A 144,179-nucleotide genomic window follows, 5' to 3' on the forward strand; every position below is an offset into this window, starting at 1 on the left:
TTCCAGGCCCCTGGGCCAGTTCTAGCATCCCAGGAGACTGGCCTTGGGAAGGGGAGCCCCTAAGATCCTGGGGGACCTCTGTCCACGCCCTCCCATTGGGGGCCCTTTCCTTTGGGCATCTGCACCTGGGCGCACACTCACTCTCACACTCACACACACTCTGCCTGCCCAGGGTGGGGGTCAGGAGGGGAGTGCACACTGGGGAGGTGACAGCCGCAAAGAAGAGAGAGGTTGAGGTGGCTCTGCCTCGGCCCAGGGGTTTCCAGTCCCCTAGGAACATGCCCAGGTCTGCAGCATGAGGAGGAGAGATGCCTGACAATGTCTGGGGTCCTGTGTCCACCACTCTGGGCACCTGGATGGAGGATGTGACACCCCCCTGTCCCCGCCCCCAGTGTGGAAGGGGCTAGTGGATAGAAGGCCTGAGGTTACTCCTCCATCAATTGAGGAACCTAGAGGAGTGACTCCAAGGACCCCACAAGCTTGTAGAAGAGTCTATCGATCTCAGTTGTCCATCCATGACCCACTGTGCTCTGAGGCCTTGGACAGGGCCTTCTAGTCCCTCGAGGCCTTTCTGGGCAGAGGGCAGCCTGAGCTGTAGGTGGGCTGGGCACCTGGCTACTGCAGAACGTGGCAGAGCACGGGACCCCTCCTCTGGAGAGCAGGACCGAGGCCATCCTTGTTGGAGCCTCGGGGTCCTCATTTGGACGTGGAGTGGAGTCAGTGCCATGCCTGCGGTGAGGAGGCCTCGTGGGGAAAGTGCACATGCCACGGCCAGTGCAGGGAGAGAGGGAGCAAGAGAGGCTTCGCAGGTCCCTCACATCACCCCCGGAGCCTGCACGGCCTTCTCATTTGCGCCCTGGGCCCTGGTGGAACCGCTGCCTCCAGGCCCCGAACAAAGGTGTGTCTTTTCTCTCCCACTGTCCTGCTTGTTGCTGCAATGCTGGGCCTGACCACCAGGGGTTTGGTGGCCACTCGTGCTCAGAGGAGTAACTGGAAGAGGGAAGGCACACTCAGCGGTCATTCTGGGCATTCCCCCAGCCAAAGCAACAGGTACCTTTCGTGATTGGCATTCATGGCCACGATGGGAGCTGCTCAGAGGTGGAAGGTCCTCTGAGATCGTCCCCTTCTTTCAGCTGCTGTGGGCCCTGCACTCACTCTGTGAAGGCACGCTGTGAGCCTGGGGGTGGTTCTGAAAGCCCTCATGCGGCCCGTGGCCTCCAGGAGCTCACCGACTGTGAGGGGAAGGGACCAAGTGAGGAAAGCAAATCCATGTGGAAAAGACACGCAGGTGCTAGAGGGCAATGAAGCAGGGTGCTGGAGGGAGGGCCTGCAGCCCTGAGTGCCGGACGCAGTCCTGCAACTGCTGTAGCCCAGTGACAATGTCGGGTCACAGGAACCATGGGAGTTTGCAAAGCAACCCCGGCAGGAACGGCCAAGGGCCCTCCTTGCTCAATCTGATGTTACTAGTTGCTGTATTGGCTCTCTTCATGACGCTTGTGTCTACCCAGGGGAATCTGCCAGGAAAGGTGAATCTCACTGTAATAGACAAGAAAGACCCTCTTCTGACTAACACTCCTTCAATATCCCCGGGGCCCTGCCAAGAATAGAGGATGGAAAGGTCAGATGTCTCAGTGTGGGAGTTATAGAAGAGGACGAAAAGGTCAGACGTCTCAGTGTGGGAGTTATAGAAGAGGACGAAAAGGTCAGACGTCTCAGTGTGGGAGTTATAGAAGAGGACGAAAAGGTCAGACGTCTCAGTGTGGGAGTTATAGAAGAGGACGAAAAGGTCAGACGTCTCAGTGTGGGAGTTATAGAAGAGGACGAAAAGGTCAGACGTCTTAGTGTGGGAGTTATAGAAGAGGACGTGGGGACCTGTATGTGCCTGTTCCAGACGTACCTTGGCTCACCTGTGCCCCAAGGCTGGCTCTGTCCAGCACAACCTGAGTCTCGCCCCCTGCAAAGAATACTGTAGAGGTCTATAAATATTAACTGCACTTACCCAGAAAATGAGAAGAACAACTCTTTACCAAAACTGAATAAGGGAAGTAACCTTTAGAAATTGCTCGTGACTCAAATAGATTAAGGAAGTAAAATGATATCATGGGGAAAAACCCAGCTATTTCAGGGCAGAAAATAGATGTACCCCAGACGCTTATGTAATCCTTAAAATGTATATAAACGCACGCTTGACAATAAAGACTTCAGACGTGCTTTCACCAACTTGGTGTGCAGTCTCATTCCCTTCCCCTCCCTTTGCCGTCGTGGTTCCTCCCTCAGGAACCTGGACTCAGCTGGAGCTGGACTCCGGCACCTGAGGTGGGTCTAAAGGCCTCTGAGTGGACATTTGTGCCATGAGTAGAAGGACAAGAGGAGCCAGCCCTGCACACATCTGGGAGCAGTGTGCCAAGGGAAGCTCCGAGGGCCAGATACTCGAAGGCACAAGGGAATCTGGCTGAGAGGAGGTGAGAAAGGAGCTAGAGTGGCTGGAGAGAGCTGGGGAGGAGAGGAGGCTGGAGGAGAGGAGGGCAGGGCCAGACTCAGGCCTGGAAGGAGCTCCCAGCTGTCTATGCTGGGTGTGAGCATGACCCTAACTTAGCACTCAGAAGAACAAACAGGTTTCTCTCCCAGGATCCAGGCTCAGCTCAGCTAGGAACCTCTGCCTCCAGGTCTCCCGGGAGGCTGAGGCTGCAGGCTCAACGGAGGCTAGAGGGGCGGGGGCTGTCTGGGACACCACTGTCCGCCTATTGGCAGGATGCCATTTGGATGGATTTGGGAGTCTTTTCCATCTGGGAGCCGGGACCCTCTACTAGCTCTTTGCACGCAGGCCACCAAGCGCAGCTCAGAATATCTCGTCTTGCTTCTGCTGAACAACGGATCAGAGAGACAGAGAGAAAGACTGAGAGAGACACAGACATAAAGCCAGAGAGGAGAGACAGAGAGACAAACAAGAAGAGATGGAAATGGAGAGAGAAAGAGACAGAGAAACAGAGACCGGGAGAGACTAAGAGAGACAGAAAATGACACAGCCCCACAGAGAGAGACAGAGGCCCAGAGAGATGCAGAGAGAGACAGAGAGAGGGAGATGGAGAGAGAATGAACACAGGGAGAGAGGGCAGCAGGCAGAAGTCACAGACTTGTCTTAAGAGGAGAACAGGTCTTCTCTTTGAGGCTCCTAAAATGTCTCCTCCTCTGTCACTCCATTTCTATTAGACTTCCTAAAGCCCTACTAGTTTTTATGCTCCCCGGAAGTATCCCTCCGACCGGTCAAAGCCTAGATTTTGCCTCTTGCCCACGCCTAGAGTCAGCAACTGACCCCAGAGAAAAGCAGAGCAGATTTTCAGCTCACTTCTCCGCAGTTCTCTCTTTTCTTGAATCTTAGTCCCTTTAGTCCTCATTGCTTCAGCAGCTCTCGCATACATTTAAGAGAGGCTTTTTTGCATTTCATGTAGCTTTCGAGGTAACATCGATCTTCTCAAAAGCACTATTCTACTCAGAACCAGAAGATTCCAAATTAGATGATATTATTTTCTTCTTACTGTTTACATTTTTATGATATATTAGATATATAAGACATTAAAACAGTGCAGGATCCAAAGAATGAGTCTATGAAGGTGGACATTTTTAGATGTGTTTGAGAAAGGGAAGGGAAACATAAGTAACTAAAATAGTTGCAACAAAACCTAAACTATCCTCAGGGACGAAACTCCTTAAAGGAGTTACAATTCAGGAAACTCCAGAAGACAAGGCATAACTCCCAAATATTTTGAATCTATGATGCCATTGATTGTAAGATGCAACATTATTTTATGTACCAATAGGAAGGAAAAAGCACTGCCAATTATAATTATAAAATGTTTTGATTCTAAGATACATCTTATTTTCAGCTGTGTTAAAATTTGAAAAGTAAGGCTCTTAAAATCAATAAATATAGTATAAAAGGAGATAAAGATCATAATATAACACTGAAATGGGAGTATTTAGAGAAAAACCACATCCAACACAATAAACACAGCGATATTTGAAAAGGGATAGATCAGAGCATGCTATGGGAGATATAGAAAGGGAATCTGACTTAGTAGCATGAAGGGATGTTTTTCCCAGATCTATTCTAGTTCCTTCTACAACTTTTAAAATGCTTTGAGTTGATAATCTCCTTGGATCTTTGCATCTCAAAAATTCTGTGTTACAGACATTATGCATGAAAAGAGACACTATGATTTGTCGGGGGCTTAAAGAGAGGTCTCATTGGAGGGAAGGGGAAGAATGGTAAATATTTCTCTGATTCTTCTTTCTCCCCTGGTATCCTCCAATATCAACATCACTGGTTCCCTCTTTTCTCTGATCACCTTTCTAATGTGGGTCTACCTCCCTCTAGGATGTTAGTATTTCTCTGTTCATGATGGTTGGGAGTCTGGGTAGCATGTGGACATAGGGAGTGGGTGGGGTGGAACGGCTTACTAATGTCCAAAGCTGTTCACTAAGAATCCAAATCACAGCCCCTTTCTTCCTCATTCTGAAATTCTGTTTCCGTGTAGAGCAGACTCCCTGCCAACGCTCTCATCTTCTGCCCTGCTGGACTAGGTAGCTCCTTGCTCCTTTCCAGTTGTAGTGACGGAAGCCTTTCCTCAGAGTTCTCCTATAATAAAATACGATTGAACTTGGCTGACAACCCTCATTTGTTATTCTTCATCTAGTCAAATCCCAATTATCTATTGTCTACCTATTTCAGAAGCAGTTTATGATAAGTGGTTTCGACTATAAACCACAAAGACCGCCTGGGTTTTAATCCTAGCTCTATCACTTACTAGCTATGTGATTTTTGGTAAATTATTTTATTTATTTTGACTTTTGGTAAATTATTTCATTTATTTTTGCATTCGTTTGTCCCATGTAAAACGAAGATAATGATCATAGAGTTATGAGGATTAAATGAGTTAATATATGTAATGCCACATAAGCTTTGTAATAAATAAAATAATAAAATAGTAATAATAATTGTATTACATCAATTCCTGCATTCTTGGAAAAATCCTCAATTTCATTCAGTGCTTTCTATTATAGGCACCCACTTGCTTTAGAGGGTTTCCTTCAGGAGTCACGTTCTAGGCATTACATACTTATGAATGAGATACAAGATCATATCTGTGAAAACATACGAAAAATATAGATTGGTGACAACTGAGCATTTTACTGGATGCCACAGTCAGAACTTTTATACATTTTTCTAGGAACTTTTTATTTATTTATTTAAAGATTGGCACCTGGGCTAACAACTGTTGCCAATCTTCCTTTTTTTTTCCTGCTTTTATCTCCCCAAAGTCCCCCTGTGCATAGCTGTACATCTTAGTTGCAGGTCCTTCTAGTTGTGGGACGTGGGATGCTGCCTCAATGTGGCCTGACAAGCGGTGCCATGTCCGCACCCAGGATCTGAACCCTGGGCCACCGCGGCAGAGCATGTGAACTTAACCACTCGGCCACGGAGCCGGCCCCTCTAGGAACCTTTTAATCAGCTTCTTCTATTCGGCAACTCAGATAAACTCCTATGTCACACACACTCCTTTTGGGAATTTCCCTGGTAATTTTAGTTGGAGTTAGTCTTCCATTCTCAACAAGTAATTCCTGGAAAGTGAACAACTTGAGAATGGTTCCCGTGCTGAGAGCTAACAAAACACACATCCTTAGAAAACTAGGCTATTTATTATTGTTTTGTATATCGTGTGGGATATGCAAGCTTGGAATGAGAGGACGGAAACATGAAGGTTCTGTATCCACCAAATCTTACATTAAATCACCTTTGAACTGAACCAGACCACCAAAAATTCTGAACTCATGGTGCCATGGGTTGAAGAGTGTTCCTCAAAGCATGGCTCTTGAAACAACCACCTCAAGTGGCACATGCAGTATAAAAGGGCTATTTCCTGTATTCTTCTTCATATCTCCCGAGAGAAAGCCTCCGGGGGTGAGCCTAAGGGATCTAAAATTTTAACAAGCATTTCAGTTGATTTTTATATACACAACAAAATTCAAGAACCACTAGAATAGAGTTTGACCTGCAACCATCTGTTGCAGTCCAGAGGCCAGCTGAGGAAATTATTTGAGAGCAGCATTTGTGGGCATGCATGGACTGATGGTCACTGACTGTCTCATACACTACACGGAGAACCATTACTTTGTAGATTTGTGGAAAGTAATCTGCAATTTTTATTAATACAAAAAAATTCATGTTAAAAAAATACATGTTCATATTGGCCCATCAATCCCACTTTCCAAATCTTTTCTGTAAAATGAAAAGCTAATGTTAAAAGAGAAAAGCGGGGCCGGCTCCGTGGCCGAGTGGTTAAGTTCGCATGCTCCACTGCTGCGGCCCGGGGTTCGGACCCTGGGCGCAGACATGGCACCGCTCGTCAGGCCACTTTGAGGCGGCGTCCCACATCCCACAACTAGAAGGACCTGCAACTAAGATATACAACTGTGTACAGGGGGGCTTTGGGGAGATAAAGCAGGAAAAAAAAAGGAAGATTGGCAACAGTTGTTAGCCCAGGTGCCAATCTTTAAAAAAAAAAAGTGAAAAGCAAGTTACATTGTAATTCATATAGCACAATTTCACTTTTTATAGACAATAAACAGTAAAGTGAATTTTTTAAAAACCTATTCATTTATACATATTTGAATAGAAGATAATTGAAGAAATGTATAGAATGATATATACTGTGCTCTCAAGGATGTGAGTGAGGAAATGGAAAGTAGGAGCTAAACACTACGGCTTTTTAATATATATTTCTATATTGTTTCACAGGTTGTGGTAAACATGTATTTCTGTTGTAATTTTTGAAGAAAACTCAATAAAAATCATTGCTAAAAATCCACCTATATAGAAAATCACGCATATAAAAGTTTTGTTAAAAACATAATCAAGAATATACTGGACAGCATTTTAACGACATTTTAAAAAAAGAGTGACATTGAACACAATAGAGCAGAACAAGCTGGCCTTCACTCAAAGACAGGCCAAGATGTTGTTAACATTGATAGTATCTAAAATAAAAGTAGTTACAAGTTACTGAGTGCCCCCTATGCACCAGGATATTTGAGGATATCGTTAGAAAATGCACCTCACCTTCTCTGTCCAAGTGCTAGACCAGTGGTCATAACCAACTAAGTTACTCACTTTAATGGGTCCAGAGGTGAAATTCAATGGCGATGAAGGCTCTGTCATGTAAATCGGAAAGATGCCTCCAATGATTACGTCCCCTGGTTGCTCCAACCTTGGGGTTCCCATCTTTTTGTTTGGATTCTCTAACTCCGTGGTGTTGGTGATGGGCAGGGCACTCAGGAATAAGGCAAGCAGAGAGCAGGGAAACATTCTGGGATGCAGGTCACCTTCACATTGAGGGGTGAGAGGTGCAGAGGATCAAGAAAGAAGAGTCAGTGGTGCCTCTGACGGAGCCTGTGGTAATGACCCTGTAGGAGGCTGTTGGGCACCTGCTGACCATTAATCTACATATTCAGGACCCTCCTAGCCTATTGATCTCTCTCAGGATCTTTCGGGATCAAATAGTATTTGTCTGAGAAGAGAAATTAAAATTTCACACTCTCTGGTTCCTCAGACTTAAAAGAAATCTCGATGGGTCTTGGGAAAGGAAATGAGACCTGTTTGAAAACAACTCAGGACTGCAGTGTTTAGAGCCCTGAGACTCAGTAACATGAAATTTGTTTTGCTCTTGGCTTTCTCTCTAGGGTATCATTTATCCTCACTCATTAAATGAGTCCATATAAGTGAGTTCATATAAGTGAGTCCACGTAAGTGGACTTAGAAATGCTTCCCCCATTCCCCAAACATTCCCTCCCAACTCCGATGCAACTCCTCAAGTAACCTCAGAAGGACTCACTTCTCAAGAGCCTTTCCGGGCCTAGGAAAGGACTCAGACCCCACTGCAATTGGTCTTGACCTCAAGGCCATGGGGACAAAGGTTTTGCTTCAGAGCTGCTAGTGTGCTAATTGGAATCAATTCAGCTAATTCTGGTAATTACAGGCTTCTGTACTTACTCCCCCTTGGTTTTAGACCATGAGGAGCAGCTGGATGAAACTGCTTGGAAATAAAGTGAGAAATGTCTCGCAGCAACATCAGGGTTATAGTAACAGATGGAGGCCCACGGAGGCTCCCAGGAACTCTTCAGTAACTCACTGAATTCGTTGATGTCTCATAGAATATCATCTAGAGGGTTAAGAACTGGGGTGGAAAAGTAGAGAAGTTGTGTTTAAAACAATAATCTATCCTTCCCCTCTTTGAAAGGGAAGGAATTTTGCTCTGTGGGACCAAGTGGGCAAGTTATGGGATCCTAGTGACTCCAGACACAGAGAACACCGAGCACTGGAGATTTAGAAGACATTTAATTGTATAACTCATAATTTTCACCATCCAAAATAGGATACCATGCCTTCCTAATTTAAGAGACTTGCCCCCAATCATGGAGTGAGTTAGTGGCAAATTAAGGACTACTCCTTGGTCCAAATCCAAGGTTCTTTTCATGTTGATTCTAATTCCAAAGCAAATATACCATTCTGAGTAACTGTCAAGTTAGGCATGGTTCGTCCACACTATCATTTCACCATGATTTATTAAATATATAATACATGGCATGCAATGAAAATAAAGCAGTAAACAAGAGAGACTATTTCTTTGCCCTTACAGAACTAATAATATCATTGGAATGATGCTCAACAAGTAATTATAGTAAAGTATCTGCTTATCATATCATGGGAAAGACATTGAACAAGAAATGATAAGAAAATGTGATGATGTCAGGAGAACTAAAGGTGGTTGGAAGAACATGATATTAGAGGTAAGTCAGGGATAACTTGAATTAATACTGGAAGGATGAAGAGGAGTAAACCAGATGAAGGGAGGTCACAAGAATGTTCCAGGCAGAAGCTACTGTATATGCAAAGGCCCCCAATCAAGAGAGGGGGTGATGCTTGAGAAACTGAATGATCATAAATGCTGGTGCATAATGTGTAAGCAGGGATGGTAGAAACAGACGAGACTGGAGAAGAAATTGGGACTACAGAAATGCCACAATCATTCATGAAATGTTTTTACTTAATCTGGAGGGCAATGATGTGTCTTATTTACTGTGTATTCTTAGAGTGGAGATATAAAAGTGAGACTTGGCCTTCCAGGTGAGATGGCAGATAACAAACACAATTCCCCTTTCAGTCTCAAGCACATAAAATAGTAGATAAAATATTTTAAAAATCTATCACTGAGCTAAAAATCATGGAAGTCTGTAAGGCTAGACACAAAGAGAGAAGAGGGAAATTATGATGGTGAAGAAGAACTGAAGGAGCAAAGCCCAAATCAACACTGAACATACATTGCAGGAGAGCACAGCTACATTATTGCAAGGCTTTAAGCTTAGCAAGAACAAATTACAAAATGTGTGACTGAGAAATATGCAATCTGCTGATTCTCATAAATTACTGTGTTAGATTGTTTGTGCTTTGGAATCAAAGGCCAGAAGGTAGTATCTTAACAAACATGAAGGCAAGGGGCTTAAGGACGCTGGGCCCTTGCAGGAATGGAACACTATCTGCATAACTTGCCAGATTGTTTGTTCCCAGGATACTCCCTCAGAGAATGGCCTTGCGTAACGCCAGGGTACATTGAAGGGGGGGAGATTAGAACTGCTGAGCTTTGACTTGCATATCCCTGCTGGCAAGAGTTCCTGCTATGCTTGTACTTCTTGGCCTGCAAATAAATACATGGCGATCAGAGGGATGTCACCTCTGTCCTAGAGACTGATGGTTGGTCCCCTGTCCTGTTAAAAAATGTAGAGTGTGTTGTGTCTATTAGATAGACTGTGTTCTGTCTATTAATTCCATCCACCCCTTCAGCTGGCTGCCTAGCTGGTCTTGGGAACACAAGTGGTCAAGTTCACGCACTCTACTTCAGTGGCCCAGGGTTTCGCCAGTTCGAATCCTGGGCGCAGACTTGGCACTGCTCATCAGGCCATGTTGAGGTGGCACCCCACATGCCACAACTAGGAGGACCCACAACCAAAATACACAACTATGTGCTGGGGGGTTTGGGGAGAAAAAAAGGAGGGAAAAAAAAAGAAGATTGGCAACAGTTGTTAGCTCAGGTGCCAAGCTTTAGGGAAAAAAAGAAAATGAAGAATAAAAATCACATGATCATCCTGATAGACACGGAGAAAGCATTTGACAAGATCCAACATACCTTTATGATAAAAACTCTCAACAAAACGGGTACAGAATGAAAGTATCTCAACATGATAAAGGCCATTTATTACAAACCCACAGCAAAAATCCATGTTCATCTTTTGAACTTTCAACCTGTAAGCCCTTCTGTATTTAAAGTGTGCCTCTTTCAGATACAGTTGAGTTAAGCTTCTTTATTCAGTCTGACAATCTTTGAATTTTATCTGGGGTGTTTCTTTTTCATTTAATGTAATTACTGACAGGGTTAAATTTAGGTCTACCATTTTGCTCTCTGCTATTTGTCTCAGCTGCTTGTTTCTCTCTTCCTCCTTTTCTGACTTCTTTTGGGTTAAAGATTTTTTTAATATGTAAATTCCTCTACTTGCTGTATCTTTTAATGGATGTTCTATAGAGATGACATCATCTGTAATAATCTCCTTAGAGTTATTACTGGGCTTCATGTTAGATATAGGAACATTCTCGATTTACCCTCCCTCTCACCTATACCCCTTAAAGTTGAGTATTAATTCATGCACACAACTAAATTTTACTATAATTTCTGGAAATTCTAAGATACATACTATCCAGTTGGAGTCAAAATTTTAACTCTTCGAAAGTCCCTTCCCATCACTCTGTCTTCAATCCTGATTTCTGATCTTCAGGCCCTCCTCTAAGCTTGTTTCTTACAGTTAATTTTTGCTATGACTGAGCCACAGGTAGCAGGCACAATTTATGACTCTAATAGGTAGAAATGGTTGAGAAAGCAATAACCAGGCTTCAAGGGGCACATTTAGCAAGATTCACGGTCAAAGCAGAAGTTAGTGTCAGGCAGGTTGGCTCGCACAAAGTCAGAGAAAACAAAAAAGGCCCAAGGAAAGGGATCCAAAATCAGGTCAAAAAGATGATGTTATACAATTAGCAAGAGAAAGGAAAAGCAGCAGCAAGGACACAAGGAGCTCTTATCCTTTTGGTTGCCTGTAATCCTCTTATCGTATTGAGTTGATCCTTGTGCAGAATCTGAATCAATGGTTCTTAATCTGGGCTGCATGTTGGAATTACCTGAGAAGTTCTAAAAATTCCTGATGCCCAGGCTACACCCCAATCCAATTTAATCAGAATCGCTGGGGCTGGGACCCAGGTATTTTTTCAAAGCTTCTCAGATGATTTCAATGTGCATCCAGGGTCAATAACCACCGGTTTAAATGTTTGCAAATGTGTGAGTGAACAATTGGAGGGCAGGGAGAGAGAAAGGAGGCTCTTCTGGGCTCAGACTTTTTTCTCTTTTTAATTCCCTAGTGAAACTTCCTGGAAATTTTCCTCTTTGGGGTCCTGATCCTCCCCACTTTGGTTTCAGGTTGAAACTACTATCTAGAGAGTCACCAGCCTCAAGTAACATTCACTCTGCTCCCCTGATTGGTTTTCTACTGATACAAATGCCTAGCTCTTTACTCTGTTCTCTGACTAGACTTTCTCCTTCTGTGCTTCCCTGGAAATTCTCCTCTCCACTGCTTCAGGTATTCTGGTTTCGTAACCAAGACACCCACATGTACCTCTCGTCCTCTTCCATACCTAATAGCATTTCAAGAAAGAGGGCTATTTTCTGTGTGACACAGCATCACAAGTTTTTGAAATATACCCTGTCATAGTTAGAACAGGTCTATCCAATCAGGAGAAAATACATAATTATTTCATGAATCTACTGCATTCAGTTCATCATGAATTTCTTTATGTTGATGAAAGGCTGAATGCACACTGAAGGTTTTCTCAATTTTCTTACATTTGTAGGGTTTTTCTCCTGTATGAGTTTTCTGATGTTGAATAAGAGATGAACTCTGGCTGAAGGCTTTGTCACAATCATTGCATTTATACGGTTTCTCTCCAGTATGAGTTCTCAGATGCTTTGTAAGGGATGAGCTCTGACTGAAGGCCTTCTCACATTCTTTACATTTGTAAGGTTTCTCTCCAGTATGAATTCTCTGATGTCTTACAAGAGCTGAGCGGTCACTGAAGGCATTCCCACATTCGTTACATTTGTAAGGTTTCTCCCCATTATGGGTGCCTTGATGTTGAATAAGGGCTGAACAGTAACTGAAAGCTTTCCCACATTCACTACATTCATATGGCTTTTCCCCGTATGAGTTCTCTGATGTTGAGCAAGCCCTGACCTGTCACTAAAGGCTCTCCCACACTCTTTACATCCATAGGGTTTCTCTCCAGTATGAACCCTTTGATGTTTAAGAAGGGATGAGGTGTCATTGAAAGCTTTCCCACATTCTTTGCATTTATAGGGTTTCTCTCCAGTGTGTATTCTGTGGTGTTGAATAAGGTAAGTGCTTTGGTTGAAGGCCTTCCCACATTCATTGCATTCATAGGGTTTTTCTCCAGTATGAATAATATGATGCTGAATAAGGGCTGAGCGATGACTGAAAGCTTTCCCACATTTGTTACACCCATAAGGTTTCTCTCCAGTGTGAATTCTCTGATGCTGAGTAAGTGATAAGCTCCGACTGAAGGCCTTCCCACATTCATTACATACATAGGGCTTCTCTCCAGTATGAATTCTCTGATGTAGGATAAAGGCTGAGTAGTAACCGAAGGACTTCTCACACTCATTGCACTTCCAAGGCTTTTTTACCGAGTAAACCTTCTGATGTTTAATTGGGCTTGACTTTTCCCCCATATCACTACAATCTTCCATAGGGGATTCTTGTGTTTAATTATGACTTGCCTTAAATCTTTCTTCTGATTTCTTTTCTGCCTTTCCAATGTGCCTTCACATTCCCAGGCTTCTATCAATCTGGGATCCCAGGAATCATCCTTTTTAAGTCTTTCTATTACCAGCTCCCTTTCAGATGATACTTCATAAACTTCCTGCTTTGAAAGGGACACTTTAGTTTCAGGTATAGATTCAGAATCTGAAATAAATAAAAAGGACAAATGTTTGTGCTCTCTGTGCCAAGAGAAGGAAAACTGCTGAGGTGGCACGAGAATACAGAAAATAAAAGTGATGTCTATTAAAAATGCTTATTTGAACGTTTTCAGAAAGAGCCTTGTGGCAATGGCAGATGAATAAGTCTCAGGGAATAACAGAGATGGGAGAATCACTAAGATAAGGCACAGCAAAAGGTCAGACAATGAAGATGCTCTACCTAAGAGAATGGAAAACTGAACAGACTAACCAGGGACGAGGATAACCAGAAGGGAGGAGAATAAATGTTAACATAAAATGAGGAAGGAGGGGAAAGATGAAAACATAGGTTGAGATTGGGCAGTTTTGAAAAAGTATTAGAAAAAAATCACTTATAATAATACCAGCTGGAGACAACCAGTTTTGACTTTTTAAATCATTCCCCTTAACCCTTTTTTAAAGGCACAGATTTTTAAAATATGTTTAGCATATGCTTTAAATATGATTTTGTGTATCCACTAACCACGGCCACCTTTCTTCCTTCTTTCCTTCCTCCCTCTCTCCTTGCCTTCCTTCTCTCTCCTTCCTTTCTTCCTTCCTTTTTTGTTATAGCAAAATTTCTCAAACAGGTTTTGTATATCTGCTCATCACCTACTTGCTCCTGAAGCCACTGCAGCCTGGCTTCTCTCCCCACCACTTGATTGAAACTGCTCTCACTGACATCACTAGCCATTTGTATGTCACCTAAATCCAGCAGATCTTTTTCATTTCTTGCTTAGCTTGGCCTCTCAACAGCACTTGACAGTCTCGACCATGCCTTCCTCCTAACAACATTCTCCCTTTTGTTCCCCAACTTTATTCAGATATATTTGACATATATTCTCCCCCTCAACTCTGCGATTCTAAGCTCTCCATGTTTTTCTCCTGATCTCTATCTCTTTGGAACTTTTTCTGTTTCTTCTTCTTAAATGTTGATGGTTCTCAGTGTTCAGTCTTAGGCTCCTCTCTTTTGCCCCCACTCTACCCTACCCACATTATCTCCTTGAAAGACATCCAGTCCATGGCCTTAAGTGCCTTTTTTATTGAAACATATTTGACATATGACACTGTGTAAATTTAGGGTCTGCAACACGTTGATTTGATACATTTATATATTATAATATGATTGCCATTGTAGCAATAGTTGGCACCTCTATCATGTCACATAATTATCACTTTTTTATGATGCAATAACTAAGACCCAGTCTCTTAGCAAGTTTGATTATGATAGACTATTCTTGTCTATATTCACTACACTGTGCATTAGATCTCCAGGACTTATTTGTCTACTAGTTACAACTGCTTTCTATATATCGATGACCTTAAATCAATATCTCCAGCTTAGTTCTCTCTCCCCCAGACCCATATATTCAACTATCTACTTCACGTATTCACTTGGAAATCTCGAATTCATTATATCCATACCTAACTCATCTTCTTCCTCAAGATGTACATTCCCCAGGTTTTGCCACCTAAGAAAATATCGCCATTATCATTCATGTTAATAAAAAGACATTAATATAAGAATATAAACTCTACCATCAAAAGGTAAGTTTTCTGAGGGTAGGAATCACACCTCTTTTGTTCACTGATATTTCTCAGGGCCCATCATAGCACTGGTGAAGAGCAAGCACATGTTAAATCTATATTGTATGAACTGAGTTGAACACAAATAATACAAGCAGTGAGGCAACCTTGGATGATGATAAACCTTTCTTAAGATCCTTTCATCCCATTATAGAAACATAACCCATGTTTGAGTAAAACGTATTTTTTTTAAAAGATTTTATTTTTTTCCTTTTTCTCCCCAAAGCCCCCCCGGTACATAGTTGTATATTCTTAGTTGTGGGTCCTAGTTGTGGCATGTGGGACGCCACCTCAGCACGTGGTTTGATGAGCAGTGCCATGTCCGTGCCCAGGATTCGAACTGATTAAACACTGGGCTGCCTGCAGCAGAGCGCACGAACTTAACCAGCCCAGAGCAAAGCATATTTTTAATGTTGTCATGATTTTCAGAAGTTGAGAATATCATTGTACATAAAATTTAATCTATGCTGTGAACTATAATATTAGACAAACACTTATATAGTGTTTATTATGTGTAAGCTACTATTCTGAAAGGTTAAATACATGTACATATCTAATCCTCACAAAAGCCTAAACACGTTTTCCAGCCGAAAGTCAGAAACTTGAGAATCACATTGAATTCTACCTTACCAATGACAGCAAATAAACCAAGATCTAGGGATTATACCTCCCAAATCTCTCTCAAATCCATTCTGTACTTTCCCTCCCCAATATTACCACCCCGGTTCAGCCACCATCATCTCTCATCTAAACTAATGCAGCAGCCTCACAATGGGTCTGCTTGCATCCTCTCTCCATGCACCCCTTCCCAGCCCCATCCAAATTTGATTGTATAAAACCATAGAGTAACAGAACCAGATTCAATGATTACCCAGAAATTAGAACTATAAGGGAATTGAAAATAACTATGAATAATATGTAAAAGGCTCCAGTGGAAATGGTGGACAATGTGCATTAACAGTTGGGGAATTTCAGCAGATAGATGGAAACTATAAGAGGAAGTCAAATGGAAATGCTAGAAATGAGAAAATATGATCAGAGAGAAGAAGAGTGTCTTCAGTGGGTGCATCAGGAGAGTCAACATAGCTAAGAAAAGAATGAGTAAACTCACAAATAAGTCAACAGAAATTACCCAAACTAAAACACAATGAGGAAAAAAGAGTGAAAAATAAACAAACAAGCCAGAAGAGAGCATCTAAGAGCTGTGGGGCAATTTAAAATGCTTAAACATACATGTAATTGGAATCCTGGAAGGAGAAAAGACAAAGAGAATGGACAGAGACAATATTTGATGAGTTAATAGCTGATAATTTTCCAAAACTAATGAAAGACATTAAACTGAAGACCCAGGAAAGCTCAGATAACCCCAAGTAGGATGAAATACACAGACACACACATCCCTAGATAAATCATATTCAAACTATTAAAAAACAAAGATAAAGGGAAAATCTTAAAGGCAGCCATAGAAAAAAGACACATTACATACAGAAAACAAAGATAAAAATTACAGAAACCTTTGGTCACAAACTATTATAAACATGAAGACAATAAAGTGACACATTTAAGGTGCTGAAAGAAAAAAAAACTGTCACCATATTCCACATTCAGTGAAAACATCTTTCAAAAATGAAGGTGAAATACAGACTTTTTCAGACAAATAAAAGCTGAGAGAATTCAATACCAGTAGACCTGAACTATAAGAAATGTTAAAGAAAGTTCTTCAGGCAGAAGTACCTGATACTAGTGAGAAACTTAGATCTACATCAGGGTTCAGCAAATTATGGCCCACAGGCCAAATCTGCCCACTCCCTTTGTTTACTACTGTTTACGGCTGCCTCCATGCCACAATGGCAGAGTTAAGCAGTTGCAACAGAGAGTGTATGGCCCACAAAACAGAAAATATTCACTATCTGGTCCTTTATAGAGAAAGTTTGCCCATGCCTGCTCTATATAAAAAAAATGAAGAGTGTTAGAAATGGAATATAAAATTCATTTTTTCTTATTTTAAAATGCTCCAAGAGATAATTGACTGTTAATCAAAAATAGTAGCATATATTGTAGATTTATAGCATATATAAAGGCAAAATGCATGACAACAATCATACAAAAGATGGGACGGAAGAACTAGAATCTTATAGAAGTAAGGTTCCTATACTATATATGAAGTGTTATAACATTCTCTAAAGGGATACTATGATTAATGAAAGAAGCATATTGGGAACTCTAGGACGACCCTTAAAGAAAATCTTTAAAAATAAGGTGTAATCACGTGGATAAAGAGAACAGATTAGTGGTTACCAGAGGGGAAGGGGGTGGGCATAAGGGGTGAAGGGGCACATATATATGGTGACTGACAAATAGTAACGTACCCCTGAAATCTCACAATGTTATAAACTATTATGACATCAATAAAATAAAAAAGTTTTAATGATAAGCTAATAGTGCAGATAAAACACAATAATAAGAAATAATCAAAAAAACAGGCAGAAAAAGAAAAAAATGAACACTAAAAAGAACAAATAGAAAACAACTACAGGGCTGGCTCCGTGGCCGAGTGGTTAAGTTTGCGCGCTCCGCTGCGGCAGCCCAGGGTTTGGATTCTGGGCGCGGACATGGCACCGCTCGTCAGGCCACGTTGAGGCGGCGTCCCACATCCCACAACTAGAAGGACCTGCAACCAAGATATACAACTATGTACCAGGGGGGTTTGGGAAGATAAAGCAGGGAAAAAAAAAAACAGAAGATTGGCAACAGTTGTTAGCCCAGGTGCCAATCTTTAAAAAAAAAAAGAAAAAAAACAATTACGTGTATGAAAGACTTAAATCCAAACATACCAATAATTACTTTGAATGTAAATGGTCTAAACACACCAACTGAAAATCACAGATTGTCAGAATGGATTTAACAACCAGACCCAATTACATGCTGTCCACGAGAAACTCACTTAAGTTAAGCAAAAAGAATGGGAAAATATACTATGCAAACACTAATGAGAAGGAGGCTAGAGTGGCTATATTAATATCAGACAAAATTAACTTCCAAACAAGGAATATTACCAAGGTTACAGAAGGACATTATATGAAAAAGAGGTCAATTCACCAAGAAGACATAACAATTCTTAATGTGTATGCACCTAACAAAAGTGTTTCTGTATACATTAAGCAAAAACTAACAGAACTAAAAGGAGAAATAGACGAATCCACAATTATAATTGGAGAATTCAACACTCCTCTGTCAGTAATCAATAGAAGCCAATGGGCAGGAAATCAGTAAGGACAGAGAAGACCTGAACAACACTGTCAATCAACCTGACAATAATTGACATTGATTTTCAAGTGCATGTGGAACAATTATCAAGATTAGATTATAGATAATACAACAAACTTCAAAAACTTTTAAGAACTGAAATCATACAAAGTATCTCTGACCACAGCAGAATCAAACTATAAAATCAAAACTAGAAATTTATTGAAAATCACCTAAAATTTGGAGACTTGTAAATAACCCATGGGTCAAAGAGGAAATCACAAGTGAAAACAGAAATTATTTTGAACTGAATGGAAATGAAAATACCACAAATCAAAATTGTGGAACATGGGGCCAGCCTGGTGGTGTGGCGGCTAAGTTCGTGAGCTCCACTTTAGTGGCCCAGGGTTTACAGGTTCGAATCCCAGGTGTGGACCAAGGCACCACTTATCAAGCCACGCTGTGACAGCATCCCACATACAAAATAGAGGAAGATGGGCACATATGTTAGCTCAGAGCCAGTCTTCCTCAGCAAAAGAGGAAGATTGGCAACAGATGCTAGCTCAGGGCCAATCTTCCTCACAAAAAAATTAAAAAATAAAAAAAAATTGTGGAACATAGCTAAAGCAGTTAGAAGGAAATTTATAGCATTAAATGTTCCTATTAGAAGAGAATAAAGATGTTATATGAAGATCTTATATTAATGATCAAGATAGAATAAGAAACATACTACATTAGACAGTCATGTGTCACTTAATGATGGATCATTCTGAGAAATGCATCGTTAGGCAATCTCATCATTGTTCAAACATCACAGGGTATACTTACACAAACCTAGATGGTATAGACTACTACACACCCAGTTTATATGGTACTAATCTTATGGGACCACCATCATGTTTGTGGTCTGTCATTGACCGAAACGTCATTACGCAGCGTGTGACTGTATTACATTATATTAAGATCTTATACAATGATCAAGCTTCCACCTTAAAAAACTAATAAAAGAGAGCAAATTAAACACAAAATTAGCAAAGGGGAGAAAATAATAGATAAGAGTAGCAATGAATAAAATTGGAAACAGACAATAGAGAAAATCGATGAAACCAAAAGCTGGTTCTCTGAAAAGATCAATAATATTGTTAAACCTCTAGGAAGACCAACAAAGGAAAAAAAAGAGAGAAGATACAAATTACCAATATCAGGAATGAAAGATGAGAAACCATTCCCAGAGCTCACTCAAAAAGAAATAGATAATCTGAACAGTCCTGTATCTAGCAAAGGACTTAGATTCAAGGTTAAAAACCTTCCAAGAAAGCAAACTTGAGATCCAGATGGCTTTACTGGATCGAGCTTTTGGTGTCATATATAATAAAATTTTGCCTTACAAAAGGTTACAAAGACTGTCCGTAATGTTATCTTCTAGAAGTTGTATAGTTTTAGATTTTATACTTAGGTCTGTGGCCCACTTTGAGTTACTTCCTATATATGGTGGGAGGTATAGATTGAGATTCTATTTTTTTTTTAATACAGGTGTCCACCTGTTCCAGCACCATTAGTTGAAAAGATTCTCTTTTTAACACTGAATTGCTTTTGCACCTTTGTCAGAAATTAATTGACCATATAAGTCTGGGTCTACTTCTGGACTATCTGATCTGTTCCATTGGTTTACACCTATCTTTTCACCCATACCACACTGTTTGAATTATTGTAGCTTCTAAGTCTTAAAAGCAATATAACGAAGCTGTCCTTTTTCAGTTCCACATATGGTGAACTTTTGCTTGCCAAAAGAGAAAAGAAGCCCAATTCTGAGCTCCAAGTTATCAGGGGCTCTCCAGACCCTAAGCAAAACTATGGCATTTTAGATGCCATTAGTTGTTAAGGAAGCTGACGTCTCAGTAAGCACTCTGCATGACAAAATGACTTCCTTACCCCAAAATACCAGGCTTCCACAACTCTCCACCTTCAGATCCAGGCCCATGTTCCTCTGGGCAGAATTCAGCTGGTCCACCTCCACATGGGCAAAATCCATTTCCTCATCCTTCACTGTCACCAGTTCCTGGAAGTACAAGCACATTCTTCGTAATCCTTGAGGGAAGAGAACAATCTAGAAGAGGAAGTGTCTTTTAATCTGAAGGTTAAATCTTTATTTTACCCATTTTAATGGAATATTCTAAAATTTCCAAGTATTAATCTGTGTTAGGGAAAATAATAATAATAGCTAACATTTATAATTTATTTTCTATGTGCTAAGTCCTTTGAATGAACTATCTCTTGTAATAATAACTATATGAGGTAAGTACTATTATTAACATTATTTACAGCCGTAAGGATCAGATCTGAGATTTGGACCCAGGCAGTCTCACTCGAAAGCTATACTTTTAACTATATTCTTCTATATTATATAGAAGATATATATATATATATATATATTCTTTTATATTATATAACTATATTCTTCTGCCTCTTACATATTTTGTTAAATAAATGTAATATAACCACTGAATGATAACCAAACGTTAATTACTGATTATATTGTAGATGGGATAAGGCTCAGATAAGTAATTTATACTGATTCCTGGGCTAGTCCAAGATTTTACAGAAATTCAGCTTGATATCCTGAACGTTTGTAGACATTCATGCTGTTCTCATGCTCTTCTAATAGAGGCGCCTTCTTTCTCTGTACTTAGGGCCATGACTTTTACATTTATTTAGTTATCCTTTAGCAATTAAAGTTGTTCTGAATGAGTGAATTTACTGATTTTACATTGAAAAGGATCAAATGTTTTAAGATAAGATTCATACTTTATGTTATATTGACAGTCACATGAGCGTCCTTTGTTGACCGTAATTAATTGGAGAATACTTTGTGGGAAAGGATGTCTGTAAAAGAATAGAGTCATTAGAGGCATAGGATTTAGCATCAGACATACCTGGGTTCTGATCAGGGCTCAACCATTTATGATTCTGAGCATGTTACTGTAGCCTCAGTTTCTTCATCTGTGAAACAGGTTATAAATAATCACAGGATTAATTTAAAATAAAGCAATGTTTGAAAAGTGGCTCTAAACGCTGGAGTTCTCCAGAGTTCAGTCCTTAGACATCTTCTTGTCTCCATCCATCTTACACACCTATGAACAATCTCTTATTTCTCCTGTCTTTAGGGGAAAAAAAAAACCTCTTTGGTCTTACTACTCCTTCCAGCTATCACCCTACTTCTCTCCTTTCCCGGAGAATAAAACTCTCCAAAATAGTTATCTGTAGTCCCCGGCTCCAATTTCTCTCCTCTTACTTTTTTCTGAACCCATTCCAACAAGGCTTCACTCCTACCGCTCCATGGAATGGCCCTTGGCGGTCACCAATGATCTTCCTATTTTAAAATCCAATGGCCAATTCTCAGGCCCCATCTTACTTGACTTAGCAGGAGCATTTAACCCAGGCGATCACTCCCCTCTCCTTGAAACACTTTCTTCAATTGGTTACCAGGATGCCACACTTTTGGCTTCCTCCTACCTCACTGGCCACCTCATCTCAGTCTCCTTTGCTGGTTTCTCTTCATCTCCCTGAACTCTAAGTGTTGGAGAGCTATAGGACTCAGTAATAAGATCTCATCTCTTTTCTAGCTACACTTATTCCCTTACTGATCACAGTTTCATGGTTTAAAATACCATCCACACAGATTATTCCCAAATTTAAAGCTCTGGCCTGAGCTGTTCCCAGAGCTTCAAGTCTTCAAGGAAAAATTACTTTGGCTCAGTTCTCTAGAGGGGATTTCCATGGACCTCAGAAGCAAGATGAAGAAAGAAATGAGGACACACTGTGAACAACAAGCTAAGATTTCAGAGGAGGGAAATTAAACCCAAACTCGCCTGGAACTCCACAGGAAGGAGCTCAACAGTAGATTCCATTTCTTCTGTGCTCTGCTTTTGGGGCAGAGAAGCATCAGCAGGAGTCATGGCTGGAAGGAGCAGGAAAAAAGCCATGAAGGAGGTAAACTCTATCTTCTCACTCCCAAATTCACTAGGACGAAAGTTATCGCAAGCCAGCTGAATTATATATATATAAGGCCTACTCTACTTAACTCAAAAAGTTCAGATGAAGCTAGGGTAAGACAATTAAGTGAAAGTGCTTTCACCAAAAAGTTAAACCCACAGAGCCAGAAATACATCAACCTTTTGGAACACTCCAATGGGGGTGGAAGAGTGTGACCTGCCCTTTATCACAAAAGCAAGCACTATGGAACATTCTCCCTTCCACAGCTTCAGAGGGAATGTGGATGAGCACAGAAGTGCTGAAAGAGGAAGATGGGGCCGGAGAATGTGCCACAAGGAGACCACTTAGTGATTTTCAAACACGGTAGTTTTGAACTTTTGAAGTTTTGAAGTGAGAACTTCTCTACTTCAGGGCTTTCTCCTGACATGTGTCTGTTCCCTGTTCATTCCCATCAAGGGTATTTCCTCCACTTTCAACTCCATGCGTATTTCTGTAATTCCTACCTTCTTCCTCAACTTCAATGGTCAGATAATCCATGATCAGCTTCTCTTCTTTGTCCTGTTATTGCTATGACTCCCTCCTTACTCACTGTTTCAAATGAGAGAAACACGGACTTTTCAGCAATACATAATCTGCTTCTTCGTGTAAATCATTCAACTCTACTCTGAAGCTCTGGGAGGAGATTTTGAGGTTAGGCTTCCCCTCCTCTGGAACTGATTCCTGCTCCTTGAGGCATCATCCTCTCTCTCTATTCCTAGGAGGCTTATTCCTATGTGCTAGGGCCTCAGAAGTAATCCTAATTTACTTGGAATCTTTATTATTTAGGCTAAATTAATCTCCACAGCTGGAAGACCATCCTCTGGATCACCAAGATCAGTCACTACATGCCACACCAGGGCAAAAGGAGGAAAGAATCAGGGCAGTGAAGTATGAGCCTCAGGCACACACCCGGTTCCAGACAGTGCAGAAACTCCCATGAGAAACACCCTAAACACACAAGCGGCCATAGGCGGCCTGTGATCATGGTGGCAGTAACTAGAAGCGGGGGTCCCTCACTTGGTTCATCCCTGCTGTTCATAAACACAAGGCAGTTGATAGACGGGGCTCTCAGACAGCCGATTCCTCACTCGCTCTTTAAGACTGAGAATATACAGGCCAGGATTCCCTTGCACGTTCGAAGTCGAACCCCTTGAACAGGCCCCCAAGCACAGGCAGGCTAAAAACTCTGTTAGGGCAAAGCACAGAAGGGGAATGAGTAAGACACGGACTCCGTTTTTTCCTTTCTACCCCGAAAGTTCAACACCTTAACGCTCTCGGTGGAGTGACAAGACGTACGGCCAAAACCAGGGGGAGGGGCCCAAGCTCTCCGCACGTGGGACCTTAAGCCCTCAGCCCCCGGACTCCCACTCCCAGAATCCCCCGCTGCGCCACGCCCCCTTCACGCTGCCGGACTCCACTTCCCAGAGGGCTTAGCGGCAACCCCGCTTCCGGGACGCCGTCCGCTCAGAAAGCCTCAAAGCTGGCTGGAGACCCCGCCGGGGTAGCGCGCGCAGAGCCCGGGGGTGGGGCCGGGGCTTAGGCAGGGCCCAGCCCGTCCTCCGCCGAGGCCAGAAGCTGAGGGCCCGGCCCGGGCTGCGGCGCGAGGCGTTAGAGCCGTGCAGGGACGGGCGGGTCGCGGAGACCCGCGCTCAGGCCCGCTTTCTCTTACCCGCGACGCGCTGCGGACCTGGCTCCGGCCACAGGGCTGGATCCCGCCGGGCTGCGCTCTGGGACGGGCGGGAGGGACAGAGCCGCCTCGCGGACCCACGAAGCCGCTGGGAGACAAAAGGCTCAGGCTCCGTCTGGAGTCGCATCTGCGCACTTGGAGGCGACCGCCCCCGGTCGGGGGTCCCGCTCGAAGGACTGCAGTTCCCAGAGGGCTCGGGGACTCGGTGCCTGTCCTCGGGGGCAGAACGGCGGGTCTCTCCTGTCAGCCTTAAAATGGAGATAATTCCCCACCTGATTGATAGGGCTCCAAAAGCTGCAAATGATTTTAGTGTCTGATGATTATTTGCGGGTGGGGGGATGAGGACCTGATACACAAAGTCTTTTCCCTGGTATCTCTCATTCTTTCTTAGAATAAAGCCCCAAATCTGTAAACTGAGTTGCTACTGCTGATTTTGTTGAAAGCATTCTGGCTGATAAATAAAGAGCACGGGCAGGGCTGATTGAAGAGACGTAGAAGAAACATGATTAAGAATGAGTTCACGAGGAAGAGTAAGATGTGAAAAAGAAGTAGGGAGGTTGGCTCTGAAGTGGAGAATTGTGCGGACCTGGAGTTTAGGTCCAGGAAGGGCCCCTCGCCCTGAGCCAAACATAAACCAAGCCAAAAGAGGCTTTTTTACTCAGTGTCAGAGACTCTGGGCTGTAGCTCCAGTTCTTCATGGAAATCAGGGAAAGACCAATTGTATCACAAGTGTCATTCTAGTCCAAATTACCATAGTCGCCTGAATCGTGTCTCGACATCTAATCTTGCCTTTCCTCGAGCCTTGCTGTTCAAGGCAGCCAGGATGGACATTTAAAGATTCATCTGTTTATGTCACTCTTCTCAGAACCCTTCAGTGGCTGCCCTCTGCCCTGGAGTAAGGCGTAAACCCCTTAACACAGTTTATAAAACCCTGCAATCTGGCTCTGCCAGTCCTGAATTACCTGCTGCTATCTTCCTGTTGTTCTCTGTCCTCGGGTCACGTGGGTTTTTAGTATCTCCCACATCCCAAATTCTTTGCTGTCCCTTAATCTACACATTTCCTCTGTTTAGAACATCTCCCTCTAGTCATCCTTCAGCTTTCAATTCAAATGTCTCTTCTTCAGTGAAGCCTTCCCTGACCTCCTTCCCCTTAATTCAAATTAATTCTCTCACAGAACCCTTTTGTTTCTGTATGTTAGCACCTACAAACGTAGGTTCTTTACCTGCCACACAAGAGGGGCCAAATACAAACTGGGACTCCAGGCTTATGGCAGGGAGAGGGTTTTTATTTCAGATGACATCAGCCAGGAGACAAGAGTGAGCCCTCATATTTGTCTCGTTTCCTCTCTCCTCCCCAAAAGAGGGGAGGTGAGGGGTTTTAAAGGTTTGTGAGGAATGTGACTGCTTGTAGAGAGTGGGGGGAGTCAGTGGCCTGGCTGGTCGGAGCTTTCCCACCTGCCTGTGTTCCACCTTGGGATGCTGCTTGCAGGAAGAAGGAGGAGATGATAAGGAACCCAGGTGGGCGACCTTGGCTGTTTGTCTTCACAGCGGATAGGGAATTCTGGGAGCCAGGGAGAAAGCAGGGAAAGAGAGATTTGGTTTTAACCCCATGCATGCTGGGTTTAATGTAGGGGAACTGATATCAGGGCTGGCATCACATAGACTTGCCACAATTTGTAACTATACATTAATTTGTGCTGCTATTTAATGGACATCTTCCCCACTTGACTGTAAGTTCCATGAGATCAAAGACCATGCATGTTTTGTGCAGCACTGTGCCAAGTGCTAAGCAAAGAGCCCGACAAAGTTGAGTGTCGGGAAGCTACCATTCCACACTTACTATTCTCAACCTCAGCTAGGTCCTAGCATCATTTAGCAGTCCTTTATTTGTCTATGGTTATCTCATTTTCTCTGTGGTTGTCCTTTTTTCTGACTCCAGAGCCTTTCCAGATACTGCTCTCCTCAGCTCTCTACCTCATCACCAAACCCCTCTTTCTTAGTCAATGAATTCACCACCATCTATTTCACAGAAAAATGAGAGATTTTCAGATGGGAATATATCCAACTTCTGTGAAGGTTAATTTTATGTGTTTACTTGACTGGGCTAAGGGATGTCCAGATAGTTGGTAAAACATTTCTGGGTGTGTCCGTGACAGTGTTTCTGGAAGACATTAGCATTTGAATCGGTAGAGTGGTAAAGATTGCCCTCGCCAATGCTGGTGGGCATCATCCAATCCATTGAGGGCCTGAATAGACTAAAAGGGTGGAGGAAGGGTATATTTACTCTTTCTGCTTGAGCTAAGACATCTGTCTTCTGCCCACAGACATTGGCACTCTTATCTCGGGGCGTCTGACTTGGACCAGGACTCACACCATTGACTCCCCTTGTTCTCATGCCTTCAGGCTTGGACTAGAACTATGCCACTGGCTTCCCTGGGCCTCCAGCTTGGAGGTGGCAGGTCATGGGACTTCTCAGCTCCACAATTGCATGAGCCAATCCCTCATAGTAAATCTGTTTTTATCTATCTATGAATATCCTATTGGTTCTATTTCTCTGGAGAATCCTGACTAATAAAACTTCCCTGTACTCAATTCTGAAGGCATAGTATGGAAGGAAGCACAGATTACTTCAAGGTTGTCCCTCCATAGGTATATGTTAACTATGCACCCATGGTAGTTACATTATTGTTCAAAATCTTTGCTGCCCCTACTTGCAGGAGGATCATACTTGCCTGCCCAGTAGAACTCAGGTTTGGACCTGTGACTTGCAATAATCTCCTCTTTGAGAAAGATGTGCATTTTTGTCCTGTTTAAGAGTCAGCTTCTCATCTACCATTTCCTTTCCCTCTGCCGTGAGACTTAGAATATCTCATATAAGACTATTCCATCAGCCTGCATTCTGGAGTGAAGATATGGATATGTAGAATGAGTGAGAAAGACACCTTGGTTGTTATCTCTGAGATTTTACAGGTTGTTCAATTCTATAGCATAACTTAGCCCATCCTGATGGAGTCAGCATCAAGATGCTTTCGGAGCACTTATAGGGTAATAATTTTCTTTTTCTTTTTTTTAAATTTTATTTATTTATTTATTTATTTTTGAGGAAGATTAGCCCCAAGCTAACATCTGCCACTAATCCTCCTCTTTTTTGCTAAGGAAGACTGGCCCTGAGTTAACATCCGTGCCCATCTTCCTCTATTTTATATGTGGTACACCCACCACAGCGTGGCTTGCCAAGCAGTGCCATGTCCACACCCGGGACCCAAAGTGGCGAACACTGGGCCACCGAAGAGAGTAATACTTTTCAAATGCATGTATGTTTATTTTATTTTGTTTTGTTTTAAATAATTCATTTTTCCCAACAACAGCATCAACATCTTCCCCAACAAAAACACAGCAGCCAACTTTAGGTCCTATAAGTTAAAGTTAAAACTGTAAAATATAAATACCAGCTGAAGTGCAAAATTCTAACAAGTATGATTAAATTAACAAGACATCTTTCTGTTGTGTGCTGTGCAGATACCCACAATACTACTACTGTCCATACAAGACTCACAAAGCTAGTCAAGAGACTACGATTATGGCACTTCTCAGCTTGAATCTAAACACCACAGGCAAGGAACACACAATTTACCAGCTACTCAGAAATGATTCAGGAGTGATTGTATTATTGTGAAAAGAAGACTATACTGTGAATCCTTCTGTTTTCACTGATTTTAATAGGTGCAATATTTTTATATTTTCGTATCTGAAATCCAGAAGTACCTTATAATTGCTGTTGAACAGGTGCTAGTGGTGAGTAGTCATGCTCATGCCAATACACAGGCACATAGGATAGGTTTCAACAGCTTGGAAGAAAATCCTGGAACCATCGTAAACCAGTTTGTACTGGCCCTATTGTATCAATAACGAAATGTCAAGGTCATCTTGCAGGGGCAATGACCAAGAACTGCAAAACATGCAGCTGGAATGTGCTCAGAAGATGGAAACCTTGCCCTCAGATGACCTCAAGCCACAGGGAACCAAAAGTTCCCTGACTATGGAACTCAGTGTGAGAAGAAAGTGGTGAGGGGAACCTAATAAGAAGCGAAGGGCCCCTTGATTTGTAGCACACTGGACTTATAAGAGTGTTACACTCCCACACTCCAATCAGATTCCAACAAGCTAGTGTTATGCATAATTACTCCTATTCCCAACTCCTTAAAAGTCTGTCCCAGCTTCAGCTCAGGGAGACAGATTTGAGCCTTGCCTCCTATCTCCTTGCTGGTTGACGTTGCAATAAAGCTCTTTCTTCTCTCAAAAGCCAGTGCCATTGTATTGGCTTCTATGCACATCAGGCAACAAGCTCTTGCTCAGTAACAATCTCAGACACAATAGTGGAGCATACTTAAGAGTTGCTGTGGTACTAATACTCTTGGCGGCAAGGAAAACAATACTGGGTGGAAAAACATAGGCACAGACCATACTGAATGGAAAAATGATTCAGAAGAATAGGATTCTGGGGGCTGGCCTGGTGGTTAAGTTCACACACTCTTCTTCAGCTGCCCAGGGTTCACGGGTTCAGATCCTGGGCGTAGACCTACACACCACTCATCAAGCCATGCTGTGGCAGCATCCCATACACAAAATGGAAGAAGATTGGCACAGATATCAGCTCAGGGGCAATCTTCCTCAAGCAAAAGCAGGAAGATTGACAGCAGATGTTAGCTCAGGGTCAATCTTCCTCACCACAAAAAGAATAGGATTCTGAACACGAAAAGTTTAGCAATGCCTTAACCATTTTATTTTCCTTTTTACATGAGTACGAGAGTCATATCTCATTTTAAAATGTATGATTAAAAGTAGGTCTAAATAAGTCTAAAAGGGATCTATTAATAATGTGAAATAAAAGGTCAAAACAATAAGAAAGTATTATGTCATAATTCAGTTGGCAGTGTTTTTTCTTTATTGGTGACACAGAAAACAATGGTGCATCTTGTCACTCCGCAGTGCCTTAGAATCTACAGAATGCTTCATGTTGTTTATACTTATTTGGGGAACTGTAAAATGAAAAATTCTAAAATAAATCCTCTCTAATACCTCTTCTTTTTCTGTAGTTCTGTGCTTTTCTGTGTTGAAGCCTGGATCTCAGAGCTGATGAAGGACAGTATCCAGCGACTCAGGTCCACGTTTTAAGGGCCATGATTCCACTTTGCTGCCCAAGGTAAGGAAATAATTTTGAACCTTCAGATCCAAGCTGACTAAACTAAGACCATACTATGCATACAGAATAAATAAGGTAAGTACCTGAAAAACAGACTTAGAGGCAACAAGAGCCTAGAGCACAGGAAAGAATGTTCTGGAGCATCTTAGTGATTCTCTCATTTTCCTCTCCAGCTAGGGTTATGGGACTACGTTTTTCTCTCTTTCCCCAGGAGTTTCATTCATAGGGCAAACACCATGCTGCTCTGGGAAGGAGTTTGTTTGCCTCAATCCTTGAAATGTCCAGAATTCGTTCCAATTAACCCAGTGAGGGGTCTTAAGGGATCCTGAAGTCCTAGCCAGGGAACCTGATAAAATTACAGGAGTGCGAGTGGGAACTCTCCTGAGCTCAGATTGCTCCAGGTATAGAGCTCCTTTAAGATTTCCAGAGGAACCAGCAAGTAAGCAGGACTATTTTCAAAGCTATTTATATAGATAATCAGAAAGCATAAAGTAGGTATCTTAGGGGAAGACCAGGTGAATTGGATCTTTTAATGTTTCAGGAACAGATGGGCCCTATGACTTCTAGCCCCAAACCATTTCCAATTCAGTCCCACTGTCTGGACTCCCAAGACCTTTCTATGCCTCCTATTGTGACCAGAAACCAGGCAAGGAAAGGGTTACTGAGAATTTGATCCATAATTAACATGGTCTGTCAAATGTTTTCCAGACAAGGAGAAAAATAAATGAGCAGTTTTTCAGAGGTTGATGTCCCCCTTTTTGCAGACATTGCCATCCTACAATGAAACTTACACAATTGCTGCAAGACTCCTACAAATTACTCCAGCTCTAAGTGACCAAAAGTTACCATGGACCCATTATGTAATGACATGTTCCTTGAATTCAGTACGTAATGGCATGTTCCATTGAACTTGCTATGTCATGGTACCCTGACTTTGTTATGTAAATGGTGCCTTGAACTCATTATGTAATCATCTGTACTTGTGCCCTGATTGAGCCCAGTTGTTACACAGTTGTAACATATCTTGTGCACTCTGATGTACAAAGTCTCCACCAGCACTAAGCTCGGAGAGACACTGTTTGGAGAGCTATCCCCAGTGTTCCCCATTGCTTGAGCAAGCAATAAACCTTTTTCTCTACCCACTTCATCCTTGGTAGTGTTTTTAGCTCCACACTCGCCAAGAGGTGAGCCCAGTGAGTTTGGTTACACTATGAGCTGCAGAGGATCCATCAATGTAAAAGCGATGCCTTCAGATGTGTTCCCCTATTCTCCAAGGAGCTCATCCAGGAGGATACACGCTATGTAAGGATGTAAGGGGCAGAGTACACTTCAATGATAACCTCCCCCTCATCTCCACAAAGAGGTTCTGTAAAAATCATTAGCAGTTCTGCCCTATCTGATTCTCTGCATCAGCTTCTCTCCAAATGGAAAAGTGACCCTGTGCTCTTTTATTTCCTCTCCCTGAATGTTTTGCATCTATTAAACCAAAGCAAGGAAGCACAAACTCAAAGATGGAAGGTCCAAAGTCGGAAAGGGCAGGTGAGCTGATCAATGGGAGCGTCTTCACATCCAGCACAGAAATTCTTCTTTCCTAACAAATTCCACTGTTCAACTTGTTTCAAACTCCAGAATGAGTAACTGCATACGTTAAAAAGTGCATTTATATCCAGAGGGGAGTGTTTGTATATATGTTTTAGTTAATAAATAAAAAAGTATCCTGACCTCTGAGAGTCACTCAATAAATCACGTCTATTATTTACATTTATCATCATTATCCTTAACTTTTCCACATATCCTTTATTAGGGAACAGTTTGTTCTGCTACACTATTGCTGCTATGAGTCTTTCTTTCACGACAAAACAGACTCCTGAGTCTTTTTTATTCATAATTTCTCAATTACTATTAAAAAGTTAATTTTAAATTTCTCAGTATTTGAGGTTTCATTTTTTGTGTATATAAGTTGACTCAGTATTAATTATAAATTTTATTGCCTTATAATCACAAAATTGACCTATAAAATTTCCTTCTTTCCATTTATTTGCATTTTTATCAGGCCAAGTAAATTATAATTTTAAAATAAGTTTTCAAGGTAAACTTGACTGTTAATATTTAAGGTGTAGCATCACTTATGTTTTTAAAATAAGTTTTAGTGTTCACATATTCTAGATTCATACTTATTTTTGGTCATTTTGCTCATAAAAATGAATAAAATCTTATTATATTTCTATTGAATCATTTTAAAATATGAGTCTACCATGTCGAGACTCATGAAAGAAAGCCAAACAAATATTCAGGGGAAAAATAATATCATTTAAATATTTTCATTATTAGAAAAGAAAGTGAAAAGATAAACTGTTTGAATATTTCAGATTTCAGGAAAACAAAACAAAAATGTTAAAGAATCTAGGAGAAAGAAAACAATGCAAATATAATCAATTCAAAAGTAAACTTAAGAGCAAATAAAAATATTCAAAATAAATTAGATAAATTTTGGAAACTTTTAAAAAGCAAATAGTAAGTGAAAGTATATATGAGAAATCATGAAATATGTGGAAAAATTAGAATATCACTGACAACACCAAATTCAGTGATAATCAATAAATTAGAAGTTAAAAATGAAATGGTAAAAATGACGTAATGAGAAATAGACAATCAAGGTTTGAGCTGGACTTCCGTCCTGGAGAGGTCTGGTCTATGTCTTGTTCACCCTGTTTACGCTCCAGCCCCTCAGTGGTCCGAGTGAAAAGCCTGCACTGTTCACCAGGTCTCATCCTCCACGGTGAGCCCTGGACTCTGATTTTTGCCCCTCCAGCCCTGAGACGTTGCTGAAAGCTCTTTTCAGTGTCTCAGCCTCTTAGCTACCACTTTAGGTTTTGTAATTAGCAATCCTCTTAAAGAGAAATGTGGCCCCAAATGTTGAGCTCAACCTCCTTTGTCTCCTCTAGATCTTGTCTCTGCAAATTTTCATTGCCTGGGTAGCTCTCTGATGGCTTCAACCATCTGTTTTATTTTATTTAGCTTGTACTCCATGGGAGGGTTGGTCCAAACCTCTGGTCAACCATAAATAGAACTCAATTTAATCATCTTTGAAGATAAACAGATCTTTCAGGGCCCACTCTTTATATAAAATGCTTGCTTTGGTGCGTTCTCTTTGACTCATCTTGTTTATCTAAGCACTATTTATATAGTGAGGGAATTCTTCTCTTAAAGTGAGTGGAGGTCATGGTATTTGTTTGCATTCACTGTAGAGTCTTTTAGCTTCCCGAGCAGGTTAGGAATGATGCATGGCCTTGAGTAGTTGTAGGTGAAGGATTCTTTCTCCCCTGCCTGTCAACCTCTAATTTTGTTGAAGCTCCAAACCCATGCATCAGCTTCGCTGAGTGAAGGACATATACTGTGCTCTGAAGGCTGAGTTTGAGCCTGTGCTGCTTCTCCTCAGTGAGGTGATTTTTGTCAGCAGCTCCCCCATTCACTCTTTTTGTTTAGTGTGTTCAAACTTTCTTCCAGTTGATTGTTTCTTTCCTCCAGCTGGGTCCCAACCAAGGCAAGGATTTCTGTGACATTATTTACCACACCTCTTCTGCCTTCTTAGCGAAGTGCTAGTAATCTTTCAGAGATAATGGTTAAGTGCTTTGTTGCTAAGCCAGATTCCAGGATTCAAATCCCAATTCCAAAGCCCACTGGCATGTGCCATTGAAAGAGTGATTTAACCTGAGTTACAGTTTTGTTATGTGCAAAATAGGCATAATAATTGTACCTACCTCATGGGTTATTGTGAAGACTAAATGAGAGAAGAAGAACTCAATAAATATTGGCTATTAGTAGTTGTTACTATCTTGAGGGAGTAAGTGCTTCCCTTTTTTCCTCCAGGTGTACAAACCCCTTAACGTCTTTTTCAGCATATTGGGGAATGTCAGCCACTGCTTTAGAATTTCCTCCTGAGAAGGATACATTATCCTGTGCATTTTCGCTAGCAAAAAAAATCCTGTGTAACCTAAATCTTATCGTGAAGAAACAATCAGATAAACCCCAATTGAGGATCATTCTAAAAAACAGTGAGCCTATATTCTTCAAAAACATCAATGTAGTAAAAAACATGGGCAGGCTGAAAATATACCAGGTTAAAGGAAACTAAAGAGACATGAAAACTAAATGCAATGCATAATCCTGGATTGGATGCTGAATTAGGGAAAAAATCTGTATAAGACATTATTCGGCCAATTTTTAAAATCTAAGTATGTTGTATATATTAGATATTGTTGTTGTATTAATGTTACATTTCCAAGATTTGATCATTGTGCTGTGATTATATAAGAGAATGCCTCTGTTCTTTAGCATAATACATGCTAAAATTTATCATGATACATGCTAAAACGTCTAGGGCTTAAGTGTCATGAGGTCTGCAACTTACTCTCAAATGATTCACAACAATGACAATAATACAAATAATATGTATATATGTTTGCATATAAATATATGTATATGTGTGTATATGTGTATGAATTTATATACCTACAAAGCAAATACAACAAAATGTTAAAAACTAGTAAGTCTAGATGGGGAGAATATGGGAATTCATTTACTATTACAATTTTTCTCTAGGCTTGAATTACAGCTTTATTTTATTTATTTTTTTGGTGAGGAAGATTGGCCCAGAGCTAACATCTGTTGCCAATCTTCCTTTTTTTGCTTGAGGAAGAGTGTCCCTGAGCTAACATCTGTGCCAATCTTCCTCTATTTTGTATATGGGACATTGCCACAGTATGACCTGATGGGCGATGCCAATGTCTGCGCCCGGGATCCGAACCAGCAAACCCCAGGCCGCTGAAGCAAAGCAATGTGAACTTAATCGCTAAGCCACCAGGCCATCCCCTGAATTACAATTTTAAAAATTAAACAGTTAGAAATTCTGGCTCCAGTATATCCCTATAATTATAGAGTAAAATAAAGCTTCTACACTCAGGCTCATCAAGAATTTCTGTTGATTTATATGAATGGATCATCTTTCTTATTTCTTTGCATGCTTCACAGCATTTTGCTGAAAATGAATTTTTTTAATAGTAGAATGTGGTAACCCTGAAAATCTGATTCATCCCCCATTCAGGGTTTTTCTCTTGCTTGCTGTAGGCTGCAGCTGATTGTTTAGTGTCTTTTCTAAACTATTTTTGTGAAGTCTGTATTCTTTGTCCTGGGTGGTCTCTGAAGTCTCTGTTCCTTTAGCTTGCATTCAGCTAGTGTTTTGACAGAGATTTCTTGAACGTCAGGAGGCAAAAAGAGAGAGAGAGAAACTCTCATTCTTTGCAGGTTAGCTCTATGCCTGGGTCTTCATTCAATACTCCGTTCATTTATAATTCTGCCTCCACTTCCTTCACTTCGCTTCACTTGCACTGAGCCTGGAGATCAGCCAAAGACGAAATTCTAGGGCCTTCTCAGGACATTTGTGAGCATGTATCTAAAGTAGCACCTAGAGCAGCCAAACAGAGACAGAAAGTAGAAGCGTGGTTGCCAGGGGCTAGGGCAGAGGGGAATGGGGAGTTCGTTTCAGTTTTGCAAAATGCAAAGAGTTGTGTGGATAGGTGGTAGTGGTGGTTGCATGACAGTATGAATGTACTTAATGCCACTGAACCGTACACCTAAAAATGGTCCCAGTGGAAAATTTTATGTTGCGTGTATTTCATCACAACTAAAATATTATTGATGTTGATTACTGAGGTTTTAGACACCCCCTTAAATTTTGCTCCCAAGGCTCATCCTAGTGGGTTGGCATGCTCACTCAGTCCCATCTCAAGTGGAAGAACAGGAGACTCTGGGCCAGAACCCTGAATCCCACCCCTAGTTTCATTTCTTGTCCGTCAGTTGCTGGACAGTTCCAGAGGATCCAGGAGCCCCTTACGTAGCTAAAGAGGATCAAGGACCCGTGTCTCAGTCCCAGAAACCAAAGATTTCTGCATCTCGGTTCTGCAGAGGCAAGAACTGAGGATCAGGTGGCCCGTGGCCCTGATGTAGGAAGCAGCAGTGTGTCCCAAATTGTGCCCCACTGGGTTGGAGAAAATGCTGCAGACGCTCCACCTTTGCAGAGCTGAAACTAGCAGAGCCTAAAGGACACCTTGGAACCTGCTCTCAGCCTGACGATTCCGAGGCTAGTGGGTAACCAAGGGCCCAGGAAACCAGTTGGTCGCTCCTAGAAGCCCTTGCAGCCATGGGCAATTTCACATTCTTCTTGGCTAGAGTTGAGTTGCTTTCCTTCCTCTCTAAGTAGCTTCAATGTCTTCTCAGTCCCTACAATGTGCAGGGCTTTTGGCTCGAAGCAGAAGAGGAAGAAGAACTGGATTTCACTAGGGGGAGGAGCCACAACCAGCACAGCTTATGGACTCCCCGATAAGTCCCAGCCGCCTCTTTCCAGGGGTTTTAATGAGAGAAGCTTCTACATGCTTCACACCAGAAATCTCTTTTCTTGGGGGTAAAAAAAAAAAAGTTGTGTGACTTAATTGTTTTGGAAATTTCCATTTTTCAAATGATCTAATACCCGAATGACTAATGAGGAATCTTTCAGATTTTCTGGAAAAGAAACCAATTCAATGTCCTGCACCCAGAAATGTGGAATGAATGGACCATATTCAATGTAAGCCAAGAACCCTGGGAAGGCAACACGGGTTGCGGTTCCTGGCTATCCGGCTGTACAGGATTTTGCGATGGGAAGTGTACTGGGCTCTCCACTGGGGTAGCCAGTTGGCAACCTTTTTCTTTCTCTCTTGAGTTTCTTTCCTCCCTCCTTGCCTCCCTCCCTCCTTCCTTTCATAAAGCTGTTTTGAAAATACACATTAAATGTATAGGTAATACCTGTCAGTATAGTACTACTGGGGAAATTGTTGTACAAAAAAATTTTTTATAAGAAAGCAATGTTTCAGGATATACAGATATAGAAAAATACGAGGGAAGCTGCACATCACCACAACAGCCTTGATTTCTCTGAGATGTTTGATTATGGGTAATTTTAACTTTCTCCTCCAAATTTCCTGTATTTAAAAAAATCATATTTTACTCTTTAAGAGGAAAAGAAAGTAGCAATCATCCTCTTTTTAAAATAGAGAGAGGGGCCGGCCAGTGACATAGTGGTTAAGTTCGAGCACTCTGCTTCGGTGGCCTGGGCTTCGCCTGTTCAGATCCTGGGCGTGGACCTGCCCACCACCTGTCAAGCCATGCTGTGGCAGCGTCCTACGTAGAAAAACTAGACTAACTTACAAGTAGGATATACAACTATGTACTGGGGCTTTGGGGAGAAAAAAAAAAAGAGGAAGATTGGCAACAGATCTTAGCTCAGGGCCAATCTTCCTCACTCACACACATGCTAAAATAAAATAAAATAGAGAAAAACCAAAGTCATCTTCATAGGTGCGACTCTAGTACACTCTTGTATGAAGGGCTAGAAGGAAGAGAAGCCCTATCCAGACATCATCGTCTCCTCAGCCTTCCCTATGTGTTGTGCCTGTCAGGTGTCAAATATCTTCAGGTACATTCTGAGACTGATGCCTCCCTGAAAGCTGGATCTCGTTTGTTCTCTGACCTGTCGCCAGCAACTAAAACAGTGCTTGGACATCCTAGAACATGGTGTGTGTGTGTGTGTGTGTGTCTGTGTATGTGTATGTGAGACTTATTAGGATTATGGAAATGTTTGGGAAACAAATTAGGAAAACTGTTCTTAAGGTCACTCTAAAGAGAAGAAAACCTTCAGAAGCGAAGCCACCACACAGAGAGCCCATTCCCACAGCAGCGCCCACGTTTCTCTTTACAGAAGACCCGGGACACTCAGAGCTCCAGCTAAATTCCAGGCATCTGAACGTAGGGATGGGAGGGAGGGAGGGAGGGTCAAGCATGACCGTCCCTGGGCAGATGACATGGGGAGTCAGTCCTGCAGGCCATTCTCAGGAACGTGAAGGTAGGAAGGGAGGGAGTGGACAGGTTGGGTCCCCAGGCCACTTTGTGTCCCCCAAATAGGACAGGGCTCCAGCTGAGAACCCAGGCTGCTCCCAAACACCCGCTCCCGGGAAGACAAATGACTCCAAGCGTTTGCTTCCATTGGCTCCTCTCCCATTTCCCCCGTGGGTAGAAATTCCCCCAGGCGCCTGCTGGTCCTTAGGACGCTCCCTTGCCAAAGGGAACTCTCCCCATCCCACCTCACATTCCTTCTGAGTATAGCTCAATGGCAGCTGGAACCAGAAGTCCTGGAAAAAGGGCGGGACCAGCTCAGAGCGTAGCCAGAGCCTCAAAAGCCCCAGGGAGAGCTGGTTGTTTGCGGTTGCTAAAGGCAAGTATTCCCTGAGCCCCCATCCACAAGTCTGCTCTAAGTTTTTCTCTACTTTTCCCACCTTTTCATCTTGCTTTTTTACATCCTCCTGATGAAAGGACAAGGAGCCTAGAAGGAATCCCAAACTGTCTGGACACATAGATAGTAAATACCGAACTTTGCAACTGAGAAATTAGCATACGTTAAATATATGAAAAGGGTTGGTGTCTGTGACTTCCTGGCACAGTGTTAGCACATCTGACTTTGGACCCGAAGGTTGGGTGTTCAAATCACTTGGACCTCAAAGCAAGTGCTATGCTGTCAATTTGAAGATTTCATCAATTGTGCCTTTTAAAAACCGTACCTAGAAGAGCCTTTATATTATTTCTCTAAGCTCAGCAAAGGACAGGTTTTAAACTGAATGGGGAGTGAGGCTGACGCAGTGAAAGCTTAATCCTGACAAAGCCACAAAGATCTCCATTTCTGCAAACTTGGGTTTTTCCTCGTTCTCAGGTTACGACAACTGGTTTGTATCTGGAACTTGATTGTTTCATAGTCCTATTGGAGAGACGCAATTAGATGAATCCTAAGTAAAAAGGAGGTAAATGTCAGGATAATTTTCCACTCTCAGAGAGTTCAAGGACCGCACCCTCAACATAAATTGTTCATCAGCTTCACGGTATTTTCCCTTTAACCACAGTGTTCAGCGGCTTTTGACAAAGGAAACTCAAAGTATGAAAAATGTGTGTGTGTGTATTTGTGTGTGTGTGAGGGGTGGGAGGAGGAGAAGAGAATTGGGAAACTAACTTCTTCATCAAGGTGACACAAATATCCACTCAGGGAAACCATGCCATATCCATTTGGGGACCCAATAAAACCACTTTCACACCAGGGTAAATTCATTAACAAAGTCTCCTCATGCCCTGTTTTAATGTCATATCTGAAGAACAGCACAGATAAGGAAATAAATATAACAACCTAAATTTCAGCTCATGTGGGTTTTTCTTCCCTTCTAGGTCATCCTTACCGTCCAGCTTAGGTGACTGTCCATCGCTGAGTTGTTCACAAGAACTCCCTTGGGAGTAAAGAAAAGGTAAGAGAGAGTCCGACGTTGGGAGGTGCCAGACAAAATTTACATCGGTTGCTAAAGAAAAGTCACAACCTTGACCCCGACGTGATTTGAACACGCAACCTTCTGACTACCCGAAAACTAATTATACTCCGTCACCTCACATGTGAGCCTCATCGCCCCTTTTGCTCTCTGCCCTCCCCCCTTCCCCTCTGGTAACCACCAATCCAATCTCCATTGCTCTGTGTGTGTTTGTCATTGTTTTTAACTTCTACTTATGAGTGAGATCACACGGTGTTTGACTTTCTCCCTCTGATTTATTTCACTTCACGTAATACCCTCAAGGTCCATCCACGTTGTCACAAATGGCCGGATCTCATCATTTCTTAGGGCTGAGTAGTATTTCATTGTGTATACATACCACATCTTCTTTATCCATTCTTCCCTTGATGGGCACCTAGGTTGCTTCCAAGTTTTGGCTGTTGTGAATAATGCTGCAGTGAACCTAGGGGTGCATGTGTCTTTCTGCATTGGTGTTTTCAAGTTCTTTGGATGAATAGCCAGCAGTGGGCTAGCTGGATCATATATATGGTAGATGTATTCGTAGTTTTCTGAGGCTACTCCATACTGCTTTCCATAGTGGCTGCACCAGTCTGCCCTCCCATCAGCAGTGCAGGAGAGTTCCCTTCTCTCCACATCTTCTCCAACACTTGTCTCTTGCCTTGCTAATTAGAGCCATTCTGACCAGAGGAAGGTGACATCTCCTTGTAGGTTTGATTTGCATTTCTCTGATCGCTAATGATGTTGAGCACCTTTCCATATGCCTGTTGGCCATCCGTATACCTTCTCTGGAGAAATCACTGCTCAGATCTTTTGCCCGTCTTTTTAATTGGGTTGTCGATTTTTTGTTGTTGTTGAGATGTATGAGTTCTTTCTGTATTTTGGATATTAACCCCTTATCCGATATATGGTTTGCAAGTATCTTCTCCCAGTTGTTAGGTTGTGTTTTGGTCTTGTGGATGGTTTCCTTTGCCGGGCAGATTTTTTTTTACTTTGAGGTACTCCCATTTGTTCATTTTGTATTTTGTTTCCATTGCCCAGTCAGACGTGGTACTTGAAAATAGGCTGTGAAGACTGATGTCAAAGAGGATACTGCCTATGTTTTCTTCTAGACGTTGCATGGTTTCGGGTCTAACATTCAAGTAAAACCCGAGGGAGGAGGCTGCAGTTCCCCGAGAGCGAGCATAGCAGGGACCCTGCGTCCCTGTCAGCGCACCTTGCCGCTCCGCGAAGGTCCAAAGCAGGGTGTGGGCGAGGCCCCAGGAGTTCTCCCAGGAGGGTGTCCCTGTCCCTGTCCCTGTCCGCAGTCCACTGCCCGAGGTGGGGGGAGGGGGGGGCGGGGCAGCGGCCGGGGAGCGTGGGGGCGGCGGCGCGCGCGGGGAGCGCGCGGCTGCTGGGCCGCCGTCGTCCGGGGAGGTGTCGGCGAGCCGCGGCTGCCTGCCCAGAGCCGAGCCCGGCGGAGTCCGGCCGCGCTCTGCTGCTCTCTCCCGGGCCGGGCTCGTCCGTTCCCCCGGCGTCCGTGGACGCCGCTCCGTGTCCCCGCTGGGCACAGCAGCCCGGGCCTTCCACAGCCACGGCCGCTAGCCTGAGGAGGCCCTCCTTCAGCTCCCGCTCTCCCTGCTCGCCGGACACGGACGACCAGGGCGCCTGCGAAGATGATTCCATCTGGGAGAGGTAGCTGGGTGCGTGTGCTTAGGGGCTTATAGGAGGCGATTGTGTGGAATGAGGAAAGTCACTGAATAGGGACAGGTAAAAGTGCCCTGCCAGCAGTGAGGATCCAGCTGCAGTTGAATACTGTGAATGTGTACTTTTATCAGTGTGCCTGGTTGTGTTAATTCTCCACCAGTACAGAGCAACCTAGATGAAGGAGGAAAGAAGAAACATCGTTGGAAAGAGTCAAACATAAAATTTTTAGGATGACTATGTAGAAGGACCTAAGTACAAAGACTTTGAGGGCCTGGTGAGAGTACTTAAAGGGATTTACCATGAAAGTTTGGCAGAAAAGGATGCAAAGCCATGAAAGATCAGGAAGAAAGAAGTGTGGAAGGTTAAGGTAGAAGAGCAGTTATCCTTTTCAGGAGTAAGGAACTGAGGGATCTTGAAGGAAAGGAGTGAAGAATCTGCATATGGGATCTGTGTATGTGTTCTAGATCGGGTATCAGCAAAATCCCTGTAAATGGCCAGGTTGTAAATATCTGTGGCTTTGCAGGCCTTGTGGATTCTGTTAGTACTTCTCATCTCTGCCCTTGAAACTTGAAGGCAGTCATAGACAATAGGTAAACAAATGGGCCTGGCTGTGCTCCAGTAAAACTTTATTTTCAAAAACAGGTGGTAGTCTGGATTTGTCTCAAGGGCTATAGTTTGCTGACCCCTGTTCTAGATGATAACAATTTCCAGGATGTGGACATAGTTAAGTGGAAGTGAAGACTGTTAGAAACCAAGGGGTCAAGATTCTTTAAGGTTAGTGTATTGACTATAAACTGTGTATATCTAACATACCTAGAGGACACTCCACCACCAACAGAATATACATTCTTCTTAAGTGCTCAAGGAATATTCTCCAGGAAAGATCATATGCCAGGCCATAAAATGAGCCTCAGTAAATTTAAGAAGGGCTGAAATCATACAAAGTATGTTCTCTGATCACAATGAAGTGAAAATAGAAATCACTAACAGAAAGAAATTTGAGAAATTCACAAATATGTGAAAATTAAGTAACACTTCTCAATCCAATGATCGAAGAAGAAATCACAAGGGAAATTAGAAAGTAGTTTGAGATGAATGAAAATGAAAACACACCGTACCAAATATGGGATGCAACTAAAGCAGTGGTAAGAGGGAAATTTATAGCTATAAATGCCTACATTAAAAAAGAAGAAAGTTTAAAAAAAGAAGAAAGATATCAAATCAAAAACCTAAACATCTACCTTAAGACAGTGGACGTGTAAGAGAAAGAAGTGGCAGTAATCACAAGGGTCTGAAATGGTCTAAGGAGATGGAATGGAATGAAAGCCCAGATAGAAAAGTTGGAAAAAATTTGGAAAAGTTAGGTAAGAAGAACAGTTTGTCTTTGTAACTGGACCATAGGAAAGTAGGATGGTTTATATGTTTTTGCTATAGTATTATTAAGTTCCCATCTGTACAACTTTCATCTATTTTCTCTGTCAAGCTGGAGTCAACATCATTTGCAGAGCTTAAAGAGAAATGCAGCATTGGAGATTTGAAGAATAGTCCTTGTGTAGGGTGGCTGAAATAGTCCTTGTATGGAGTTGACTAGAGAAAACCATTAACAATTTCAGGCTGTTGAGGATCCTTTTGAGGCTGGTAGTAGTGTATTACAGGGGACTACTGATCTGCTCTGTTGTGTGATTCCTTCAGCTGCATTTGTGTATGTGGGTGAAGGCACAGGAAAGGCAAATGTTTGCATAAATATATGGCTAGGATTTTTGCTAGATGGGTGAGATGGAAAGATAAATGGGCAGGGAAATTTAGGATGTTGAAATGATGGGCCATGGTCAATAAGCTAGATAAGGATGGAAGTAAAGAAAGGAAAAGCTACTGAATGGGGAGCAAATAGAGGGATCAACTAACCGGAGGTCACCAGGAGGTGTAATATACAAATCAGCTCCACAAGGGCAGGGAATCTGTTTTGTTCACTAATGTGTCCCAGCCCCTGGAATAGTGCCTGGCACACAGTAAGTGTGAAATATTTGTATTTGTTGAATGAATGATCATGGCAGAGTAGGGGTCATCTAATATGAAGCTGGGAGAATGGGGAGCTGTAGTCAGAGTTGCATGTTTGCATGAGTGATGGCGGAGGCGAAGCGTTATAGATCACACCTCGTGTGTCTGACACGCACATATAGCATGTTCTCAGTACCTTTTAGCTTTTGTCATTATGTTTTTTGGCCTTTTATAGGAATTACTTATTTTTAAAGAAATAAAGTAGAGTCATATCTCTGCAAATGGGTGAGTTGACCTTTCCAAAATAAGTATCATTTAAAGCCATTGGAGCATTCAAGGTTGATAGATTCCACCTTGTACCAGCAGACTAAACAAACAAAATACTACTAGGAATTATCTTCCTTTCCAAATTAGCCTCATCTACTTCTCAAAGCCAGAAGCTCAGAGTACTTCTAGCACTTTCTATTGTTTTGTTTATTTTGCTTATCACAGTGCGTGTGGTCAGCTTTATATTTACGGTGCTGTATCACCTCTCTTAAGTACGTTGACCTTTCACTAGGCTTTGAAAGGCCTCTTTTTTGCTTTTAGTGTAGGGCTGAAGTCTCCTTTAAAAATAGGGATGGCTGTTTGCAAAAGAAAAGTTTACAGAAGAAGGCTGAAATGATAATAGTCTAATTTTTAAACAATGCCAGTGTTTTTCCATTTAGCTAAAGGAATCAGAGAAGTATGTTGATTTTGAGGAATCATGTCTTTTTTGGGTAACTTTCAGTGGTTCTTACCCTGTTTCTCCATAGTATAGTTACTTGTACACAGTGGATATTTAAGAAGTCTGTACTGACTGATCCTTAATTGTAAAATAAGCAGTTCTCTGAAATGCCCTTGCCTCTGCCTCTTTGCCTGGTGAATTTCTTTCATGATCCAGTTCAAATATCACCACTGAAATTACCCCCACTCTTACAGGAAATGAACAGGCCTCTGTCCCTAGAGTAGTTGGTAAGTATTTTCTAGTGCGCTGACATCGTTTCCTTGTGTCTCTCTTTCTCATCCTCGCCTTTTCTCTACCAAGGAGCAGGGACTTTGGTTTATTCATCTTAGTGTCTCCAGTGCCTTGCATGTGCCTGCCATGTATGTGCAGTGCTCCAGAATTGTCTAGCAAATGAGGTGGCAGCAAGAAAACTCATTCTACAAGCATGCTGTAGGCTTAGATGGGAAAACTCTGCCGTCTAAAGGATTTTGCCTCTTTAGAATTTTTCTGCAGTCAAGATACTGCTGCTAGGTGAATGATTCATCTATTAATCAATGATTAATTGATTATGGCCCCATGATCTAACCTGTAGATGTAATTAACTTAGAGAAAAGTTAGCCTTTTTTCCTACACCAGCTTCTTTTAAATTAAGCATAACACATAGGTGATACTCAATAGATATTTGTTAAGGTACAGATGTCCACCAAGATGTTAACCATGACCATTATTTGGGGGGTGGTATTTTTGTTTTCTAACTTTTTTCTTTAGATAGAATTTTTTCATTATTTGAATTTTCCAGTTCAGGATACATATATATTACTAACAAAATATTGTCCATTTTTAAAAGATATGGTACATGACAGAGACAATTAAGAGAAATAAATGCTTTTGTATAATTTGGAACCAGTCAGCTGGGCATGGTGGGCCAGTCCATTCTTTGGTAACAAATCTCAGTGGCATAGGAAAGCAAGTATTTATTTGCTACAGGTGGATGGGGGTTCTTCTGCATCCAGTGTCTCAGATCCAAGCCTTTTCCATCTCAAAGTGGCTTCTGAAGTTACTGCAGCCAGAGGAGGGAGAGACGGAAGAGACCTGCCAGCTCTCACCTGCCTTGGCACATGTCACTTTGCCATCGCCAAAACTAGTCCCGTGCGTGGCCTCAAGCTGACTGCAAAGTAGAATGGAAAATGCAGAGGAGCAACAATAGTCTCTGCTAACATGACTGTGACTCTTTCATTTTCCAGTTACTGTGATGAATGTATGTTGGATCCAGACTGCGGTTTCTGCTACAAAATGAACAAATCAACCGTCATTGACTCTTCATGTGTTCCAGTTAATAAGGCATCTACAAATGCGGCATCCTGGGGCAGGTATGTCACTCATTACACACCATAAGAATATACAATCAAATTTCAGCATGACACAATTTTAAACTTACAGAGTGACTGCACTTGAAGTCCATGACTACACTTCTTTTAAGCTGGTCTTCAGAACGACATTATTTTGCAGCATGTACTGATGAAAGTAGGTACAAAACATTGCAGCTGTATGTTTCATAAACTAAGAGTAGAAAGCACTCAAGCCTAGACTTCAGGAAATCCAGATTCCAGACCCACCTCTGCCCTAAGCTATAGTAATTTGGATCTTCAGGCTGGTGTTCCTAAATATTGCCAAGGCAATTTCTCCTGCTGTGTATTGTTTAACTATACCAGTAATTTCCAAAGTCCCAAACTTAAGTGAAAGACAGAAAATTGTCAAGTCAGAATTAATTAATCTCATTTTAAATTCTTTGATGGAACTATTGTTTTGTTAAAATACTTTCCTGGAGCTTAATGAAATTAAGCAAAATAAGGATAAAAGTTGGTAATCACTGGCATGTCATTAATCTGGGAAACTGTAAACCTTTCTCTTTTTGAGAGAACACTTTGGTTAGTAGTAGGCTCATAAATGAAATATTTGTATAGAACAAATAATTCCCCACATTTATGAACTAATATTCGTATCCATGGACATAGAAAACATGCAAATATTATTTGACATGACTTAAACCTCTTTTGTGTTTTAAATTCCCATAAAAGGAATAATGTGCTCTCATCCTGTCTGCCTCATAGTACTGATGAAGGCAATGAAATCTGTAATAAAGCACTTGTATCTCCTAGGAGCTATAAGGATAATATATCATCATTAATCATTATGCTGTTGTCATTAATTATTTTATTAGAGAATTACTCCAAAGAAGGAGAATAAATCATATGGTAGTTGAGTGAAAACCCAGACCACATTTTAAATACACAAATTACAAACAAATATGTAAAAGAAATGCAATTATTACTTAAAATGAAAAGTTGAAAGAGCTTCTTCTAAAAACACCCAGTGTGTAATTTTCATCAGTCAAGCTTCAAGAGGGAGTAATTGATTAAATATTTCTGGATGTAATAGTTTACAGTTTTAACCCTTATGATTCTTTTTTCAATAGAAAAAACTGAAAGTTACTAGTCTAGAATCATGAATATGTTATGAAATCTGTGTATGTAGTTTCCTTTATTTCACAGAATGACCTTATAAACTTATTAAAAATATCTACTAATGGTAAGGGGACACTAAAATTGGACATTTCTCTCACCCTCAGTAGGACGTCTAGAGGTCAGAGGCCTCAAAATAGGAGTTTTGTTCTTTTTGAAAATAACAAATTATACAACTTTTTAATACAAATGTATATTACTTCTTTTATTTCAACTTAAATTGTATATTTTATGTATATTTTTATACCATTATTCCTTGACTGCACACACTGCTACAGAAAAGTGAGGCACAGATAATACCTAAGTAGAAAAAATACAAAGAACTAAACAAAATAGACAAAGAACTTTTATATTTGTAGAATATCCTTAGATAATCTCAAACTCTTTACCCCAAAAAAACAGGCTTCCTCACTCTTCTCTGTGCAGAGCAGCAGCCCTCACCCCAGCTTGGCCACTGCAGTTGGGTGCCTCAATCTGTGATAGAAAGAAAGCAAAAAAGACAGGATATGTTCACCATGAAAAAGTCCTACAACAGATTTTCCATTTGTAGGGAAAATAGCATTCACTGTATTTTTGTTTGTTGGTTGATTGATAGGTTTTATACGATTACCTGGAATGGAATTCTCAGGGCAAAATCTACCATTACTTGGATTCACATCTGAGATATACTATTTATAGATATTTCAGGGGCCAGTACTGAGGCAGTTCATAGCCATATATCCTGATCTCTAACTGTAGCTATTTCCCGAAGGGACACGGGGTGGAATGGTAATACCATTCATGATGGACATCATATGATGATTTTGATGAACTCTGAATTGTCTCAACTAAGGAAAACCGTTTGTATAATCAACCATAATTTACTGGAAACAAAACTTTGAGTCAATCAGCATGCTTTTCTATATGTTGGTAAATTTCAATAAAAAATATTTTTAAAAAATCATTTAGTTCTCCAAAGAAGATCTATCTACAAATGGCCAGTAAGCACATGAAAAACTGCTCTATGTCACTAATCACTAGGGAAATGCAAATCAAAACTACAATGAGATACCACTTCATACCCATTAGGATGGCTACTATCAAAAAAACAATTGTTGTGGAGGATGTGGAGAAACTGGAAACAATGTGCACTGTTGATAGGAATGTAAAGTGATGCAGCCACTATGGAAAACAGTACAGTGGTTTCACAGAATTTTAAAAAAGAATACATATCATCTAAAAATTACATTTTTGGTATATCCAGAAGAATTGAAAACAACATCTTGAAGAGGCATTTGAAACCCATGTTCGTAGCAACATTATTCACAATAGCCAAAAGATGGAAGAGAGCCAAGTATCAATTGACAAATGGGTGGATAAACAAAATATGGTATATACATACAATGATGGATTATTCAGACTTAAAGGAAAGAAATTCTGGCACATACTACAGCATGGATAAACCTTGAAGACGTAATGTTAAGTGAAATGAGCCAGTCACAAAAAGACAAATGTCGTATGACTCCACTAATATGAGATACCTAGAGCAGTCATATTATAGAGACAGAAAGAAGAGTGTTGGTTGCCACGGGTCTGGGGAAAGGGGGAAAAGGGAGTTGTTTAACGGATATGGAGTTTCAGTTTTGCAAAATGAAACTAATTTTGAAGATTGTTTGCACAACAGTGTGAATATATTTAACACTGCTGAACTGTACAATTAAAAATGGTTAACATTTAAAGTGGTTAAGATGGTAAATTTTATGTTATGTGTATTTTACCACAATTAAAAATAAAAAAGGAAAGCCCATTTGAAAATCATTTAGCATACTTCTAGAAAATACAGTGCACCGAGCTGAGGGAAAACCTTCTCCTCCTGCCCATCACCCCCTGCCCCTCCCACACGCATCCCACACACGTGCGAACACTGGTTTAATGCACAGCTGAACTGGAGAGAAATCCCCAGCTGCCACAAATGAGAGGGAGAGCAGCAAGCCCATATGCAGACCCAACAGCCCATGGGAATATCAGAAGCGAAGCAGGGCTTCAGGGTGAGAGGTTAGTGTTTTAGTTGCTGAGAGAGATAAAGCTCCCAGCCTTGCCTCTAGAACTGTGAAATGCTATTTAGGCTCTGAAATAGGGACAAGAAAAACTGGGCTGGGCTGGGCAAGCTGCTAAGTTCTGCTGCCCACTTGGGGCCCTGAATAGAAGCAGTGTCACACGTGAGAAAGCAGAACCAGGAGCCTTCACTATGGGGAAGCACGGGTTCTAATTTCACACTGCCTTTGTGAAGCGTGAACGTGTTGAAAAACATGAACACTGAAAAAAAGTGGGTCCCAAACTGGAGATATCCACAGAGCCACTTCAAACATAAACATGCCGTTGTCAGAACCCAGGACACATGAGACTTGCTTGGAAAGCAACTCAGTAAATATGAGATGACAGTCAAAAATTACAGACTACATCAATTAATGAAGGAAAGAAAGTCACCAAGTGTGACAAATGGAAAAATGAATACCTAAAGAACCTTGTATTACAAATAAAATTTTGAAAGAGATTTTTAAATAATATGTGTAAAAGAAATGAAGAAGGTAGTATAATTGTTTCAATTATACTGAAAGCTGTAGACTTCTGAGTTGTGCATTGCATGTGTACATGTGTGAGTATCTGTCCAGGTACATACCTGAGTATAGACGTAAGAAAATTAAAAAACCTTGGAAAACTAAAATAACATACAATAAAAGATAAATAACATAGAAGGTGCTATGGGAACTTCTAGAAAAAACCCTCTATATTCCTTTGTTTTTTTTTCCAGAAACAAATGGAGACTATAATTAGTTTTGAAACTTGCTAAATATACATGTTAAAAATATGAGTGTCATTTCTTAAAAATATGTACTAATAGAGGGGGAAAAAACCAAGAGAATCAATCAAACGAATAAAACAGGAAAAGAGGGAATTTACAGGGGAAAAAAAAACATGGCTAGGAGGAATCACCAAAAAACCCAGCAAAATTAAGTATAAATATACGCTTGTTATTATAGTAAAGATAAACCAATTAAACATACCTATTAAAGACAAAGATCTTCAAACTGGATTTTTTTTAATGCAGTTGTATGCTATTTACGAGAGACAATCATAGAAAGGTTGGAAATAAAGGAGTGAAAAAAATTAGATAAGTGCTAAATCAAGAAGACAAAAAAAATAACAGATTAGAGAATTGGGAAAACTTAATAACAAGCTTGATGTAAGAGTTAAATAATCAACCTAACACATAGAGAATTTCATTCCTTTCAGGCAACCATAGAGCACTTATGACAATTTACCATATTCAAGAACAATAAATTCAAGAAATTTTTTTTTAAGATTTTACTTTTTTCCTTTTTTCTCCCCAAAGCCCCCTGGTACATAGTTGTATATTCTTTGTTGTGGGTCCTTCTAGTTGTGGCATGTGGGACGCTGCCTCAGCGTGGTTTGATGAGCAGTGCCATGTCCGCGCCCAGGATTCGAACCAACGAAACACTGGGCTGCCTGCAGCGGAGCGCGCGAACTTAACCACTCAGCCACGGGGCCAGCCCCAAATTCAATGAATTTTTATAAATGTATATATATTTCAGTAAATTTTAAGTAAATCTAGATAACCAATATTACGCAAAACATATTTTCTAACCAAAATGCAATAACACTGCAAACAATAGAAAGATATTTATCACCACTTCTACTTTAGTTTGGGAGGTTAAAAAAATACTTCAAATTAATTAAAGGGGGAAGAAGAAATCTTAATGGAAAATAGGACATTAAAATTAACAACTGAAAAGATCCACAGGAAGTTAGAACTAGAACACAGAGTTAGCCTGTAGAGTGAGCAGACGATGGAAATTAAAAGATAAGAGAAAAAAAAATAAGGCAAAGCAAAGAAATACTAAAGGATCAAAAAACAAAAGTAAGTTGTTTCTTAGAGATCAATGTAATGAAGAAACCTCTGGTAATACTGGTTAAGAAGAGAAAGAAGGCACAGATAAACAGTATTTAGAATGACAAAAGGGCACATAACAGATAGTAAAGATTTTAAACCTCATAAGAGAACACTACGAATAAAATTGTCCAATGCATTTGAAAACAGGTAAAACAGACAGTTTTCTAGAAAAAATATAATTTTCCAAAACCAATTGGACACCTCTGTGAAGTGAGATTTTTATTCCCATTAGACAGAAGAACAGTGATGCTTAGAGGGTCTGAATGACTTTCTCGAAGTTAAAAAGCCAGTAAGTCCACCATTTTTAGGGGAACAACATTTGGGTAGTGGAAAGATGCACATTTTAGAGTCAGACAGTTTCAAATTTGAGCTTTTATCATTTACCTCATAAGTGGCCCTTGGACAGGCTGGGGCTCTCTGAGTAAAATGGGAGTCATATAATTGCTGTTTAACAGTCTGGTTTTTATGAAGATTAAATAAGGGTCTATCTGAAGACACTTGTAAAAATAGAATGCCCTGTGCAAATGTAAGTAGTAATATCGTTTACTAATTTTTATTTTTTTCTTAGATTTGTCAGTAACACATTTTCTAGATTAGAATAAGCACTTCCTAACAGATAAGTGCATTAGGATACTTTCTATTTATTTATCTGTGTCTGTGCATCCACCTCCATGTCTCCTGGCTCTCTCTACATACAAAACCATGAATACTCTATTCTGGAACTTTAAACACCCTGACTCTTGAAAAGTATTGCTAATGAGGGATACTTTCTTAATGTGCTGATTCAGTATTTGTTTCCTATAATACATCATTTTCGCCCTGTAATTATACACACTAAAATAGCTAGATAAATTCGCTATTTGGCAATTCATTGTTCTAACTCACACTGAATGCCTGGTTTATTGTGTTCATTCAGCAGAGAAGTTTTTCTGAAAGCTGCACTCTGATACAACAACCAGCCTTTTTTCCCCGCATCCCACCCCTCTCCTACACGGAATTCTAGTCAATCTAAACCCCTTGAGAAATATCCCGTATCCATTATGGTTTCCTGCCTGGATGCCTCTCCACAGGCTGTCCTTTCTGCCTGGAATCTACCCTCCTTCTCCCCTTTTTGATCTCTGCCTGACTTTTAACCATTATTTTTTGCCCAGATCAGGTGTCACTTTTTCCTTACAGTCTCTGGTTGGCCCCAGAACACAATGCTGATTATATCCCCTACTGTCCTCTAGCACTTCCTTATATAATTTATATGATAATTATACTGTCTTACATGATAGTAATTTGGGTTTGGATGTATCTTCTCTTCTGGATTATAGATACCAGTGTCTGTATCCTGCACTATTTTTAATCCCTTGATGCCTTGTACATATCAAGCATTCAATCAATAATTGTTTAATGAGAAATGGAAAAGGCTGCCATCAGTGGAAAATTTATATATAAGAGTTTGAAAGTACCACAGTTCCAAATGAGAGGATGTGGTGTTCCTATCATTTCATTTTAGTTTTATCTCCTGCATTCATACTTATTTCCAGGAAAGGAAACCTCTAAAAGAAAAATGAGAGTGATAACGATTTTAATTAACAATGTTAAATGTTTACTTGGTACTGATTAAAACACTGAAAAAGTTTAAAGAATAAAACTTAACCATGTACTTTAAGAATGCATACAACATATTGCTTGTAGTCATACTACATGACAAATACTTTTTAAAAATTATTGAAAGGAATATTCAGCACATTTCCTCAAAACATTCACTGGGATATCAGGGAAGCAATATATCTGTAGTGACAGTGTGAGGTGTATTATGAAATTAGGCCAAATAGCAAAAACAGGAATTTTCCTTCATCACCTCTCTTTTTTTAATTTAATTTTTATAAAGATATGCATCAGTTGGCGTTTAGAAAAAGAAATTTATCATTAACAAACTATATCAGTGTCTTAATGTATTCATATACAGGATTGCTGTTGTTATCAGTTATTTATATTGGGGATTTAAAATAAAGTATAGTTTAAAATTAATTTTGCCAGCATACATTTTATAGAGAGAGAGAAGTAGAGAGAGAATCTAATATAAAATATTTTAATCCATTTTGCTTTTTGAACTAAACTTTCCTTTGTGTTTTTGCCGGAATAGAAGTCAATACGCTAGATATTTATGAATAATTTATCTGCCTCCTCCATGTTCATTGTCCAGTTTCTTAGCTGACATTTAATTATAATAATAAACACATTTTAACAGTTTTATCCAAGTAGTAACACTCATAATATATTTGACTACCCTTCATTTTAGGCCAAAACCTTACATTTTTAGTTAGTCCCTTTTACATTTTTTAAACTATTCTTCAGTTCATACTTCATCTGAAAAGTAGTCTGTGAGTTATTTCTCACTAAAGAACACTGTAAGACTTTTAGTATAATGATAAAGGCTGAGACTAGAATTGCATGTGTTTGATGAATATCAAATAACAATGGCGAGTCTTGGTTCATCAAATATTGCTGCAAATTAGCAACGAGGATCTGGTACTGCAGAGCTGAAGTCTGGGGAGCTTGGGATTTGTCAAAGAGGGGACATAGGGAGCAATAGGAACAAGAGGAAGGAAAATGCAAGACTGGAGTTGATCCTGGAAATGTGAGTTTGGATCAGTGTCAGAGAGCCTTATTCAGGAATTTAATTTGATTTTTTTTTTAAGATTTTATTTCTTTCCTTTTTCTCCCCAAAGCCCCCCAGTACATAGTTGTATATTCTTCGTTGTGGGTCCTTCTAGTTGTGGCATGTGGGACGCTGCCTCAGCGTGGTTTGATGAGCAGTGCCATGTCCGCGCCCAGGATTCGAACCAACGAAACACTGGGCCGCCTGCAGCAGAGCGCGCGAACTTAACCACTCAGCCACGGGGCCAGCCCCCGAATTTAATTTGATTTTTATAGGTACATTTTCATAGGTGTGGAAATCATACTGGCAAAGATTTTAGGTGAATGACTTTATCTGATACCTAGATGTGGATATGACATAGTGAGATATAGTTCTCTTCCAGATATACTAAATATATTAAGAAGAAAATTGGTTGGCACTATCAGGATTTTAACACTTGGCAGGAAACATTATCTAACTAGAAATTGATAATGTGTTTTCATTCCATTTTTATTATAACTATCTTCTCTTCTTGGCAACTGTGGTTGGTTGTATTATTGTTCAAATTATCTGCTGCACTCGCTGGGGAAAGATTAGATTTCCCTCGCCCATTCAGTCCTATTCACAGGACTTGCTCTGGCCAAGGAAATGAGTGTGGAACCAAGCTGTGTCACTTCCGAGCTGAAACTTTAAGAGCAAGGATTTGCCGTGTCCTCTTTTCCCTTTGGAGTAAAGTTGGCAATGTCCCAGAATACATGTTCCTTTAGCTATGGTCACAGAGTACAGAAATGTGGAGCAGACCCACCAGTGACCTCAGATGGACCTGTAATGTGAGCAAGAAACTAACTCAGTTTGTGGACTGGGATTTGGGGCTCTGTTGTTACCTCTGCATAACCTATTCTCTTCTGACTGGTAAAGCAAGATGAACTGTATTCCACTGTGGAAATGGAAGAAAATTTTTTAATTTAAGTTATAAAAGGAAGCTCATTTTTTCAAACTATTAAACAAATAATAGTACAAGGAGAAGAAAAATATGGTAAATAATCACAAAAGGAGTTACCGAGTGCCTTAAGTTTGGGGAACACTGCTCTAGGTGGTAGGGGGCTGTTAAGGCTTTTAAGTTGGGACTAACGTGAATGGCTTTGGGTTTAGAAGTTAAAATTCTGATAGGAAAAGGAAGAATTTTTAACAGAACAGGTAGATGGTAAGGCAGGGCATTTGAAATTTATTAATATAAGGGATGTGGAGGGATACCATCTGCATTTTAAAATATATTTGTATGTATTTAAATTTATATTTAAAAATTAATATTTTAAAAATGATAAACTATTATGTTATATAAATACATTATTATATTATAATTAAAATTATAAAATATATATTTTTTAATACAGACACATAAAAGGAAGATTATCATGTTGCTGTGATACAGAAGGAAGAACAGCATTGGAAATCCAAATACTCTCAGAAAGTTTCTTGCTGGGGGCCAGCCCGGTGGCACAGGGGCTAAGTTTGCACGTGCCGCTTCTGCTGCCCGGGGTTCGCCGGTTTGGATCCCGGGTGCGGACATGGCACCGCTTGGCAAAAGCCATGCTGTGGCATGCGTCCCACGTAGAAAGTAGAGGAAGATGGGCATGGATGTTAGCTCAGGGCTAGTCTTCCTAAGCAAAAAGAGGAGGATTGGCAGCAGATTTTAGCTCAGGGCTAATCTTCCTCCAAAAAAAAAAAAGTTTCTTGCTAGACTGCATGTGTGAACTAAACCCAGATTTTCAGATTAAAGAGCTGCTGCCTCAATACACATCATTTAGTATTCAAGTCCTTCCTACTCTCATGGTTTCAGTGCCAGCTTTAAAAAAATAAAATAGTTTTTCCATTATGTATGATCTTGGTTTACAGGTTCTTACTGTTTGTACAACAATAACTGCGTGTTTTATCACTTGGAATTTGCATAGACATTCATGAACTGGTATCAGTCAGAACCCCTATGGCTTCAAAATGATGCCAGAATGGCAAGTGGAAACTATCAGAACACATTACTTTGTCCCCATGATTTCTAGGAAGAGCTCATTATAACGCCCTTCACTGTATCATGACTGGTCTTTTATTGTGACAAGTGCTGTTTTTTCCGTCTAAGAATTTTATTTTTAAAATAAATATTTCCAAGTATTTGCCAACTTCATTTTCATTCCAGAGACACATGTGCCCTGGAACCCTCTAAAAAATAAAATAGATAAAAATTTATTTTTCCTTATTGTTGTTGTTTATTTGATATATGAGTTACAGGGAAAAGATTGGATATAGACCTATTCTGTATGGACAAACCCATAAATGTTAATATTCTTATGTTTAATTATTGATAGGTTGGATTTTATAACAGAATTTAAATCTTATTCACATTGGTAAGGTATTTGTAGCTGGAAGTATGAAGAGTTTTTTCTAAAGTCATTTTGTAACATTGAAATTTGATATTGCGCTACATGCTATTAAAAATGTATTAAAAAGACACAGACATTACCTCAAGATTGATAATCTAGGACAGATAGATAGCAACCTTTATACAAGCCTACTTAAAAATTATTGTAAAGAAATGAATGTTCCTTTTACAAATACATAAAGAAAGAAAAGTATTTACCATGTACACTGCTTAGGGTCAAGGACATTGCGAGAGAACGTGTGAAAATATGTCGTAGAATGTGCAAATATGGAATGAGTTTTATAAGTCAACCCTGGCTTTTAGGAATTTCAAATAATGGAAGGCTTGAGGAATAAAAGTTTATGGCAAACTATGGGACAGAGTATTTCAGATACAAAACATGGATTGTAAATATTTACAAAATTGGGTGTTCCAACCCTAAAAAATATTTTTAAATAATGGGAATTCCCCCATCACAATGCCTTACGTGAACTTTTTATGACATAACTGAGGGAAAAAATTTCCAAACTATAAAACCATTTATAAATCATTAATTTCTTCTCAGCTTTTAAGGTTCATGAAAATATATCGTATATTATTCTTTATTCTCTTTTCCAGCTTCATTGAGGTATGATTGACAAAAATTGTATATATTTAGGTTGTACCACATGATTTTTTAAGGTGTACAACATGGTAATTTAGTACACTGTGTATACATTGTGAAATGCTCACACAATCAAGTTAACACGTCCAGCACCTCACACAGTTACCTTTTGTGTGTATGTTTGTGTTGAGAGCTTTTAAGATGTACTCTCGGCAAATTTCAAGTACATAATACAATCCTATTAACTATACTCACCATGCTGTACATTAAGTCCCTAGATCTTATCCATCTTCTAAGTGAAAGTCTGTCCCTTTGACCAATATTGCCACTGGCAACTGCCGTCCCACTTTCTCATTCTGTGAGCTTGCCTTTTTTAGGTTCCACATATAAGTGAGATCATACAGCATTTGTGTTTCTGCATCTGACTTATTTCACTTAGCATTATGCTCTCCTGGTTCATCCATGTCCTCCCGAATGGGAAGATTTCCTTTTTATGGTTGAATAATATTCCATTGCATATGTATACCACGTTTTCTTTATCTATTCGTCTGTGGATGGGCACAGGTTGTTTCCATATCTTGGCTCTTGTGAATAATGCTGCAGTAACGTTTTTTATTCTTAATGAAAATTTCATTGAAAGCTTAAAAATGAGATTGATGTGTAATACGTGGAAACGCATTTATTAAGGCATTCGAGCCATCAAACTTCTGAAGCTTCGGGGATGGGAAACTATTGTTCATATAACTATACTGTTTTTTTTTCTGTGAGTGCAGGCTAGTTGACTGAAAACCGATTGACAATGGGAAATCATCTCATTTGTTTTAACATTGAGCTTTTAGGAAGTACTTGATTGTACAGACCTATTGTTACTTTTTAATTATTTGGCTTAGGAAACAGGCATTCAGAATTCTGCTCGGGAGAATCAAGGGACGAAGGAAAGGGGCAGAGCAGTGTTGAGTCAACGTTTTCTATTTCAGTAATGTCTGAAACTTTTCTACATCTGTGCATTCAAACTCTAGTTTTCATCTGGAGGAAAGTGTGTATGAAACGTCTTATCTGCATTTATTATGCCTATTTAGTTATTCAACAAACTGTGACTAATAACTTTGCTTATAACCCAAAATAGAATTGCAGAGCTTGGTATTGGTAAAAATTTGGGGGAGATCAACTAGGACAGTGAGACACACTTGAAAAAGAATTTCCAAGGTATCATAAAGCGGAGAAATGTCCTTGCCCTGGGCGCTGCCACAGAAGCTACTTTTAGGAACATCAGAGTTCAACAAATGATGTTTGGCCAGAACATCCTCTTCCCTGTTAATGGAGCTATCATTGTAAGTTCTTCATGGATTCATAAGATACCTGATGTCTTGGGAGCAGTGAACATTTTAGCAAATAATTTTTGATCTATTATAACAACTTTGCTCCTTTAAATAGAAATTAAGAAGGTACACAGAAATATTTCATGTCTTTTACAATTAAACCAGGAAACGTGTTTAGTACTGCTGCCCAGTTAAGTCTGAGGATTTTTATGGCATTATTTCTGTCTGCCCTAAGCCAGGAGGGAGGCGAGTTCTGGGAAAGCACGTTAGTGTAGGGGAGGAAATTTTTCCCCTACCCATCTTAGGTTCTGGACTGTGCTCTGTAACAAAAGAAAAATTAACAAGAAAAAACAAACAAGTTTATTAGCATGTATATCTCATATATACGGGAGAGAAACTCAGAGAGGAGTAACCCAAAGAGGTGGCCTAGAATTCAGGCTTATATAGCATCTTAAACAAAGAACAATACATTTTTAGAGAAATGACAAGACAAAGGAAAAGGACCTTGAGTCTCTAGAGGTGGCATATTGTAGGAAGGCAAATATATGGGAAAGGAGTGGGAGATAAAGGCTGTTTAGTAAAGTTCGTTATGTAGAGTCCTCTGTGCCATCTACAGGCTGGTAGGGTCTAAAGTTGCTCTGTGATTAACTTTTGTCCTTCCTGTTAGAGAGGGAAGAAGGGACACCATTGTAAATTTATATCCTGCTTTTAGGCAAATAGGGAGAGGGCAGAGAGCTTTTCCTGCATTTGCTACTGCTTAATTGCCTTCAGCTCAAAATGTCAAAAAGGCTTATTTTGGCATAATGTCTTCTGGTTCCCTTCATTTGGCATAACTAGGAAGGGGGATCACACGCCTAGGGACGTCACTTGGGTCAGAGGAGTGACCCAAGGAAGCTCAAAAGAGGAATTCGGTGTAGGAATGCACAAAATAGATTAGGAAGCATGGGTAGAGGACAAAGAGCTGGAAAATGCTATCATAAAGCTATCCAAATTGGAAGGACAAGGAAGAGAAGAAACTGGAGAAACAGAATGAAGATAAAGCAAGGGAAGCCTATACAAGTTCAAGGAATGTATCTCTTGGAGCTGGCTCGGGAAGCACTCTGAGAACATAGTCAGCCTTGTCTGGAGGAGCTTTCTCATTTGTAGATCTTTCTTGGCTGGGCAAGGAGCTGCCTTTGAAGTAAGCAGAACTCCCCCAGATATATTATTGACGGAGTGCTGAGAAGACTCACTGCTTTGAGTTTTTCTTAGAGATTTAGTATTGAAATACAGTGGATATATTTTTAAATATCTGTATACAGTGGATTTTGATATTTTTAGAACATGTATTTCAAATATATTAAATGATGAGGACAGAATAGTATGTGTAGCCTTAAATTTTATGATCTACTGTGTACAAATAACTATTTTATGAATGCGGATGAAGGGCACTCTATCTTTGTTTCATTAAACCCCTCAGCAGCCATCAGTTGCTTTTCTCGATTGGCTTCTATAAATGTTTCATGTCCTGTAGTGCAACAGTTTCATTTCAGACAAGGCACTGTTTTCTGAATTATGTGAGTGGCTGAGAGAATATAAATTATCTGAAGCCTAAATCTGTGGCAGATCATCCACAAGTAGAAGCTGACAGAGCCTATCCTAAATTGACACGGGAGTGGAGTTGATCATCCTGTGGATTTACCTGTGACTTGTAGCAGCAGTGTAACTTTGACTGGTGACCTCCTGCACCCCACCCCAGCACACATATCCACCACCCCCAAAATGAGCAACACACAACCGTCTGGTTGTGATTTAGTCTGATTCTTTAAAAAGAGACTTTGTAGCCCTTGTGAGTTTGTGCTGAGCACTCCTTAGTGAGATGTTCAGAGAACTTAATGTTCTCCCAATACCCTTCATTCCTCTTTCATCTTCCAGGTCAAAGATGGAATGAGATGTTTCTGTGTGTGCTGCCGTTTTCAGAAGAGAAGGATAAAGTCACTCACTACCTACATTTGTGGCTCAAGGCATTCTGAAATTGGAAATGGGCCAAACCACAATGGAATAATAATATACTAGCCCAAGATAAAATAAACAATCAAGCATGCCTAGTGTATTAGATATAAAACAAATTTAAAGCATCTGATCCTCTAAGCATTTTTTATTAAACTCTTTCAAACTCTTAAAAATAATAATGTTCAGAATTCTTGTGAATTCAGTAGAGCATTACTTTTCACCAACTTCTCTAAGTAAAATAAAGGCAAATGGATAGAGATTCTGGCAGCAGAGCCCAAAGAGACCCATGAAAGGGCAGGTTTATTTGTCTTTTAATCTAGTATTTTATTTTTTTAATGCATATGAATTTTCTTTTATATTCTAAAATATAGCCATATTCAGTTTAAGATTACAATTTTTATTACTTATCCATCGATTTTTCTTCAGTGAGAAAAGGAAAACTTTTATTCCTAGAAAATGTGCTATTTTATCCTGTGGCACATCAGAACATATGTAATTTGAGAAGCATGACAATAAAGCATGGACCCAACCAAGAAACAAACCCATAGTTCACACAAATTAAAAAGAACTAGGCAAATTCTTGTGAAACTGTTTCACACCAGTTCAGTATCAGTCTAAGACACATTGTAGGCCTCATGTTACAGTTAGGATTTTTCGAACACTGTAGAGTCTACAGTATAGATAATTAAATAAGACTTGAATATCTAATTGAATTTCTGGAATTAAAAAAATGCTCAGAACAGAAGGGAAAGTATTTCAGAAATCTATGGCTCCATAATATCACTAATGGACTCTGAAACATGAACATTAACAGGTTATTCTACTTCTGCAGCTTTTTTGGCTATATTTATTTGACATTTGGCTCTCTTTTATAGAATGGTGGACGTGATATAATTTAACTAAAATAACAGTTAACTATTTTTCCCAGACTGGAAATGTAAGAAGTGACTTTCATTGTGGCTAGCATATACTGAGATACTTTTCAAAGCTAATAATCCTCATGCACTTAAGTACAAATGCATTCATTCTTAAATTTGTAAAAATGTTCATCAACTCATTTTCATTAAATCTTATACAATTATGACAATGCTTAGTATTATCAGAATCTTAATTAAATTTCTTTAGAGAGTCAGTATGTTATTTGACATAATAAAATCAGCTCTCAAGCCCTCTTGTGTTTTTCCTAAAGTAATAGAGTTTTCCAGTTTACCTTTGATTTGTAAAAAGTTTAGGCTAATAAAAAAAAGGTCCAATGAGGAAATTATGAATAATTTATTAAATGTCTTTGATTAGCTTAGTCCTCATAACCTATCAATTGCTGTCTCTACATCTCTAGCTCATTTCCTTGGGAGGTAAAGCAATGTCATTAAAACTCCAGAAATAGAATCTACATCAGAATGGTTGATTAAATTTTTGAAGTCCCTAGTCTTCACATTTTTAAGTCACTTTAACTCTTAATTGTCATAAATAAAACAGTGCAGGCAAAATTTAAGAGAGTATTCCTGATCAGTTTTCCTCCTCTTGGAAGATGTTATTATGGCCTTACAGAATTTGGCAATATAATATTGATGAAGTAATAGGAAATCACTCATATTGGAAATGGTCCAAAATTGAAGCTTTCAAAAGATGGAGTGTTACCTAAGATGTGGCATTGTAGGCTTCAGAGAATTCCCAAGAATGATATTCTTCAATGTAAAATGGAAACTCCAATTTAAAATGTGTGTAGTATAGGAGCTCTGTTTAATTAATATTGCAAATTAAATCTTTTTAATTATTATTTAAAATTTTAACTCAAACAGCAGGCCTACTTGGATTCAGGGATGGTAGTGGCAGCAGCAGTGTTTTTAAATCTTACTGAATCTTTTTCACCCCCCCCAGTTAAAAAAAAAATTTGCAAGGAATGACCTTATTTAAATCTTGATTCAAACAAATTGTGAAAAAAATCTTTTTAAAAGACAATCAGGGAAATCTGAACAGTGACAGGCTCCTTAATGCTATCAAGAAATTATTGTTAATTTTTTCAATGGAAAAATTATATTGTTTTCATATTTTTAAAAAGTCCTTGCAGAGATACATACAGAAGTAGTTACAGATGAAATAATATGTTATCTGTCATTTGCCTCAGAATAATCTAGAAGAGGTGAGAGTTAGTGCGGGTTTAGATGAAAAGAACTGGCAATGTATTTATAGTCGTTGAAAGTTCATTATGGATATATCAGTATAAAATGTGTATATGAATTATACTGGTAGTCTTTTGAATATATTTGAATGTATAATAAAGGAACAGGTTATATCAAAATAAATGCTGGCCTAGATCAATGACTAAAAATTAAAACAAAAAATGGTAGTTAAGAAGCAAACAGGAGAAATAACATAAAATGGATTGTGAAAATATATGCAATTAAGGCAACAGAAATCTTAAAGAAGAGAAAGAGTAACAAAGGACAGATGGGATAAATATAAAAGAAACAGATAGTAGATTTAAACCAACTATATTGATAAATTACGTTAAATGTAAATGGTCTAGAAACTCCAAATAAAAAGCAGAAATTGCCCAAGTGGATTAAAAAAAGCAAGACTTAACTATTTGCTGTCTGGGGGAGGGGACAGTAATTTAAATATAAAGACATATATGGGTTAGAAGTAAAGGGATAGAAACAGACATACCATGCAAACACTACTCATATGAAAACTGGAGTGGTTTTGTTAATATTAGACAAAGAAGGCTGCAAAGAGGCCAGTTCATCAAGAAGACACAAGAATCTTAAATGTATATTTCTGTAATAGTAGGGCTTCAAAAAATGCATAAAGCAAAAACTGAATCCACAATTAATTGGAGAGTTTTTCACTACTCTCTCTCAGTAATTGATAGAACAAATAGATAAAAATAGTAAAGACACAGAAGACTTGAACAATACTGTCAACCAACTGGACATTTACAGGACATTCCACCCAACAACAGCAGAATCCATAGCTTTTTCAAATGAATATGGAACATTACTAAGATCTACAGTATTCTGGGCTATAAGACAAGTCTGAAAAATATCGTGTAATTGAATTCATGCAAAGTACATTCTCTGACCACAATAAAATTAACTTAGAAATCAGTAAAAAAAAAAAAAAAAGGCTTTTGCAAAAATTCCCAAATATTTGGAAATTAAACAAGCACACTTCCAAGTAATCCATGGTATAAAGAAGAAATCAAAAGATAAATTAGGAAATATTTTGAACCCAGTGAAAATATATAAAAAATGTTGTGTTGCAGCATAAAGCAATGCTCAGGACAAATGTATAGTTTAAAATAATTATATTAGAAAATAAGAAAAGTCTAAAATCATCAATGATCTAAACTTCCAATTATGAAGCTAGAAAATGAATAACTAATAAAACCCAAAGTAGAAGAAAAGAAATAATACAGAGAAGAAATCAATAAAATAGAAAATGGGAACTCAGTAAATAAAGTAAGTGAAATCGAAAGCTATTTTTTAAGAGGTCAGTAAAGTTGACTAAGTTATGCCTAGACTCATCAAGGGGGAAAAAAGAGAGAGAAGACGTCATAACTCACCACTATTAGAGTTAAGAGAGAGGACTTAGATGAAATGAACAAAATTTTTTTTTTGAGGAAGATTAGCCCTGAGCTAACATCTGCTGCCAATCCTGTTTTTGCTGAGGAAGACTAACCCTGAGCTAACATCCGGGCCCATCTTCCTCTACTTTATATGTGGGGACGCCTGCCACAGCATGGCCTGACAAGCAGTGTATAGGTCCACACCTGGGATCCAAACCAGAGAACCCTGGGCCACTGAAGCAGACGTTTGAACCTAATGACTGCGCCACCAGGCTAGCCCCCAGCAAAATTTTTGAAGACACAAATTTCCAAAACTGACACATAAAAAATAGAAAACCTAAGTCTTCTTATATCTATTTTTAAAATCAAGTTTATAATTAATAACCTCCCCAAAAAGAGAACCCCAGACCCAGATGGCTTTATTGGTGAATAACAGATATTTAAGGAAGAAATAATACTAATCCTACATAAACTCTTTTAGAAAATAGCTGGGGGAGGTGGGAGGAACAACTTCCCAACTCATAAGGCTGATATCATCTTGCTACCAAAACCCTACAAAAACTACAAGAAGGGAAAAATTACAGACCAACATCCCAATATTCCTTATATGTATAAACATAGAAATTCTCAAATTGAATCTAGCAATATAAAGGAATGCAAGGGTGATTTAACATTTGAAACCAATTGATATAATTCATCATATGTAAAGAATAAAGGATACCATCTCAATAAATGCAGAAAAAAGAATTTGACGAAGTTCGACATCCATTTATGATAAAAACTCTCAGAAGGCTAGGATTGGAGGGAAATGTCCTCAACCTTTTAAAGGACATTTGTGAAAAACCTACTACCAGCTTCATACTTAATGGTGAAAAACTGAATATTTCCCTCTAAGATTAGTAACAATGTAAACATGTCCAGTTTACCACTTCTGTGCAACATTTTACTGGAGGTCCTAGCCAGTGTAATAAGGCGAGACAAGGCATACAGGTTGGAAAGGAAGATGTACTCTATTTTCAGTTGACGTTATTTTTACATAAAAGCTACCAGAACAGGGGCCAGCCCCAGGGCCTAGTGGTTAAGTTTGGCACACCCTGCTTCAGTGGCCCAGGTCCAGTTCCTGGGTGCAGACCTACACTGCTCATTGGCAGCCATGCTGTGGCAGTGACCCACACACAGAATAGAGGAAGATTGGCATGGATGTTAGCTCAGGGCAAATCTTCCTGAAGCAAAAAGAGGAAGATTGGCAACAAATGTTAGCTCATGGGGAATCCTCCTCAGCAAAAAAAAAAAAAAAAAAAGAAAAAAACTACTAGAACAAATAAGTGAAGTTATCAAGATCTCAGAAAAATGTCAATGTACAAAAATAGATTTTATTTATTAACAACTGGCAAATGAAATGGTTTTAAAGCAAGGCTAATTATACTAGCATCAAAACATATAAATTCTTAAAGATAAATTTAACAAGAAATATCAAGATCACTACACTGAACATTACAAAATATTGCTGAATGAAATTGAAGAAGAACTAACTAGAGAAATATACCAGGCTCTTGAATTAGAAGACTCAATGTTGTTGAGATATCAGTCTTCTCCAAATTGATTTATACATTCAAATAATCCCAATTAAAATCCTAACAGGCTATTCTGTAAAAAATGGCAAGTTCATTCTAAGATTTATTTGGAAATGCAAAAGAACTGGAGCGGCCAAAGCATTTTTGAAAAAGGACCACAAGAGGATTTGGTTAAACGATTTCAAAACTTACTATAAAGTTACAGTAATCAAGACAACATAGAATTGGTAGAACAGATGTATACATGAATGAAACAGAATAGAGTCCAGAAATAGATCCATACATGTATGGCCAATCGATTTTCCACAAAGATAGAAAGTTAGTTCAGTGAGGAAAGGATAGTCTTTTCAACAAATAGTGCTAGAACAGTTGTCTGTCAGTATCAGGGGGAAATGGACCTCAATCCTTACCTCACACCATAAACAAAAAATAATTTAAAATGGATCATAGACCTAAATTTAAAAGCTAAAATCATAAAACTTGTATAAGAAGACATAGGAGGAAATCTTTGTGACTTCAGAGGAGGCAGATAATTTTTAGATAGGATTCAAAAAGCACAAACAAAAGAAAAGATAAAGATGATATATTGGAGTTCATCAAAATTAAAACAGTGTGATAACACAGCACACCCACCAGAATAGCTAAAAGGAAAAGATGGACAGTACTAAGTCTTGGTGAGGTTGTGAAGCATGCTGCTGGTGGGAGTGTAAATTGGTACAAACACTTTGGAAATCATTTTGGAAGTTTCTTATAAAGTTTATTGTAATTTTCTGTGCAATCCAGTAATTTAACTACCACATATTCACTCAAGTGAAATAAAACATGCCCAACAAAGGTTTATATGCTCTTGTTCATATCAGCCTTATTTGTAATTGACAAAACTGAAAACTACCCCAAATGTTACTTCAATAAGTGAATGGATAAACAGATTATGATACATCTGTACAGTTAAATACCACCCAGATATAATCAGAATGAATGACTGCTATGTCCAGTAACCTGGTAGAATTTCAAAACATTATGCTAGACAGAAGAATCTAGACACAAAACGATATGTACTATATAGTTGTCTTTATATGAAATTCTCGAAAAGCAAAACTAGTCTCTAGTGACCAAAAGCAGATAAGTTATTCACTAGGACTGGACATGAAGGAACTTTTTGGAGCTATGGAAATGCTCAATATCTTCTTTGTGGTGATGGTGGGTTACACGGGTCTATACATTCTCAAAACTCATTGATTTACACACTTAAAATGAGTTTATGTTATACATCAATAGGTGATTGAATTCCTGGATTACTTGGCTTCTAAGAGTTGCCCTAACATACAAAACTGTATTTCTGTAGCTATTTTCAAAGGGCAGAATAATTCTACATTTAGTAAGCAGCATTTGGTGACACCATTAGCCACTGCAAGATTCTCCTGATACTGTTATTAAAAGCCAAATTCTGAAAAGCTTTATCAGTTTACCTTTGACAGTGAATCAGTAGTCAAACTGATATGTTTATCAAGGCTTCCAGCCACTCTTTACTTTTTTCAAATTAAACTTTTTACTTTTAAATAATTCTAGATTTACATATAGTTTTAAGAAATAATAGAAAGAGATCCCATGTACTCTTTGCCCAGTTTCCCTCAATGATAATATCTTGCATGTGACTATACCACAGTAGCACAACCTGGATGCTGACATTGTTGCAGTCCACCGATCTTATTTAGCGACTTCCCCAGTTTGTGTTCTATCACACGTGTGTGTGCTGTCACACGTGTAGGTTTGTATCCACCAGCACAGTCAAGATACAATGCCATCACCACAAGGATCCCTGGTATTGCTCTGTTATAACCACACCCACTTTCCTCCTGCTCCCCTCCCCCCAAACCTCTCCACCCCTGTCCTCAACCGCTGACAGCCACTAATATCTTTTCCATTTCAATAATTTCATCATTTCAAGAATGTTTAATAAATGGATTGTACTGTGTGTAACCTTTGGGGATTGGCTTTTTTCTCAGCATAATTCCCTGGAGATTCATGGTGACGTAACAATAGTTTGTTCCTTTTTACTGCTGACTAGTATTGCGTGGTACTGGATGTACCATTGTTTGTTTAACTGTTCACCCATTGAAGGCCATCTGGCTTGTTTGCAGTTTTAACTTCTAGAAAGTTATTTTCAAATAGCTTGATATCATCATTACATGACAAAACTTCTAACAACTAAATTATGTTTCCCCCAAAAATTTAAGCACTTTAGAGAATTCTCAAATTTTGCAATATTACCTCTTTGTATACTGTCTGAAGTACTTTCAGATCTTTTTCCTGAGTCTGTTTAACCATAAGGACGTTTGCTTGAGGAAGTTCTATCTTTTCAAGTACAGTGGAGTTTCACTTATGTAGCACCGAGGTCTATCTTGGGTTAGATTAGCTCACAACTGAGAACCTGACTTTTGATGGACATTTTATAGTTTGCAGGTAATGATAAATGCAGTCAGCATCCTGCGTAGCTTCTAATTAGAGTCCAGGGGAAAATGCATCCCGTAGCATTTAGGAGAAAGGGACAGAACACCATTTTATCGTGGAAAAGGGTGATTCCTTGGGCACCGCCCGTAAGTTAGATATTCACCTTAAGAGCGCCTTACAATTTGTTGGGCAAAGGTTTGGTTCTTCATTCCCTTTGCTAGCAGACTGAGAGCTTTTGGTCTAATATTTCAGCTTCAGAGGTTCCAGCCAAGATCAGACGAGTCAATTCTGAAATGTAAATTTGTCAGCAGTCTTTTTCTTAATTTTTAGTTCGTGAAATCTCATTCTCAGGAGCCCTTGTGAAACTGTATTATACATTCATCTACTGATTGGTTTTGTGATTTTTAAATCCTCTCTTCTGCCGTAGCTAAGATTTTGTCACTGTAAGCTTTCTCATACAGCAGTCAGCATCAGAAAGAAGGCTGTAAAAATTGCAGGAAAGCTGCTATTACTGAGGCAAGTGTTTAATGAATACACTAGACTTTGTCTCTTGCTGGTTTGTCCAGTTAACTGTGGAACTAGGCAGATTCTGTGCACAGCTTTCTGCTGTCTGCCTGTGTCTCCAAAACAACCATTCAGCTATCTTTCCTTTTTCCGTTCAGCAAACAGTGGAGAAAGGGCCAGGAAACTCCTCTTTCTCTGCCATTTGTCTAAGACCTTGCCTCTGACTTGCCCGCTCAGATCCAGTTTCATCGATGCCTGAGTTACTGAGGAGGTGCCACCCCCCCAACGCCCTTCACTCCCTTTGCCTTTTAATGAGCAGGTTATTTATGCGGAATGGATTTTCAAAGAGAGCTCTCAGTGGTATTTACAACTTCTTCAAAGCTTTTTTTTTAAAAGCATGTTGCAGTTGATCAGTTTTTAAATACAGTTGTTTCAGACCCAATAGCCTATGGGAGTGGAGACGCTGAAAAGAAAAACAAATCCGAGGCATTAAGAACCTGAGAGAGTATAACATGGGTGGCTGCTGCTGCCTGGAAAGACTCATCCTTTATCCATCTTCACGATAGACCCAGAATCCCTCTCCTCCTGTCCCTTCTCCTGCTTGCGCCCTGGTCTCGGCCACTGTTGTCTTGCCCCTGGATTACTCCAGAAGCCTCCTGCCCGGCTCCCTGCTTCAGCCCTGGCCCCCGCACCCTCCCCACCACCGTGTTCTCCACAGAACAGCCACAGTGACCCTTTAAAACTGGAAGCCAGATCACACTGCTCTTCCATTCACTCTGCAATAGCTTCCCACGTCACTGAGAATAAAAACCGCACCCTAGAAAGTGCTGCACCCTCTGAGCACCCCGACACACACCTCTCTGAGCTGCCCTCCCAACGCTGTCTCCCTCGCTCCCTCCACTGCAGCCTCAGTTCTAGCTGTTCTTGCAGAGGCGGAGCAGGCTTCCATCTTTGGCTTTCCTACCTGCCTGGACAGCTGTCCCTTCAGAGACCTGCAGGGAGCACCCTCTTGCTTCTCTGCTCCCTCATCACCTGAGCATCGGGTGCTTAGTTGAGAGCCCTGTAAGGTAACAAACTATGCACCCAACTCCTACACTACTCACTCTGCTTTAATTTTCTTTTTAGTATTTATATTACTATGTTGACATTTAATGTCTAAATATACACATTTAACGTTTTATATGGTTATCTGTTAGTTTTCTGTGTGCCCATCTAGAATGTAAGCTCCAGAAGAGCAGTGACCTTTTCTGTTAGTGCTGTGACACCATAGACTAGAACAGTGCCTGGAGCCTTGAGGTCCTGTAGTAAATATTTCTTGGGTAAATTAGTTAATTACCCAATCTGTATCACCTTTATTTTATCTTGCATTACCACAAGTGGCAGAATAAGCTAAGAGCAGAGGAATCAGGGAATACTAAAGCTATTTAATAAGCGTTACATTAGTTTGGTAAATAAATTGGTTTTGACAGATTATTATTATTATTAATCTAACAGTTTCTGAGAATGAATGTTAAACTCTATCATTATGATTATGAAGTTGTCAGTTTTTCTTTGACATCCTGCAGTGTTGCCTTCCATAGCTTGAAGTATATTCAATCAGGCATTTACAAGATTAGAACTATTATATTTTTGTGATGAAATGAACCCTTTATTATTAAGTACCCTTAATCCTTAATAACTATCTTTGCCTTAAAATCCATTATGTCTATTATTGTGTAGTTTCACCAGTTTTCTTTTTGTTAATATTTGTTATATCTTTTTTCTTCATAAATATTGCAACTGTCTGCATCCATATGTTTATGTGTCTTCTCAAGAGCATATATGGTGTTTTTTCCCACCATTCTAACCAGCTGTCTCTTCAAGTCACAGCTTGTTTACATTTATGCACATTCACACTAGTTTTTTGTTCATAATTTCTTGTTTCATCTTTTTCTATTTTCTGAGCTCATGTTCATAGATATACGAATATGTAAGAAGCAATATACATATTCTGTATCCTTAGAAGCTTTTCTGCAAGAGTATTCGTAGTAGAGTCTCCCAAGCTTTATCTGAAAATTTACTTTATTTTTCTGTCCCTCTTAAATCATGGTAACCTAGACATAGAAATCTAGACTGACGCTTCTTTTGTCCCCGTACTTTCAAAGTATTATTCCAGGGTCTTCTGAACGGTCTGCCACCAGGGGGGTTCTTTCCTTTTGAAGTGGTCTGTGCCATCTTTGGATGCTTTAAGCTCTGGTCCTTTTCTTTAGGATTCTGTAGTTTCACAGTGACATCCCTTGATGCAAATTTAATTTTATTTATCCTGCTAAGGAATAAATGTTCTTTCTAAATATGGAGAGTGTTGTTTTTCATCAGTTATGAAAAACTCCCAGACACTGTGTCTTCTAATATTGTCCCTCCTCAAGCTCTCCGGCTTCTGTCTTTCTGGCATTCCAGTGACATGCCTGTTGACCTCTGCCCTCTCTGTCTCTTACGTCATCTTTCTTAGTGTCATGTTCTGGGGAATTTTCTCAGATCCTTCCTCCAGTTCTCTAAGTTTCTTCACGAGGTCTAATCTGCTGATGAGCACATCTATGAAGGGTTTTTTTCTATGACTATATATATTTTTTTGATGTTATATTTGATTCTTTTTCAAATCTGAATATTTTTATAGTGTTTTATTTTTGCGTATTTTAGATATCTCATTTAAATCATTGAATCATGCTTAATTTTTTGCTTCTAGGTGATAGTTTGACAGTCTAAAGTTTTTGCAACTCTGATTCTATTTGTTGTTGTCTGCTGTTATCATCTACTGGCAATTGATCACAGTAGACTGTTTCCTTATGTGTTCTGTGTAATTGTAACGTAAGTTCATTTTCAGCACAGTTTTATCTGTGGCAGCCCTGTATAGCCTGAGTTAAGAGCTTGTCGTTCCAGAGATGTTTTTGCATTTGCTTCTGTTAGATACTGCAGGACTGTCACCAGCCTGCAGGCTGGTCCCGTAAAAGGGCACCTAGAGTGGTTGCCCTGTGCCCTGTACTTTAGGTGGGGGCCCGTGGGGTGGCGGTACATTCCTCCTCTTTTCCAAACGTTATTACAAATAAATTTAGAAATTTCTGTCTGTCTTCCTAGTATCCCAGGGGGCCCATGGAAGATAACGACAGTGAGGCCTCTTTTCATATGTAATGATCTTGGTTAACTCCACACTGGTTGAGTTGCCCTTCTACTAGGTTAACTGTCCTAGGACATATTTTTGTGTTAATGCCTCTAATTGGACATTCCTAGATTATTCATCGTACACTAAGAAACCTCAATCGGATATGATATTTGGCCTATGGATATAAATGCTCAAGATAGTTAAATATATATAGTTATATATATATATGTGTGTATATATATTCACAAGACATACACACACACAAGCACATAATATATAGTGTTTCAACCTCAGTTTACACCAAAACAGACACGTTTTCTCGTGTCTCTCTGCCAGTGGGTGGATTTTTCTTTTCATACACCTTATCATCAGGTACACTATCCTTGTGCGTACATAAAAATCCAGTCTCCTACAAGACTATATGAACTGGCCCTTAAGTACTTCTCTGGCCTCATCTGCTACCACTGCATTTCTCTTACTTCCATGCATCAATCGACTTAGTCTTCTTTCTGTTTCTCAAATATGTCAAGATTGAGAAACCCTGCTGTTTTGCAGCAACAGAATATCGCTGTTCCCTCTCAAAGAATGTCCTTCCACTGTTGTCGCATAGATCTAGCCCCTTTTTGTCATTCAGACCTTACTTCTCGGCTGCCGGAGCCAAGATGGAGGAGTATGCATGGGAGCCATGCCCCTGGCAAATTGTGGATGACTGTGGCGGGGGGGGGTTGCTTTACGATAGGTACTATAGGTGGTGGTATCTTTCAAGCAATCAAAGGCCTTCGCAATTCTCCAGTGGGAGTAAACCACAGACTGCACACGAGTTTGACAGCTGCTAAAACCAGGGCTCCGCAGCTGGGAGGGAGCTTTGCAGTTTGGGGAGCTTTCCATGATTGACTCCAGTATGGTTCAGGTCAGAGGGAAGGAAGACCCCCTGGAACTCCATCACAAGTGGTGCCTTAACAGGAGCCATCCTGGCCAGGAGAAATGGACCAGTGGCCATGGTCGGGTCAGCCGCGATGGGTGGCATTCTCCTAGCTTTAACTGAAGGAGCTGGTATCTTGTTGACAAGATTTGCCTCTGCACAATTTCCCAGTGGTCCTCAGTTTGCTGAAAACCCCTCCCAGTTGCCTTCAGCCCAATTACCGTCCTCACCTTTTGGAGACTACCAACAATATCAATAGGACTTCTTTCCCAGGATTTCTTCAACAGAATGCAGTTCAAGAAAGGATTTCAGAAGATCGAGTTACAGTCTGTTTTTAAAACCATAGGTGGGACAGCTGTTGCCCAACAGGATATGAAGGGACATTTAGCACATTTTTCTATTTAAAGGAACATGGAAGGGGGGTGTTAAGAGATAATACATTTATTTATTCACACTTGGATTGCATTTGTAAGCAAAGTAAGTGTCTTATATCTTTAAAGGAAATATAATAAGTGCTTAGGAGATACAGGACCACAGGGCAGACAACAGGGAAAGATGCATGTCATTCCTTGAGGACCTCACTGCCTGAATTTGCATGTTCTGTTAGTCAGACAACAAAAACTCCTGGAACTTGCGCTTTCTTTTAAGATAAGTGGCAGAGTTCTACTTTTCATCCTTACACACTTTAAATAATGCTTTGAAATAATAATAGTAATGCTTTAAATGAGTGCTTTGAAAATGGCACGTTTTGTAGTTAGACTCCCCCCTCACTCAAGGGAGATTGTGTATGAGAAGAACTGTGCCGAATCCACATGGATCCTTCCGTAGTGCATACTTTCTGGATTGACAGCTAGGGCGGAACACGCACTCTTCACTTTGGAAGTAAAATACCCTTTGTCTTGGTTTTAAGGATGTCAGATACAAAACTCTCTGTACCTTTGAGGCCACTGTGTCTTCATTCTTCACCATCGGAGCCGTCAGCAGACACAACTTCCTTCCGGTAGACCCATGTCTACATGAGAAGAAGTCACAGAGGGTGGGGGAGCACTGGAGGTTTGATGTTTACTGGGTGCTTGAATAAAATGTTTTTAAAAAGAAACACAATCGTACTTCTCTGCAAGACCTGGCTACATAGGGCTCAGTGTAAAAGGAACGTGCAAGGCCTCTTATTAAAAGTTTCAGGAAGTGACAGCAGAGCATTAAACCATGTGTCAGCTCTTCTAAGTGTGGGGTTCTGTGCAGTCATACGTGTCACATCCTCATGAAGCTGGCTCTCCTTTCCCTGACTAGCTAGTCAAATGCCTGATTCCACTTCATTTTTCTCTGTCTTATCACTCTGGTATTTTTTTCTTCATGTCAACTACCACTACCTGAAATTATTTATTTGCTTCCTTATTTACTAGCTATCTTCAACTGCTAGAATATAAACTGTGCAGACAGAAACTTCTGTATTGTTCACTGCTCTAGCACCTAGAATGGTACCTGGCTCAAAAAATATTTTGTTTCAATGGGTAAATAGTTTAGTCCATTATTTCCAGTGTTACAAATAGCAACCTATTTTAAGGCCAAAGATATGTCAGAATAACTTAACACTATCCCTAGAGCCAGAAAATCTCAAACAACATATGTATTTAATAGATTTAAAAGTAAACCCAAAATCAGAGTTTTAAAAGATTAGCTTGGAAGTAAGAAAAATATTCTTCCCATTCAGATGCTTAAAGATGGATTCTGGGACCAAAAGAAAAAAGAGACCTTAAATGTTTATAGTTTTGTTCACTCTATTACAAAATGATATTTGGTGATGTTTATTAGAAAAAATATATTAGCGTAATCTAGGTTTCCAAGAATTTATGAAGACAGATTTTGCTTATTTTTTTGAATACCAATTTTATTTTATTCTCAGTGTTCAAGTAAAGCTCAAACTATCATATGGACTTAAGCAGGTTTTATTACCTTGAAAAAGTCAGTGATATTGATATTTATCATTAACATATTCTCTTGCCACTGGGTTTCACATACCCTTGATCCAAGGACAGGCCATCCACTATGGTCAGATAACTTAGTGCTAAGTCTCATAAAGAAATGCATTTGAATTCATTTCAGTGTGGTTTCCCTATACTTCTATTTTTTACAACTTCATCAAAAAGTACTTTAAAGTATTTTTTATGAATGTGTAAATTCTCTGGCCTAAAATTACTTTAAATCATTTCTGATTTGTTGTTTGATTAATCTACATTTTTAACTAAGCTTTTGTTAACTGATAGCACTTGAGAAATAGATTAATAACAGCGGCAATGCTACTGATTAAAAATGTGGCAGTCCATTGCCCGCTCTATTTCTTATTGCATTTTCTTTTCAAATTTACGATGTAAAGCTTACATCAGTTTTAAAATGCTGCTCTAGCTGTTTAGAATTTTACAATGATGTAACCGGCCAAGTATAGGGGCTTTAATGAAGTACTTGCTATTATACCTATGACAGCTCTTATACCTGTGACAGTTAATATTGCCTCAGGCCTGTGAAATGCAAAGCCATCTTCTGATCATGATCTTGGAGTTTTATCTGTGTATCTGTGTAACCTAGTACTTACCATTTTTTTAAATTGTTTATTTTTTTTTAATTGAACATCCATTGCTTTGATACAGTCATTGTTACCTCTTTGAATTAACAGGCTTTAACAATAAAGAATTTTCTTTCTGTTTGTTACTCAGCTCTTTATATTTCCTAAAGGTGTAGTTTTGTTGAAATAACCTATCAATGGGTCTTCTGGCTAGTTGTGTTCAATGAATAAATGATAGAATGTTCTAGTTGTAAGTGCCCTTAAAGATGATTGAGTCTAATGGCTGTGCACTTCTCCAGCCATTCTTCCACCACACCTTGTCCTGGCAGACATTACTAATTGATTACCGTCTCCTTTCCTAATGGGTTTCCAAGCAGCCTGAGAATCTTCCTCAACACAATATTGATTTTGTACAGACTAGTAAGTCCTAGATTCTTGTCGTGTCCTCTCATTATACAGATGAGGAAACCAAATCCCAGACGTTTTAAATGATTTGCTAAAGCTTACAAGACCAATTAATTAATGGCTGAGCTGGGACAAGAAAATAAGTCAGCTGACTCCCAATTAAATCCTCTTGCTCCCAGCACTGGTACCTTTGGTGAATTTTTCTGCTCTAGTAATCTTTTTATTCAGCTGCCTTTTAAATAATCTTAAAATGGACTATTACCAATTTTGAATCTTATCTTTGTGCCAGGGGAAATTAGGCTAGGCCACAAAGTTGGCCCTCTCAAGTAGATTGTCATCATCTCTGGGGGAGCTTCTCTGTTTGTTTCTGACTCTGCTACCCACAGCAGCCCCAGTTCTTCCAAGCCTGCCCCCCTTGGAAATAGCCCTGCGAAATCTTACTCAGCATACTTTGCATTCCAATTTATACCATTCCCAGAAGAGATTTTAGCCGCGAATATTTCTTCTGTGTACAAATTTCATTCAAAGCATGTCAGTACCAACTACCTTTCTGCAAAAATGCCAAGGATTTGAAGATGGATGCCTGGGTAGGGAAGCTCAATGGCAGTTTTAGAGTTGCCCTGATTTTTGTCATGTCCTAAGAAGATTGGAATAGGTCCAACTAAATATTACAATAAATACTGTATATAAGTTTTCTCAGCAAGGATCTGTTTTTCATCGAACCACAGAAAAAGCTGGGCATCAATCTTCATTATGTATTTTGTATGTATCAGCTGCTCCACTGCAGATTGGGAACAAATTCATACTCTAAGGATTCTGACAGTTTACAAATTATGCTGTTATAAATTTGATTCTCTCTGGACCAATGAGCTGAAAGTTCTACCAAGTTTCTTTCTGAGTCATGTGAACTCATGATTCAGCCAACCCGCCTCAGTTGTCAGACTTGAGTGCTGTGAAGATATTATCTGTCTTGGTCTCTGAGCATGTTTTTGTATAATAGGCCTTACTTTAAAATCACTCAGTTGCTGCATTTCACTGAGATGCATTTTCCACCTTTTGAATTGCTATTAGTTGTACAGACCAATTTGTAGCCTTGATTTTTCCAATCTTTTTGACCCAGCTGCTAGCTAAACTTCAGATTTTTTTTGAGCTGTCATACTTGTTTCCTTTCTTTGGTTTACTCTGCCAGCGGCAGTGGAAGTGAAGCTTATTTTTACTGTAATTTTAGAGATGACTCTGGATCAGTCCCTATAAAAGTGTACCGTGGGGGTGCTAATGTTCAAAATTAAAGAACGTTAATTTTCTTGAATTTTGAAATTAAAATGAAATTAAAGTTAATTTTGAAATTTAAAAACATCATTGCCATTCTCCAGGTGGTTGTGCCTTTCCTGAGGTGGGAATGGGGAGTAGGGATGGTGCGATTGCATATAATTTGAAGACAGGCAGTACCTTTGTTTCATTACCCTGATTTATTTTGGGGACCATTTATAAAGTATTTTAAGCTTCATTTAGTGCTAAAGGAGTATGAGAGGTTTTTATGGTTATACAGAGGTGTTATGGGAAATGTACTGAGAGCTCAGGAAAGCCCAGAATGGAGCTGATGTATCTCGTGAGTCTCTCCTCTGCCTTCGCACTAGCCTGGGGTGGGGGGTCCTGGGAGGTGTATGTATGTGCCTTGCAAGGAGGCTGAACACAGAAGGCTGGAGGGTCTACGCAGGAGAGAAGCACCAGCTTTACAGTTAGAAGTTAAAGGACTCTTCTTATATATGATAGGGATGTTATAAATTTTTGATGAATCAAAAGTTGCTTGGGAATATAGATTTTAATTTACTATTAAGGTGTCACCTTTTGTTTTCAGTTTGTTCTTCAGGTTATGTAACAAATAACCCTAAACCTTTGCAGCTTCAAACAATAAACACTTATTGTGCCATACAGTTTCTATGGATCAGGAATCCAGAAACAACTTAGCTGAGACGTTCTGGTTCAGTGTCACTCAGAGATTGCTGTCATTTGAAGGCTTGACCGCAGCTGGCCAGTCAATGCTGGTTGTCAGTCAGGCTGTATTTTCTCTTCCTGTGGAGCTCCCTATTAAGCTGCTTGAGTGTCCTCATGACATGGCAGCTGGTTTCCAGAGCGAGTGATGTGGGAGAGGCAGGCAGAAGTCATAATAGCTTTTATTAACTAGCTTCAGAAGTCATGCTCCATCATTCCACAATAATAGTTACATAGGTTATTCAGTGGGAGCTACACAAGGGCATGAGTACCATGAGGTGGGATCATTGAGGGACATCCTGCAGGCTGCCTCCCACAGCTCTGAATAAAAATCATGTTTGAGGTAGATTTTAATGAAAATGATAGCTTTTATATTCATATGGATGGGATGTGTAGGTTGACTCATGACTGGTTTTCAGTGTTTGTGTATATCTGTGTTTACTGTAACTGGCCTATAACATGTATTCATTAACTTCTATTTTAAAGCACACTTGTATCTTGGACTATGATTAGATTATCTGATGGTATTTATCATTCTTACAGAATAAAAGCTACCAACATGAGACAACAAAAATTAGGGTTGCTGTTGTCTTCATCATCTTTGTGAAACCCACTGAAATATTTAGCTACTTTAGAAGAGATGGGTTATTGGATTAGCTCCTCGTTTTGTGTCGAATCACCACTTACAATATTTTTCACAATTGCTGTTGCTTATGAAAAGAGAAAACCATTTTCTGCTACAGAACCACAATATAAATGAGAAAATAGTGAGCTGAAATGGGAAAATAACATTATAAATATAGCTCTGGAAATGCAAGTCAGAAATCCAAAATAAGTTCAGCATATGCTGAAAATGTTAGCATTTTCAATGTATTTAAAGATAATTATATTGCAAACATAATACAATTTTTACCATTGTTTCCCAGTTGAAAGGCTTAGGGATGCTTACTTTAAGTCACTAGAAGAGATGTGTGTTGTTGTTTTGTTAGCATCAGAACTTATACAAATAATAAAATGAATAGTTTTCACTATTCATTACTTACTATTATCTACCCTAGGCAGGTTACCAAATAGCACTTTTTAGGTTATTATCTTTTAAGTTTTTTTAAGTGAGCAAACAAAGCACTCTTCTGCACTGATGTTGAGAGTAAAACAAGACATCTTTCTAAATGGAAATTTGTAGACATGTGTCAAGAGGCTTAATAATGTCCACACATTATAGGTAACGAGCAACCCTACTTCTAGAATTGTGTTATAGGGAGATAATTGGAGAGGAAGTCGAAGATATATATGTTCATGGCAGCAATAGTATTATTAAAAATATTGGAATAATAATCAGTAGGCAAATGACAAAATAAATGACACTGTGTTCTCATTACGTTAGCACACAGGCTAAACTGTTATAACTGAAAGACCAACCTCAACAGAGAAGTTTATTTCAATAAATTTCAGTATTTCAGAGGTACTAACCCTGTGGCTGTGCACCAGAAGATGATCAGGGAGCTAGGTCTCCACTCTCTTTCTCTGTTAATTTGAAGACTATGCTCTTTACGTAGTTTCAGCCAACTCACCATCACCAAGACCTTGTGCCAGACTATGGAAATGGGGAAAAAGGAAAAAGAAGGCAAGCACCTTTCCTTTAAGAAAATGACCTAGAAGTTAAATACCTTATTTCTGCTCACATTCTAATGGCCAAAACTTAATCACAAGGTCACACTCAGGTAAAGTTAGGACGTCAAGGGCTATACCCTGAATTGTGAGAGTGAATGAAATATGAAAGTGGCCATATATAACCTTTAAATATTATCTTAAGTGAAAGAAGCCACTTTTAAAAGGCCACATACAATATGATTCCATTTCTATAAAGTGTCCATAATAAGCAAATCCATAGACACAGAAAGTGGATTAGTGGTTGTCAGGGGCTAGGGGAAGGAAGGACTGGGAAGGGACTGCTAACGGGGATGGAGTTTCTTTTTGGAGTGATGAAAATGTTCTAAAATTATATAGTGGTAGTGGTTGCACAACTCTGTGAATGTACTAAAAATCACTGAATTATATACTTTAAAATGATGAGTTTTATGGCATGAGAATTATATTTCAGTAAAGCTGTTATTAAAGAAAAAAATGTTCCAGTGCAAAAAAGGACAACAAGGAAACTTTCCTTTCACAACCCTTGCATGGACAGAGGGGAAATGCCCTACCCCAGGAATTTAAAACCAGAAGTCAGCCCTTACATGGGCTTCAGCCTGAATTCATGCCACCTGTGTCTGTAAAAATCTCCAGCTGAAGACTTTTTCTAAAGTGGTTCCAGTTCTACAGCAGCCCCCAGGTGTCTAAAATTCCAGGAAAATGAGCAGTTCACAGTCCAAATCACAAAAAATACAAAGGTACTAGGGCACCATGAACAAAAATCAAGTCAATAAAACACAAGATAGCAGTAATGGCCTTGCAGAGATTTCAGGTGTGGGGTTTGTTAGACAAATATAGAGTAACCGTGGTTGATATATTTTAAAAATAAAAGAGGATTTTGAAAATACAAGCAAGGAGTAGCAGATTTTTTAAATAATTATCAAATTCTAGAAAAGAAATACATGATAAATTAAGTTTAAAATTTGGTTCTATAGATTTATCAGCAGATTTGACTTACAGTTAATGTACTGGAGGACAGATATGAGTATGCTATCCTGAACAAAGTCTAAAGAAACACAAAGACAAAGAATATGAGAGATCAGGATATAAGAGAGGTTAGGATAAGAAGTTTGATATACTTCAAATCAGAGCTCTATAAGGAGAAAATAGAGGGAATGGGGAAGAGGCAGTATTTGAAGATCTGATAACTGAAAATATTCTAGAATATTTGAATCCACAGCTTTAAGAAGCCCTAAGCGTCCCAAGCAGTATAAGTAAGATGATATCCACCCTAAACACATTGGTGTGAAATTGCGTAACAACAAAGAGAGGGAGAAAATCATAGAAGCAGTTTAAAAGGGTGGAAGAAGAAATCATCTTCAAGGCAAGAGCAATTAGACCTACAGCTTATTTCTCAACAGAATCCAGAAGAGAATTGAATTATATCCTCAATATGCTGAGAGAAAATACACATCAATTTATAATTCTATACCCAGTGAAAATATCTTTCAAGAATGAGAGTAAGATTCTGTCAGTTGCTCAAAAGTTCTCTGAATCTCACAATGCAACAGAAAAGGTACTTTGTTCAAGTAGTTGCAACAGAGAGCATACTCAAAGGAAGTCTCTCTCTGAAAATGAAGAGAGGATTTTACAGAGGAAAAGAGACAAAAGTGGCCAAGCGCCAGCTGCAGGGTTGGTGGGTGTTGGTCAGACAGGTGTTGCAATCTTGCAGAAATGAGTTTTTTCCTTGCAGTTTGGCTGTTGCAGGCCATTACCTCCTTTTCTAGGAGCTGTTGGCTCAAAGGAGGAATTTAGAGGGAGTGGGTTAGTTTCTCAGTACCAGAGAGCAAGGGAGTAGGTGTAAGTTCAGAGCAGAAAATGTTTACGGTTCTCCACAGTCCCTCCTCTTGAACAAAGCACACAAGAGTCCTATACCTGCCAACCTGAATGGGCCCATTGAGATAAAAGGAAAGTTATTAGAATGGGGGTCGATTTTAGGGTTAAAGTTTCTTTTTGCTTCTGTTCTGAGATCATTTGTTTTGAAAGTATGTTGCTGCTTAGCTGAATGACCCTAAGAAATTACAGTAGTCCCCCCCTCATCCATGGTTTCAGTTACCTGTGATCAACTGTGGTCCAAAATGGTTTCAGTTTCCATGGTTTCAGTTACCTGCAATCAACTGTGATCCAAAAATATTAAATGGAAAATTCTAGAAATAAACAATTCATAAGTTTTAAAGCGTGTGCTGTTCTGAGTAACGTGATAAAATCTCACACCACCCTGCTCCATCCTGTCCAGGACATGAATCATCCCTTTGTCTAGCCTATCCATTCTGTGTACACTGCCTGCCTGATAGCCACTTAGTAGTTGTCTTGGTTATCAGAACAACTGTCGTGGTATCACAGTGCTTGTGTTCAAGTAACCCTTATTTTACTTCATAATGGTCCCAAAACGCAAGAGTGGTGATGCCGGCAATTCGGATATGCCAAAGAGAAGCCATAAAGTGCTTCCTCTAAGTGAAAAGGTGAAAGTGCTCAACTTAATAAGGAAAGAAAAAAAATCATATGCTGAGGTTGCTAAGATCTACAGTAACTTCTATTACCAGTATATTGTTATAATTGTTCTATTTTATTATTAGTTATTGTTGTTAACCTCTTTCTGTGCCTAATTTATAAATTAAACTTTATCATAGGTATGCATTTACAGGAAGAAACAGTATATATAGGGTTCGGTACTATCCACGGTTTCAGGCATCCACTGGGGGTCTTGGAAGGGATCACCTGTGGCTAAGGGGGATACATTTAATGAGAGGGATTCCTACCAAGAGGCAGAGCAGGTGAATGAACAACCTTTGGAGGATTGTTCAGAGCCAAGACTGGGTTTCTGTCAGGAATATCCAGAAGCAGCAGCCCCAGCCCCCTCCACCCACGGCAGAGTCCATCCCAGAAGTCAGGACCAGCTAGTCCACGCAGAAGATAGTTTGGTTGGCTTCACATCAGAAAGGTTCTGAGAGGGTGTACATGCAGCAGTCATCTCTAAGGACTGTACACGAACCCCCAGTGGGATGCTAAGACGGAGGCAAAGTTGTCTTGGCTATTTAGGTCCTTACAATTCCCTATGAATTTTAGAATTAGCTTGTCAATTACAAAAAGTCTACTGGGATTTTAATTGGGTTTGTGTTGACTCTACAGATCAATTTGGGAAAAATTGATATCTTTAGCAATAAACCCATACACACGGTATATCTCTGCATTATTTAGCCTAATATTTCTCTGCACTGTTTTGTAGATTTTAGTGTACAGATCTTGCACATCTTCTGTCAAATTTATTCCTAAATATTTTATATTTTTGTTGCTATTTGTTAATGGAATTTTTCTTAATTTCCGGTGGTTTGTTTTAGTATGTAGAAATGCAATATATTTTCATATACTGATCTCAAAAAAGGCAACCTTGCTAAATTCACTTATTTTAGTAACTTTTTTTGTTGTTGATTCCTTTGGATTTTCTACATACATAACCATGTTATTTGCCAACTGCAAAACTTTTAATAGACAATATAGTTGTATATCTTTATGACCCAAGGAAAGTGAAGGGTTTTTTTAAACCAGTTAAAGAAAATGCAGAACATAAAGGAAATTATAAATATATTTGACAAGTTAAATTTCATAATTTTGATTCATGAAAAGATAAAGAAGTTAAAAAAGAAGCCCCACACTGATAGAAGATATTTAGAGTAAATCTACCTGGCAAAGGCTTAGTATCTAAATTGCGCTGCCCAGTAGGATAGCCACAAGCCACTGTGGCTTTGAGCACTTGAAATGTGGCTTGTCTCAGTTGAGATGTACTGTAAATGTAAAATACACACCATATTTCAAAGACTTAGTACCAAAAAAAAAAGAACGTACAATATCTTAAGAATTTTTATATTGAAAACATGTTGAAATCAAAATATTTTCAGTTAAATTGAAATACATGACTAAAATTGATTTCATTTGTTTCCTTTCACTTTTTTAATGTGGCTGCTAGAAAATTTTTAATTACATATGTCTCACATAAAAGCAGATACTCAAATGGCTGATAAATATATGAAAAAGGGGCTCACACTCTTAATCAAGAAAGTGCCAATTTAAACTATAATAGAGTACCATCTTTATCTACCAGATTAGCAGATATTTAAAAAAAAAAAAAAACTGGCTAGGCTGCAGTGCACAGTCCTCTCCCACCCACTGGTGCTGAGAATCTAAATTGGTACCGCTACTTAGGACACAGTTTGTGTTGTCTGTAAAGCTGACTGCACATACCTACCATCCAACACTTCCACTTCCCTATATTTAATAGAGGAACTCTTCTATACATGCACCAGGAGACATGTTAAAAATTTGTTCATAGCAGCATTATATGTAATTTTTAGAAACTGGAAACGAATGGCTAAACTGGTATATTCATACAAGTATATACAAAGTATATACCTTTTTCAGCTGAAAATGAACTACAGGTAAGGCTTCACTGTGAATGAATCCCAAAAGCACATTAAAGAATGAAGCAAGTCAGAAAAGAAAGCGTACAATATTCCATTATATTAAATTCAAAATCAGGCACAATCAAGCTACTGATTTTTTAGGAGTACGTGTATAAATAGTATCATAATAGAGAAAGACAAGGGCATAATTAACACAAAATTAACGATGGTGATTATCTGTGGGGCCAAGGGAGGGGATACAATCAGGAAGTGGCCCACAGACAGCTTCTAAAGTCTGATAATGATGTCATTCTTAACCTGGTTGGTGAGTAAATCGGTGATTATCTTATTGTTCTTTAAAGTGTACATAAATATTTTCTAAAACTCTTTGTATGATAAATTTTAACAAATTAACACAGGCTGTAAGACAACTATAATATGAACCTAATTTTATTTGCACACACACACACAAAAACTAGATTGTTAAATATGTATGGGAAAATAACTCTAAGTACACCAAAATCTTTATTTCATGATGATGGGATCCATGTGGATAAGTGGTTGGAGTTTGGAAATTGAGGGTGCAGGGCAGCTTTGAGCGTTGAGCTACTTTCTATTAGAGTCAGCATTCTGTTAATTGTGCTTATCAAAGATATAAGCAGGATTATATCACTAGAGACCTAAACAGGCAAGTTCGAGTATTTTTAGGGAAGTTTTAGATGGTTCCTAATTCTTTTGCACATGTAGAGAGTCATGATTAGTCATTTCAATGTGCATAAATCTCCTAGAAGTGGAATACTTTTTGTATATATACAGCAGCAAGTATGTTTAATAGAGTATTATTTGGGGTCAGCCCCGTGGCCAAGTGGTTAAGTTCGCGCGCTCCACTTCCCGCGGCCCAGGGTTTCACTGGTTCAGATTCTGGGCGCGGACATGGCACCACTCGTCAGGCCACGTTGAGGCGGCATCCCACATGCCACACCTAGAAGGACCTACAACTAGAAATACACAACTATGTGCTGGGGGGATTTGGGGAGAAAAAAGCAGGAAAAAAAAATGAAGATCGGCAACACTTGTTAGCTCAGGTGCCAATCTTTACCAAAAAAACCAGAGTATTATTACTATGTAATTGCTCTTAGGATACATTCTCATACTTGGGTCACATTTCTATGATGGAATTAACGGCATCACATGTGTTATCTTAGTACCAGTAAAACTTGAACTGTGCATTTAGTAAATGATAATACCCCTCCTCCCTGGAAGGGTTCATGTCTAACAAATAGCAGTTTATCATCAATAAACGTGGTGTATTTGCCCTTTGGATTTTTAGATTATGAGGAATCATAAGCTGAGGCTCCTGAGTGTTTCCATTAACTTTGCATCATCATTTATTTATTTATTCACAGGCCACCTTCTCTTGTCTCTTGCTATTTATTCATTTTCATCCTAAAATGTATCATGTTTTGGGTTTTTTTTAAAAGATTTTATTTTTCCTTTTTCTCCCCAAAGCCTCCTAGTACATAGTTGTATATTTTTAGTTGTGGGTCCTTCTAGTTGTGGCATGTGGGATGCCCCCTCAGCATGGCTTGATGAGTGGTGCCATGTCCGCGCCCAGGATCCAAACCAGCGAAACCCTGGGCTGCTGAAGCAGAGCACATGACCTTAACCACTCGGCCATGGGGCCAGCCCCTATCATAATGTTTTAAAAGACAGTGTTTACATTACTGAATAGAAATAAGAATAAGTTTACTCATGATTGCATAAAGAGAAAACTTGTTTCAATAAGGACTAAAGAGAAAGCCAAGGAAGTATACCAAAATGTTACAAAAAGATTAACAAAAAGATTGTGACTGGGATAAATAAATAAAATGAGCTGAAGGAAAAAATAATGTCCTAGGAACCCAGATGATGTTATTTCCTTCTCCTTTAGGAAACAGATCATATCTACAAGGGAATGTTGTAATGTATAGAACTTTATAGAAGAAAAAATATTCCTTTTTGTCTTTGGGGCCCAGGCCCTCAGAATACATGCATTTTTATTAATAGCAACAATAACTGCTGTTGTTTTTGTAATAATAATTTCATGCTAAGCATTTTTTTTTAATTTTTCAGCAAGACTAGCCCTGAGCTAACATCTGTCAATCCTCCTCTTTTTGCTGAGGAAGACTGGCCCTGAGCTAACATCCATGCCCATCTTCCTCTATTTTATATGTGGGACGCCTGCCACAGCATGGCTTGCCAACTGGTGCCATGTCCACACCCAGAATTCAAACCGGTGAACCCCAGGCCGCCAAAGTGGAACGTGCACACTTAACTGCTGCACCACTGGGCCGGCCCCCATGCTAAGCATTTTTAAATGAAGATAGTGAACCTCAGGTAGGTTAAATAACTAGCTTAAGGTCATTAGTGGAAGCTAGTAAGCAGTTAAGCCAGAATTCAAACCAAAGTCTGTTCCACTACAAAGCTTGTGGCGTTAACCTCTGTACAAACTGGCCACATACCCAACTCCATCTCCACTTCCTCTGTCGCTTTCAACCAGTTGAGTTACTTCTGATACGTGGATCAGAGGCTTACCTTAACATCTAGGTTGATTACATTGTTTTACTACATTACAGGGCTCCAATTTTAATGTTTTTAAGGAAAAAAAAATTTACAGAAAACTTAATTGTGACTATGATTTGATTCATATAAAAATGTTGAAGCTCTTATAGGCACTACACCAAGAACAAAGGCAAATGGGACAAAAAAAGAGCTCAAAATAGGCCATTTGCTGAAATCTTAAATTTGATCAGCCCTTTCTTCCAGGGAAAATAGTCTTTGTACCTGTTACAGGAGAGAGGATTTAGATAAAGTATTTAACCCCTTGAGCTATCTCCCACGCTCCACACAGGGTACAGAAACACAAAGAATGATTTACTCACCAAGGTTGAGCCCAGATTTAATATTCTGTTTCTGAAATTTCCCCAACTCCTAAAATTTTCTGACTCTGAGTTTTCTCTCTTGTGGTTAGGGCAGCCAGACTGATCTAAGAGTCCCTGAAGACCCATCTCTGAATTTTGTGTTCTGTATATGCTAGTGTCTGCTTAGAATGTGCATTTCAGATGCTTGGGGACCCCCCTTTTCCTTATGGGATAGAACTTTGAGACATACTATCAGCCCCAGGGACCCTTTTGGGAAAACTTCTACCCAAGATAAACACAAAATATTCTCAATAGGAGACTGCCCTTTACTTCATAATAAAAGTATAGCAAGCCTTTCTTAAGTTGTAGAATATGTGCTTTTCCTCTAAGACTCTCTATCTCCTAATATGTTGGCTTTATTTCTAGGCATAGTTTCATGACGGTGGTTACTGTAAACCCACAGTGTACAAGTCCATTTAGGATCCAAGAGAGAGCCCAGACCTTGAGTAGTTCCCAGTTCATATATTCACGAGACATCCATAATCTAAGATTGCCCATTGCTTATTCACTTGCTCAGAATATTCCTCATTACCAGGCTTTAGAGCTGCTCTCCTAGACAGGCAAATGTGTCAAGTCCCCTCCTTCAGGCTATGTCAGGGTCCTACACAAGCCACCCATCCACTTTTGTCCATTGCTACAAGACCCTTTTCTCTCTTTCTAAAGAAAAAAACCACAGATTTCCACTAATATCTCTTCTATAGTGCTTGTGTGTGTGTGTGTGTGTGTGTGTGTGTGTGTGTGTGTGTGTGTTGGGAAATATAAAAACTCCCATCTCACCTGCCAATAGATTTTGGCTGTGTATCTAACAATTTTAAGTGACACTTAGCTTGTAGTAAATGATTGTTGAATGATAGGATAAATGAATATTTAAATTCATCTTCTCTAATGCTTATTCTTGTGCCTAGAATACAAGACGTTTATTTGTTGAAATAATTAATCAAAGCAGTAATTACTTGGAGTTAAAATATATGTAAGTTTACCTACTGTAAACTTTCAAAATACATAAAAATTCATACAAAGAATAAAGGACTCATTACATTACTAATTCATTCTCTCCTTACGTAAAATTGTTTTGGAAATAAACAAATTTCAAAATTGTGAGGCAATGTTTTATTGTTACATTGTCAAATGGTAAAAATGATTCATTTAACAAATATTTATTGGGCCCCAGCTGTGTGCCTGCCACTGCGCTGGCCTCTGAGATGCAGGGTGATGGTAGTGAGTGAGGTGGAGGAGGTACTAGGTAAGGCTGGAGGAGGAGGCAGACCATGCAGGGGCCTCTCCTTCCCAGCCCCCCACCCATGTGAAGCCAGGGCTGTTTCTAGGAAGAGGAGTGCCATGGTAGGTGTGACATAATTTGCTTTGCTCAGTACCAGGAATAGAGTAGAAGGAAGGTTCGAGTAGATTTTAATGGACCTGTAAAGCTACACATTCACCCAAAGAGAAACAATCTTTGATTTGGAAGGACTGAGACACATCTTGTCTGTTTCATAGTTTTGTTTCATTGCTGATAACCAGTAAGGTGTTTCAGAAGTTTCTGTATAAATCAGGAGGTGAGAAAAAAGGCAGTTTGTAGTGAAAATGCTTAATTTGTGAAGCTAGTACATTTTCACTTTAGCAGAAATTTGAGATAATGTGAAACTGCCTTACAGTTTATACTTTTATGATAATGACTTTCTATCTCCTCATCATTTATAAAATTCTAACATCAATAACTAATGGCACAATTTCTTTTTTAAGTAATCAGTAAGACATTCCATATGTATTTTCATCTTCTAAGCAACTTCAGAGGAAACATTTTTTCATGTTTAATTCCTTACTGAGGTGACTGTATCAAACTCATGATGTAGCTCTGTGTTTTAGAATATGTATTATTCTAAGACTGCTTAACACTGCCATCTTATTGCATCAGAATGACTGTTCTCTTTGTCATCCATTCATACTTTTGGCACCACTGCGTTCAAATGAATTATCTAGTTATCGAGATTGTCACATGATATTTTAACTTCCAGCTCATATAAGTATCCTTTCTTTTCTAATTATTGTTTTGTGCTTTGGGGCAAAATGGATACTGAGTCAAAAGAGAATACAAAGACACAGAGGCCAAGATGCTGCTTGTTTTAATTCCTAATGCTCTTTGGGAAGCATTTTATTCTACTCATTTTGGTTAGAATTTTACTGACTGACTTTAAAGAACAATACTGACTTAGGGGAGATTTCAAGCAGAGTTTTCATCTCAGTGCTTTTTCCATTTAAATTCCATAAAAAGTAAGAAACCTCAAGAAAAGGAAGTTTTCATATACATATGAACTGCTAGGATGATTATGTTGAAGGAGAAGGAAACAGAGAAGTCTGGGTTTCAGTGTTACCGCTGCTACATAATCTTAGGAAAGTCGCTGTAATTTAAAAAGACTTGTCCCGTATGCAGAATGGGAATAACGATGCTATTGCTTTGGATTATTATGAGAATTAAATGTGTCAATGTATATTAAGGTGTTTTGTGTATGGTAAAACTTTATACAAATATTAGTCAATTTCATCACGTGAAGATTTACAGCTACTCAAGGACATTTCTGTTGGGAGCACAGCTTTCATAAAGAAGCTATAGAACTCACACTTGAGGGAAGGCAGCTGTAGAATGGATTGAAAAGAATCCAAGAAACAAATTATACCATTGTTTGCATCAAGATAGCCTACAGCAATAAATCAGCCACATTCATTCCCATGCACCTGCAAATAAACATAAGTGACGGATACTGTGCAGGCACTCTTGCGGTGGAAAGAAAATTAAATCAGAGTTCTGGTGTGGCTTGAAATTCTTAAAGCTTGAGATGATACAGATGGATTTCACAATGCGTATGGTAAGGAAATGTGTCTTTCCCATACTGTCACAGGCAGTAAGTTTTTAAATTAAGTAGAGATAAATTTCTTAGAATTTAAAAACTTTTGACAACAAATACACGTCTTCTCTAATGCTTACAATATATAGTGGAGAAATTTGTGTCAGATCTTAATGGGAATTGTACAAGTATTTTTATTGTTTTATTTTAAAAACATTTATTGAGCATTGGTTATCTGTAAGATGTGTTAAGAACTGGCCTCTGAAGCCTGGGGAGGGAAGAGGGAAGATAGAGGTGTTGTGTCCTCACTGGAGAAAGGTCCCCAAGTATTGCAGGGGAATAAAAGAAGTCAGGCAGCAGAGTGAACCCGTAAGTGTGGAAAAAGCTCAGGTATCTGATTTGGAACTTGAGAGGGATGGTATAACTTACCATCACGAGATCCTTGTCACAGCACAGTCACATGAGGGCCAATCATAACCCAGTTCCAAAGAAATAACTTTGGTCCCATTATAAATTATATTATAATTAATTTCATTTACTGTAGTGTTATTTTTATTTGAAAAAATTGCTTTTAATTATTAAAGTTATTAAATTAGTAAATTAGTAGTAACCAGCAAAATAGACTCTATTGAAGCCATTAAGCCTTTCCTTCATTCATTTATTTACTCAGTGATTTCACAAATGTATACATTGTGCCAGATATGGGGCATCATTTAGGATATCACAGCAAGTGGCTATCAACTGAAATACCAATGATGGAGCAGTGTGGCTGCAACACAACCCCCTTCAGCAACATCCATCTTATTTCTTATGGCGCTAGAGCCATAACACACAAATGAACTTATTATCCTGTGTTTGCTGCTATTATTTCAATTACACTGTTTCCCCACCTCTACTCCATTTGGTTCAGTCACTCATTTCACCCAGTACTTAACACAGCTCCTCGTATGATTGGCTCATGATGGCAAGAAACAAAAGGAAAAGGGAAGGAGAGGAAGAGAGCCCGAAGTAGAAAGTGAAAAAATATGGTTGGTTTTCTTGAGTGACAAAGCAGCGATTCTGAATATGATTCAAAAAGGAATTCCAGAAGATATGACCACTGTAGTACAGCATAGTTGGAATCAGGGTAGCCCCTCCCACAGTGACTACATGGGGAAAGTTACTTTAATTTTTTATACTGTATTTTCAGTGTTTGAAAAAATCTTGGTGCAGGAACGGAGCTCTATGGTGATTGTGATACACTTTTTTGAGAACCTGTGGGATTTTATAGTTTCAGAATCAGGATCGGTGCTCTAAGAACTTAGCTATTATTTTGTTAGAACTTTTCACATTGACAGGAACAGAGACACCCTTGATTTTCTCTGTTAACAGAAGTTTCATGGTAAAGTTACATAGAAAAGTAAGGGGAAAAAATAGGAAAGAAAGCAAAGTCTCAGCTTCCGCTCAGCGCTGCCTCATGGAGGTCGGGAATACTGTCCATCGGACTGGCAGCAGGCTGCTCTTGGCCTCCCTCTTCTGCAGTTCCTCTGTCACTGTCAATTACCTGACCCTTCCTACGACCTCTACTTACTCTCTTCTCTCTCTCAGTCTTTCCACTTCTGTATGGCTCTATCCTCTTCAGATATTTCCTATTCTGACTTCTGAGAGAGAGAATATAAACTGTCAAGTCATTCTCTGCTATAAAGCATCCACTCTCTCTATACCACGGGTGTTGACGGCCTTGGTGTGAAACATAGTTGCAGCCAGGCAGGCAGTTTGTGGGGCAAAGCATTGCCACTTGCTCGTGGGGAACCCTGGAGCTGTGGGCAAAGGCAGGCCCTGTAGGACGGGAAGCAGTATAGTGACTATGGAGTATAAATATGGAAACCAGTGCTTTGAGGACTTTGGGGCAATATCAAGAAACAGCATGATGGAGAAGGTAATGCACTTCAAAGGCAAGATTTCCCTTCCTTTCAGTGCCAGTGGAAGCATGGGAATGGCTAATAAATTTAATGCCTACCTTTACAAGGGGAAAAATTTTAGGGCGAAACAAAAAGAAATGGAAGAAGAGGCCCAAGATTAGTTGTTTGTGAGTCACTAAAGTTTCTCCCATCTTGTCAAAGTGATGTTATCACAACTATAAATTCAAAAGTAAAAATAATCATCTCAATAGATTTCCTTTCCCCTCCTATTTTCCATGTTTCCATTTTTCTCTTATCCGTACAACCTTATATCCTAGAGAATGTTTTATAGTTTGGTATCTCCTGCACTGCCAACTTCCAGGCCTTTTCCATGTTTCCAGGTAATCTTCACGAAGTAGACCATGACCAAGCTTGCTGTAGGTGTGATGACATAGTAGGAAAAAGAATGATGAGGTGTTTTCTTACAAAGTAATACAGTGGAGAATTTTTCTTATTCGGAAATGGGGTGGAAGCTCCACTGCTAATGTGGACTCTCGCCAAGGCAGAGTTCAGGGCTCCGCTGACCTGGCAGATTCTTCACTCTGCATTGACCACAGAACTTCAGGCACAAGTGTGGGAGGAACCGGAGAGGGAACCGAGGACCAAGTCCACTTACGTGTTGTTGATTGTGCATACATCTGTTGTACTATTTGCCAGTTTGGTACCAAAATGAAAGTAACCTAAGTTGAGTCTAAGACATTTTGACCGGTCTTCAAACCCAGACCAACTTTTGTGGTTTGGCCCAGCTTACTTTATAATTATTATTTTAGTGGCTGCTTTATTCTATTCATTTGTTGTACCTTAATTGACTTAACTACCCTGCATTGTAGTATATCTTTATTGTTTCTAATTATTTATCTATGTTAAGCTTGTGATAAATAAAACTAGAGTGGAAGTATTTCCCATTTAAATTATTTCTTAAGGATAAATTTTAGAAACAAGACTTTGGGTCATGAATGTTTGGGTATGAATATTCTTATGTAAAAATTGTCAGATTTCATTCCAAGAGGAAATTATACCAATTTAAATTCTTACCAGAATTAAAGACTATGCCAATATTACTGTATCTCCTACGGCTTTAAGTATTATTATTTTCATTTGCTTGCCCACTCATGTTCTGTCCATCTATTTCCCACACTTAGGGTATATAACAAGCTAGCCAACATATTGGTAAGTGGTTTAGGTACAGCGATTTATATATAAATAAAACTTTATTAATTCATTTAAAAAAATAGCCTTTAGCTCCAAATTTCTAATGCTTTTGAAATTTACCCATATCTATGATTTAATTGTCTCAATAATTCTAAAGGTTTTCTTTTTACCAGAAAATAATGGTAATTAACAAAAGATAACAGATGACTTTTTTCCACCTTGTCTTCATGTGACAGTCCTCTGCAGGAAAACTGTAAAACATAAAAACAGGGGAAAAAAGGCTAGACAATAGAAAATCATCCAAGGCCAAGATCTTCAGCATGGTCTGCACACTGCAAGCTAGGGAGCCATACTTTGCCAAAATTATTTAACAACAGACATGTTAGAGTTTAAATGCTATGTTGCCACCCTTGACATAAATTTAGTTCATGTTAGTTCATATAGGAATTATGCTAGTGAACAGAACTTAACGTGTGTGAGCAGTAAGGGGTCAAGTTTGTAACAGTCACTTTTCCTGGTTGCTTTGGATGGGATGCCGAAAGTTGGAATTTCTCATGGCTTGAGTTGCTTGTACATTTACATCATCCTAGTTCTGACTGGTTGGCATTGTGTTCATTTCTCCTCAGAGAAGAATGAAGGTGTCCTTGCCTGGAGGGACACTCTATCCTTTTCTAGGTACCTCTCCACCACCACCCTCAGACTATAACTGTGTAATCAGATCATAAATTTCTATAGATAGAGAATGATTCAAGTTAACCCTTAGGGGTATCCATTTTGTTTTGAGGTGATAGCTTAATGATCTTGTTCAAAGAAATGACAGTACCACATCAGGAACTGAGATGAAGTGCTGCTTCACTCACACTTCTCAGTCATGAACTGGCAAGGAAAGCACAGGCAGTAAATCCAGTAGAAGATCAGCAGATGTGTCACACAAACCGTAGTAAACCTCCCTTCCCTTGTCCAAAATCCTAGATCTTTTATCAACTCTTTTGGGAAGAGGGCAAATTCTATAGGTTTGTCATTGATTAGGATTGAATAGATAAAATTTGAAGTTTTGTGTATTTTCTTGGTTGTATTTTCTCCCATCTCCCATCTATGAACATGAAGCAGTTAAATAATTGCCTCAAGGTGAATAAAGGAGCAATACAAAAAGCATGTGCTGTGTAGGAAGCAAGGAATAAATTCCTTGTGGTTAATTGTGGCAAGAGCAGTTGCATCACTTAGTTCCTGTGGTTATTTCTTGGTTTAAAACTCTTTAGCTATCTGATGGAGAAGTAACACAAAAAACAGGCAGAAATAGCTCTACATATGAACTGGTTTTAGGTGGGTGTTGAGTAGGCAAGGGAGAATTGTTTCACCTTCAAAGAGAGCTGTACATTTCTAGATATGTTATTAAAGGAAGCACTGTGGGTTCCGTGGCTGGAACAGGGAACTGATCATTTATTTGCTTTACCATCAGGTTGTCAGTCTAGTCATGCTGCTGGTAAAGATTAGATCTCTCACTCTGCCAAAATGAAACATATTTTGCCTGCCTGGGTACGATTCTGTTGCTTTGTCCACTGCAGCATCCTCCGTGCAGCTCCCATTATTGTAGTCATTTTCTGTTTTTGCTCTAGGATGTGGGGAGAAGGTGTCCCATCAGAGAGCATGACTTTTTCTAATCCCAACCCACACACTGATGTCAAAGTATTTTCGTTCTTTCTCCCGAGCATTGTGTTCTTCTACCAGCAGTCACTAAGCCAGGAAAACAGGAGGGTATTTTGCAATAACATTTGGAATATACGTTTTTATTTTTTTAGTTGGGATTTCTGGTGTTTATATTTTGAAGGTCAGGTGTGATGTCACTTTCTTAGTCCTTAAGCTGTCTACGTATTGCTGAGTGAGTAACTCTGCCAAGTCAGTGCCTGCAGTGCTGTCCTTAAAATCAGCACGAGGATGACAAGAAGTTACTTGGGCTTTTACGTATATAAATGTGCCTGGCCAGATGCTGAAAAGGTACATCAGAGCAAGCACAGAGCCTACCGGAAAACATGCTACTTTCCATGGTTTCAGCAAGAGATCATGCAAGGAACTTTGATAATAATAAATGAAAATAGTAAATAGAATTTTTCAGTGAATTTTAGTGATGTATTTGTAAACATTCCCCTCTCCAGGTTTGTTTCCTTTCCTCCCCCTCCCTCTCCCTACCCCCTTTCTTATTTTCCCATTTTAAGATCTTCATGACTCAAAAGGCTATTTGATTGGTGGGAAATGAAGGTGGAAAGTTATTGATCAGGAGATTTCTAATGCTGTTTCCTACTCACAGTTAAACAAATGCAAATGTCAGGCCTTCATTCATAATTTAATGACTATTTGTCTCTATAGAGAGTACTATTATGGGCTAGAGGTTGAGATTCTAAAAAGGGGGAGGATACAAAAATGACTGTTTCTTTTGGCAAACACAATAAATTGCTTTCTTTCTGCCAAGCAATTATCACTGTATTTAATCTTTGTAGGAAGTCTATTAGGGACTCTTATTTTACAGATTAGAAAACCAAGGTACAGGGGCCGGCCTGGTGGCACAGCAGTTAAGTGCGCACGTTCTGCTTCGGCGGCCCAGGGTTCACCAGTTCAGATCCCAGGTGCGGACATGGCACTGCTTGGCAAGCCACGCTGTGGTAGACGTCCCACATATAAAGTGGAGGAAGATGGGCACGGATGTTAGCTCAGGGCCAGTCTTCCTCAGCAAAAAGAGGAGGATTGGCAACAGATGTTAGCTCAGGGCTAATCTTCCTCAAAAAAAAAAACAAAAAAAAAACACCAAGGTACAAAGAGGTTAAGTAACTTGCCCAAAGTTATGCAGCTGGTTAGTAGCAGAACCAACATACAAAATCCTGCAGTCTACTCTAGACTTTATGCCCTTAACCCTTGTGCTCTGCTGCCTGGGATGAGTGCCCAGAGCAGTAGAAAAGGGAGTATATTCAAATAGGATAACACAGAGCACTATGTGATGATGATATAAATGAGGACAATGAAAAGCATTGAGAGGAGAGTGAGAATACTGCAGAAAGGCGAGTGGGTGGCATCTGTACTAGCCTTAAGGGCTGAGGTAGATTTTGATGGTGGAGATGAGGACTGAGAGTTTGCCTTCACTTGTAGGAAATGGCATGAATAGAAGATGCTGGGTCTGGAAAGCAGGTTCAGAAAATAAGTAGTCTAGTCTATTTGGAGAAAAGGATTTTGTATAGGAGTGTAGGATAAGGTAGGCTGCACCCAAAGTTTGCAAGCCCCATTTCATAGTTGGGACAAGTGGGATGAAGGTTTTTCAGCCGTGAGGTGGCAAGAGCAATGCTCTAGAGCTCAACTTGGTGGGGTAGTAGTTTGAAGAAAGGAATGCTGAAAGAAGGAAAAATAATTATTACTCATTTTCTATTGCTGCGTAACTTTTGCACCAAGGACTTCAGTTTCTTGCTAGCTGTCAACCAAAGGCTACCCTCAGCTCCTAAAGACTTCTCTCACTTCCTTCAATGAGCATCCCTACATTGGCATCACACAACAGGGCAGTTTGCTTTTTCAAAGCCAGCAAGGGAGTGAGAGACTTCAGCTGGAGAGCACTGTAATCTTACTTAATCACATGTCCTGTCACTTTTGCCACATTTTGTTGGTTAGAAGCAAGTCACAGGTCACTTCCACACTCAAAGGGAGAGGGTTAAACAAGAGCAGGAACATCAGGAAACACAGATTATAGAGGGGTGACACTATCGAGTCTGCCACAGAGACAGATGCAGTTGATGACACAAACACTCAAGAGTCTGAATTAGGATGCTATTAATGCAACTAAGAAGAGTCAGGTTCAAGAAAATATCTCCAGGAAATATGATTTCTTACCCATACCTTGTGAAGTTCTTTGCATACATTATCTCATGTAAACCTCAAAATAGCTCTTTGAGACAGATGGCACAAAAATCCTTTTTGCATAAACAAGTGGGACTTCATCAGACTAAAGAGTTTCTGCAAGGCAAAGGAAACAAGGAACAAAGTGAAAAGACCATCCACCAACTGGGAGAAAATATTTACAAATCATATATCCGACAAGGGGTTAATCTCCAAAATATATAAAGAACTCACACAACTCAACAACAAAAAATCAATCAACCTGATCAATAAATGAGCAGAGGAGCTAAACGGACATTTTTCCAAAGAAAATATACAGATGGCCAGTAGACACATGAAAAGATGTTCAGCATCACTAATCATCAGGGAAATGTAAATTAAAACTACACTGAGATATCACCTTACACCCATTAGAATAGCTATAAACACCAAGACAAAAAAATAACAAATGTTGGAGAGGATGTGGAGAAAAGGGAACCATCATCCACTGCTGGTGGGAATGCAAACTGGTGCAGCCACTATGGAAAACAGTATGGAGATTTCTCTAAATATTAAAAATAGAACTACCATATGACCCAGCTATCCCACTACTGGTTATTTATCCAAAGAATTTGAGATCAACAATTCAAAGGGAGTTACATTGCAGCATTATTCACAATAGCCAAGAAGTGGAAGCAACCCACGTGCCCATCGACCGATGACTGGATAAAGAAGGTGTGGTATATATATACAATGGAATACTATTCAGCCAGAAAAAAGATAAAATCGTCCCATTCACAACAACATGGATAGACCTGGAGGGTATTATGTTAAGCAAAATAAGCTAGACAGAGAAAGACAAATACCGTATGATTTCACTCATATGTTGGAGAAACTCACGGACAAAGACAACAGTTTAGTGGTTATCACAGGGGAAGGGGGTTGGGAAATGGGTACAAGGGGTGAAGGGGCACATTTATATGGTGACTGACAAATAATAATGTACAACTGAAATTTCACAGTGTTATAAACTATTATGACCTCAATAAAAAAAAATCCTTATTTCACACAGGTTTTGAAAAGTTAAGTGACTAGCTTCAAACCTGGGTGTCCCAACCTAGATTTGAACATGGGATGTCAGTTCCAGAGCTTATAGTCTTAGTCACTCTTCTTTACTTAGACTTAAAAGTATGGAGCATTGAAAGAGAGGTAGAGAGTTTGGAAGATGGCAGTGTAGGAGGACTCTGAACTCATTTCTTCCCATGGACACAACAAATCTACAACTACTTGTGGAACAGTTTCCTCTGAGAGAGATCTGGAAACTGGGTAAAAATAACCCCCACAAGGGACAACACTGACAGGTGGAAGAGGCAGAAATACAACTCTGCTGAGGAAAAAAACACATCCTAGCCATGGCGCTTCATGGCCAGGAGCAATCTCAAAGGTACAGAGCTTTTCTCAGAGGAGCCAGGGATTTTATGCCACAATAGGCATCCCAGCCCTTGGATTCAGCACAACCAAGATGAAATCCCATAATACCTGGCTTTGCTGGCTTTGAAAACCAATAGGGAATACGCCCGGAAAAACCACAAAATTTCAGAGAAAGGAAAACCTGATCTTAAAGGGCCCACACACAGATTCACCCGATCTGGAAACCGACACAAAAACACCAGAAAGAAAAGTGCATAGTTCATTAGTAAAACTGACTCACTTACTAAGGTTGGAGCACATCTCAGAGAGGCAGGAGGCAGCTGAGCCCACCCCCCACCCCACCCCCGGGACTGAGACACTGGTAGCAACCATTACTGTGACCTAGTTCAGTTGTGTTGACACAGACATTGGCAGCTGCCGTTGGATTTCCTCCTTTAGCCTATTAGTGCAGGAATCTGTCCTACCCAGTAGAGCACCCGTGGCAATCAAGCACAGCCAGGCAGCAGGCAGCCTGCCCCAGGGACTGGCCCTGCCCACAGCAAGCCCGTAGCAAACTTGTGGGTCCACATTGACAAGGTGTGTGTGCAGGCCTGTGTTGGTGGGGCACATGGGCCCACAGCAGACTTGTGCTGCTGGCCATTGCAAACAGCCACATAGAGGATCTGCCCCACATTCCAACACCTGAAATGATTGTACACTGCCACACCTGGAGCCAGCTCTACCCATCTACACTCCTGAGAGAGCTGACAATGGCCACGCACTACAGGGAGCCACACTGAAAGCCTATAGCAATTGTGAACCCCTGAGCCTAGCAACCAGCCACAGTGGGGGCCTGACTCACTTAACAGCAAAATAGCAGTGGTTGTATGCTATTAGACTTTACAGCCAGCCATGCCAGGGCTTGCCCCATGCTATAAAGTCACTGCAGCAGCCACACCCAGCTGAGCCTTACAACCAGCCAGCTTGGGGGCCAGCCTAACCTACCCATGCGCCTGTAGCAGTAGCAACTCCACCACAACAGAAGGGCACACATAACCCACACAAGGAAACATCTGGCACAGGTGATGAGAGAGGAGCACATTGCCAGGCCCCATAAAGCATCTCTTACATAAGGCCACATTTCCAAGATCAGGAGATGCAGCTGAGCTACTTAATACATAGATATAACTACAGAGAAGTAGGCAAAATGAGGAGACAAAGAAATATGTTCCAAATAAGGGAATAGGACAAACCCTCAGAAAAAGAATTAAAGAAAACAGAAACAATCTACCTCACAAAGAGTACAATCTAGTAGTCATAAGGATACTCCCTGATCTTGGGAGAAGAAGAGATGAACACAGAACTTTGACAAAGAATTGGAAAATATAAAAAAGAACCATTGAGAACAGAAGAATACAATAATGGAAATGAGAAATTCAGTAGAGAGAATCAATAGCAGAGTAGATGACACAGAAGAAGGATCCGCGATCTGGATGAAAGAGTAGAGAAAATCACCCAAGCTGAACAGACAAAAGAATTTAAAAGAATGAAGACAGTCTAAGGGACCTCTGGGACAACATCAAGCATACTAACATCCATATTATAGGTTTCACAGAAGGAGAAGAGAGACACAAGGGGCAGAGAACCCAGTTGAAGAAATAATAGTTGAAAACTTCCCTAACATAAGGAAGGAAATAGACATCCAGGTACAGGAAGTGCAAAGAGCACCACACAAGGTGAAGCCAAAGACGTCCACGCCAAGACGCATTATAATTAAAATGTCAGGAATTAAAGAGAGAATCCTAAAAGCTGTAAGAGAAAGGCAACAAGTTACATACAAAGGAAACCCCATAAGGCTATCAGCTGACTTCTCAGCAGAAACCTTACAGGCTAGAAGGGAGTGGCATGATATAGTCAAAGTGCTGAAAGGAAAAAACCTACAGCCAAGAATACTTTACCTGTCAAGGTTATCATTCATATCATGGAAGGAGAAAGAAAGAGTTTTCCAGACAAGAAAAAACTACAAGAGTTTATCACCACTAAACTGGCCTTACAAGAAATGTCAAAGGGACTTATTTAAATGGAATAGAAAAGACCACAAATAGGAATAAGAAAGTTATCAAAGAAAAAAAATCACTGGTAAAGGCAAATATACAGTAAAGGTAGTGGATCAACCACCTATAAAGCTAGTATGAAGGTCAAAAGACAGAAGTACTAAAATTATCTAATTCCATGATAAGAAGATAGGGGATCCACAAAAATAAAATAAGTAAAATAGGATAGAAAAAACATGAAATGTCAGGGGAGGATAAAAGTGTAGGGCTTTTAGTAAGAAGTCAAACTAAGAGACCATAAACAATATAGATTATTATTTACATAGATTATTATATACGAACCTTGTGACAATCACAAACCAAAAACCTATAATAATACGTATAAAAATAAAGAGAAAGGAACCCAAACATAACACTAAAGAAGGCCATCAAATCATGAGAGAACAAGAGAAGAAGAAAGGAACAGAGAAGAACTACAAAAACATCCAGAAAAAAGTAACAAAATGGCAATAAGTACATACTTATCAATAGCTACTTTAAATGTCAATGGACTAAGTGCTCCAATAACAAGACTAAGGGTGGCTAAATCGATAAAAAAAAGACCCCTATACATGCTGCATGCAAGACACACACTTTGGATCTAAAGACACTCACAAACTGAAAGTAAAGGGAGGGAAAATGATACTCCAAGCAAATGGAAACAAAAAGAAAGCTGGAGTGGCAATACTTATATCAGACATAATAGATTTTAAAACAAGAACAAGAGACAAAGGGCATAACATAATGATAAAGGAAGCAATTCCAACAAGAGGACATAAAACTTGTAAATATCTATTTACCCAAAATAGGAGCACCTATATACATAAAGCAATCTTTAACAGACATAAAAGGAGAAAATGACAGCAACAAAATAATAATAGGGAACTTTAACATTCCACTTACATCAATGAATAGATCATCCAAACAGAAGATCAATAAGGAAACATTGGCCTTAAGTGACACATTAGACCAGATGGACTTAGTAGATATATACAGAACATTCCATCCAAGAACTGCAGAATACACATTCTTTTTTTTTGGTGAGGAAGATTGGCGCTGAGCTAACATCTGTTGCCAATCTTCCTCTTCTTTTTTTTCTCCCCAAACTCCCAGTACGTAGTTGTATATCCTAGTTGTAAGTCCTTCTAGTGCTTCTATGTGGGATACCGCCACAGCATGACTTGATGGGCAGTGTGTAGGTCTGCACTGAGCATCTGAACTGGCAAACCCTGGGCCACTGAAGCAGAGCACACGAACTTAACCACTATGCCACTGGGCCAGCCTCCAGAATACACATTCTTTTCAGATGCACATGGGACATTCTCCAGAGTAGATCACATCTTAGGCCACAAAACAAGTCTCAAAAAATTTAAGAAGATTCAAATAATACCAAACAACTTTTCTGACCATAATGGTATGAAACTAGAAAACAACTACAAGAAGAAAACTGGAAAAGCCAGAGATATGTGGAGATTAAACACAATGCTAATGAACAACTATTGATCAATGAAGAAATTAAAGGAGAAATCAAAAAATACCTGGAGACAAATGAAAATGAAAATATGACATACCAAAATTTATGGGATATGGTAAAAGCAGTACTAAGAAGGAAGTTTACAGCAATACAGGCCTACCTCAAAAAACAAGATTTTTCTCAAACAATCTATCAGTGTGCTTCAAGGAACTAGAAAAAGGAGAACAAATGAAGCCCAAAATCAGCAGGAGGAAGGAAATAATAAAAATTAAAGCAGAAATAAATACAATAGAGACTAAAAAAATAGTGGAAAAAATCAATTAAACTAAGAGCTGGTTCTCTGAAAAGATAAACAAAATTGACAAACCTTTAGCTAGACTCACCAAGAAAAAAAGAGAGAAGGCTCAAATAAATAAAATCAGAAATGAAAGAGGACAGATTACAATGGACACCACAGAAATACAAAGGACTATAAGAGAATACTAAGAAAAGCTATACACCAACAAATTGGATAATCTAGAAGAAATAGATAAATTCCTAGAATCATACAACCTTCCAAAACTGAATCAAGAAGAAATAGATAATCTGAATAGACCAATCACTAGTAAGGAGATCAAAACAGTAATGAAAAATCGCCTAAAAAACAAAAGCCCAGGACCAGATGGCTTCCCCAGTGAATTCTACCAAACATTTAAAGAAGACTCAATACCTATCCTTCTCAAACTCTTCCAGAAAATTGAAGAGGAGGGGACGCTTCCTAACTCATTCTATGAGGCCAACATTACACTGACACCAAAACCAGACAGGGACAACACACAAAAAAAGAAAATTATAAGCCAATATCACTGATGAACATAGATGCAAAAATCCTCAACAAAATACTAGCAAATCAAATACAACAATACATTAAAAGGATCATACACCATGATCAATTGGGATTTATTCCAGGGGTGCATGGATGGTGCAACATCTGCAAATCAATCAGTGTGATACACCACATTAACAAAATGAAGAATAAAAATCACATGATCATCTCAGATTCAGAGAAAGCATTCAACAAGACAGAGCATCCATTTATAATTTTTAAAAACTGAATAAAATGGGCATAGAAGGAAAGTATCTCAATATAATAAACGCCATATATAGCAAACCCACAGCTAACATCATACTCAATGGTGAAAAACTGAAATCTTTCCCTCTAAGAACAGGAACAAGACAAGGATGCCCATTTTCACCACTCTTATTTAACACAGTATTGAAAGTCCTTGCCAGAGGAGTCAGGAAAGAAAAAGAAATAAAGAGATTCAAATTGAAAAGGAAGAAGTAAAACTGTCACTATTTGCAGATGGATTTTATGTATGGAAAACTCTAAAGAATCCAACAAAAAACTATTATAAATAATAAACGAATACAGTAAAGATGCAGGATACAAAATCTACATACAAGAATCACTTGCCTTTCTGTAACACAATGAAATAGGAGAAGGAGAAATTAAGAATACAATCCCATTTACAATGGCAAAAATATAAAATACCTAGGAATAAACTTAACCAAAAAGATGAAAGACCTATACACTGAAAACTATAAAACATTGTTCAAAGAAGACACACAAATAAATGGAAAGATATTCCATGTTCATGGATGGGAAGAATTAACATAGTTAAAATGTACCTAAAGCAATCTACAGATTCAGTTCAATCCCTATCAAAATTTCCCAATGACATTTTTCACAGAAATAGAACAAGGAATCCCCAAATTATATGATATAGAACAACAAAAGACCCTGAATAGCCAAAGCAATCCTGAGAAAAAAGAACAAAGCTGGAAGTATTACACTCCCTGATTTCAAAATATACTACAAAGCTATTGTAATCAAAACAGCATGGCACTGGCACAAAAACAGACACACAGCTCAATGGAATAGAATCAAGAGCCCAGAAATAAACCCACACATCTATGGACAGCTAATTTTCAACAAAGGAGCCAAGAACTTAGAATGGAGAAGGTAAAGTCTGTTCAATAAATGGTGTTGGGAAAACTAGACAGTCACATGCAAAAGAAAAAAATCATTATCTTACACTGTACACAAAAATTAACTCAAAATAGATTAAAGACTTGAATGTAAATTCTGAAACCATAAAACTCCTAGAAGAAAACATAGGCAATAAACTCTCCAACATTGGTCTTAGCAGTATCTTTTTGAATACAATGACTCCCCCGAGGCAAGGGAAATGAATGTAAAAATAAACAAGTAGGACTACACCAAACTAAAAAGCTTCACCACAGCAAAGGAAACCACCAACAAAATGAAAAACCAGGGGCTGGCCCACTGGTGCAGTGGTTAAGTTCACACGTTCCACTTCAGCAGCCGGGGGTTTGCCAGTTTGGATCCTGCGTGCAGACAAGGCACCACTTAGCAAGCCATGCTAGGTAGAGGAAGATGGGCACGGATGTTAGCCTAGGGCCAGTCTTCCTCAGCAAAAAGAGGAGGATTAGCAGCAGAAGTTAGCTCAGGGCTAATCTTCCTCAAAAAAAAAAAAAAGAAAGAAAAAGAAAAAACAACCTAACAATTGGGAGAAGATACTTGGAAATCATATATCTGTTAAGGGGTTAATATCCAAAATACATAAAGAACTCATACAACTCAACAATAACAACAAAAATAACCCAATTAGAAAATGGACAAAGGATCTGAACATTTTTCCAAAGATATACACATGGCCAACAGGCACATGAAAATGCAAATCAAAACTACAATGAGCTATTGTCACCTGACGCCGTTCAGAATGGCTATAATCATTAAGACAGGAAATAAGTGTTGGAGAGGATGTGGAGAAAAGAGAACCCTCAGACACTGCTGGTGGGAGTGTAAACTTGTGAAGCCACTATGGAAAACAGTATAGAGATTCCTCAAAAAATTAATAATATAACTACCATATGATCCAACTATCCCACTTCTGGGTATTTATCCAAAGAACATGAAAACACTAAGTCAAAAAGATTGCAGCATTATTCACAATAGCCAAGACATGGAAACAACCCAAGTTTCCATCAATGGATAAATGGATAAAGAAGATGAGGGGGATATATACACGCAATGGAATACTACTCAGCCATAAAAAATGATGAAACCTTGGCATTTGTGACAACATGGATGGACCTTGAGGGTATTATGCTAAGCGAAATAAGTCAGAGGGAGAAATACAAATACCATATGATTTCACTCATAAGTGGAAGGTAAAAACAACAAGAAGAAACATAGACATAGATACAGAGATTAGATTGGTAGTTACTAGAGGGCAAAGAGGGGAGGGGGAAGGGCAAAGGAGTAAAAGGGCACATGTGTACAGTGATGGATGGTAATTAGACTTTGGGTGGTGAACATGATGTAGTCTAAACAGAATTTAAAATATAATGATGTACACCTGAAATGTACAAAATGTTATAAACCAATCTTAGCTCAATAAAGAAAATAAACTTTAAAAAAAGAGATGGATAAGAAAAGATTGAAGATAACTCCAAGATTTTAATCAATTTCAAGTCAAGGAATGGAGGTGTTAACTCAAACAGAAATGTCATGAGAGGCACTAGTAAAGTAATACTTACTGTGCATATACTCACTACATGCCAGGCAGTGTGCTAAGCACTCAGTATGCATTTTCACATTTAATTTCCTAACAGCCTGTGATAATGGTCTTTTGCCCTATTTTACAGATCAGGAAACAGGACTGCATCTGTGCCCCTAAACTCTAGTTTGCACAAATGCAGACGGTGGTTATTTTGTTCAGAGCTATATCACTAATGTCTGACACACAAAAAGCACTCATTATCTAAATTTTTGAATGAATGAGCACAGCTAATAAGGGATAGAGTCATGATTTGAACCCAGAACAGCCCAACTCCCACCTCCTGGAGAAGACATGGCATTCCCTTGCAGCCATACTGTGCTCAGGCCACAGCAGGATATCTAGCTGTAGATGCACAGCAGATACCTAAGTTCCAGCAATGGAGCTTGAGAAAAAGGTCGAGGCTAGAATAACCTTTCAGCATCCACGTGGAGATTGAAAAGCCCTAAAATTAGATGAGATGATTAAGAGAGAGGGTATAAACCCCGGAATAGAGCCTTAGAGAACAGCTATATTTAGAGTTGAGGGAAGGAAGAGGCATTTTAAAAAGGCAATGAAGACATATATGTCAGTGAGATAAGGTGAAGCTATAGATCTAAAAGTAAAGGGGAAGGAGAAGGAGGGTTGTCAGCAAGATCAACCACCACAGAGTCATCAGAGCCTCAAAATTAAGGCAAGATAAATGAATTTGGGGATCAGGAGGTCATTGAGGACTTTTGGGTGAGCAGATTCGGAAAACAGCCTGAGTAAGAGTCAGCTGGCATCTGGGTGGATAGGGGAGCAGGGCTGTGAAGGAAAGAGTGGGTAGTGAGGATGTAGAGCTCACTAGGATAAATTTGTCTGTAATTTCAAACAAGCTAGTAGTAGTAATATGAGAGGGGTTGAACATTTGAGTAGAAGTGATCTTTTGTGTTGTAAAAAGAAGGGTCTAGTAGGAAGGAACTAAAGATGGCAGAAAGAGAACAGACTACTGATAGAACATGACCCCAGAGGAGACAGCAGGAGAATGAGATGCAGGAATGGCAGTCCTTAGAAAGGGCAAGAGACATGTTACCATTGGAGGTAGGAGAAAAGCTGAAAGAAAATATAGAAAAGTAAAGGTTCAGTAGAGAAAAAGTGAGGGCATTCAAATTGAAAGGAGCCAAGGTCTTAGTACCTAGAAAGCAGAGGGAAAGATTCAAGGCTAGAGGACAGTAAGAAATATTTTAATTAATTGAGGCAATAGTTGACAAAATTTATTGAATGCCTACTCTGCTATAAGCCAAGAATTCAGTAGAGAAGACCATAAGGGATAAAAATAAAGAAGCATAATTAGGGACCCAACTGAGAAGAAATAGCATGAACTTTTCATAGAACCCAGCAGCATGGTTTCACAGTTTTGCCCAGCTTCTGAAAAGTGGTTATTGAAGGAAGTTAATGGTGCTGCACAGGGTTAGGAACTGAAATGGTGAGAATGGCCGACAAGGATGGAGGAAAGAAAGATGGATTCTAGAGGCGAGAGACGACAGTGTTGGCATGGACTAAGCTGAGCGATGAGGTGAATGAATACTGAGAGGAGTTTAGAATCTAAACACTGTGATTTGGGTGTGGAGCAAGTTATCAGAAATGAGGAAATAAAGTGCTTGTAATCAGAAAAGGAATACTCTGTGTTTGAGAACTTAAAGTAAAATAGTTTCAGATCAAGCAAATTATGAAGTGCCCTGTCTGCATTTTCAGAGGTTAAATGAGGAAGTATCAAGCCACGGTATTAGATGGGCTAGAAGTAAAAATCAATGAATGTGGCAAAGGATGAGAGCGGGTGGAGAAGATGACTGACCAGGCACCCAAATCATCAAGACAGGTAGGGTGTTATGATGGAGGTCATAGACACAGCAATAAGGATAGGGCTTGGATGTCAAGGTTCAAAAACAGAGGTTGATGGAGGCAGAACAACAGTCTAAAATAACAAGAAGGGATAAGAATGTTTTTGAGGCTGAGTGTATCTTGAGGTGCAATTCAGATTTCAATTAAGGTAAAGAACTGGAAGTTCAACCTGACAATCCATCTAAGACCACAGAAGACTTTGCTCCACCGTTGAACTAGGAGGCAAACAGCAAGGAGTGACTGATAGAGAAGTAAGCAAGGATGCACAGCAGAAAAGGAAAGGGTTGGCTGGAATAAGATATAAGCATTGTTCTCTGCCCTCATCTACCCTATCACCTCTTTACAGGACCCTTCTAATCCTTAACATTACTTGTAAGGCATTATTCCTATTTTACAGATAAGAAAAAGCTGGTTCTGAAATTTGAGTCTTGTCCTGACTGCAAAATCTAGTCTTTTTACAACATACTGACTCTCAGTGGTCTAAAAGTGTTACTGCAGCTTTCAAGGACTAACTGGAAATGGTGTCGGACTTGTATGAAAAATGCTATGAAACACAATATATTTTTTTTTTGGGGTAGAATTGGCATATAACATGATATTAGTTTCAGGTGTACAACATGATTTAATATTTGGATATATTGTGAAATGATCACCACAATAAGTCTAGCTAACATCTGTCACCATATATACAGATTTTTTTTTCTTACGATGGGAACTTTTAAGATTTACTCTCTTAGCAACTTTCAAATATGCAATACAGTATTATTAACTATAGTCACCATGCTGTATATTAAATCCTCAGGACTTATTTCTTCTATAACTGGAAGTTTGGGCCTTTTGACCCATTTCACCCCACCACCACCCCCCCCCACCCCCTTCCCATAATGAACAAGCTGTTCTCTGTATCTGTAAGCTTGTTTTGTTATTTTAAACAAAATCACACATTCAAGTGAGATCATACCTTATTTATCTTTCTTGGCCAGACTTATTTCGCTTAGCCTAACGCCCTCAAGGTCTGTCTCTGTTGTCTCAAATGGCAAGATTTCCTTTTTTAAGGCTGAATAATATTCCATTGTGTATATATACATTTTTCTTTATCCATTCATCCACTGATGGACAGTTAGGTTGATTCCGTGTCTTCACTATTGTAAATAATGCCACAATGAACATGAGAGTAGATATCCTTTTAAGTTAGTGTTCTTGTTTTCTTTGGATAAATATAAGTAAAATTGCTGGATCAGATGGTAGTTCTACTTTGAATTTTTTGAGGAACCTCCATTCTGTTTTCCACAGAGGCTGAACCAATTTACATTTCCACCAACAGTGCACAAGGGTTCCCTTTTCTCCACATCCTTCTCAACACTTATCTCTTCTCTTTTTGATGCTAGCCAGTCTAACATATGTGAAGTGATTTCTCATTGTGGTTTTGATTTGTATTTCCCTGATGATTAGTGATGTGGAGCACTTTTTCATGTGCCTATTGGCAATCTGTGTGTCTTCTTTTGAAAAATGTCTATTCAACAACTAGAATATAGAGCTATGTACTGGGAGGGCTTCGGGGAGAAGAAGAAGAAGAAAAAAAAGAAGATTGGCAACAAATGTTAACTCAGGTGCCAATCTTTTAAAAAAAAATCTATTCAGAGCCTCTGCCCATTTTTTAATCAGGTTTTTTTCTATTGAGTTGTATGTACAATGTATTTCTTTGTGTTGCTCTTGAATTATATTCAGCTCTAAAAAGTTCTCTGTGAGCTTGCATATTTAATACTGTATATTTAAATCTTAACTTTCTTTTTCAAGAAAAACATCTTGGACCCTTTTCCTTAATGATATTAAGGAACTTCCAAATACATCCTAAATGATCACATTGAATTTCTGCAACTATACCCTAAAACACTAAGTTAATATTTATATTGCATTATTTTTCAGGTGTGAAAATGAAACCAAATTCAAAACAGAAGAAGTATTCTGGGCTTACAATTTCTGCCCTACTCCGTACTCCTGGACTGCACTTCTGAGCCTTATTTTATATCTTGTTTTCTTCACACCTGGTAAACCAAAGGCTATTGTTGTGTTAATTAAATTGTCTCTTTTTAGAGGAGACAAGCTACGCTTTTTAAAATTCCTTACATACTACTTTACTGAAATTTTTAATTTTGTATTTCTCAGGAATGGGACCAATGCCTTGGACTGTGAATTCTGAAATATATTCCCTTTGGGCAAGAAGTACAGGAAACGCATGTTCATCTGGAATAAACTGGATTTTCAACGTTCTGGTTTCATTGACATTTTTACACACAGCAGAGTATCTCACATACTATGGTAAGAGAATATTTTTTCCAGCTATAGTTTTATTTTTATTTTTCCTACTGTGTTTAGATATGCTATCATTTGTGATTGAAAAGACTAGATGGTTATATTTTTGCTGTTATAAATATCTCTGTGTGGCTTTCTTGTTCCCCAAAGTCCTTGGAAATGGACCTGGAAAAAAAGAAGAGGAATTCTCCCTTCCTGAGCAGCATTGCTTCTTGTCCCTCAGCGCTGCATAGCCTTCACCCACCCACCCACTCTCCCAACCCAAACATTTCCCAGCTATCTCCCCAGTTGGAAATCTTCACAGCAGAGCTGTTAGTTTAATGAAGAAACACAAACAACAGAGAATGGTAGAAAGAGGTAGGCAGGAAGTCTAGGGCTAATGCTTGAAGATGTCCCACGACAGGGATGGAGTCGTGTCCAAGAGCAGAATCAGGGTAGGGCTGAAAGTAGCTCCCCCAAATGTTGTGCTGGGAGTTATGCCTTCCGCTGTATCATCTACGCCATTCAGGCCACGGCATGTGCATTTCAGTGTCCACTGAGAATGGCACTTACCACTGCCAAAACTGTAAACATAACAGAAGGGTTCAAGTGAAAAGGTGTGGAGGCCATAACTCAAAGAAAACAATATTGGGAAGTGGCTGAGTTAGGAAAAAACTTTGGGAAGGTACTTCAAGTCCATTTTTACCAAAATGAAATGTCTGTCTTTTTTTAGCAAGATGATTTCTTCATTGTCTGTATAAGTTTATAGATTGTGATTGGATTCTAAATTGATGAAATATGAGGTTTTCACTCTAACCCCCTAAGCCTCTATGCTGTATATGGAATGCCTGCTGCTTAGGCCATCCTCTGATCCCCTCCCCTATCACTCACCTCCCTTCATCTCACCCCACCCCATGATCTAAGCACTCATTATTCCTTTTTGCAGTAACAGGTTCGTTTGTCAGCCCCTCTCCCCTTACTGCTGGACCATAAGTCCCATGAGCTCAGGCAAGTACTACGCCTTGTTCACCATTAAATTCCCAGTGCCTTCCAGGGTGTGCCATTCACTTGATAAGCACTCAGAAGTGTTTGTCAAATGAATACACATGCAGATGAATTTTGTAGATGAGTGATGAATAAAGGAAACATTATAAAAATTTATTCCTCCTCTCTTCTGAACATGCTGAATTGGTATTTACTTTTATTTAATACTATTTATCTACTGAGTATTATCTTTATAAACTCTTCTCTCTCCCAACCACCATTTAGAACATTTAGAAATACTTATTTTCTTGGAAAGGAAATGCACTGGCATTTTAAACTGGATATATATTCAGTATGTTCAGCTTTATCCCACTTGGCAATTAAAATTTTTACATAAATTCATAAAGTTATCTTCCTGACACCATGAGTATGAGCACAATAAATATTTACCCATATTTGCTGATTCCTGAGAACACATTTAAGACCTAAATATAGACTAACATCCTGAGGAAGCATTTTTTATAGAAATTCATAGACCAAATAATAGTCTACTTGGTAAGACTTCTGATAGCAAAGCTCCTCTTTCTTGAATTTATGCTGCCAGAAAAACATGAGGCAACAGAAGTAAAATTTAAATAGGGCCTAGCCAGACTTCTTTCAAAAATATCCCATTAGAAGAAGCTTTTTGCTTTGTTACTAAGCCAAGCTTCTATCATGTCAGTGCACCGGTCAGTCCATTAGGTCTACTGCTTTCTAGTACTGGAACAATATTTCAGTTCAGGTTCATTTTTTCCCTGTTTTTTTTGATGTACATTTTAATCTACATGTTACTGATTTATGTAAGGTATATGTTTCTATTCCTAATTTATGAATATACACCATAATGATGTATTTCCTCTGGAAATATCCATGTCTTTCTATTTCCTTCTTTTTTTGTTTTGTAAGACCTCAGATTTTGATTCCTTCATAAACTATACTGCTTAGACAGGTCTGCCTTGGACCCCATCCAGTAATGTTTTGTAATATTACTAAAAATTAGCATTAAACTGTCACCAGTATACCATTTTATGTATAGCATGTGTGACTGAAGTGATCCCTTGGAGAGCATTAGATCAAAGTTCCTGGGTTGAGGTATTGAAATTCAATCAAACATGGTCTTTGATTCCTCATTTTGCATAATTCAATTAAATACCTGTCTTAATCTGAAACTTAATGTAGGACTCTAATAAGATTTATTTCCTTCCGAATAAAGCTGAGGAGTATCTGCACTGTTTAACAATCCTGACATTTTTTTCATTTTCATCCCGAGGGGGGAATAATTAAGAAAGTGAGTTACATAATTGACCTGCCCTTTACATGCAGCAGGTCACAGCCTCCGGGCCTGCCCACACCTCTGTGGCTTAACCACAGGTCTCACCAGAGAAGCCCACTTAGCTTTGGCGTTTGCTTGCTTTAGATTCCTCAGATTTAATAAAAGGGTCTTGTATTTTAATAGAATTTCCCTGATGTTATTTGGCTTGGGAATCTGGGTCACAAGCAAGAAGCTGCACGGCATTCAAGAATCTTCCTAACCCGTCTAGTTGGTTTTAACTGTACGAGTTTAGCACTAACAGATTTGATTTGTTACTTCTGATCATGCCTCTCTTCCTAAATTGTGAATTGTGATGAATATTTCCTCAATACTACATTTTATGAAGCCAAACTAGGTTTGCTCTGTTAGAGATTTTGGAGTTTAGCAGCCTGGTTTAGTCTAAAATGTTATACCAGTTGCACTTTTTTTTTTTCTGTTTCTCATCATCATGATTATGATCCTTTCTTTGTTCCTCTCTGCTAAAGATTCCAATTCTGTTCTTACCTCCACAACTTTGCTTATCTGTAAACAGATCACAGGACTTCATCTCCTTTCATTTTTTTCTCAAAACTCCCACATTCTCCAAAAGCTAGCTTGTCAGTATCACCTTTTTGATGAAAACATTCCCAATTTATTGGTCATACCAACCTTGTTCCACTCTATCTCTGAAAGCATCTGTTGTGTTCCCTACTCATTTAGTAGAATTTGATTATGCTGTCTATCACTTTTTTGAGCAGCTAACATCCAAATTCTAATAGGCATGTAACATACATTATTTTATTCTTGCAGTTTGGCAAGGCAGGAATTATTTTCTCCATTAAATCAGGAAACTAAGGTCAAGAGAATTTAAGAAACTGCCCAAGGATTCAGCCTGGGTTGCTTTGTGATTGTCAGACTCTACAGAGCCATGGTGCCTTCCTTTCACTGTAACACTCAGCCACGCATCCCAGAGTACCTAGTATTATTTTTTGGTTATTTACAAAGTGTAAGACATAAAAAAATGTATGTTTGTAGTAAGTATTCAGTGTGAACCAAACAAATGAAATAAATGAGCCCTATATTTGTAAATAGAGTTGTGTTTTTATTAAAGAGAATTTGATTTATACAAGTCCAGCTCCTTAAGATTGTATGGCTTCTGATGACTTAATCTAACAAACTATGTCTTGATTTAGTCAACTCTTTAATATTTTTTTCTAATTTCTCATAATTTATCTCTATTTCCCTTCTGTTTTCTCACAGCTCCTCATTCTTCTTTTGGGTGGCCAATTGAGCAGCATTTTTCCTCTGTAGTTTTCCTTGAGCCTTCCCAAGAAATGTTTCTGTGTATATTCCTGAAATGGTTATTTATACGTATGTCTTTAAGAATGTAGTCTTAATAATGTCTTTCCTATTCTGTAATGATTCAGCAGAACTGAGAAATGTTAATTCAGTTCTTTAATTGCTATGCTATTCATCTTAAAGACATATTTGAAAGTCAAGCTTTATGTTGTCTAGTTTAGCCCTTTATTTCAGATCTGCTACTCAATATATTCCATCTGGCAGTCAATAAGAGCACGTTCATTCTCTAGACGCTCCAGTGTGTCAGGCTCTGTACTAGGGAACCCACAGACAAACAAGCCATAGACTCTGCCCTTAAGACCACTTTTGCTACTGAAACAGAAGAGGATGTCTCTCTCTCAAGCATCTCATAACCATCTCTCCAAAACCTGGTCCTGATTTGGGTTGTAAAATTTATAGAATTATAAACTTAAATCATAGCTAGAAACCATCTTATTTTGCTGAATCAGGAAACTGAGGGCCAGAGAAGAGGTTAAATGACTATTTAGAAGTCACATAGCAAGATTGAAATCCAGATTTTCCAACTCCCAATCTGATATCCTTTCTCCAGCCTTTGTCCCATTAGTTTGTCATCTTCCTTCCCCCATCTCATATACAGGATGGTCTTGACCAAAGGCCTAAAATTAGGCAAGGACTCCATTATAGTTAGTTGTTTCCAACCATCGAAAGTGAAAGCATAGGTTCTTATATTTAAATTGGGAATTGGACTATAAAAGGAAAGGCCATCTTGGAAATATGTAAGAACATGCTCAAGTCACATACTCATATATCTCATCCATCTTGGCTTGCTGAATTGACACTTGGAAAACACAACCAGGTAGTAATTATGTCTTTGTGGTTGTGCTGCATTGACATGCATAGTCTTACAGCAAAACAAAATTCTCTGACCTCATGGAGCTTACATTCTAGAGGAGGAAAATCAAACAAATTAGTAAGCTTTATAGTATGTCAGATGGTGATAAGTGCTCTGCACCAAAAGAAAAAGCGGACGGCTATAAGGATCTAAGAGAAGGAACAAGGAGACTAGTTAGGAGACTCCTGCACCAGTGCAGATGAGGGAGGATGGCTGTCAGATCACAGACATCAGCAGAATGAGGACAAGTGGTCATCTTCAGATTATATTTGCAGGCACATCCAACAGGACTAACCAGCAGATTGGATACTGGGCAGGAGAGTGAGAGAAAAGTCAAGGTTGACTATCAGACTTTTGGAATGAGAGACCAGAAGGATAGAGCTGCCATGTACTCCAGTGAGTCATGAGTTCAGCAGTGTCATCATTGTATGTGGGTTCTGGAAATACTAGATAAATGAGAAAGAAATTTCTCCCTCAAAGTGCCTCCAGTCTAGTAGACAAGACAAATAATACATGCACATAATTATAATATTTCTTGGTTATTATGATAGGAGGCCTCAGCAAAGTGCTGTGAAAGCACATAGAGAAAAGTTATCTCTATCCAGCCACATGAGAAAAGACTGCAAAGCAGAAGTTACATCTGAACCTGGTCTATCATTCTTCTTGAGTTTGGCCTTACAAGTTTAGAAAGGCAAATTACATTATATTCACAGGATTAGAACAATTAGAGTAAACCAGGCTGGCAGTAATTTTTGGTTCCATTTCATACCACAGTTATGCATGACTGACCAGAAAGGAAAGTCAAAATCAAGGACTGTTTCTAACCTAGGCCCCTCTCTCTGTATATATAGACCATATTTATATAGACCAAGTATATCTATGTGTATTTATACATACATATTATTTTCCATTGCAGGAGCCTTCTTCCTTTATGCTGGATTCGCTGCCGTGGGACTCCTTTTCATCTATGGCTGTCTTCCTGAGACCAAAGGGAAAAAATTAGAGGAAATTGAATCACTCTTTGACAACAGGCTATGTACATGTGGCGCTTCAGATTCTGATGAAGGGAGATATATTGAATATATTCGGGTGAAGGGAAGTAACTATCATCTTTCTGACAACGATGCTTCTGATGTGGAATAAATTTCAGCTGCTGATATATTTAGTCATTTAAACAAACTTGGGGGAGAAGAGCAGCAATGGATGACCTCACTGCCCTGCTTCTAATCTGGTTCTTTCCACAGTCTAGTTTGGAATGACTTCATATTCTAGAATATTTGATTAGGAAGAAGATACAACCATGATGACATTGTTTTTTTCACAAGCAGAAATGTAAAAAAATATTTACGGAGATTTTAAACTAATAATTATTGAGCAAATATGTGCAATTCCTTCCTGAGGTAGTCTAAAATGAATACTGTATCCAGTGACTTCAGTGGTATCCTTTTTTCCTAAGACCATATATAATTATTAGTGGCAGTTGAGTCAGTGCTGATCTAGCCAAATCATAATATGTATGATATACTTATAAAGAAGGATTCTGGGATATGATCCAAGGGTGTTTTCTGTCAAAACATGGCCTATTGGCCCTAAATTTTCCTAAGGACAAGTAGCTTATCTGTGATCAGCTATTAGAAAGTAAATTCCCTTTAAGCTTTCATCAACAGATTCGAAAGTGCCTCCTACAAGGGCACAGCTGTCCTTATCTCCTTTGGATTCCATATTTGGTTTCTCTCTCCAATTCAGCTCTTGAGAGTTCTTCAGAAACTGACTATGTACAGGCTATCTTGAACATTATGAAAAGCAGGTCTTTTAGGGTTTATTTTCATACCTATTTTTTTGCAGCAGTGATAAGTATACATTTGCACAGATAAGCTAACAAGTTTTGATAAGTATATTTTATTACTAGAAAGTAAGAAAGAGAAGATTTTTCTGGACCCCTGATCGAGTTAGTCACTTAGGTATGCAACTTCAACATAAAATAGAGCTAGATCTTCAACTGTATTCCAGGGTCAGTTTTTGTTCATGCCAGAATCACCTGATGTTCACCATACCTGCAATCGTCAACTCTGGAGTCCTATTTGTGCCTTCGTTTGTGTTAAATAGCTGCTAGCAGACTATTTCCCCCCCCTCTTTTAATCAAATTTCTCAAACAAAAAAGGAAGAAAATCAGTGACAGAAATAATCCTGCTGTTATTGATGTTTGTTCAATTAAAGAGTGGGACTTATTTTTTTCTTAACTTATTAACTCTTCCTAATGGAATTGTCACATTTTATTACCTAATAGTACTTTGTCTTTTTTTATTCTAAGAACATAAACTAGTTTTTATTTTTGCACACCCTGTCTTGTTTTCCCTGACAATTTACCAAACAAAAAAAAAGATTACATAGATTTGTCTGAGAGCGTTTCCTTTTTTCTCATGGTTGGCTTGGATTTTTTCCTTCTTGTCTAAGAATTGGGATTATCTATTGGAACAGATTGCTGGTTCTCATATAGCACATAACTTTAAGAAATGTTGACTTACCACATGCCTACAATGTCCTTTCAAAGTGTTCCTTGGTTTTTATGCTCATTCATCAAGGAACTCTAATTTTTGCTCTTATATTAATAATTATATAGTATGTACAAAATTATTCATAAATTACTTATTAGTTCCAGTGAAAATATGAATGACTCACCTGTGGCCAGTTAGGAACACATAAGTTTGGTGCATGTTAACATGGCTCTAAACATTAAATAAGGTACTTTTTGGAATGAAAAGGTGGCTGTCTCTAAATTCAATGTGTTTCTGCCAGTCTCCAAGATGTTTTGTTCTTCTCTTAAAGTCTGGCTTGTTCCTATCACAGTTATCAAAGCTGAGAATGTAGCCAAGAAGGTTCATTCTCTCAGCATCCAGGGGTATGATACGTGTTTAAACGGTCACTTTACTGGCCTAAAAATCCTTCAGCCAAAGAAGTTTTCTCCCTTTGGTCATGTCATGTAATAAAAAATATTATTTTTTCCTTCAATTAGGTGCTTTGACAATTGATTTATAAGGGGATAGTAATATTAATTTTTCCCAGAAAAGCAGATGAGATTTAATGGAGAAAATTATTATTCTATTGATATTTCTTACCCCGTAAGAAATTTCTTCTCTGTGTAATATTTCTCACAGATCAAGTGAAGTGGAAAACAAGCTACTGTGTGGTAAAATCAGAATATGATGGGGAGAAAAAATATTTAGACCAATAAAGTGCCCTCTTTAAAAATTTATGTTTCTGATTTATCCAAGTAATTGCCTCAGTTCTTCTCTTTATTGTATATATAGCCTTAACTATATGCTTATATACTCAGCTGGTCTGAATGCACAGTAACTTTATTAAAGGAGCAACTCGACTCTTATTATTTCCTAAAGCAGAACATGGCCTGTTCTCCCCGACATAAGCAAATGGTGTTTGCAACTTTCCATCCATAAATGCACATAACAGGGAAATCAGCCACAGTTCTCCTCCCCTTTCTCCTCAACTTCTTTAAAGGACTATTTGTTATTTATATAATGATAAAGATAGATAATATTCCATATCTTTGAAGTACAAGACAGAGAGGCATAGTTATAAGAATTATTTATAATTTTTTAAAAACAAATAACTACTTGAAAAGGAACCTTATAAAATTATGGTATTATTTTTAGATTCAGTGAACATTTATAGTACATTAAAAATTGAATGTTTGAATTTTGCAGGCTTTTTTATATTACGCAGCTTTTAAGTTCTCAGAGTCTTTGGCTACCACTATCAACTTGAAAACATTCCGTTTTCATTCCGAAACATCATCAAATATATATTTTATAGGACGATTTGTTTATATGTGTTATATTTGACTTACCATATTAAAGCACATTAAGCATCATGCTTTTAACTGAAATTATAGGTTTCCTTCTAAACATGCTGCAGATTCAACAGAGGTATATTATGTTTTAGGGAAATTTAGTGAAGGAGGTCATCACCCCTGTTGAGGCTTAGCCTGGATGGCTGATGAGATCTGCACTAGACTTAAGAGAATATAGCATTTCATCTGCATCTGAACACATGAGGCTGAATGTGATGTCAGATAGGTTTTACACATTTGGTATTAATATTTTTCTTCAATATAAACATTCCTAATAATTTTGATTGTTGCACCTTAGTCAATAATTATCCAAGACATGATTTTTAATATGTATCTAAAGATCTAAATTAAAATTAGACTTAAAATGTAGTATTTCCATTTGAATTTTCTTCCCAGTCATATGCGGTAGTTAGTTCCCTGATGGAAAATGCTATGAGAGTAATGCTATCAAGTGCTTTTTTCATAATTTTATTTTACCACTGAACCAGATTTTAGTATATGTCTAAACATTATTTTTTAAGTTATTCACTCTAAAATGGTAAATCCATTAAAGCAAAGAATTTATAAATTGTTTACTATAATTTCAAAATCAGTTATCCAGAGGAAGAATGAAGAGGAAAAATGTAAGTTGACAACTTACCCTTTTGCTTTTACACAGAAAGTAAAATTGAAATGTATTCTAATAATCCACAGATCCTGGGGGAGGACAGTCTAGAAAATACTATCCATATGTTATCTAAGAGAGTCTCAATTTATAAACTTTATCAGTGTCATTAAATACTGTAATACAGTGAGGGGAGTGGGAGGATTCTTTTGATTTTATTTCATTGGCATAGTAATTAAGAACAATAAAATTAATGAGATGTTTTGTTATAATCAGATTTTTTTTTTTACCATTCTCCTAGTTATAAAATCTTAAATTATACTAAGCACATAAAAACTCAGATTTATACAGTTATTGGGACAAGTTTTAAATTACCAATTTCAGACCTTTGCACTAACTATGAATAAAAGAATGACATAACAGGTCAGGAGCAGAGAATTCATAATTTGTGCTTTATAGCAAAACATATTAAATTGTGGATAAAATTTACAGCTCATGTGTAGCTGCTGCCTATAAAAGACTCAAAGGTGTTCTCTGGATTAACGTTAATATCCTATTTTCTGTCCTTTTCTATCAGTTGTCTTAGCCTCATGTACGGTAATGTTAAGCTAATTTGATGAAGTGATTTAGGTTGTAGCAGCGTATCAATTATCAGTACATTCAGTTCTTCTGGGTGAGCAGTATTGCTACTATTTTCTAGAAAGGGTAATCATTTTAAAATGCCAAACAGCTAACTGCTACCGACTCTCTTATATATTGTCTCCTAGAGAAGGAAATTTTTGTCTGCCTATATACATCAGAAAGATAGTTCCTAAGAGTATTAATGACGTTCAGAAGTACATGAATTTTATCCTCATAATTTGCTTGTGAGTGTAAAACAATGTAATTCCTATAAAACTTTACTTTGTATGTATAAAACAGTCTGTTGCACTTGAGTGATTTGGTCTTTGGAATGTTAAATACTTACTTTCATTTAGCAGTAATATTCAGATTTTTATTTTAGACAGTTAAGTTCATGTGTTTGATTTTGTCACATCAGTATAAAGGAGAAAAAGAAATACAGCTTACAAGTACTCAAAAATAAAAACCAGTATTTTGTAAAGTTTTAAAATGTTAGCAAATTTAACATCATTCCATCTTATTTGAAGGTTAAAAAAGATGAGATTTAATTCTAGCCAAAGTAGAAATTTATATTCTACATGTCCAAACTGGTTCCTAGCAGCTTTTGGACTATATCTCACTTGATGTTATAGTATCTCTTATTTGTAATAAATGTTCAAATTTCTATTTAGAAGCGCTAATGTACATCTAGATTAAATCAAAACACAGTTTTATGCTTTTAAAATGTTTTCAAAATATATATTTTAATTTCTAGGTGCATGTTACATAGTGTTTAACACTTCACATGTCTTGGCAAATTCAATATAAATATTTATTCCTACACGTGACATATGGGATATCTCTTAAAAATAATGAACATTTATCATTTCCTTCAAAGTCATTCTAGCCTCTAGCTGTATCAGAAGTATTGTATATTTTATGGAGATTTAGTGATGTATATGTAAATGATTTTAAGTTATTTTATTGAAGTTCAATCTTTACATAAAATGAAAATCTTTTTTTTAAAAAAGTGTCAGTGCCAGAACTGTAAATGAAAATAATCAAATAAAAGTTAAGACAATTCATTACTCATATATCTCCCTTGCACTTTTTATTTTCTCTACATCTCTTCCTTAGATTTTAGGATCTAGGTTACACAGTAAAAGCATCTACAAAGATTACCTACCTCTACATATTTATGCAGGCCTACTCATTTTAATGATATTTTCCCTCTTTTGAGCATAGGTAGACACAACTATCTTTGAAAAATATTTTATAGGGACCAGCCTGGTCACATAATGGTTAAGTTCGCACACTGCATTTCAGCGGCCCAGGGTTCATGGGTTCAGATCCCAGGCATGACCTATACACTGCTCATCAAGCCATGCTGTGGAAGCATCCCACATACAAAAAAAAGAAGAAAACTGGCATAGAGGTTGGTTCAAAGACATATTCCTCAAGCAGAAAGAGGAAGATTGACAACAGATTTATCTCAGGGCCAATCTTCCTCATCAAAAAAAAAAATTATAATACCTAAAAATTGTTCCAAGGAATTACTCTAAACATAAAACTTTGAAATGAAATGCTTAGGAATTCTTGAAATATTATTTCTGGTCGTTCTCAGAAGCAGACATTGACATGAACCATTATATTAGGTTGACAAAAATTATTTTTGGTTATTGCTTTGTAAATGAAAATGAAACACCTGCTGGATGAACAGTTGACATTCATCCTGGAACTCTGTTGCTCTCCATTGTCACTCTGCTCCAACAGCAGCTTTCACTACAAGCATTACATTACTGTTTGATCTGGGCAGCCACTAGACTTTCTCTATAGTTAGGGTGTGCCATCCCAAGTCCAACCATACAAATAGCCCAAGGAGATCCTCTGAAGACACTAGATCCACGGTCATTCAAAGTCTTTCAATGAAGTTGCATCTTAACCAAAGATTCTCATCAGCAGGTAAGGCAAAAATCCTATAAATTATCATAAAGTGTCCACCCACCGGGACACCTGACTAGTATATACGTCTGTATCAGTGGCCAGAAAAGTCCTCATTCAGTTGCCTAATCCTGTGGGGTAAACGTTGTCATCCTTTTATGGATACTAAAACTTAAGTTCAGAACATTTTGGTGATGGGCCCAGGATCACACACTAGGAAATGGTAAATAACTTTTCTCTGCAGTGAATACTCCAACAGTCTTCCTCTCTTGGTCCTCATTTGGAATGTTGTCCTGTCAGACCCAGGCAGAAAGATTAAAAAATAGACATTGTGGGCCCAGCCAGTGGCGCAGTGGTTAAGTTCACACACTCCACTTTGGCGGCCCAGGGTTCACAGGTTCAGATCCTGGGCACAGACCTACACACCGTCATGAAGCCATGCTATGGAGGCATCCCACATACAAAATAGAGGAAGACTGGCATGGATGTTAGCTCAGCGACAGTCTTCCTCAAGCAAAAAGAGGAAGCTTGGCAACAGATGTTAGCTCATGATCAATCTTCCTCGCCAAAAAAACCAAAAAGAAGACATTGTGGGATTCCTGTGTAATAACTTAAATGGTGTGCAGAAAAAGAATCAGATACCTCATTTTAACCTGAGGTATAGACACAAATCCTGAAAACCTTTGATTTCAGGATTCTTCTCCAAATGTGAAGCAGTATACAGTAAAATGTTTTAACAGATCAGACTGAACACAAATTGTCTAGGTTTTAATCTCAGCTTTTCTGCTTAGTGCCTGGTAACCTAAATTACTCATTTTCTTGTCTATAAAATGGAGATGTTGTCACTATCTACCCCATAGATGTGTTCTGGGGGTTACATCAGTTAATCACATAAAACATTTAGAGCAATGGAATGTGGAAAGTGCTGGGTAACTGTTGGCTGTTCTTAGTATCACCATCCATATACCATCCCTGGTGCCGCTAAGGTCATGATGCCCAAGGAACAAACAATATTCTTATAAATTCCCTTCCTGGGAACAACTGCTAGGGACAGGAGCACATGGGCTTCTTTGACATATGTCATACAGTCTGTGTGACTGCAGCAGCCAGGCTCCCTGCTGACCAGAATGCTTTGAGCTCTACCTTTCTCCATCTCTTTTCCATGCGTATCCTCCTAAATCGCACAGTTGATGGGAAGCACGACCTTCTCATATTCTCCAGATTATCAGGATTTAATGTACACATTTCTATTTATGTGATCTCTCAGTCAAGAAACAAAAATAATTTTATAAAATCTTTAAGTACTCTATCATTTAAATTCCTTTCAGCATTTAAAAAATAATCCTTGAAATCCTCTCCAAATGAAACTATTATCTCTTCACTAATGGTTATATTGAAATTAAACTCATACAATTATAGATGCTATGAATTCAACATGAAATATTTATGGTCTTTTTTTGTCTTTCACATTTCATGAACTTTTCCACTACAGTTACAAAAATTAATTTCAGATGATGAGCATGCCAAATAAGTTCATTTTTTACATGAAAGAGAAGATTGGCATGCTTTACTTTTAGCAAATGGATACTAAACTCACAAAATAGATTTGTTAAAGCAGTAGTTCTCAAAGTATGGTCCTCAGATTAGCAGCACTGACATCACCCGTGAGTTTGTTACAAATGCAAATCTGTGGGCCTCACCCGACCTACTGAATAAGAATCTCTAGGGATGTAACCCAGGAAACTGGGTTTTTTTCTTTGAAATATAATTGATATATAACATATAAGTTTAAGGTATACAACATGTTGACAAATTGCAATATGACTACCACCATAGTGTTAGCTAACACCTCTATCAGTTCACATAATTATCATTTCTTCTTTGTGGTGGGAACAATTAAGATCTGGTCTCTTAGCAACTTGGAAGTTTATAATGCAGTATTGTCTGTAATCACTATGCTGTTCATTGGCTCTCCAGGACTTACTTGTCTACTAGCTCCAAGTTTGTACCCTTAAACAACATATCTCCAATTCTCCCAACCCCCAGCCTCTGGTAACCACCATTCTACTCTCTGTTTTTACAAGTTCAGCTTTTTTACATCATGATCTATATTTTAGCAAACTCTTCAGGTTATTCTTACACACATGATAGTGTAAGAACTACTGCATTAGAATTTTGAAATCATTTTAAAAAGGAATCAGCAGGGGCTGGCCCCATGGCCGAGTGGTTAAGTTCACACGCTCCGCTTTGGCAGCCCAGGGTTTCACCGGTTTGGATCCTGGGCGTGGACATGGCACCACTCGTCAGGCTGTGCTGAGGCAGCATCCCACATGCTACAACTAGAAGGACTCACAACTAAAATATGCAGCTATGAACTGGGGGGATTTGGGGAGAAAAAGCAGAAAAAAATATATATTGGCAACAGCTGTTAGCTCAGGCACCAATCTTTTAAAAAAAAGGAATCAGCAGCATTTTCTTTCAAATGGTGAGCTCATCTAGCAAATAATAAACTGAGTGGAATTATATGCAAGTTACTTAGGAATTCATAAAGCTAAGTCATTTCCACCTCAGGGGCTTTGCACGTGGTGTTACCTCTGCCTGGTATGCTTGTCACTCTATGCTTTATGTATCTAGCTCCCTCTTGTCATTCAGATATCAGCTCAAAATCATCTCCTCTGAGACTGCCTTGCCTATACAATTTAATCACCTCCTTCCTCCCCAATATATTATCATGTCACCTTGTTTTATTTTCCTCCTAGTATTTATCACTATTTGAAAATTATCTTTCTCATTTCTTGTCTGTTTCTTCAACTAGAATATACACTGCATGAAAGCAGGGAACTTGTATTATAGACTACTGACTCTCCAGCACCTCATACAGTGCCTATCACATAGTATGTTCTCAATAAATATTTAAAGACTGAATGGATGCATGCATTGCAGGTGCTCCTGTGGCCCACAAAGGAGCAGTGGAAGTTTTTCACAGACTGGAAAAAAATGATTAAAATTCCACATGGCACCAGGCCATTATCAAAGAGCATGCTTTGTAAATGAACCTCTGTATAGCAAAGATGTTTTAATCCAATAGCAAATTCCATTTGGTATATGAATATGTGTATATTCGTATAAACTCATTTGGATGATAAATTTGTTTTCTTATGATTCTTGTTAAAAGAGGGGAAATCTAATGACAAAAATCATTAAATATTAGGATAGCAACGTTAGGATGGAATTTACATTTTTTTTTTGTTTTTTTAAGATTTTATTTTTTCCTTTTTCTCCCCAAAGCCCCCCAGTACATAGTTGTATATTCTTGGTTGTGGGTCCTTCCAGTTGTGGCATATGGGACGCTGCCTCACTGCTTGAGGAGCAGTGCCATATCCACGCCCAGGATTCGAACCAACGAAACACTGGGCCACCTGCAGCAGAGCGCGCGAACTTAACCACTCGGCCACGGGGCCAGCCCCAAATTTACATGTTTTTTAATAAATCCTTCTATTTCTACATTTTCTTTATAAACCAACAACTCACGCTTATTATATGGCAGATACTTTATACATATCATTTCATTCTATCCTCACAAAAACTATTGAGGAATGACATCAGCATGATGGCAGAGTAAGCTCTTCCCTTAGTCTCTCCCCCTAAGATGTAATGAAAAGGACATTCATAAACCAATAGGGGACACTCACACAACACAACAGACATCTGAGAGATCCACATAGCCATATGTCTAAAGGTGGGGGTGCTGGAACCCCAGGAGGCAACGGAAGAAGGTAAGTGGATCTCCTCTCCCTCCCCAGTGGCAGTGATCTAGGACATGGGCCCTCGTGTGACAGCTGGTGCTGACTCTGAGAGGAGAAGGGGGAAAAGGCAGCCCTCTGCAGGAATGCTCCACACCAAGGTGGGTAAGCAACCACAGGGCTGCCCTCACCAAGCTGAGCAGCCAAGGCAGGCAGCCAGTGAGTGCAGAGCAAGGAGCACAGGTGGGAAAGAAGGTGCCCCTTGGCCCCCATATCACCTGGTTCATCAGCTTAGCCAGTTGGCCAGAGCGGAGGATCCCAACCAGAGTGCCTGTACCTACCTGTGTAAAGCAGTGGCAGCAAAATGAAGAAAGCCCTTTTGGCACAGCTTCCAATGGATGGGCACAACAGACGGGTTGTGGCAGGCTCAGAAAACACAGCTCCTGACCCCTGCCCCAGTGGTGGCAGGTGGAATCTACAACCAGATACTACCACTACGCGACAGCAAAAGTCCACCCCATCAAACAACATGAAAAAACTTAATATGCCAGACCAGAAGGAAAATGACAAGTACCCAGAAACCAATCCTGAGCCAAAGAAATTTACACTCTAAATGACAGATAATTCACTCAAAATAGTTATCATAAAGAAACTCAACAAGTTACAAGAAAATTCAGACAGAGAGTTCAATGAACTTAGGAATAAAATTAATGAGCAGAGGGAATTCCTTACGAAAGAGATTGAAACTAAAAAAAAAAAACATCAGAAATGCTGGAGATGAAGAATACAATGAATGAGATGAAAAAAATATGGAATCCTTAAAACACAGAGCTGATATTATGGAGGAAATAATTAGTAATTTAGAGGGCAGAAATACAGAAATCCTTCAGGCAGTGGTGGAGAGAGACTAAAAGAAATGAAGAAATTCTCTGAGAAATTTCCGACTCAATTAGGAAATGCAACATAAGGATTATAGGTATTCCAGTGGAAGAAGAGAGGTAGAATGGAGCAGAGAGCTTGTTCAAAGAAATAATAGCCAAGAACTTCCCAAACCTGGGGAAGCAGCTGGAATTACAAGTAAAAGAAGCTAATAGAACTCCTAATTACATTAATATAAAAAGAACTTCTCCAAGGTATATATTAGTAAAACTGGCAAAAGTCAATGACAAAGAAAAAATATTAAGGGCAGCAAGGCAGAAGAAAATAACCTACAAAGGAACCCCTATCAGGGTTTCAGCGGATTTTTAGTGGAAACCTACGAGCTAGGAGAGAGTAGAATGATAAATTCAAAATACTGAAGACAAAAACTTTCAGCCAAGATTATTCTATCCAGTGAAAATGTCCTTTGGATACGATCGAGAAATGAAAACTTCCCCAGATAAACAAAAGCTGAGAGAGTGTATCATGGCAAGACCCCCCACCCCCATTACAAGAAATGAACAAGAAGGTCCTCATACCTGGGGGAAAAAAAGAAAGGGTGTACAAAGCCTTGAGCAAGAAGACAAAGAGACAGATAAAATCAGAAAATTACAGCTATCAGAACAGGTTAGCAAACACTTAATCATAACATTAAAGACAAAGGGAAGGAAAGCATCAAAAATAATTATAAGCACTTCATTTAAATCACAAACACAACACAAAATGGAGTAATTTGTGACAACAATAACTTAGACAGGGAAGAGGAAAGAGATGGAACCAGATTAGGCTAATGGTGATAAGAGGCTACCAGAAAATGGAGTATCTCATCTACGAGATCATTAATACAAACCTCATGGTAACCACTAAATAAAAAGTCAGGACAGGACCCACGACTAAAATATACAACTATGTACTTAGGGGGTTGAGGGAGAAAAAGCAGGAGGAAAAAAGTCAGGACAGAGACACAAATAATAAATACTGAGAAATACACAGGACAAGAAACAAGAGAAATACAGAACAACCAGAAAACAAGTGATAAAAAGGCAGTATTAAGCCCTCATATATCAATAATCACTCTAAATATAAATGGACTGAATTCTCCAACAAAAGACACAGAGTGGCTGGATGGATTAAAAAACAAGACCTAACAATATGCTGCCTGCAGGAAACACATCTCAGCTCCAAAGACAAAAACGGGCTCAGAGGGAAGGGAGAGAAGACGATACTCCAAGCTAATGGCAAACAAAAGAAAGCAGGGATTGCCATACTTAGATCAGACAAAGTAGATTTCAAGATAAAAAAGGCAATGAGAGACAAGGAGGGGCAGTATAATGATAAAAAGGACACTTCACAAAGAGGACATAACAGTTGTAAATATATATGCACCTGCCACAGGAGCACCAAAGTATATAAAGCAACTATCAATGGACCTAAAGAAAGAAATTGACAGCAACACAATAATAGTAGGGGACCTCAACCCCCCACTTAGATCAATGCATAGACCATCCAGACAAAAAGTCAAGAAGGAAATAGTGGAATTAAATGAAAAACCAGACCAAGTGGACTTAACAGATATATACAGAACACACCATCCAAAAACAACAGAATACACATTCTTCTCAAGTGCACATGGTACATTCTCAAATATAGACCATATGTTTGGAAATAAGGCAAGTCTCAATAAATTTAAGAAGACTGAAATCATATCAAACATCTTTTCCAAACATACTGCTATGAAACTAGAAATCTACTACAAGAAAAAAGCTGGGAAAGTGATAAATATATGGAGACTAAACAAGATGCTATTGAACCACCAATGGATCAATGAAGAAAATAAAGGAGAAATGAAAAAATATCTGAAGACAAATGAAAATGAAAATACACCATAAAAGTTCAAACGGGATGCAGCAAAAGTGGTCTTAAAAGGGGGGCTGGCCCCGTGGCCAAGTGGTTAAGTTCCCGTGCTCCACTGCAGGCGGCCCACTGTTTCGTCAGTTCGAATCCTGGGCGCAGACATGGCACTGCTCATCAAACCACACTGAGGCGGCGTCCCACATACCACAACTGGAAGGACCCACAACGAAGAATATACAACTATGTACCGGGGGGCTTTAGGGAGAAAAATTTAAAAATAAAAAAAAATTTAAAAAAGTGGTCCTAAAAGTGAAATTCATAGCAACATAAACCTACCTTAACAAAAAAGAAAAATCTCAAAAAGTAATCTTAACCTACACCTAACAGAACTAGAAAAAGAAGAACAAACAAAGCCAAAAGGCAGCAGGAGGGAAATAAAAATTAGAGCAGAAATAAAAGAAACAGAAACCAGAAAGACAGTAGAAAGGATCAATGAAACTAAGAGCTGGTTCTTTGAGCAGATAAAAAAACTGACAAACCCTTAGCCAGACTTACTAAGAAAAAAGAGAGAAAACTCAAGTAAGTAAAATTAGAACTGAAAGAGGAGAAATTAAAATGGACACCACAGAAATACAAAGTATTACAAGACAATAAAAAACTATATACCAACAAATCAGACAATCTAGAAGAAATGGATAAATTCTTAGTCTCATACAACCTGCCAAGACCGAATCAAGAAAAAATAGAGATCTGAATAGACCAATCATAAGTAAAGAGACGGAAATAGTAATCCAAATCTCCCAAAAATAAAAGTCCAAGACCAGATGGCTTCTCTTGAGAATTCTATCAAACATTCAAAGAAGATTTAACACATATCTTTCTCAAACTATTCGAAAAAATTGAAGACACAACATTTCCTAACTCATTCTCCCAGGCCAACATCACCCTGATACCAAAGCCAGACAAGGACAACACAAAGAAAGAAAATTACAAGCCATATCACCGATGAACAGAGATGCAAAAATCCTCAACAAAATATTGGCAAACCGAATACAGCAATACATTAAAAGGATCGTACAAGATGATCTACTGGGATTTAAACAGGGACACAGGGATGGTTCAACAGTCACAAATCAATCAATGTAATACACCACATTAACAAAATAAGGAATAAAAACCACACGATCATCTCAATAGATGCAGAGACAGCATTTGACAAGATCCAACATCCATTTATGATAAAAACTCTCAATAAAATGGGTATAGAGGGAAAGTACCTCAACACAATAAAGGCCCTATATGACAAACCCACAGCCAATATCATACTCAATGGGGAAAAGCTAAAGCCATCCCTCTGAGAATAGGAACAAGCCAGGAGTGCCCACTCTTGGCACTCTTATTCAGCTTGGTACTGGAGGTTTTGGCAAGAGCAATTAGGCAAGAAAAGGAAATAAATATATCCAAATTGGCACAGAGGAACTGAAACTCTCATTGTTGGCAGACAACATGATCTATATATGGAAAACCCTAAAGAATCCATCAGAACCACTGGGAGCAATCAAGAACCAGGGCGAAGTTGCAGGGCACAAAATCAACTTACAAAAATCAGTTCCATTTCTATCCTCTAATAATGAACTAACAGAAAGAGAACTCAAGAATACAATCCCATTTACAATCACAACAAAAAGAATAAAATACCTAGGAATAAATTTAACCAAGGAGGTGAAAGCCCTATACAATGAAAACTAAATGATATTATAGAAAGAAATCGATGATGACATAAAGAAATGCAAAGATATTTCATGCACATGGATTGAAAGAATAAAAATAGTTAAAATGCGCATATTACTTACAGCAATCTACAGATTCATGGCAATCCCAATCAGAATCCCAATGACATTCTTCACAGAAATAGAATAAAGATATGGGGCAACAAAAGACCCCAAATAGGGGTCAGCCCCATGGTTGAGTGGTTAAGTTTGCGTGTTCCGCTTCAGCGGCCCAGGGTTTCACTGGTTCAGATCCTGGGCGCAGACATGGCACCGCTCATCAAGCTATGCTGAGGCGGCATCCCACATACCACAACTAGAAGGACCCACAACTAAAAATATACAACTATGTACCACGGACTTTGGGGAGAAAAAGGAAAAATAAAGTCTTTAAAAAAGAAAAACGACCCCAAATAGCTAAAGCAATCCTGAGAAAAAAGAACAAAGCTGAAGGCATCACAATCCCCAACTTCAAAATATCCTACAAAGCTACAGTAATCAAATCAGCATGGTACTGGTACAAAAAGAGACACACATATCAATGGAATAGAACTGAAAGCCCAGAAATAAAGCCGCACATCTACGGACAGCTAATCTTTGACAAAGGAGCCAAGAACATACAATAGAGAAAGGAAAGTCTTTTCAACAAATGGTGTTGGGAAAACTGGACAGTCACATGCAAAAGAATGAAAGTTAGACTATTATCTTATGCCATATTCAAAAATTAACTCAAAATGGGCTAAAGACTTCACAGTAAGACATGAAACCATACAACTCCTAGAAGAAAATATAGGCAGTACACTCTTTGACATGAGTTTAGAAGCATCTTTTCAAATACCATGTCTACTCAGGCAAGGGAAACAAAACAAAAAATAAACAGATGAGACTACATCAGACTAAAGAGCTTCTGCAAGGCAAAGGAAACCAGGAACGAAACAAAAAGACAACCCACCAACTGGGAGAAAGTATTTGCAAATCATGTATCTGACAAGGGGTTAATCTCCAAAATACATAAAGAACTCACACAACTCAACAACAGAAAAACAAACAACCTGATCAAAAAATGGGCAGAGACATTTTTCCAAAGAAGAGCTACAGATAGCCAAGAGGCACATGAAAAGATGTTCAACATCACTAATCATCAGGGGAAACGCAAATCAAAATTACAATGAGATGTCACTTTAGACCTGTTAGAATGGCTGTGATTACCAAGACAAAACATAAGAAATGTTAGGATGTGGAGAAAAGGGAACCCTCACGCACTGCTAGTGGGAATGCAAACTGGTCCAACCAGTATAGAAAACAGTACGGAGATAGCTCAAAAATTAAAAATAGAAATATTATATGACCCAGCTATCCCACTACTTGGTATTTATCCAAAGAAGTTGAAATCAACAATTCAAAGAAACTTATGCACCCCTGTGTTCACTGCAGCATTATTCCCAATAGCCAAAACATGGGAGCAATGCAAGTGCCCATCACCTGATGACTGGATAAAGAAGATGTGGTGTATATATACAATGGAATACTACTCAGCCATAAAAAAACACAAAATCATCCCATTTGCAACAACATGGATGGTCCTTGATAGTATAATGTTACGCGACATAAGCCAGACAGAAAGATAAACACCAAATGATTTCACTCATATGTGGAAGATAAACAAACACATGGACAAAGAGAACAGTTTAGTGGTTACCAGGGGGAAGGGGGCTGAAGGGTGGGCCTAAGGGGTAAAGGGGCACGTGTATACGGTGACTTACACATAGTAATGAACACATGCAATTTCACAATGTTATCAACTATAATGACCTCAGTGAAAATTTTTTTAAACTATTGTCACCCCTATTTTATGGATGAGGAAATAACTGAGTCACAGGAACTAAAGTTACTTATATCAAGTACCACAGTTTATAAATCCGAACTTAGACCCAGGTCAGTGTGTGTCAAAGCATTTTTAACCACTATTCTTTATTATTTCTTTTTTACAATGAGCTTTATATCATGGAAAATTTTATAACTGCCTCTACCTGAAAATTTTTGTAGTATTTTCCTCCCGCAGAGTCAGTGTTTATGGATTTAGGAACTAAAACATAACTACTGGATAAAACTGAAATGTGAAAGGATTGGTATTTAGTTAAAGTCTAAAATGATCAGTAATTTCCAAAAACATGCCAAAATTTACATTTAAGAATTATCCAATAGAATCCTAACAAGCTTCCTTGCTCTGAAGTCTGCTCTGTCTGAAATTAATGTAGCTACTCCAGCTTTCTTTTGATTAGTGTTAGCACTGTAAAATCTTTCTCCATCCCTTTACTTTTAAATCAATATGTGTCTTCATATTTAAAGTGGATTTCTTAAAGACAACATATAGTTGGGTCTTGTTTTTTGTCCACTGCAACAATCTGTTTTTCAATTTATGCTTAGAATATAGAAAATATATTTAGACCACTGACATTTAAAGTGATGTAATAGCTACCATATTTGTTACTATTTTCCACTTGTTGCCTTTGTTCTTTGTTCCTATTTTTCATTTCTACTTTTTCTGCCTTTTGTGATTTTAATTGAGCATATTGTATGATTCTATTCCTCTCTTTTCTTAGCATATCAATTATACTTTTTACATTTTTTTTAGGGGTTGCCCTAGAGTTTGCAACGTACAAGCATAACTAATACAAGTCCACTTTCAAATAACACTGTATCCCTTTCACAGGTAGTGTAAGTACCTTCTAACAACAACATATCCCTAATTCTTCCTTCCTGTCCCCTGTATCATGGCTATTCATTTCACTTGTACATAAGCTATAAAATGAATACATTGTTGCTATTATTATTTTGAACAAACTGTTTCCTGTTCAATCAATTAAGAATAAGAAAAATAAAAGTTTTTAACTTACCTTCACTCGTTCCTTTTCTAATGCTCTTTTCTTGATGCAGATCCAAGTTTCTGACCTATATCATTTTGTCTCTGAAGAATTTTTTCTTTTTTAAGATTGGCACCTGAGCTAACATGGGTTGCCAATCTTTTTTTTTCTTCTTCTTCTTCTTCTTCTTCTTCTCCCCAAAGCCCCCCAGTACATAGTTGTATATTCTAGTTATGAATGCTTCTGGCTGTACTATGTGGGATGCCACCTCAGCATGGCTTGATGAGTGGTGTTACATCCACGCCCAGGATCCAAACTGGTGAAACCCTGGACCACCGAAGCAGAGCATGCAAACCCAACTACTCAGCCACAGGGCCTACCCCTGAAGAATTTCTTTTAACATTTCTTGCAAGGCAGGTCTACTAAGCAACAAATTCCCTCAATTTTCATCTGAGAAAGTCTTTATTTCTCTCTCACTTTTGAAGGAAAATTTCACAGGATCCAGAATTCAAGGTTGGTGAGGTTTTTTTCTCTCAATACTAAATATTTCACTCTACTCTCTTCTTGCTCACCTGATCTCTGAAAAGAAGTCAGGCGTATTTCTTATCTTTGTTCCTCTATAAGGTGTTTTTTACCTCTGGCTTCCTTCAATATTTTTTCCATCTTTCATCCTACAGTTTGAATGACATGCCTACGTGTAGGTTTTTTGGCACTTATTTGAGCTTCCTAGATCTTTGGTTGTTATCTGGCTTTAATTTGGGGAAATTCTTAGTCATTATTGCTTCAAATATTTCATCTGTTCCCTTCTCTCTTTCTTCTCCTTCTGTTATTCCCATCCCATTACATGTATGCTACATCATTTGTAATTGTCCCACAGTTCTTTGATATTCTGTTCAATTTTTTAAGTCTTTTTTCTCCTTGCTTTTCAGTTTTGAAAGCTTCTATTGACATATCCCCAAGGTCATGGATTCTTTCCTGAGCCATGTCCAGTCTACTAATGAACCCAAAGGCATTCTTCATTTCTGTTACAATGTTTTTGATGTAGCATTTCATCTTGATTCTTTCTTCAAATTTTCATCTCTCTGCTTACATTACCCATCTGTTCTTGCATGGTGTCTCCTTTTTCCATGAGAGCCCTTAGCATATTAATCATAGCTGTTTTAAGTGCATAGTCTGATAATTTCAACATCCTTGCCACACCTGAATGTGGTTCTGATGCTTACTGTGTCTCTTCAAACTGTGCTTTTTGCATTTTAGTATGCCTAGTAATTTTTTGTTGAAATCTAGACATGATATACTGGGTAAAAGGAACTCCAGTAAATAGACCTTTAGTGATATAGTTGTAAGGTGCGGGAGGAAGGGAAGAGCTCTATATTCCTAGGATTAGGTCTCAGGTTTTTAGTGAGCCTGTGCCCCTTCACACGTGCTTCTCAGTTTTTTCTTCCCCTTAGGCAGGACAGGATGGCTAGAGAGAGCTGGAGTTGGACATTTCCCTTCTCCAAGTTTCATCAGGCTTGGATAAAGCCCTAGCAGGTCAGGCTCTAGTAACAGTTTATCTTGAGGCCTTGTTAAGAAGAACAGAATGGTCTGGACTATTTCAAAATGATTCCTTTACTTCCTCCTGCCAGAAGCCTGAGAGGATTTTTCTCCAGTATTGGCTGTTAGAACCTGGCAGAGCTCTTGGAAATAAAACTCAAAAAAATGTATTGGAGCCTCACTACGAATGCACCCTCCTGGAATTTTTAACTCTCAAACTTGTCCACACTGAGCCCCCAGCAATCCACCAATTACAGTTTAGGTTTCTCACCTTGGCACTGGTTCCTGTGGAGGTTTCTGCTCTAGACTTTCTGCTTAGGTAAGTTGGGATTTTCTGTGTCCTCTTGTCTTTAATTTCAGGGGCAGCAATTTGCCCTGGGACCTCACTTCTCATACGGAAGTTGCTGATTTTCAGTTTGTTCAGCTTTTTACTTGTTGTTAGGATGAACTCCAACTTCAAACATCCTTACATGCTGGACTGGAAACCTAATAAGCTTCCTCAACTCTGTAAAATACAATTTGAAAAACTCCAGCTGAGGTAGGCAACTTTTTATATGCTTGAAGAGCCACTTTTTCTACTAAGAGGAACTACTGGACAAGTGATCAGAAGACACTGAAGCCTTTTTAGAGGTGTTTACAATCAGGGAAATCCCTGAGCTCCAAGATAGCTGTACCTTTAGGAACCAAAGTAAATAAATTACCTTTATATTTGAGGTTTAATCAGAAATCTCAGGTAACCTGAAAGTGCCAATAGAGAAGCCCTCTATTGCTAGATGTTAGAGGTCATTTATCAACACACTTGATAAACATAACATAGGTATAACTGGCAATTACATGACCTCTTCCTCCCTCAAACAACAAAAGGATGTTTATGGGGGATGAAGATGGCAGCATAAGAAGAGCCTGATCTTACCTCCTCCCACTTTCACAACAAATGTACAGCTACATATGGATCAATTCCCCCTGAAAAGAAACTAGAAGCTAGTGGAACACCTGCTCCACAACAAAGGAGAAAAAGGACCACATCAAGATGGGTAGTAGAGGCAGAGAAATAGCCCCAAATACCCCCATCCCCAGCATGGTGGCACACAATAGAGAGGAATGTCACCAGATGGGCACTTCTCCCAGAGAGTGAGGGGTGGGCTCCCCAAATCAGGCAGTCCAGCCCCTGGGGTCTGCACCAGAGAGACAAGTTCCCAAAATATGCGGCTTAGAAAACCAACGGGGCTGACAACCAAGGGTTCCAAAGTGCTAAAGGAAACAGATCCCCTCCTAAAGAGGAAACATGCAGTCTCACTCACCTAGAGACCCAGCAAAATAACAGCAGTCTGAAAAGTGCTAAAACTATATGTGAAAGAGAGTCATTTGTGAATCTAAAAACAGCAGCTAGAGGGGTGGGGGATGGTGAAAACACTCACTGGGGACTGAGGCACTGGCAGAGGCCACTGCTGCGCTCCCCACCTAACCTGCCCACACAGGTGGCTACAGCATTCCCTGCTCTCTGGCAGGTCATGCAGGTGTGAGCAGACACAGCATTCTCATGCACCCTAGCTAAAGTCTGAGAGCCCATGCCACTGTGACTGAAGAATGAGTGACAGAGGCATTATCCCACTCCCAGCCTAAAGCCGAAATGAATTCCCCTGCCCCTGGGCTGGGGCTCACAAGAGCGAGCAGTCACGACAACCTCTCACTCCCAGCAACATCCCCCGAGCCTACCATCACACAAGAGCAAAGACAGGGCACATTCCAGCTGCAATGTGAAAGCCCATGAGCATGCTCATTCAAGTCAACCTGCCCCCTGCTTGTGAAGCCAGAAAGCAAGCCCTGCACCCTACACTCTCAAACTTCCTGGCTAAAGCCAGGAGGCTAATGGAATCAAAACAGGGGACACTCCCTGACTGCCTGGCCCTGGTAGCTGTTGTTCCTGAAGTCCATGGAACTGTAACAATAAGAAAGACAGTTCTTAACAGGCTACCACCCCCCCAGGGCACTGCACCAACAGCAGGCTGAAACACAAACCTAGTCTTCCTATAAAAAAAGGCATATTTACCTAGCCTGGAGCTTTACCCTGAGGGAGAGGCTTCAGGTTTCCCACACATCTAGAGGCTAATGAGGCACTCTCAGGGAATGCAAGAAAGGAGATACTATCCTTGCACACCCCCTTGGCCTCATTACAGCTCAACAAGACTCCCCAGAAGGGAGCTTACACACTCATCAGGAACCCCAATATCTGCAACTATTGCCCTGGGGACACAACCACATCTCCTAGTCTGGAGGCCAGTAGGGATTACAACTGTAGCCCCAGAGGGCTTCCAATCAACCTGAAACTAGGTGCTAAATGAGATCTGTCCTCTTGGAACACTGACAAGTCTTGGCACACCCTCAACAACAGAGGCACATCAAGAATAAATCAGACAGTCTAGACAAACACAAAAGTTTAGAGAGACAACTGAGTAGGGTTGAACGAGAAGGACCATCACCTACACAAGACCACACTTTCAAGATTGAGAGAGGTAGGAGTTTTCCCTAATACATAGAAACAAACACAGAGAGCCAAGCAAATGAAAAAACAAAGACATATGCTCTAAACAAAGGAACAGGATAAAACGTCAAAAAAAGACCTTAATGATACAAAGATAAATAATCTACCTGATAAAGAATTCAAAGTAATGGTCATAAGGATGCTCACAGAACTTGGGAGAAGAATGGATAAACAGAGTGAGAAATTCAACAAAGAGTCAGAAAATATAAGAATAACCAGTGAGAGCTGAAGAGCGCAATAACTGAAATGAAAAATACACTAGATGGAATCAATAGCTGATTAGATGACAGAGAAGTATGGATCAGTGAGCTGGAAGACAGGGTAGTGGAAATCACCCAATTAGAACAGAAAAAGAAAAAAGAATTTAAAAAATGAGGAAAATTTAAGGGACCTCTGGTGAAAGGTCAAGGATACTAACATTTGCATTATAGGGGTCCCAGAGGAGAAAAAAGAGAGAAAGGGGCAGAAAACCTATTTGAAGAAATAATGGTTGAAAACTTCCCTAACTTGGCTAAGGAAACAGAGATTCGGGTCCAGGAAGAACAGAGAGTCCCAAACAAGATGAACCCAAAGAGATCTACACCAAGACATATCATAAGTGAAATGGCAAAAGTTAAAGATAAAGAGAGAAAAACCACTAGTCACACACAAGGGACTATCAAATGATTTTTCAGGAGAAACCTTACAGGCCAGAAGGGAATGACAGGATATATTCAAAGTGCTGAAAGGAAAAAACTTACAACCAAGAATACTCTACCTGGGAAGGTTATCCTTCAGAATTGAAGAAGAGTTTCTCAGACAGGGACACTACCACTAAACAGTTCAGCACCACTAAACTAGCCTTATAAGAAATGTTAAAGGGACTTCTTTAAGCAGAAAGAAAAAGGGCCATAACTAGAAATCAGAAAATATACGTAAGAAAAAACCTCACTGGTAAAGGCAACTATATAGTAAAGGTAGTGGATCAACAACTTATAAAACTAGTATGAAAATTAAAGGAAAAAAACAGTAAAATCAACTGTAGTTACAGTAAGTAGTTAAGGGATACATGATAAAAACTTGTAAAATATGACATCAAAAACATAAACTGGGGGATTTAAAAATATAGAGCTTTTAGAATGCATTCAAACTTAATGAACTTTCAACTTAAATAGACCTCTCTACATAGAGATTGTTATATATGAACCTCACGGTATCCACAAACCAAAAACCTATAATAGATATACAAAAAATTAACAGAAAGGAACTCACATGTAACAATAAAGAAAGTCAACAAACCACAAGGGAAGAAAGGAACAGAGACGAACTACAGAAACAACCAGAAAACAATTAGTAAAACTGCAATAAGTACATATCCATCAATAATTACTTTAAATGTAAATGTACTAAATTTTCAAATCAAAAGACAAAGGGTGGCTGAATGGATCAAAAAACAAGACACATCTATATGCTATGTCTAAGAGACTCAATTCAGATCTAAAGACACACAGAATGAAAATGAAGGGATGGAAGAAGATATGCCATACAAATGGAAAAAAAAGAAAGCTGGGGTAGCAATATTACTATCAGGCAAAATAGACTTTAAAACAAAGACTGTAACAAAAGACAAAGAATGGCAATATCTAATGACAAAGGGATCAATCCAACAAGAGGATATAACATTTGTAAATATTTATGCACCCAACATAGGAGCACCTAAATATATAAAGCAAATACGTAAAGAGAGAAACTGAAGTAATACAATAATAGTAGAGACTTTAATACCTCACTTACATCAAACGATAGATCATCCAGACAGAAAATCAACACGAAAACACTGGCCTTAAATAACACACTAGAACAGAAAGACTTAATAGATACATAAAGAACATTCCATCCAAAAACTGCAGAACATACATTCATTTCAAGTGCGCATGGAACATTCTCCAGGGTAGATCACATGTTAGGCCACAAAAAAGTCTCCAGAAATTTAAGAAGACTGAAATCATATCAGGCATCTTTGCTGACTACAATAATGTAAAACTAGAAGTCAACTATAAGAAGAAAACTGGAAAGAACACAAATACATGTAGACTAAACAATATGATACTATACAACCAATGGGTCAACAAAGAAATAAAGAGGAAATCAAAAAATACCTTGAGACAAATGAAAATGGAAAAACAACATTCTAAAATCTATGGGATGCAGCAAAAACAGTTATAAGATGGAAGTTTATAGCAATACAGGCCTATTAAGAAAGAAGAAAAATCCTGAATAAACAATCTAACTTTACACCTAAAGGAACTAGAAGAGGAAGAACAATGATCAAAGTTAGTAGAAGGGAAAAAAAAATAAAGTTCAGAGCAGAAATAACTGAAAGAGATGAAGAAACCAGTAAAGATGATCAGTGAAACTAAGAGTTGGTTCTTTGAAAAGATAAACAAGACTGATAAACCTCTAGCCAGACTCATCAAGAGAGGACCCAAATCAATAAAATTAGAAAGGAAAGAGGAGAAGTTACAACCAACAGAAATACAAAAGACCATAAGAGATTACTATGAACAATTATACACCAACAAACTGGATAACCTAGAAGAAATGGACAAATTCCTACAAACACACATCTTTCAAGATTGAATCATGAATGAATAGACCAATTACTAGTAACAAAACTCAATCAGTAATTTAAAAACTTTCAGAAAAACAAGTCCAGTACCAGACAGTTTCACAGGCGAATTTTACCAAAGACTTAAAGAACAGTTAATACCTATCCTTCTCAATTTATTCCAAAAAATAGAGGAAGAGGAAGAAATGCTTCTAAACTCATTTTTTTTAAAGATTTTATTTTTCCTTTTTATCCCCAAAGCCCCCCAGTACATAGTTGTGTATTTTTAATTGTGGGTCCTTCTAGTTGTGGCATGTGGGATGCTACCTCAGCATGGCTTATTGAGCAGTGCCATGTCCGTGCCCAGGATTCGAACCAGTGAAACCCCAGGGCACTGAAGCAGAGTGCATGAACTTAACCACTCAGCCAAAGGGCTGGCCCATCCAAACTCATTTTATGAGGCCAACATTACCCTGATACCAAAACTAAACAAAGACATCACAAAAACAGAAAATTACAGACCAATATCTGTGATGAACACAGATGCAAAACATTATGTTAGCAAAACCAAACTCAACAATACATTAAATGGATTATACACAAAGATCAAGTGGGATTTATGCCAAGAATGCAAGGCTGGTTCAATATCCACAAATCAAAGTGATAGGATAAAACTCATACGATCATATCAACAGATGCAGAAAAGCATTTAACAAAATTTAACATCTACTTATGATAAAAACTCTCAATCAAGTGGGTATAGAGAGAATGTACCTCAACATAATAAAGGCCATATATGACAAATCCATAGCTAACATCATATTCAACAGTGAAAAACTGAAAGATTTTCCTCTAAGATCAGGAAGAAGACAAGAATGTCCACTTTTGCCACTTTTATTCAACATAGTAAGACGTCCTAGCGAGAGCAATTAGGTAAGGAAAAGAAATAGAAGGCATCCAAATAGAAAAGAAGTAAAACTGCCTCTGTTTGCAGATAACATGATATTACATATAGAAAACCCTAAAGACACCATCAAAAACTGTTAGAGCTAATAAATACATTCAGTAAAGTTGCACAATACAAAATCAACATGCAAAAATTGTTGTACTTTTATACACTAGCAATGAATTATCAGAAAGAAAAATTAAGAAAATAATCCCATTTACATTTGCATCAAAAAGAATATAGTAACTAAGGATAATTTAACCAAGGAGGTGAAAGACCTGTATACTCTGAAAACTATAAAACACTGATGAAAGAAGTTGAAGATGACACAAATAAATGGAAAGACATATCGTGCTCATGGTTTGGAAGGATTAATATTGTTAAAATGTCCATACTATGCAATGCAATCTACAGATTTAATGCAATGCTATCAAAATTCCAATGGCATTTTTCACAGAACTAGAACAAACAATCCTAAAATTTGTATGGAACCACAAAAGAGCCCGAATAGCCAAAGTAACCTTGAGAAAGAAGAACACAGCTTGAAGTATCAAGCTCCTTGATTTCAAAGTATACTACAAAGCTATAGTAGTCAAAATAGTATGATACTGGCACAAAAACAGGTACCTAGGTCAACAGAACAGAGAACCCAGAAATAAACCCATGAGTATATGGTCATTTAATCTATGACAAAGAAGGCAAGAATATATAATGAAGAAACGACAGCCTTTTCAATAAATGGTGCTGGGAAAACTGGACAGCTACATGCAAAACAAAAAGAAACTGGACCACTATCTTACACCATATACAAAAATATATTTGAAATGGATTGAAAGTTTGAATGTAAGACCTGAAACCATTAAACTCCTAGAAGAAAACATAGGCAGTATGCTCTTTGACATCGGTCTTAGTAATATTAGTAATATTTTTTTAGACCTGTCTCCTCAGGCAAGGGCAACCAAAGAAAACATAAACAAATAGGACTAAATCCAACTAAAAAGCTTTCAAACAGTGAAGGAAACCATCAACAAAATGAAAAGGCAAGCTACTGAATGGGAGAAGATATTTGCAAATCATATATCTGATGGGTTAATATCCAAAATACATAAAGAAGTTATACAACTTAATATCAAAAAAACAAACAACTTAACAAAAAATGGGCAGAGGGCCTGGAAAAACATTTTTCCAAAGAAGACACACAGACAGCTAACAGGCACATGAAAAGATGCTTAACATCACTAATCCTCAGTGAAATGCAAATCAAAACCACAATGAGATATCACCTCACATCTTTTACAATGGCTATCATCAAAAAGACAAAAAAATAACAAGTGTTGGCAAGGACATGGAGAAAGAAAACCCTCATGCACTGTTAATGGAAATGTAAATTGGTGCAGCCACTGTGGAAAACAATATGGAGGTTCCTCAAAAAATTAAAAATAGAACTACTATATGACTCAGCAGTTCCACTGCTGGGTATATATTAGAAAACAAAAACATTAATTTGATAAGATATATGCACCCCTATGTTCACTGCAGCATTATTTACAATAGCCAAGATACAAAAGCAACCTAAATGTCCATTGATAGATGAATGGATAAAGATGATGTGGTATATATACAAAGAAATATTATGCAGCCATAAAAAGAATGAAATCTTACCATTTGTGACACCATGGATGGACTCAGAAGGTATTATGCTAAGTGAAATAAGTCAGACAAAGATAATTCCTTTACAACTTCACTTATAGCGGAATCTAAAAAACAAAACAAACAAACCAGCAAAACAAAAGAGGAACAGACTTATAAACAAACTGGTGGTTGCCAGAAGGGAGGAGGGTTGGGGGTAGGTGAAATAAGTGAATGAGATTAAGAGGTGTAAACTTTCACTTATAAAATAAAGTCATGGGCATATAGTGTATAGGGAATATAGTCAATTATATTGTAATAACTTTGTATGGTCACAGATATTTCAGTTAAATATATGTTGGAGCTCCTTACTCTATTCTCCTTATTAACTCTCTCTCATATTTTCTACTACTTTTTCTCTCCTGCATTCTGGATAATTTATTCTGATGTATATTTCATTTCACTAATTCTTTCTTCATTTATGTCTAATATGCTGCTAGACCCACTTATTGAGTCTTCAGCAGGTGGCAGAAATGGAAAACTGGGACTAGAGACTTGTAAAACTGAAAAAATTAGCAATGTTAACATCTGAGTTATACCTATAAAAACAATTCATTCATCCATTTGTCATGGTTCCTAACCTGTCAACATGGATTACACCAGGAGCAAACCCTAAGTCAAGTATTCAAGTGCAGGTAGTTTATTTGGGGTGAAACACTGGCCTGGAATCAGAGAAGTTAAACAGGAAAGGAAGGAAGTTAATAAAGGGTTTATTATCAAGAAAGTTAACACTGTAAGCAATTGAAGCTTAATCCTTGTGAAGAACTCTGCAAGAATGGTGTTTCTCCAACTTCAAAGTGCACAACATCACCTATTTAAGCAGAGATTCCTAGACCTCACTCCCAGAGATCCTGATTCAGTAGTTTTGGGGTGGGTTTTGTGAAAATAAATACAGGAAACCTCATTTAAAATGGAGCTGGGGAGCCCTGAAGGGGAGCTTGCATGCACTATCACTTGCCATACCTTACAGACCCCAAACAGGAAAAAGCATACCTCACAATCCCCAACAGGAAGAGGCTTACTTGACACACCCCAGCAGGAGGAAGGAAGAATTTCTTTTTGCCCAGCAACAGCGTGGCCAATGAGAAACCATCACACTCAGTCAATGAGAAGTCATTACCACCATGAACTCAGTCTCCTCCAAAAGACTTTTGTTCAAAACAGCCCCTCCCAGCTTTCATCTTTCCTCTGTAAAAGCAAGCCCCTCTCCTCTCTTCTCTGGACTTGCCTATGGTTAGCCATAGTTTGCATGTCCCAAATTACAAGTCCTCCGCTCTTCCCAAATACATTCATTTTGCTGGTAAAATAACAGGCTCTTTTGTTTTTTAAGGTCAACAGTTCTAAGAATTTGTATTTCTAACCAACTCCCAGGCAGTAGTGATGTTAATGCTACAGGTCAGTGGATCACACTTTGAGTAAGCAGTAGTATAGAACACACTTCTGAGGGAGTTATCTTGCCCAAGAGGCAAGGAAACTGGGGTATTTATCCAACAACTCCCAACAGTCATTGTTTTACAAGGCTGCTCTCAAACAGCATTAATTCCCTGGTACTTCCTCCCTGACTGCACATTGGCAGAGCAGGTGTCAGCAGCCAAGAGAAACCCCTCAGGAAATGAGTCACATGTGCTGGCAGCTGAAATCAGTTTGGCATGTATTGACATAGAAAATGCCAAGGAAATGTGAGCAGATCATTGACACCATTTGCTACACTGCTATGTATAGTGTCATGGGGAAAATACACATTAAGCAAGAAATTACACAAATAAATTACAATGATAAGTGGTATAAAAGTAAATTACATGAGACTCCCACTAAAGATAGCCTCATATTATTTCAGACAGCAACCTCCTAGAGTAGTTGATGCTGACCAAAACAATGCACTTTTACAACTCTGTCAAACACCAACTCCAGATCGGTATCGTATACATCTGCCATTACTGAATGCACAGTATCTTATTTGAAGTCACTGTGATTGGCAGTTTACATTACAAATGTGTGCGTAATTATTATTAAGTTTTCCATTTGTTTCATTTGGATAAACCTTAGCTAAGATTTACTTTGTTTTATAAACCTTAAATTGCAAATATGAAAAGCAAGCTATGTTTATTTACTTCAATTATTTTTTTTTATTAAATGGTTTCACCAAGAGAAAACCTAAACCAGTATTGTATTTTCAGAAGTATGTTATAATTTATTCTATGCTTTTTTTATTTTGTAAATCTATACTCACTTTCCTTCCTAAATATATTTATCTCCTTAAAGCATCTAAAGAGTTAGCAACTGCAAAGTTAGGGAACAGTCCACAAAACTATCCTTACTTCAGTGGTTTCAAGCGCACACTCAGATTTGATAATTTCCTGGAAGCACTCACTGAAAGCTGTTGTACTCACAGTTACAGTTTATGACGGGGAACGGACATAGATTAAAATCAGCCTAGGTTAGAAACACATAGGACAGAGCCTAGGAAAGGAATAAGTGTGGAGCTTCCAGTTGGCCTCTTCTATGGACAGTGTTATTTTCATGGTATCAATGTGTGACAACACCCACAGAGTACTGCCAAACAAGGAAGCTCATCTGAGCCTTGGTGTCCAAAGCGTTTATTGAGGCTCCGTAACAGTCCCATGGCTGATTGCCCACATGGCTGATCTCATTTTCTGGCTCCTTAAGAAGTCAAGCTGATACCGCTTGACTCTAAGTACCATCCTAAATCACACTGTTACTATCTGGCTTGGCCCAAGGTCCCCCCGCAAACAAAAACATTTCTGTCAGGCATGATATCCCAGGGCTTAGCAATTACCTCCCAAAAGCCAAGAGCTCAGGCCAGATTTCTTTTTGGACAAGTTTAAATTCTCTACTACACTGTGCCTTACTCTGTTCTCATTGTGTGTGGTCACTGCACTAAAAAGCCCTGACATTCTTCTTCACCTTTTTGAGCTTAACTGCCACATTATGATATTGATAAAAATATAACTAGTTGTGGACTTTTGTAATATACATGCTTCAACACTGCTAGACTCTCATTAGTATTTGGGAAAAAGTCAGTTTATTTGTTATTTGAAACCCACCCAAGACTCACGGCTCAATCTTATTCTAGTATCATCAGTGAAAGTTTTCTTTTTCCATATATAGGCATACCTTGTTTTATTGTGCTTCACTTTCTTGTACTTTGTAGATACCGCGTTTTTGCGAGACCCTCCACCAGCAAAAAGATTGCGACTTGCTAAAGGCTCAAACGATGGTTAGCATTTTTTAGCGATGAAGTATTTTTTAATTAAGGCATGTACATTTTTTGTTGCTGTTTTTAAAGATTTTATTTGGGGCAGGCCCGGTGGCGCAGCAAATAGTGCACACGTTCTGCGTCTCGGCGGCCTGGGGTTTGCCGGTTTGTATCCCGGGTGCGGACATGGCACCACTTGGCAAACCCCATGCTGTGGTAGGCATCCCACATATAAAGTAGAGGAAGATGGACATGGATGTTAGCTCAGGGCCAGTCTTCCTCAGCAAAAAGAGGAGGATTGGCAGTAGTTAGCTCAGGGCTAATCTTCCTCAAAAAAAAAAAAAAGATTTTATTTTTCCCTTTCCTCCCCAAAGCCCCCCAGTACATAGTTGTGTATATATATATTTTTTGGTTGTGGGTCCTTCTAGTTGTGGCATGTGGGATGCCGCCTCAGCATGGCCTGATGAGTGGTGCTATGTCCACGCCCAGGATCCAAAACAACAAAACACTGGGCCGCCCCAGAGAAGCGTGTGAACTTAACCACTCGGCCACAGGGCCAGCCCTCTGTCTTTTTAGACATAATGCTATTACACACTTAATAGGCTACAATACAGTGTAAACATAACTTTTATATGCACTGGGAAACCAAAAAATTCCTGTGAATCGCTTTACTGCAGTATTTACTTTACTGCAGTACTCGCTTTACTGCAGTGGTCTGGAATTGAACCCACAATCTCTCTGAGGTATGCCTGTATTGGTCTTCATTGCTATATATGTCATATTTTGCAAAATAATAATGAGGATAATCAATCTATGATGTAATACCTCTTCTTTAATATCAGGATGAAAATCTGGCTTTTTGAAAAGCTATCAATTGTACATCAGATAGTTAAATTTTCCTTTCATGAGATGATTACTATACTTGAAAACAATTACTTAGGAGCGCATTGTTCTCTCTCTGAGGCAGCAAAGATAACTTCCTAAAACTTGCTAAAAACCTGAAGATTGCTACTCTTTAAACACTAACTTTTAGTATTTATAAATTGTTATGCTTCAAATCCCCTCTGCAATACAAACTATTGAGTGATATCCATGCATGTAAAAATGCAGTATCTAATCATTCTTTTCCTTAAAGGCACAGAAACTCCCTAACAATTTTATTTTTGGTTCCGTTAGATAGGAGAATGCCCCCTGTTGCGCACTTTGTAATACAGTCATACAAATGTCTGAGTATGAACATTTAAAATCTTACTGCAAAAAATGTTATGTTGGAAACAAAACTTGTATTTTATAAATGAGAAATCTTGATGTAATATTTATGAAACAAATCTTAGCAATGTTAAAATTAGTGAACATAAATCATTTTTTCCAATGTTGAACAATTCTTTTATAAAAGCATGAAAACATTTTTTTAATCTTGAAGAAAATAACACTTTCCATTGAATTAATATAAGTTGGTACTTGTATTACAAAAAACGTTATCCAGGGCCCACCCAGTGATATAGTGGTTAAGTTTGCAAGCTCTGCTTCAGCAGCCCGGGGTTCACCGGTTCAAATCCTGGGCAAGGACCTAGATACCTCTCATTACACCATGCTATGGCAGCATCCCACATACAAAATAGAGGAAGAGTGGCAACACATGTTAGCTCAGGGCCAATCTTCCTCATCAAAAAAAAAAAAATGTTATCCAAACAAAATAGAAAATATATTGTATCTAAAACTTAATGCCAGAAATTTTTACTGAGGGTATAATATTTAATGTAAGTAGCTAAGAAAATCTTATAATGAGGTTAGAAAACATATTTGATATTTAGTATTATTTTGTGTCTTAAAATCTTGGAAGAGAACATTTTGACTAAAACATGCAAATGCAACAAATCTAACAATAAATGTGACAAGAAAGCAAGTAAACATATTTTTAATCCACAAACAGCAGCATATCATAATATAATGAATAATCACCATAAGAATGATAGTAAATTTACATATATATTATTTTCTAAAAACTTGAAGATACTAAAGAAATATCTATGCAAAGCAAATGCATAAATTAATAATATTAAAATGTTTAAAAATAAACC

General features: G+C 38.7%; 1 protein-coding gene and 2 pseudogenes across 1 annotated transcript; 2 read left to right on the forward strand and 1 right to left on the reverse strand.

The window, feature by feature from the left end:
- Positions 1-6,488: 6,488 nt before the first annotated feature.
- Positions 6,489-24,069, reverse strand: LOC123276103 (zinc finger protein 892-like; annotated as a pseudogene).
- A 3,562-nt stretch (positions 24,070-27,631) lies between these two features.
- On the forward strand, positions 27,632-114,664 carry LOC123276154 (uncharacterized). Its single transcript, XM_070495120.1, has 7 exons — positions 27,632-27,783; positions 28,838-28,921; positions 39,493-40,008; positions 44,008-44,133; positions 106,529-106,650; positions 106,769-106,921; positions 112,337-114,664. Exons 1-7 carry the CDS (start codon positions 27,632-27,634, stop codon positions 112,561-112,563), a joined length of 1,380 nt encoding a protein of 459 aa, XP_070351221.1. The 3' UTR covers positions 112,564-114,664.
- LOC139041614 (mitochondrial import inner membrane translocase subunit Tim17-A pseudogene) lies at positions 70,090-70,945 on the forward strand (annotated as a pseudogene).
- Positions 114,665-144,179: the final 29,515 nt, after the last annotated feature.

This window comes from Equus asinus, chromosome 22 (assembly GCF_041296235.1).
Source record: "Equus asinus isolate D_3611 breed Donkey chromosome 22, EquAss-T2T_v2, whole genome shotgun sequence".
Classification (NCBI taxonomy): Eukaryota; Metazoa; Chordata; class Mammalia; order Perissodactyla; family Equidae; genus Equus; species Equus asinus.

Bases quoted from the DNA above. Each gene is read 5' to 3' on its own strand.
- LOC123276154 (XM_070495120.1), top strand. From the start codon at position 27,632: ATGTCAAGGTCATCTTGCAGGGGCAATGACCAAGAACTGCAAAACATG. The intron at 28,922-39,492 runs GTAAGGAAATAA...AACCCGAGGGAG, and splicing joins ATTCCACTTTGCTGCCCAAG to GAGGCTGCAGTTCCCCGAGA. The intron at 106,922-112,336 runs GTAAGAGAATAT...TTTCCATTGCAG, and splicing joins AGAGTATCTCACATACTATG to GAGCCTTCTTCCTTTATGCT.